Source organism: Mya arenaria, chromosome 16 (assembly GCF_026914265.1).
Source record: "Mya arenaria isolate MELC-2E11 chromosome 16, ASM2691426v1".
NCBI lineage: Eukaryota > Metazoa > Mollusca > Bivalvia > Myida > Myidae > Mya > Mya arenaria.
Window position 1 is genome coordinate 15,397,792 of NC_069137.1, and position 141,340 is coordinate 15,539,131.

The 141,340-nt window shown below is 34.7% G+C and overlaps 4 protein-coding genes across 4 annotated transcripts; all 4 read left to right on the forward strand.

The window, feature by feature from the left end:
* The first annotated feature begins 34,957 nt into the window (after positions 1–34,957).
* LOC128221432 (coiled-coil domain-containing protein 1-like) lies at positions 34,958–50,325 on the forward strand. The gene is made up of 8 exons (XM_052930041.1): positions 34,958–35,021; positions 35,676–35,735; positions 42,767–42,799; positions 43,263–43,385; positions 43,837–43,929; positions 47,249–47,341; positions 48,160–48,203; positions 48,898–50,325. Exons 1-8 carry the CDS (start codon positions 34,958–34,960, stop codon positions 48,934–48,936), a joined length of 549 nt encoding a protein of 182 aa, XP_052786001.1. The 3' UTR covers positions 48,937–50,325.
* Positions 50,326–54,164: 3,839 nt separating this feature from the next.
* Positions 54,165–55,155, forward strand: LOC128221433 (adipocyte plasma membrane-associated protein Hemomucin-like). Its single transcript, XM_052930042.1, has 2 exons — positions 54,165–54,509; positions 55,048–55,155. Exons 1-2 carry the CDS (start codon positions 54,165–54,167, stop codon positions 55,153–55,155), a joined length of 453 nt encoding a protein of 150 aa, XP_052786002.1.
* A 9,462-nt stretch (positions 55,156–64,617) lies between these two features.
* Positions 64,618–72,210, forward strand: LOC128221434 (uncharacterized). The gene is made up of 9 exons (XM_052930043.1): positions 64,618–64,669; positions 65,232–65,336; positions 65,989–66,075; positions 66,830–66,934; positions 68,355–68,425; positions 69,560–69,694; positions 70,534–70,642; positions 70,986–71,057; positions 71,911–72,210. The coding sequence occupies exons 1-9, from the start codon at positions 64,618–64,620 to the stop codon at positions 72,015–72,017; spliced, it is 843 nt and encodes a 280-aa protein (XP_052786003.1). The 3' UTR covers positions 72,018–72,210.
* Positions 72,211–85,081: 12,871 nt separating this feature from the next.
* On the forward strand, positions 85,082–94,039 carry LOC128221435 (uncharacterized). The gene is made up of 9 exons (XM_052930044.1): positions 85,082–85,133; positions 85,696–85,800; positions 86,453–86,539; positions 87,311–87,415; positions 88,836–88,906; positions 90,041–90,175; positions 91,015–91,123; positions 91,467–91,538; positions 92,365–94,039. Exons 1-9 carry the CDS (start codon positions 85,082–85,084, stop codon positions 92,469–92,471), a joined length of 843 nt encoding a protein of 280 aa, XP_052786004.1. The 3' UTR covers positions 92,472–94,039.
* Positions 94,040–141,340: the final 47,301 nt, after the last annotated feature.

The following is a 141,340-nucleotide window of genomic DNA, read 5'->3' on the forward strand; positions in this document are numbered from 1 at the left end:
TTTATTCACAATGGAGTGCTGCATATAAGGACATAGAGTATAGGTTGTCGTGTCCGGGCTGTAACTTTCCCTTGTATGGACAGATTTTAAAATAACTTGCCATATGTGTTCCACATACCAAGACGACGTGTCGCCTGCAAGACCCATGTCCCTACCTCAAAGGTCAAGGTCACACTTAGTGCTTATTCACAATAGAGTGCTGCATATAAGGACATAGAGTATAGGTTGTCGTGTCCGGGCTGTAACTTTCCCTTGTATGGACATATTTTAAAATAACTTGCCAAATGTGTTCCACATACCAAGACGACGTGTCGCGTGCAAAACCCGTGTCCCTAACTCAAAGGTCAAGGTCACACTTAGTGTTTATTCACAATGGAGTGCTGCATATAAGAACATAGAGTATAGGTTGTCGTGTCCGGGCTGTATCTTTCTCTTGTATGGACAGATTTTAAAATAAGTTGCCACATGTGTTCCACATACCAAGACGACGTGTCGCGCGGAAGACCCGTGTCCCTACCTCAAAGGTCAAGGTCACACTTAGTGTTTATTCACAATGGAGTGCTGCATATAAGGACATAGAGTATAGGTTGTCGTGTCCGGGCTGTAACTTTCCCTTGTATGGACAGATTTTAAAATAACTTGCCACATGTGTTCCACATACCAAGACGACGTGTCGCCTGCAAGACCCGTGTCCCTGCCTCAAAGGTCAAGGTCACACTTAGTGTTTATTCACAATGGAGTGCTGCATATAAGAACATAGAGTATAGGTTGTCGTGTCCGGGCTGTTACTTTCCCTTGTATGGACAGATTTTCGTGTTCCACATACGAAGACGACGTGTCGTGTGCAAGACCCATGTCCCTACCTCTAAGGTGAAAGATACACTAAGTGTTTATTCACAAGGGAATTCTGAATATAAGGACATAGCAGTGTAGGTTGTCAAGTATGGGTGGTATTTTTTATGTTCAGAGGCAATTTAAAATAACTTGCCATATGTATTTGACACGTAAAGGCAAGATCAACTTTTGATGTACTGACCTTGTTTGTAGGTCAATGTCACATTCGGGGGCATTCGTCACATACTGTGACAGCTCTTGTTTTGATATTTATTTTAATTTCTTTTGATAGAATTTCTAACAACATTTTCATAAAGGGGAATACAAGTCATTGTTCGGGCGGTCAGGTGTTAGGGCAGCGTCAAAGTCGCCTTATGTATCGAATAATATTAGGTAGGTTAACAGAAAGAGACCAAACTTGGTATATACAAAGAGTGTATGAAGACCTTTTATGGGAATGCGTTTGAGGCCCCTAGAATCATAGTCATGGTTACTGTTAATAGAAAAAAGGGATGATATTGAATAACTTAAGTAAGAGTCTTTATACTGGTACCAAATTTGGTATAAAGGATGAGTTTAAACCCCCAGTAAATTTACATTTTACTGACCGTTCCAAGGCGGTACTTAAAACTCTTGATAAACATATCTATTTTTTATATAAAATATATGTATGCACTGTGCAGTTTGTGGAGTTTTATGCTGTTCTGTTATGTTTTTTGTTTGTGATTTTGATTTCTATGTCTTTGGCGTTTGCCCAGTGCCACTGAACCGGATTTATGTTTAAACTATTTGCTACCGAGCTTGTTTATGTTGCCTTTTGCATAAATATTAAAGAGACCCTTCCTGATATTGTGTTTTGAGCCCCGAGAGTTTTGGTCTAGGTCAAGGTCAAAATAGGAATATGGTTTGTACTGAATAATTTAAGTAGGAGTGGACATCATGTGACCAAACTTATAAACGTTTAAAGGACAAGTTTATGCAGAGCTTTCATGGATTGCCTTTTGGCCCCACTCGGGTCAAGGTCACTGTTAATAAAAGTAGATTACTGTTTCAGTTATGGTTGACAAACTGTGATCAAACTTGATGAGTAGGAATAGTTTATGGAGGTATTCCATGGGATTGTGTTTAGGGCCCTTAGGATCAAGGTCACTGTTATAAAACCTAGAAGAAACAGTTGAAACTGAATCTCTTCTGCCAATCATTAAAAGCCTGGTTTTGTCACATGGCGATTCTTGTTCACTTTTAAATTTGATTGTTTTATTGCTTTTGACAGGCACATATTACATCGTTATTGTATTCACTTCAAAGCAGAGCGTCGTAGTCGAGCGCGCTGTCTTATGACAGCTCTTGTTTATTCAAAAACAGTTATTTTCTGCAATTTTAATATCAAAGTGTAAAATAGTGAGAAAAGGTATTGTTTGTAGATGTACGACCGGTAAAACTATGTCCATACCTGTTTTGAAAAATTCTGAATTAGTCGATATTGACGTGATGTACTTATATGACTTCAAATATGTACCAAACAAAGTAATTTATAATTAAAATAAAACTTCCGAATTCCTTGTCACTCTGTCGAAAACGCGACTGATTAAGTAGACACCTCTAACAGTAAAACTCATTCACAATTGCTAGTAACATCAGTTTTTCATGCAAAATAAACATGTCTTGATTTTTCCTTTTACGTGTGACCATTGACATTGGTATGTTGAATCTTTAGTGTCAAGTGTTTAGTTGTAATAACGTTGTAATAACGTTGTGATAACGGTATTTATAATAATTATCGACATTTCATATGCATTAATAAATAATATTTTCAGGAAAACGTAAAGTTTGTTATATTTGTAATAACACAGGCTGTTACTTTACCAGAACATAGATACATACATGCTTTAATTCTATGTTTCATTCTACGTGTGCGCTATATAATATTCATTTTATATTATCATCATGACTTAAGCTTCTCATAATATAGAGTTATAGATGCAATCACGTAAGGGGTAATTCACACAACCTTAAACAATCGTATGTTATACACAGCGATTTAACATCGCATTTTATCAAATGTATGCACGATATTTGTAAAAAATAAAAAAGTGTATTCTTATAAAATATCTTCAAGCCTTCCAAATGAATATTAGCTCATACGTCTATACTTGTGAGATTTTGAAAGGATTGAAGGTCAATTGCATAGAATAATCATTTTCCTACCCAGTCTTTATTAACCAGGTTTTCACATAGTGAATCCTGGTTATTTGAATGACGAACGTCGTTGTTCGGCGGGGCGGGCGGCCCCAGGCGGCGTCAAACCCGCCTATGAAAATTAATAATGTCAGTAAGGGTTGACATATTTTGACCAAACTTGGTCGATAGGAATAGTTTATGGATACCTTATAGGGTTGCGTGTGCGGTCCCTAGAGTCACGGTCAAGGTCACTGTTACAAAAAATAGAGAGAAAAAAACGGTTGAAACTGAATAATATTAGTAAGGGTTAACATATCTTGACCAAAGTTTGTAAAAGGGAGAGTTTATGGATCCTTTCATAGGGTTGCGTTTATAAACTTGGGTAGATATAGGTATTGGGTAGAAATACAGCATATCACAAGCGTTTTCATTACCGTTTTAGAAAGTACTTATTTGAGCGTTAACAACGTTAAAGTTTACAATGAGTTAACTTTGACAAACATATCTACCCAATATGATATATAGGGAAAATGCTTAGTTCTTTGTCACGTTTACCCAACATAGTCACAATTACAAATTTCCATAAAGGAAACGGTATTTTAGGATGTTATGTTGTCTAACAAAGACTGAGTTCGGTGGTTAACATTACAATACTTAATTCCAGCCATTTTACAGACATGTTCCCTTAAAAATGTGTAAAACCTCCTAGAATAGGCGAAAACATCAATACTTTTTAATGTTAGCTTTTGGATGTCATAGTGCAGCGATTTGGGAAATCGATTAACACATACATTATAAACTTTCAATTTGAGCAATGTTTGTTTAGGTAACATCATGCCCGACAAAACTGGAGCTAACAGACGTGGTCGACTGTTCATGGAAAAACTGAGCTAAAAACCTCCTTTTGGGGAAATCTCAGAAACCTTTGTCCGTTTGGCATCCAGATTTCCAGGATTTGTCACGTACCACTAGATGATTGGCCTAATCACCCATATTCCTTAACAATGATGTATAAAAACCAAATCGTTTATATGATTTATGTATACGTACTATATCAAGTGATACAAGTGTGACTTACAACGCTATGTATACAAGTGAAAACAAATAGATTATTCATATGATGAAATGGCATAGTAACAGAACAATTTAACCTTATTCATTTGTTTGTAAAATTTAACATTCGATTGAATCGATGTATCGGCGTACCAAAGCTGAATGCCTTTACATTCATTTGCGCGCGAAATATCCGTGCGTTTACACCACTCGTACTTATAAAACGCCACCTGGCGGTTATTCCATTATAAACAAGCATAAAACGCATACAATAATATTTTACACGAAAGTTTTTGAACATAACTCTGATTACTTGAGCCAGTCCTTACCCTAAAATACACTTGATGACATGTTTTGTGAAGAAGCTATATGTTACATTAGAACTCTGTCTGCAGGCGCTTTTCTAAAGAGGTGATAAGAAACTTGTTTTTATATTCTTTTATGTTAGAATTAGGCCAGATTCAGAAATCAGATAAATGGCTTAAAGTACAACTACTTATTACTTAACTAAAACGGGAGCATTAAGTGGCATTTGGAGCTCCTTCTGATTGTTAGTAATACCTATTTACATTGTAAGCTGCAAAACCAATCTCAGAAATGTTGATAGACATTCAATAGATAGCCTACCAGAATAACAAGTTACTGTTGATGGTATACGCCTTGTTTGTCCAAATTCTATAACAGTTTGTCTGAACTACGGTCATCAATGTCATCAGTGTATTATATCACTCTATAAACATATGTCTTTCTCATAAATAATTATAATTTAATCATTTTCCATTCCAATAAGCCAGCATTCAAATGGATTCAATTCGAATCCAGTGAAGTTCGTTAAGGACGTAGTAAGTTGGATGTAGTTAAAGCGTGTCCATTCGCAACACCTCGCTTATTTTCCATCAAAAACAACCTCTGATGTATGCCGATATATCTGGAAAAAAAGTTCTCAAACATTAAAATCGTAGTGTTAATTAACTGAAGTTTTTTACCGTTTTTCATGTTTAACAAATTTCAAATTCATTACCAGTGAAGTATGTTATTGCATAAGTAATTAAGATTCACAAGTGAAGAGTCATTACTTTTAGTAAAAATGATCCTTGTTCAAAGGTTATATAATATGCAAGGCAATTTTATAAAAACCTATTGTCAAGCTTGTTAGTAATGGTAAGTATTTCACAACTCCTCCGGGAACAGTGAGCAGAATGGCTTTGATCATACCGGCCTAAAGTGGCTATCTACGGATTGCCGATTTTGAAATTACAAAAATATCAAACAGTCATATTCGGAAATAGTGTTGAAGGAGATGAAATTATAATTTGTTATGACAATAACGCCATTAATAGCGAACAATGCGTACCAACTTATACCTTCTTGCGATTTTCTTTTGTAAAGTTAGTGTGATGTGTTTCAGGTCAGGGCATACAGAGCCGCGCTCCGAGAACACCAACGTCACTCTATTGGGATATGACTCTTTCAATTTTAAAACAACCAAGCTAGAAGTATGCGAAGTCCAGTGTTTACGGGACAAATAATGTCAGTCAATCAATTTTCACCAGTCGATGAAAAAATGTGAGCTAAAAGACGAATCCGACCGTACAGTTGATCGGAGAAACTTCAAAACACATACAGGAATAGTCCATGTCGATATCACGGAGATAGAAGGAATAGAGGTTTGTGCTCACCGTTTGATATTCTGTTTTTTTCGCGAATAGTGAATTTTAAATATCCGTGCAAATATATGTCCAAATAGAAATACTTTAGCGAAAGTGTGTCCGCATGGAATGATAAACCAGAGTTTATAAATGTACGACTTCTAGAGTTAAACCATTTACTGTCATGATTCAATAATCCTATAAAATATACACTTGAAACATAAACGTCTTTTTCTGAACCATTGCACATTCGAAATAGAGTCAGAAAACCTTTAAAGGTCGTTGTCGTTTATAGGACCATTAATTGTTTGAGATGGATATAAAGGTCATGGTGTTGGAATACAGTATTACGTATAAATACATAAATAACATATCCGATACAATTTTAGTCCGTGGGCAACACATCTGAAATTGCCAATGATACAGTGAAACTACAAGGGCCAGGCAAGCACACCCCTGTTTAGCGACACAATGCAAGACAATAGAGACACAAACACAATAACACGACAGGTAGAGTTAGAGAAAAAAGTAATGAAACGTTTACCTAAACGTCGTTTCTTGAATAGACATCAGCAGACGTGTTTGTGCAAATATGGAATACAATCTTTTAACTATGACTTGGGTTTCCTGCTCCAAAAAGTAATTCGCAAGGTTTGCCTAGAACAGTGTTGCCTTATACTTTTTGGTCTGATTCATGATTTTCTGGCAAGTGTAAAATATCTATGCGATCATGTACCTGCTTTAGTGCCACTCAAAAAAAGCATGTATTATCTCCATATATTTTTGCCTGCTACATCGGCATTTGGGAAAGTGTATATTAGCTGTATATGTGTTTTCCTGCTTCAGCGGCATTTGGGAAAGTGTATATTAGCTGTAAATGTGTTTTCCTGCTTCAGAGGCATTTGGGAAAGTGTATATTAGCTGTATATGTGTTTTCCTGCTTCAGCGGCATTTGGAAAGTGTATATTAGCTGTCTATGGGTTTTCCTGCTACATCGGCATTTGGGAAAGTGTATATTAGCTGTATATGTGTTTTCCTGCTTCAGCGGCATTTGGGAAAGTGTATATTAGCTGTATATGTGTTTCCTGCTTCAGTGGCATTTGGGAAACTGTTTAATAGCTATATCAGTGTTAACCTGCCTCAGCGCCTTTTGGGAACGTGCTATTATCAGTATATGTGTTTACCTGCTTCATTGGCACTTGGGAAATGTATATTAGCAATATATGTAATTGCCTGCTTTACCGGTACTCGGGAAAGTATATATTAGCTTTATATGTGTTTGTCTGTTTCACCGACGCATGGACAGATGCATTATAGCATTTCGCATTTTGTCTGCTTCACATGTACTTCGTCCAGTAATAAAAAGATTGTATTTGTTTGAATGCACCACAACAACAAGCTATTCGTTTGCGTGTCTGCTGCAACGGTTTTTGAAAAATATTGAACTAGCTATAAGTTTGATTTACGTCAGCCATTTTTGGGAAAAGTATCATAGCTACACGTTCATCAGTTTGCTTCACTGAAACTTTCAACATTATTTCGCTTGTCTCTGGCGAAATTTATCACAGCTATACTTGTGTTTGTATGTTTCATGCATTCTTCGGCACTCTTCAAAACGTATAATATCTATAAATGTGTTTATCTGCTTTAGTGGCGACAATAGTTTAGTCATAATGTCTGCTTTGGTGGTACTTTGAAAAGTAATTTAAAGGTGTGTTTGCCTGATTCCGCGGTACCTTTGCCATCGATAATACCTATGCTCTTTGTTTGCCAGTTTCAGCGGTCCAAGTGTTCCGTAGGTATACAATTATTTGCCTACCTTGGTGGTTTGCTTGCAACTGTACAATTGCAATTAGTTCCATTACTACAGCGGTACATTTTTTGCTTGCTACTTGTGCAATGCAACTTATATGTATTGTATATATGCTTTTGTTGGCCCTAGTCCTAACCTGCATTAGGGATCCTCAGGCGATTGTAGTTCTAATTGCCTTTATAAAAGCTATTGCGGTCTTTGCCTTTTGCCAGATTTCTATGGGTCCGTGTTAAGGGCACATCTGTCCTACCGGGACTATTTGTGCGTCCTCACCAAATGGATCGATGGCAAGGTATACCTGTCTGCAATGGAATAACTGCAATATCACGAAGTTCTGCCCTGCCCCGTATTATGATAACTTATGTTTTCGTTTTATGGTAAATACGTTTTCATAATTAATCTCCGAAACTCATACATGTGTCTAAGTATCCGGCTGCGCCTCCTCTCTAAATGGGTTTGTCACATGGACTCTTTCACAAGCTGGGTACCTGTATCGGTCGATACAACAGTACTTAGGTAATGTGTTTGATTTGGACATCATCATATTATAGGGGCCATGGTGGGATATGTCTATTTATTCGTTCGATATTCAAAAATGGTATTACTGTTTTAGAATGTGATGAAAATAGATTTATTTGGTTAAAGATTGATAAAGAATATTTTCGCTTAGAAAACGGTATTTGTATGTGCTTTGCTTATATTCCACTTGCTAATTATGTGTATTTTAAGTCTCATAGCACTGGATATTATGAAAAGCTAGAAAAAGATATACTACTTTATAGTGAATTTGGTAAAGTTTGTATTATGGGCGATCTAAATGCCCGAACAGCAAATTTTAATGATTATGCTGATTCTGTACAATTATTTGATAAATATCTAAATACTGTAGATGGTGATGACAAAGAAATTAACATTGTTGATAGGCATAGTGAAGATAGTATTATAAATTCATAGGGTATAAAATAACTTGATATATGTAAAAGTACGGACCTAAGAATTGCCAATGGCAGACTTGGTGATGATAAAAGTATTGGTCAATATACATTTATGTCAACGATTGGTAAAAGTGTAATTGACTATGCGGTTATATCTGCTGTGTTGTTTAACATTATAAGTAATTTTATTGTACATGATCTTTACACTTTTTCTAGCCATGTACCTATACAAATTAATATTCGTTGTGTATACGAAAATACAAAGAATGAAGACGCCCCTGCTACTGAAAAATTAGCTTGGAATAATAGTAGTATCAATATGTACAAACACGTTGTTGCAAGAGAGTTAAATAATCTTAACAATATCGTTAATAATGTATTATGTTCTAATGATATAATTACTTTTGGAAACACCCTGTATAAATGTACACATGCAGTGTTTGGTTTACAAAAACAAACATAGTCATGATAATCGGAGAAATTTTAAAAACACGTGTTTTAACAGTGATTGCGATACAGCTCGGCGTGAATTCAATAAAGCGAATAAAATGTATATGTTAAATAGGTCACCTCATTTGTCAGCTGTTGTTATAAACAAAAGACGTTGTTATAGGCGAGTTAAACGAGTATCGAAACAGAAATTTAATTTAAGAAAAAAATCACAATTACATGATTTGTCTAAGCAAAATCCAAAGCAGTTTTGGAAGGAAATTAAGAAAATCAAAAAGAAAACTGTTAATAAGCATTCTGTGTCTGCTGAAGATTTTTATTTACATTTTAATCAACTTTTTTCGAACGATGAAGTGTATAAGGACAAGTATATAAAAACTGTCTTAAACGATAATGTCGTATATGACAACATTGTTAATACGTTGGATTGTGATTTTAGTGAAAGTGAAGTTATAAAAGCTATAGATAGATTGAAACGTCAAAAGAGGCCTGGAGAAGATATGCTCATTCCTGAATTATTTATAGTTAGTAAAGATTCTTTAGCTCCATTGTTATGTAAACTGTTTAATTATATTTACACTAAAGGTGTTTACCCTATATCATGGACTAAAGGAATTATTATTCCTGTGCCAAAAAGGGGGACTTAAATAATGTTGATAACTATAGAGGAATAATGTTGACAAGTGTGTTTTCTAAAATATTTTCATTGTTGTTGGACAGCAGGGCTCGGTCTTTTGTTGAAAATAATAATTCTTTGTCCGATTTGCAATTCGGGTTTAGGAATAAACGTAGTACTGTAGACTGCATATTTGTATTACAAAATATGATTAACAAGATAATAGAACGTGACAAGGGTAAGCTTTATTGTGCGTTTGTTGACTTTAAAAAAGCTTTTGATATGGTTTACAAAAATGGGTTTTGGTTCAAGCTTTTATTTCAACAAAATATTTCGTCAAAATATGTAAATATGTCAAAACTATGTATGAGTCCGTTAAAATTTGTGTTAGAGTAAACGGAAAGTTGTCAGATTCGTTTCAAAGTTATATGGGTGTGAAACAAGGTGAAACATTATCCCCATTGCTACTTATTATGTTTATTAATGATATGGAGTCACAGTTAAAAAGTGTTAGAGATGACTTTGTAAATTTAGAAGAATTACAGATATGTATGCTTCTTTTTGCTGATGATACTGTTTTGTTCTCTAAATCTGTGGAAGGCCTTCATTTGTTATTAAATAAATTACATGATTATTGTTTCAAATGGAATATCACTGTAAATACTAATAAAACTATGATATGCAAGAAAGGTACACGGAAAGAAAATGTCAGTCTATTTTATAACAAAGTTAAACTGGATATTGTTAATAAATTTTGCTATTTGGGAGTAATGTTATCATTCAATGGAAAATTTTCAGTGGCCCAGAAAGCTTTATCTGAACAAGCATTACGTGCAATGTTTTCGTTAAATTCATTGTTTGAAAAGATACCCTTAAATGTACATGAAAAACTTAAATTATTTGACTCAATGGTTTTACCAATATTAACATATGGTTGTGAAATATGGGGATTCCATTCTGCTCCCGATATAGAAAGGTTTATTTGAAATTTTTAAAACAATTAATAAATGTTAGATGTCAAACAACTAATGCTACTGTTTATGGTGAACTTGGCAAAGTGCCATTATATGTTATACGCCAAGAGAGGATATTGCAATATTGGTATAAGCTTGTAAATTCAAATGATAACCTGTTGTCTAGATGTTTTAGATATTGTAGTTCACTAAATATAAGCAGCTCATGGTTTTCTGATGTTAAAAAATTGTTAAATGATTTAGGATTTAACTACCTATGGGATAATAAGTCAGTCACTAAATTACAGTTGTCAAAAGTTATTGAAAGATTATATGATCAGCACATGCAGAAATGGTATGCAACTTTAAATGATTCGTCCAAACTTTGTACTTATAAAGATATAATAACAAGATTTTGTTATGAAAAATATCTCGATAGTGTCACTAATGTTCACCATAGAGTATCTCTAAGTAGAGTGCGATGTTCAGCACACAAGTTAGCTATAGAAAAAGGCAGATATAGAAATATACCAAGACATGATAGAAAATGCATATATTGCAATATGAATATGATTGAAGATGAATATCATTTTATTCTTGTAAGTCCATTTTATAAAGATTTTAGACAAATGTGCTTACCACGATATTATTGTCATTGGCCAACCAAGAAAAAACTATGTAATTTGTTAAGTTCTAAAAATGCAGCATTATTAAGGAAACTTGCTAAATTTGTTTATATTGCCACTGAAAAGCGCAAAAGTGCTTTAATTAAATTTAATTATTGCTTATTAGTATTTGAATAGCTATATTTATATTTGTTCTTGAATTTATGCTCTTCTCATACAACATTAATGTCAATACTGTTTTATATTACCGCCGTGAATGTATATATATGCATTTGGCTACGAACATGTTAATGTTTATGCCTAATAAAAGTTATGTTCGGTTCTGTTCTGTTGAAATTGAAACCACGGAAACAGCACTTGTAGCTAAAATTCCAATACGTATCAATTGTCATCATGTTGTTTAAGGACATTCGAATATAGTTTTAAAGTTTTCATGAAACATTTTTAATTTGCTCTGACGAAAATTACTCAGTAATATATCGTATATTAAAATATCAGATAAATAGATTTAAAAAAAAAACACACATTTGCGAGTTAAACTTATCTGTTAAACCAACTTTCTTGATTTCAAGCTGTTCTAAGTATTCGAACAATTAGAACTTATTTTGCTTTTTAACATGCACCAATGAATGGCACGATCATAACTACGTGTATCGTTCCTTTTGAAGGCGGTCAATATTATAATGTTATTTAATAGTGTTTTCATATTTGCCAAGTTTTTTCCCCGAAGGGAGAATGCCAATACTGCTAACTGAGAGTATATAACTCGGCAAATATGAAAGCACCTAATTAATGAGTTTTTGTTAATTAACTATAACGTATGCTTTGATATTTTGGTTAAAACATTAGAAGTTCTTATTATTTTATTGAAGCCTGTTTACATTTTTAATTCCTGCTTTTTCGATAATACTTCCCTGCTTTCAACCTTCATCCTTTATAAGAACATTGCATACACTTATGAAATAAAGCCGATTGATCTGTACAGGCTCGGCAAACATGTATTTCCGGTTTCTTTTCGTAAATACTTTGACAAAAGTTTAAAAATCGTTCAATTTGTCGGTTTCCAAGCTATATTTGTCATAAAATCCACCAATAGGACGAATCAAACCGTACTAGCTGATTGAAGAATCAAATAAGCTAGTAGTTCCGAATATGTTTAAACAAGGCACACAATTATGTCTCCCCCTCTCTGGGGGAGACATATTGTTTTTGCCCTGTCCGTCAGTCCGGTAGTCCGGTAGTCCGTCAGTCCGTCAGTCCGTCCGTACGTCACACTTCGTTTCCGATCGATAACTGGAAAACCGCATGACCTAGGATCACCAAACTTGGTAGGGAGGTTGGTCGTGAGGTGTAGAGGATCCCTATAGTTTTTGGGGTCACTAGGTCAAAGGTCAAGGTCGCGGCGACCCCCAATATAAAAAACATTTCTGCTCAAAATCTTGAGAACGGTTTGACCTAGGTTCACCAAACTTGGTAGGGAGGTTGGTCGTGAGGTGTAGAGGATCCCTATTGTTTTTGGGGTCACTAGGTCAAAGGTCAAGGTCGCGGCGACCCCCAATATAAAAAACATTTCTGCTCAAAATCTTGAGAACGGTTTGACCTAGGTTCACCAAACTTGGTAGGGAGGTTGGTCATGAGGTGTAGAAGATCCCTATTGTTTTTGGGGTCACTAGGTCAAAGGTCAAGGTCGCGGCGACCCCCAATGTAAAAAACATTTCCGCTCAATATCTTGAGAATGGTTTGACCTAGGTTCACCAAACTTGGTAGGGAGGTTGATCATGAGGTTTAGAAAACTCCTATATTTTGGGGGGTCACAAGGTCAAAGGTCAACGTCGCTGTGACCTCTAATGTAAAAAAATATTTCCGTGCAATATCAGGAGAATGCTTTGTTCGTTTCCGATCGATAACTGGAAAACCGCATGACCTAGGATCACCAAACTTGATAGGGAGGTTGGTCGTGAGGTGTAGAGGATCCCTATTGTTTTTGGGGTCACTAGGTCAAAGGTCAAGGTCGCGGCGACCCCCAATATAAAAAACATTTCTGCTCAAAATCTTGAGAACGGTTTGACCTAGGTTCACCAAACTTGGTAGGGAGGTTGGTCGTGAGGTGTAGAGGATCCCTATTGTTTTTGGGGTCACTAGGTCAAAGGTCAAGGTCGCGGCGACCCCCAATATAAAAAACATTTCTGCTCAAAATCTTGAGAACGGTTTGACCTAGGTTCACCAAACTTGGTAGGGAGGTTGGTCATGAGGTGTAGAAGATCCCTATTGTTTTTAGGGTCACTAGGTCAAAGGTCAAGGTCGCGGCGACCGCCAATGTAAAAAACATTTCCGCTCAATATCTTGAGAATGGTTTGACCTAGGTTCACCAAACTTGGTAGGGAGGAAGTACAAATTTCATGTCCATCATTGATTATTTCTCACCTACGACCACACAATGGGGGAGACATGCGCTTTTTCAAAAAAGCAATCTCTAGTTTTCAAAACAGTTTATTAAACGGCAATCAAAATTGCTGACTTTTTAAATGATTTATAACATTTTCATTGAAGAGCGGGTTTCGACATCCAATGAAAATGGCCCAATTCTCTTGTCCCGTATTTGGCGAATTAGTAGCCAATCAAAACGGCAGGATTTTGGATTGGCCGACTTTGGTCGATATTGGGTGCCCTTTGGCATATATAGTCGTCAATTATCAAGTTTTACTGCTACAATTATCCCGGTATCGCGTCAAGCACACAATATTTGAGTAACAATCATGGATTAAAATTCAACTTTATGCATTTTATTGGTGCATGGTATGCATGGGGCTGTTCAAATTGAGTGGTGTCCGCCATCCTTTCGCGTAAGGAAAGCCAGAGGACGCGAGAAGTCTTAGTGTTGAACTGAGCTCTTTCTTCTGGACGTTGCTGGGTGCGCTTTAATATGTTATTGTTTCATTTCCTCGATTTCTTGTTTTGTCAGATGCTTTTATTACAAAAAATATCATTTCAAAACTATGAAATAAATCGTCATCATTATCATTTGCTATTACTTCAACTGTTACATCCATCATGAAATCAAAATCTACATTAAATTCAATCAAATTTTTGTTGCTCATTTTACTTACATTTTACTGCAGATTTTAGTTTTGCAGGTTGCCAATAATTTCACTATGATTTCATTAAAAAATAGTTCCGTAGTAAATATGCCCTGTCCATTAATATTCTTGCGCCCAATGACAGGACAGAAAAATCGAACAAATGCATACGATTTCGAATGGAAATGCCATTGCACTTTATACAGAAATAATGTGAAATTGAAACAACAACCATCGTTAAGGAATAAAGTGTTAATGAAAATATTCAAGTGGATATCGGTGACAAAACCTTTGATCATTGCATTTATATTCAATTGACTTACAACTATTGCACTAGACTAAGGATAAACTTACCACCATTGTACTAGACTAAGAATAACCTTACCACTATTGGACTAGACTAAGGATAGACTTATCACTATTGCACTAGACTAAGAATAAACATACCACCATCGCACTAGACTAAGAATAATATTACCACTGTTGCACTAGACTAAGAATAAACTTACCACTATTGTACTAGACTAAGAATAAACTTACCACTATTGCACTAGACTAAGGATAGACTTATCACTATTGCACAAGACTAAGAATAAACTTACCACCATCGCACTAGACTAAGAATAAACTTACCAATATTGCACTAGGCTAAGAATTAACTACCACTATGGCACTAGGCTAAGAATGAACTACCACTATGACACTGGACTAAGGATATCATTTCCTAGCAAACACATATCGATTGACACATTTGTTTTTCAGTCTGCAAGAGCCCAATGGGACGTATGTTCCAGAATGGTCACGTGGCTTCTCATATTGTTTCTTCTAGGATCTCCTCGTGGATGGGTTATACCATAAAAACATACAGCCCGATGTTATATGCCATTTCTCGAAACGCCTTGACACACCATGGCGGCTGGATGTCGTCAGCATCAGGCAAAGACACATTTAGCATGGTAATTGACTTTTTTTATTCTCCGATTTCTTTCGATTTTAAGCGCCCAAAAATCCGAGAGGGGGCATGATAAAGGCAATGATATCACAGCAGACGTTTCTGTAGTATTTCAGTGGCAACAACGACAGAGACACGTTTTTCAGCCATGAGTTCGACCATGCTATCCTCGCAAAGTGTGTGCGTCTGGAACCAAAAACCTGGCACAACCACATTGGAGTCCGGCTAGACTTTACCGGATGTCCAGTGGAATAGTAAACTCTGTTTTAAACTTCATGAAAACGATGTCGCACTGCAGTTTGATTCACATTAAAGATGTGACATAAAACAAACGCATTTTCAAGGACTTATATCATTTATCACGATACAATTCTTTTATAATAAGTATCAATCACTTTTTGGTCTCCTTTTCCTATTCATATCTAATTAAAGTGCAAACAAGTTGATTATATGAACAAAGAAGACTTTATTGATATGGTCTAATATACAATGTTAAAATCGAATGAATGGTCCCCAAAATCATACTGCTATCATCTGAAAAGGTTTTTGTTAGCTGTTTTAGAACATAACATAAATAACTTCCAATAAGAACCATTTCAGATATTTTATTTAGTTCATATTTTATATATAACTTTAACCGAACATTACGGAGTTTATTGTTTGTATTTTAAAAGTTGTGAATCATTTTGATATATCCGTTAACACTTTCTTCTTCTTTTAAATCAATGTCTTCGCTCAGTGTAATAAGTGTAAAAGATCGTCGTGTTATTGTTGATTTTATGTCGATCCAGTTTGTTAAGAACGAAATTATGCGTGTTCTGTGATTTTTTTTTCTGATTGTCATATAATACAAGCTTAAGCGAAATTAATTATGACCGTTAATATGTGTGTTCTGTGTTTTTGTCATTGTTATATTTCATATGCATATGCACCATTTATTTTGACCGTTATTATGCGTGTTCTGTGTTTTTGTCATTGTCATATAGTCCATGTTAAGGCTAAATAAAATATATTATGACCGTTATTATACGTGTTCTGTGTTTTTCTCATTGCTATATAATACAAGCTTAAGTGGCATTTATTATAACAGTTATTATGCGTGGTCTATGTTTTTCGAATTGTCATATACTACAAGCTTAGGTAATATTCATCATGACCGTTATAATGCGTGTTCTGTGTTTTTCTTTTTGTCATATAATACAAGCTAAGGTAACATTCATCATTACCGTTTTAATGCGTGTTCTGTATTTTTCTTTTTGTCATATAATACAAGCTAAGGTAACATTCATCATTACCGCTTTAATGTGTGTTCTGTATTTTTCTTTTTTGTCATATAATACAAGCTAAGGTAACATTCATCATTACCGTTTTAATGCGTGTTCTGTATTTTTCTTTTTGTCATATAATACAAGCTAAGGTAACATTCATCATTACCGTTTTAATGCGTGTTCTGTGTTTTTCTAATTGTCTTATAATACAAGCTTATGCGATATTTATTGACCGTTATTGTGCATGTTCTGTGTTTTTCTCACCTTGTCATTTAATACAAGCTGATTCGATATTAATTATGGCCGTAAATGTGCGCGAATTATGTATAACCGTTTTAATGCGTTATCAGTGTTTTTTCTCATTGTCAATACAATTTAAGGTGATATTTAGCAAATGGTATTGTCTCTGTTCTTTCAAAAAATCAAAACGTTTCATTGTCTGTGAGGGAACAACACTGTATTTCTGTTGTTGTTGTTGCTGTTGCTTTGGTTTTGTTGTGGTTGTTGTTGTTGTTGTTGTGTGTGTGTGCGTGCGTGCGTGCGTGCGTGCGTGCGTGCGTGCGTGCGTGCGTGCGTGCGTGCGTGCGTGCGTGCGTGCGTGCGTGCGTGCGTGCGTGTGTGTGTGTGTGAAGTTGGAAAGCGTATTTTTCGTTTATTTTACACCGTAATAATTCTTTCCACTTCTCCAACAGTTATCGCTGCTTGACCAATATTTGTTTAAATTTCAGTCTAAACAATACTTAATGTTGTTTTTGCACATCAATAAACGCTTACAGTGCTTTTTTGTTGTGTTTTACTCATACATGTTATAAATGTACATACTACATGAAAATAGTTTGTATAATTTCATTTGCAATTGTACTTCAGCAATTCATAAGAACATATATTTACAATAAAGTAGCAAAGATCTGGGCCTTGTCAGACGGAAAGTAATTTTGTAGTCCACATATTCTGTGAAGCATAAGTTTTATTAAGTTGATTTGCTGATCACAATTCTCCAGTTGTATTAATTAAAATATCATTGTAGCAAAACCTAAACCCTGTGTTCACCTATTTCTAACGTATTCCGACACGTCAACAATAATTCATTCACGATAATGCTACGGAAAGTTTCTGCATGTACTCTGAGTGAGAACAAACTCATGTACGAACACACCAAAGAATACTTGACAATCTGAAGAGTGTACACTTAAAGTATTGCTCATTTGAAACTCATAATTGCAGCAAAACCCATGTCTGAATTAAGATAATAAAAATGCCTTACTAAATAATTTATATTGCGGCCTTGCTGTACCCGTGTTATGTATAATTAGAAATCATTGGATCAAAATGTTTGTACAATTATCTTATTTAATGCATATGATAAGATTCTTATTATAACGCATTCTCAAACGGTTATGAGATTCAAATATTAAAACAGCCTAAGTTTTTCTTAATAATCTGCTAAAGTGTTAAATAAAACCGCATACTGTTTATAAACCAGTGCTTTTATACCATATGATGCATTGTAATCGAGTACATGACTGTAACCACGGTTCATATAAGGTGTTTATTAATCTGTTTAAACAATTTATTAAAATCGGAATACCTAAATAACACACTTCGTTGCCTATAGCATCGGATTGATGCTATTTCCTGGGTTCGATCACCACAACAGGCCCACTTTTTCCTTCCATATAACTTTAGTATTGTAGTTGTACAAAAGCATTGTTGTCGTATTTTAGTCGTTGTTGTGCAAAGAAATTAAAATGACCATTATTAAGAAACACAGTCTTTATATTCAAAAGCCAGGAACAATTTGCTCATGTATGGTAATACTATATATGTCAGTTAGATTTTAAGGGTTTGCAACTTAGCACTTACCATTGTCCAATTATCTCCCTTGTTATAAATTGACCATTAGCTCCAAAACCAGTTTCGGGTGGACACGAATATGTCTAAATAAACAGTTAAGTAAGACCCTTTTTTACGGGACATGTCATTGTGGAAGACATGCTTGTTTAATTACTCTTTAATAAGGACAGTGGATCATTTCAAATTTGACCATAACAGCACTGTCAGAGATGTAGTATGAGATATTTCATGAAGAATAATTCAAAAGCCTGCGTTGTGCCTATATATTAATTCCTGGGATTGTTTAGCATTTAAATTTAAAGGTCAAGGTCAACTCCCAATTTAAGCTAGGTACTAAGAGATCTCATCACACCTAATGACGCATCATTAATTGATGCATATACTCAACACCATGAACACTGTTTTATTTGCTATAATGACAAGTGTATCATTTCAATAGAAAATGTCTGATTCTATCATTACAAATTATTGACACAAACAAAAAAGCAAACAAAAAATGGTTGTACAATATTATTATCTACCTGTATAAAATATCTACTAAAAAAATGATTATTGCATTAATATTTTGTTGCATAATTTAACGTCTGGTGGTGGGAGCACAAAGATGTGCCCCTAAAAATATCTATGTCTTCCAACGTTAAAGGCATTAACAGATGAGTTTATTGAACGAGCATGTATAGCAAAGAAGGTGCATGTGAAAATGTAATTGTGTTGACGGCCAAGTCATGTCACACGCTGAGTCTTGAACATTTAATGTTTTTTGCAGTTCCATCTTACTCGATTTCTCTGTGTCAAAAAGTAATAAATGCACTATCCTTGTTATTCAATGCAATTGTTAGTATAACGTCTAATTATTCGGACACTTAATCATTTGTTTTCCTGCTTGCCAAATATTTGATAGAAATACTTGCAAGGCATAAAATTAATGTCAGTACAGTGCAGTTTCAATTATGGATTTAACACATAAATAAGTTATTTTTCTATCTTAAATTATCATCAGTTGTTTTCTTACCACTATGAAAATACATAAATATAATTCCAAACAAATAATCGTTTGTGCTAACACAGTTTTTACACGATATTTGTCGGCTAAAGACCAAGGTTTGATAGTATGGGTATCTTTTTATGTACAAAACACTGGAAATTACTTAAAAAATGAACAGCCATTTTGTGAACAGGAAATACACAAAATCATCATTTCCGAATATAGTTAAGGGTGTACAAATTAAAAGTGTCCAAGTCTATAGATTATTAAATACAGGTACTCGATGCGTCTAACATTTTGATAATATCCACTTAAACTTAGCTTATTGGCTATGATCAGGAAATATTAGAACTGATTACTATTAATGTAAAGAGCCTAAGCTGTTTTAAACGATTTCATTTTTAACCACCTAGTGGACATTTTGTAAACCGAAATAAAGGAGTGGCCTAGTCAATAAAATGAAGATTATTCAAAATAATTGATCTTTAACCAATTGGAATTAAATCTTGAAACTGAAATTATATTGGACAATGTAAAAATGTTTTCAAATACATACTATTCATTGACCCGGTTTTAGTAAATGCTGCTAAAGGTCTCCTCATTTCAAGTGTGAAAATTATTGTTTTAACTAAAAGTAAACAGAACACATAACTATATTGCTCTAACACCAATGCACTGATTACTTTTATAAAACTTATTGACTTTAGCTATTCTTTCATAATTTGATTTATTACCTTCTCCAAATGACATTCTCGATGTACTTAAAGAAAAAATAAAATTTGGAAAATTACGTGAAGTACATGACGGTATCTTAAACATCTTAATGAATATTATAAAGTTTTAACTGTCTTAGTGTTAAGGATTGAAATGTAAACAATGTAGACATTGGTAGGCAAATAAGGAAAATAAACCACCACAGGTCGAGTCAGTGTTATACTTGGTTTTGTATCTTAAATCTGATAAGGTTAAATAAGGAAACGATCAACGTGTTTTTAACAATTAAGAAGAGCTTATCTTCTGTGCTAATGCAGACAGCGAACCTTGTAACAGCCATGAGACAACTAAACGCCATTGACATGCCTTCCTTTGTTGGAAGCGAAAACGTAGTTTTAAAAACTGAAAATACATATATTGGAAATATACCACATGAACTCATACCCCAACAAATCATTTAAACTCTTATCACAGTCGCAGTAAGCACAATACTAAACGACAAAGCGTCGAGGTAGAAGTAACACACTAATTGTTATCTGTGCATATCATCAAGGGTTTTGGTACTTGGTATTTGGTTTATCGCAATGAAATCTTAAACATGAAGAATTCCGTATGAACGATTTGATTGTATTCGCTTTATTGCCACCCGAGGATGAATTCGATATATTTAAGATCTGAAACAATCACAATATATATAACACGTCATCAGAAAGTATGTATGGAAATAAATGCATGTCATGTGGTATTGTGATATTTGTGATAGAGGTACATGGTGGAATATAATATCAGGTAATTAATGTTTAATTTAATTTCAAAGAAGCGTGATGATTTCATAATCATCCCGTAAGCCAAGCTCGCCGAGGCCGCTAGCGACGCATACTGGTTTTGCTGTTCCAGCAAATTGGACAATCCCAACCTCCAGGACCCAGGTACACCTGCGCCAAGCCACCGCCCCAAGTATTACAACACACGGAATAAAATGAATCAGACATATTTAGCTGTGATTGGAGTTCAATGTAGATAAGCTAAAGTTATTCGAAAGACGCCGAATAATTATTCCCTAAAAAGTTATATCGTTTTAGTGGCGCCACTCAATAGTTCTGCCTACGCCCTTGTTTTCTTAACTATGTCTATATATATGCATTGACTGTTCACATAATAGATGCGTAACAAAGTCATGCGTTGTCGCTAGACGTATTGAAGGATAGCTGTTAGAAAGTTGGTTTCCGGCTTCTTAGGAACTAGCAAAACATATCAATATAAATTATACGAATGACGTCTGTATACAAGGATGCCTGAATACAATTCGATCCAGGGCGCGTATGACCGTCAGGAATCGTACATAGCGTTGGCGCTGTATACTACTGCGGGGCATTCAGTGGCTGCCATTATAGAGGATTTGCGTACACGGGGATGTTAAAATCAGGATCGCCAGCGGTACGAAAAGGCAATTTATGTTTTTGATAGTCGACAAAATGTATATTTTCGATGCGTTTTCAGGCTGAATTTTGCGGAAATACGAGATATCTCTGTATATAGCTAGGTTGTCAGATTCCTTGTTGACGTTATAGAGGTCTGGTGTTACTCAAGGTTGGTGTATCAGAAATAAATACAGCTTGTTGGCAAACCTTTGTTTGGGTTAGTAGTGTGTCTTCATGCAACAAAGTTTTTTGAAAAAACAAACAAACAAACAAACAACACAGGTTTTCTTTTGTCGATGTGGAGAATCATTCGGAAGCAACCAGGAACCCCAATGCCATTTCAGTATGAGTTCGAAATCGGATATTTTGGAACATTTTTGCTGCGAGTCACAAGACGCGTTCTATTTTGGAAATGTTAATCTGCCCAACATAACACGGATGGTACACCTATATTTTGCATTTGGTCGTATAAAACTAGCGGGTTGACGTCAAATAACGAATCGTCATTAACGAAAATATGGAGTCTCGTCCTTTCGTTGGTCTTTCTTCAACAGCAGGCTTGTGTTTGTTTATGTTATGGCTAGCTATTCCAACGTGAGCTGCAGCATTATTAAGAATCTTCTGCGTTCCCCAAGAAATGTATATGCACATTTGATTTATTCAATCTGTAACATCCATGTATTGGCATACATTGTAACAATGTAAAGCTTGAAAATGAAACCTACCACTTAACTTCGTAAATTATAATAAAGAGTTTAATTTGTTTATAACATGTTAAAAAAATGACGGATCATTGGATTTTTTTGCTTTTATTCACATTTATTGTTAGCGGTTGATATTAACCACCGATTTATCCCGGATTGTATGATATTTTAAAACCAAAAAGGGACAAGCTTTTTGGTTCCCACAATTTTTTAAACCAAGACTCTTAAGTTCCATCTTACCGGCGGCTAAATGAAGTTGGCCCCATTTAACATCATTTTTACCGCGTAGTGGTTTCCGCACGGATTTTTAATTTACAACAATTAATTATTATTTTAGTTATTCATTAATTAAGAAACTTATACTCAAACACAAAAGTCAACATGATAAGATATGAAATAATGTGCACCACAAAACAACAATAGGGGTAAGCATGTTTATAGCCGCCTAATACCATGCTATATAAAGATTATATAAGTACAATAAAATGCGACGGTTAACAGAAGCAGTGCACACGTGAGTTATCTTATTTTATTAATACCGCGAGATGCAATTTACACGTCGTATAAACCGGATTTAAGAAAAGGACTGATATTGAATGCTTTGCAAATTAATTGATATTGAATCTTAATACATCTTAATACGTTTTTGTACCAGAAATGAACCAGGATGGGCTAGCGTAGTGGTTTCCGCACGGATGACACGCTTGTGTTACGACGTTTCAACTGAGTCACTCAGGTTTACCTGATATCTCGCTTTATACGGAAAAGGTATTAAATTCTTAAACTGTTTACTGAGGTTTATAAACTTAGATATTTTTTCTCAACTCTAAGAACTGTGAACTCTAGTTACAAAATTAGGGTCATATTTTTAATGATATATACGATAAAATTAAGTAATGTAGAATTGCTATTACTTGTGTGGTGAATAGAATACACCCATGCTAGGATAGTATTGTTCACTCGTTACAGAGGTGAATGACGAGCTTGTTTAACGAGGTTCCAACTTAGTCACTCGCTACTTAGGTTAATGACACGCTTGTGTTACGACGTTTCAACTGAGTCACTCAGGTTTACCTGATATCTCGCTTTATACGGAAAAGGTATTAAATTCTTAAACTGTTTACTGAGGTTTATAAACTTAGATATTTTTTCTCAACTCTAAGAACTGTGAACTCTAGTTACAAAATTAGGGTCATATTTTTAATGATATATACGATAAAATTAAGTAATGTAGAATTGCTATTACTTGTGTGGTGAATAGAATACACCCATGCTAGGATAGTATTGTTAGTACTAGAGTTTGTAACACCAAACATATTCCGTTTTTTAATGTGATCATAAAAATACGGCATTTTTGTCATGAAATGATTAATATCGTCCTATAAGCTGTAACAATTTGAAAAGTATCGTCATTTCATCCGATAATCAGGAGAAAACTACTATGACAAACGTTGCGTTGCGTTCTTTGTGGTTTGTTTACATCATACATTAAAGGTTATGCTTCTGTTTACTAACGTGACAAATGTGTTATTTTATGTACATAAACTTTAGTCCAATTTTCAGGCAGTATTGTAACAATTATTGTATGTAACAAATTAACAAAGAACACGCGATATCTTTATTATACCAGCAAGAAAAAACAATACCCTTATCTATAAAACAGGATCGTCTGACAGTTGCTCGATTGAATATGTTTCAACAGATACGCAAATATTCGCTATTGTTTTGCAATTGAACATTCCATTATATCATATGACCACATAAAGTGTAAAGTAACCGCATTATCTACCATTCCATGAAAGCTGTTTCAAAAAGGTAAAGTCTTATTGTTTTACATGCATGTTTACGTGTCCGTCAAGTCTCACATGGACTTCCAATAATCTTAAAAGCTATGCGTATCTAATCATTATTTCAACTTTTTAACAAATTCAGTTTATTCTAATGCATACATCATTGTTTCCTGGAAATTAAATTGTATTTCTCCTTACATTCTGGGGCAGGTAAAAAGATAAGTTTACGAACACTTGGAGAAACTACTGTAAAAAAAGAGGTTGATTCTGGCAATTGAAAACTTGGTGATCTTATTTAACTAGTTTGCGGTTTTGTTTCCTGTCTGTTATACGATCAAAGCTGACTAAGTATATTTTTGTTTGGGACAAGAATCAACCAGCGCATAATTCATTGGCGGTTTCAGGAGATGTTGTGAGAGAAGGTGCACTTATGGTGTGAAACTAAGAGAGTACGCCCTCTTTCCAAATAATTTGAACAATATTTGGATTAAATGAGTAAATTGGGGCTTAAGGTCGTTCTCAATGAAAAATTTAGCCATTTATATCTAAAACAATGCATCAATTGTACTTTTTCAGATTGTTTCTACAATGTTGACATAGAAAACCCTTTCAACCATTTATGTATGAAATAAATACCTTATTTTCGGCCTGTCGTTTTTATCTAAAATAAGTGCTCAAGAGAATCAGAGTAATATCGCTAGGTTAATAATTTCCTTGTTTATACACTAAATACGATATTCGATGAGATATACTGGCATTCATGCATTTAAAGTTATCCATCAGACACGTTTTTACATGAGTTTATCAAGGTCTGCCCTTATGTATTGGCTGCATTATGTATAAATCCAGCCGAAGAGCCATCACGACTTATATTGTGTTTAAATTTCATAAATGACATGCGATCGAAGTGACTGCAATTCAAAGTTGAGATAAAAGAAGACGTGAAAAAAACAGAGTGAGATACAATAGATCCAGGTGCGGTACCCTAGCTCTTTGCAAAGAGATCCAAGTTTGGTGTACGGCACCGATAAACGGGATACAATGTTCCTGGGCTTAACCAGTACTGAGAACGTTATTTTCCCAGTGCCACCGATTTAATGCCGAACGCTTGGAAACGGAGCTATAGGTTCCATATTTTTTAAGTCTAATGATATTAATGGGCCGGGGTTTGAACACGCGACTTACTGCATCAGAATCAAGCGCTCTTTCAGTGAGATATCGGAGCATCTTGTCCGAGTTATCGCTGCATTCAACACCGTATATACGTGTTTAATCGTTGGCTGTAGCTGTTACCTACAGGGTCTCTGCAATATTTGGCATCGCCCACGAATATTGAATAATACGACATTACAAAACACCGGTTAATATATGTTTCCAATATTTGTTGGATTTCGAAAACTGTTACATCGAATAAACTGAATCACAAAAACTGTTGATTTCTACTAATTTGTAATACAAACACTTTAACACAAACCGTGTTTCTTTTTCTTTAAGATTTCCCCAATGCTCAAAGATTCAATACAACACAGGGCAGCAAAAGTATGCACTTAACCGCAAGACTGCTAACAGTCCAACGTTTGACATTTCGTCGACGAGTGTATGTCTATTTGTCCATCCCGGTCGTCCGTAGTCGTCCTAACACGTTTCAAGTACTAGTCATTCCACTCACACATTCCTCCATTTCTACTGATATTTATATGAAAAACAACAGAAACAAGCTCAGAAGCCAAAAGTTTAAACATAAACCCCGTTTGATGGCACAAGGTAAACGCCAAAGACAAAAACATCACGTACAAGAAACATTGAACAACAGCACAATAAGCAATAATGTCAGCTTGATGTTTCATTTAATACTGTGGGAACGCAACATCATAACTATGAACTGTAAGCCGAGTCTCTTTCAACCTCCTGCAAGTATTTGGTTTTTGTAAGACACGGCAGAGGTTTGAACCAGGTACTTCCTAATTTGTAATTGGCCCCCGAAAAATCCAGCACTGGCAAAGACAACCTCAATCACTCCTTGATTTTTGTTAAGAAACGGATTGCACGACAATAACTTTTGCGCTTTGCAAGTATATTGACAATATGTAGTTTTTCTTTATTTATTTATCATTATCATTCAAACGAACTATAAAAGTGCAATCGGATAAGTAATATGTCAAATTGTGTCGACCAGACATATCATAACTTCGCTGACATGTTACTATTTTATTCGTAAAATGAAAATATAACCATGACTCTGCACGAGTCGTATTAAACAAAACAATTAAGTAAGACTCTTTTAAAATATTCATCAATAGTGTACATATGATTGTAGAAATCTACCAAAAATCTGGTCGATCCAATTCAACATATTATTGTATCTGAATATGGTCAGAACTGAAACGAACTAGATGTGACTATATTTTTTCAGAAAAAAATCACAATAATGACACTGATTTTGGCAACATTGTTGATAATAATGTTTTTTTCCTGATAACATATTTCGGAAGGGATTTTAATTTGACGGCAAGGGAATACTCAATTGGTCTCAAACTCACAAGTAACTTCGGTGAGAAATTATTTCTCTGCAACATTTAAAGAAACGACTTTACTGAGGAATGGAATCGAAATCGAGGCCTTACGGAAGTTAGAACTATTATATTTATATCATATCATATGATTATCAGCATCATGATCATCAGCATCATGATCATGATCATCATGATGATCATGATCATCATGATGATCATGATCATCATCATGATCATCATTATCATCATCATCATCATCATCATCATCATCATCATCATCATCATCATCATCATCATCATCATCATCATCATCATCATCATCATCATCATCATCATCATCATCATTATCATCATTTTTATCATCATCATCATCATTATCATCATTATCATCATCATCATCATCATCATCATCATCATCATCATCATCATCATCATCATCATCATCATCATCATCATCATCATCATCATCATCATCATCATCATCATCATCATCATCATCATTATCATCATCATCATCATCATCATCATCATCATCATCATCATCATCATCAGCAGCAGCAGCAGCAGCAGCAGCAGCAGCAGCAGCAGCAGCAGCATCAACATCAGCATCATCATCATTATCAGCATCAGAATTGTCAGCAGTATCTCATTATCAGCATCATCATTCTCCACCTTATCATAAACACCGTCATTATCATCATCATCATTATCATCATCATCATCATCATCATCATCATCATCATCATCATCATCATCATCATCATCTTCATCATCATCATCATCATTATCATCATCATCATCATCATCATCATCATCATCATCATCATCATCATCATCATCATCATCATCATCATCATCAAAATCATCTCAAGATCTGACATGTTCGTAAATGATCGTACATGAACGTTATCGTCACGTAAGCGATATCATTATCTTCATCATTTTGTTTGAATTATATCTACATGCCTGTTGAAATTATGTTATAATGTGTATTCGCTTTCGTATTTAGCACATGCGTATTAATAAGGATATGTTCTGATTCGTGGATTTGCTCGCTTTATTATAAAGTTAGTTTTTTATCGACGAAATTGGAGTTTTGGAATTTTTCGCGTGTTCTGTTTTATCATGTAATACATAGATCGCTGTGTCAAGATGCTTAATGCAAATATTTAAGTGCGTTTCATGCATACAAATAAAAGAAGTAAATGATATCATCGTACCTTGCATGAGTCAGCACCGTTTTTCGCTGGAAGTGGACGTATGATCGTAACGTCAAGTAAAGTGTTTGTATATTATAAAACCTTCAATTAAATACCAGTCCGCAGGTGCACACCTAAACCAGCTACCACGAACGTTATCAAACTCGTACTTTAAGTTTATGTAAATTTTGTGTAGTTTGGTTGTTGTGGAATGAGCGTCTTTTAGCGTTATGTATCTTGTTTGTTCGTAGTGTAAAGTACCGGGCTTGTTTCTGTCGTGTCTTTTGTGTTATTCACATCGCTTTAAGATTGCTGGTGACTCCGATGAGATTAACATATCTTTTGTGGGGCTATTGTAAAGCTGAGTGTTCATAAATTGGTTTGATTGTTCTCAATGGTTCTGTGACTTTTGGCAATGCTCACATATCTTGGCTAGAAACAGTAGGGGAAACTTAGAAATGACAATACTCCATAGATTCCTTTGGTTTGTCACATACCCAGGTGAGGAACAGTAGGAGAATTTTTAGGTAGAAAAAGTCCATGTTTCATTGAATCCTTTGGTTTGTCAATACCACGTTCCATAAAGTCCTTTGGTTTGTTACATACATCGGCTAGAAACAACATGTAGTATGCCGTTAGAAATTCCCATGCCCAAAAGCGTCCTTAGGGTTGTCACATACACCTGCTATAATCAGCAGGGAAGTGTGTTGGTAGAAATGTTTATGCTCTATATAGTAGGTGGGTTTGTAACAAACCCCAGCTAAACACAGTTGGGAAGTCTGCCGGTAGAAATGTCCATGCGCCATTGATTCATTGGGCTTGTCTCATTACCTAGCGAGGAATAGCAGGGTAGTCTGCTGGTAGAAATGAAAATACTCAATAGAGCCCTTAGGGTTGTCTTTTAAACAGTAGAGAAACAGCAGGGGGGAGTTTGTCAGTAGACATTTCCATGTTCCATTGAGTTCTCGGGTTTTCGTCAAATACCCCGACAAGGAACAACTGAAGGTAGTCTGTCGGTAGAAATGTCCATGTTGCGTCGAGTCCTTGGGTTTTCGTCACATACCCTGACAAGGAACAACAGAGGGGAGTCTGTCGGTAGAAATGTCCATGTACTGTTGATTCCTTGGGTTTTCGTCAAATATCCAGACGAGGAGCAACAGAGGGTAGTCTGTCGGTGGAAATGTCCATATTCCATTTAGTCCTTGGGGTTTCGTCACATACCCCGAGGCCACATACCACAGAGGGTAGTCTGTCGGTAGAAATGTCTATGCTCCGTAAAGTCCGGTGGAAATGTCCATGTCTTATTGAGTTCTTGGGTTTTTGTCAAATACCACGGCGAGGAGCAACAGAGGGTAGTTTGTCGGTGGAAATGTCCATGTCCCATTGAGTTCTTGGGTTTTTGTCAAATACTCCGGCGAGGAGCAACAGAGGGTAGTCTGTCGGTAGAAATGTCCATGTCCCATTGAGTTCTTGGGTTTTTGTCAAATACTCCGGCGAGGAGCAACGAGGTTTGGTCTTAAACCCCGGATTGAAACAACAGGGCCGTGTGCCGGTAGAAATGTAAATGTGCTATAAAGTCCTCGGGGTTTTCGCAAACCACGCCAGGGAAAGTAGCGGATCCTGCCGATTAAGATGTCAATTATTTCAGCTGATATGTACTCGAAATAAAAGATTTATATGATTAAACAACGGTATTATAGAAATATCCAAGTACTTGTTCATACGGTTGGTTTTGGATTTACGTGCCATATAATAATCTTGTAAAGTGGTGTACCTTTGTCATACTGACCTGACGTTAGGCGGTCCGGTCGCGACGTTGGTCTTATATTTGTCATTAGTTGTTTACACTTGTGGTCACTACGGACCGACCCACAGTTTAAACTAAAATGATGAGGGTCAAAGTAGTGTTAACTTATTTTTCATGGTTTTACTGAAATGTGTTTCAACTATTTTATTGAGGAATTAAAACTTTTAAGGGGAAGTTCATTCTAAATTGTTATTTATTTAACAACATGATCTGACTTAAGAAACATTATAAGTTTCTTTGTAGCACATATCCTCGATCTTTACTACTTTAACAGGAACAGTCCCTTTTTCTATATAGCACGCACCACGGATACCACCCAACTTAACACTTACCGTCCTCTTGTTTTCTATGTATCACACCCCCGAGACAACGCATTTTAACACGTACCGCCCCGTTCTTTTCTATGTATCACACCCCCGATACATCCCACCTTAACACGTACCGTCCTGTTCTTTACTATGCATCATACCCCCGATACGACTCACCTTAACACGTACCGTCTCCTTGTTTTCAATGTATCATAGCCCTGATACAAACCACCTTTACACGTACCGTCCCCTTGTCTTTTATGTATCATACCCCCGATACATCCCACCTTAACACGTACCGTCCCGTTCTTTTTTATGTATCATACCTCTGATACAACCCACCTTAACACGTACCGTTTCCTTGTTTTCTATGTATCATACCCCCGATACAACCCACCTTAACATGTACCGTCCCCTTGTCTTCTATGTATCATACCCCTGATACAAAAAACCTTAACACGTACCGTCCCGTTCTTTTCTATGTACCATACCCCTGATACATCCAACTTAACACGTACCGTTCCCATGTTTTCTATGTATCATACCTCTGATACAACCCAAATTAACACGTACCGTTCCCATGTTTTCTATGTATCATACCCCCGATACAGCCCAAATTAACACGTACCGTTCCCATGTTTTCTATGTATCATGCCCCCGATACAGCCCAACATAACTCGTACCGTTCCGATGTTTTCTATGTATCATACCATCGATACAGCCCATCTTAACACGTACCGTCCCCATTGATTTTATGTATCGTACCCCCGATACAGCCCGACTTAACACGTACCGTCCCCTTGCTTTTTATTTACCAAACACCCAATGCTCAACACCGACCAATCACTTAGGGCTGCATATATCGACCCGCTTAGGTGAAATCACTATAGCTAGGCCAATGAAACGAACTTTTTTCAATTAAGTCAGTGTTCATATCTTTTGGGATTGATTTCCGTATGTTAAACTAAAACCCGAATAGTGTTGTTTTTTCTGGATAACAAATGTATATTTTTTACAAAATGGCCACAGTTGTCGGCCTGAACATGATATTCAAACTCAATTTTAAAACCACAAATAAAATACAATAAACGAAAACCAACAATACTTATAAATTATCGGGACTTACCTAACCTTCATTTATGTGCAGTGATATCGAAAACACACAATGTGTGGGACGTATGCTTTGTGCACGTAAACCTGTTTAAACCCCCAGTAAATTTACAGTTTACTGACCGTTCCAAAGCGGTACCTTACAATCATTGATAAACATATCTAGAGTTTTATATAGTGTATAAGCACTGTGCTGTTTGTGGATTGTTGTTCCATGTTTCATTTTTGTGATTTGTTTGTCTTCTATGTCTTTGGCGATTACTCTGTGCCATAAAACGAGGTTTATGTTTAAACTTTAGCTAATTAGCTTGTTTCTGTAGCGTTTTACATACGTATGAAGAACAATATAATCTGTCATCAAACATGTAAAGCACAAAGCCGTTAACAACCTTCCCCACCTCTTCCACTTTCATCGGTAACAAAGAATATGTGCCCATCTGGAAGTATATGCGCCTCTCTGTAATACGACTTAAACAACGCACGATAGCCATAAAGGTTATTTTTGAATAAGAAGGAATGTTAACTATACATCAGACTCCTTTGGCATTTTGTATAATAAGAATAAGTGTTTAACGTTTTTTAAATACCACACAGTATCGTTTATTAAAGTTATAAACGCCCGCCTCGGTATTGAGAGAAGATCATATTGGATAAATAGTATTTTGACCCAAAACGACATGAGTCGGTTATCTTCATTTTAACTCGTATTGCGTTTCCTTAATTACTACAAGCAAGCGATAAGAGAAACGTGATATGGTACAAGTATTGTTAAATTCGACCTGTGAATTAGATAGTTATAATACGCCTAAGATTAAAGTTAAACACCTTTTTCCGTGGGACACCCGATACTTCTTTGAAAATGCGACATTAGTTATGAAATATATATATGTTCAAATCAATAGATCCGGATAACAAGCGTAATTCAAAACGCATTCAACCACATCACAAACTTTCGCCTCCGCATATTTAATAGCATCGTCATTTAACATGCATCCATTCCCAAAAGCTCTATTACGTTTAACCTTTTACGTTTTATTGGTTAAATAGAATGCTAATCGTATTATAAGATATCGGATATCTAATTTTTGGGCTGTTTATAACAAAATAATACGTTGCAATCAACAACGTTGCTTTTCGAATAAAAAGGAAAGAAAGTTAAAATTTGTCCAAAAAATATTGCTTTACAAAGTCCTTTTTTTATTTTTATTTTATTTTAAATAAGGGATTTTTATTGTTATTAACTGCATTCTACAAGTTGAAGTTATCTTTATGCATATAAAAGTTCATTAACCCAAAACAATCATTATATTTTCCCAACTTGGTAAACACAGTTTCCATCAAGGAAAATCACAATGCATTTCTTGAAATTAATAAAGATCTTTACAAGAGTAGGTCGAGTACAGCGTTATGTATGCAAAACATTATTCTTGCAATTAGCTTACAACTTAAAATTATGTACCGGAAGCGTGTAAGGGAAGCGGTGCTTCGATGAGGCGGGATTCCTTTACGGAAGTGGTGCTTCGATGAAGCAGGATTCCCTCACGGAAGCGGTGTTTCGATTAGGCGGGATTCCTTCACGGACGCGGTGTTTCGATGAGGCGGGATTTCTTCACGGAAGCGGTGCTTTGATGAGACAGAATTCCTTCACGGAAGCGGTGCTTCGATGAGGCGGGATTTCATCACGGAAGCGGTGTTTCGATGAGACGGGATTCCTTCACGGAAGCGGTGTTTCGATGAGGCGGGATTCCTTCACGGACGCGGTGTTTCGATGAGGTGGGATTCCTAAACGGAAGCGGTGCTTTGATGAGACGGAATTCCTTCACCAAAGCGGTGCTTCGATGAGGCGGGATTTCTTCACGGAAGCGGTGCTTCGATAAGGCGGGATTCCTTCACGGAAGCGGTGCTTCGCTGAGGCGGGATTTCTTCACGGAAGCGGTGCTTCGATGAGGCGTAATTCCTTTACGGAAGCGGTGCTTCGATGAGGCGTAATTCCTTCACGGAAGCGGTGCTTCGATGAGGCGTAATTCCTTCACGGAAGCGGTGCTTCGATGAGGCGGGATCCCTTTTCGGAATCGGTGCTTTGATGAGGCGGAATTCCTTCACGGAAGTGGTGCTTCGATAGGTTGACTGGTTGGGTTCAACCTCATTGAGCGTATGTATGAAAACAACATAACACTAATAAAAGTGACGGAAATAATTAACCTCAGTGAATCCCAATTTTTTTTTTATGTAACACGCTTCGCCGCTCTGCACATTCCCCTGAATCACATCATTTTAACAGGTCCCTTCCACAGCGCCCCGATCCGCTTCATTCTTATTCTTCATGAATATTCCCCGTGTTTATTTATGTATCATGGACCTCCATTATACTTTAAAATGAATAGTTCCCTTGGTGTGTATGTAGCAATCCCCAATGACCCGCACCAGTTTTATCCTAAAAGGCCAATTTATTTATGTGTAAAACGTCATCTCGGTCCGCACCACCCTCATACCAATAGTCCCATTTCCCATGAAGCATTCATACCTGATCTGCGCTGTCATCGTACTGTCTTCTGGTCTTTATTTGGCATTAATCCCCGATCTGGACCATTCAAGCACATACAGGTCCCTTGTATTCTAAGAACCACGCACTCCTGATCCATACCTGTAGAACTTCTACAATCCCCGTTGTTGTAGCATGCACCACATTGGCACGTACAGACCCCTTGCTTTTTATCTAGGACCCAGCTCCGATCCGCACCCACTAACACATTCAGTCCCCACAGGTTCTATGTGTAAAACGCATCCGATCCCAACTGCTTGAACAAATACAGTCTTCTTATACATAGCACGTTTCTGCGATTTCGTCCACTTCAACGCGTACAGTACCCTTGCTTTCTACTAAGCAGTCAACCCCGATTGGCATCACTTTCAAACATACGGTCGCCTTTATGAAGCACGTACCACTTGAACAAGTACTGGCCAATGTATTATTTGTAGCACGCATCACCCACCCCAAAATTTTAACACGTACAGTACCCTTGTTTGGTATAAAGCAAGCTCTGCCGGTCCGCACCAATTTAGCAATTTTATGATCATGCATACTTTCTTTCGAAAATAAAATATGTTTAAACCAAAGCAGGTGTGTTTGACAAATATTTTGAGATATCAGGTGCCGTATTCAATAAACTTCTTAATTATTTCATGAGAAAATATCTAAGTTCACAATTTTCTAACTTAATATATTGGTTATTCGTTTTATGGTCAAGTGTTGAATTCGTTAACTTTCCACGAACGTTTTGCAGATGACCTTTTCGTGAGTGTTTGCCATGCCGTTCAAAATGACGTTTAACATTTGTAATGGTTGTGAAAACGAAATGGTAAATAAAAATTCATCAATGTTTGAGATCAATGGCATGTCGTATTGCAAATATTCAGAACAGATTGAAGCTGTTTTTCTTCAACTGTTTATGCTTTATATGCACTCCGATGCTATCGACGAGTAATGGCGGCTTTGGAAATCCCTGTATAAAATAGAACCCGGAAGTGAACTTGCTGCAGTAGACGATTTAAAGCTGTCAAAATGGATATTTTACCCTTGCTCAGGTCATGGGGGAAGAGTATCCTGAACAGAAGATGTTTTTTTACAGTGTTTGTCGATTCACAAATGGTTAGGTTAAACATTGCAAATTTAGTATATAAAATTGATCTTTTCACAAGCAACAGTTGGACTGAGGCATGTTCCTGTATTTACCGTACTGCATTGCAGGCGGGTAGCAAGGGTTAATTTGGGATTACGCAGATCGATGCTTAGTGGGGTAGGTGTAAGAATGGGTGTTTACAATCAGTGCTACACGCCTGTATTGTATTTGTTTGTTGTATTGTAAAAAATAATAGTTAAACTAGGATGTAGTCCACAATGTGTTCAACAGCATCAGTAAAAGGAATGTTCGTGTACTTTCTCTCAAAGAAATAATCTTGTGAATGTGTATATCTATTCATTTTCCTGTCAAGATTATTTAGAGAATTTTTCAGATCTAAACTTGAAGGCAAAATGCTGGCATATCCGAATGAAAATACAATGAATTCGTTTTATTTTGAAGTTTAAGCAAGCAAATGTGTATTTTGAAGGAATTACCAGTCAGACCAAGAACACTTGCTGAAAAATGATCCAGGCCAAGTTCAATGCGTCTGCATCTGAACAACGGGATGCAGACCACTTGGAAAAAAGTGGGACAATCTGTGCGCGCTCCACAGGTCCATCTATGCTGACCACCAAAGGTCACTGGCCATGACTGGTAAGCTGAGAAAAAAATCATAAAATAAAACCACTTGAAAATAAAATTGTTTCACTTTAAATTGAATCAGTTAACGTGATCATCATGATTGAAGCATGCCAACACAACGCATCAAGTACGGGGCCTTAGAACTGGTAATGTACTAGAACACTAGAAAAGTAGTAAATACAGTAAATATAAAGACAAAAAGGCTAAGTCGAACTCTTCTATCGATGGTTATCCATGGTGTCAAATATTATTTGAGTTTTTTTTTCAATTAAATTTAACAATATAGATTTCGATTATATGCAATGTTCATATCATTAAAGTATTACGATAGGTCCAAACGATTTCATTATGCTGAATATCTACTGAATAATGTATGAATGCATCGTCGTTATATCATTATCACAAATTTATGAGTATATGATATTAGATAGAATATACAAGGCAAACAAGATACCCCGAACAAATGTGTTTTATTAAGGCCTAACAAGTAAAGTTACTGGACTTGCACTGTGTAGTTTTGTTGTTGTTATCTGTCGAAAATCAACTGCATGCTAGGTATGATGTACGTGTTATCATTATGCTAATTCATTGATTTAAGGAATGGGACCAGTGCCTTCGAAATACAGCCTCATCACAGAGGCTGTGAAGAATGCTTTGGGTAGGAGTACTGCAATTGTTGTTGGTGCCTCAACTATGGCTACTGACAGCACCTTCAACATGCTTATCAGGTTCACCATTTAAAGAAGGATTCTTTTGAAGTATGATTTGTATTCATACTGCAATTTCACAAGCTAACCATTGGTTTTACTTCTTTTATTTTTAATTTTCACCTGTGAGATATGAAAATCATTCATGTCAAACTCATTTGATTCTGCGACAAAAATAAGTTGTGGCACAACTGTTTATCTGTGAGAATGCAGCTTTAATATTGAAATGTAAAGACATACACGGCTTCTTGTAAAAACACTTCAACGTATACTTACTCGGACATAAATTACACCACGTAGACATGAACTTCCACAACTAGCTTCTTCTAAAAACTCGTCAACGTATACTTACTCGGACATAACCTATTACACATAGACATGAACTTCCACAAGTAGCTTCTTGTACAAGTTCTTCAACGTTTACCTACTCGGACATAAACTACACCACATAGACATGAACTTCCACAAGAAGTCTCTTGTACAAGCTATTCAACGTTTACTTACTCGGACATAACCTTTACCACATAGACATGAACTTCGACATGTAGCTTCTTGTACAAGTTATTCAACGTATACGTACTCGGACATAAACTACAACACGTAGCTATATGCACATGGTCACCATTTTTAGGGCCTTGTACTTCAGCGTGAGGCTACGTGTAAAAGATTCATCTGAATTGAAAAGAAATTGTCCGATGTTTTCTAAATTTTCGATAATGAAGCCAAACTTATCAAGGGAAAATTGTTGAGTACAAGTGGTTTTATCCCAGTTTGTATTATTTTGTTCTTTGTTCGCATTATACTCATTGTCATAAGGCACAACTCGGGTTAAAATATCATACCAGCCAAACCTGTTGACTGTTGCCTAAGTGTTAAGTGTCGCATTTCGGGTATTTCACAATTGCTCATATTGAGGTTGAACACTACATTGAGGATCATTGAAACAGATTTAAGACGGAGATCAGTACAGGAACGGTGTATTGGTGATATCTTCACGGGTACAGGTACGTAAAATGATTTTGTTTATAATTATTATTATGCTTAATCATTTAGTTTAATCACCATGTTTATCTTGAGCGATTTTGACACAGGTATACGGATGTCCACCGTTATTGAACGTAACAATTAATGAACATTCATTTACATCGATTACAATCGGCTTTCCGTTTAAAATATGTTCTTAATTTAGTCCCTATAGCATGAAGACGGTATTTTATTTAAAATATTTATATATGAAGGCTATAATGTTCCTTGTTTTGAAAGTACCATTATCTTCCTTAGATATATCACCCCTTTGTCATGATGCATGGAACAATGATTTTGAATAGCTTATTGTACTGCAATATATCTACTTTATAATATGTACGTTATAAATGTATTTTATGTCAGCTTAATGAGAGCAAAACTGGTGCAAGTTCATATACAAAGTGTGTATGCGTGCGTGCGTGCGTGCGTGTGTGTGTGTGTGTGTGTGCGTGCGTGCGTGCGTGTGTGCGTGCGTGCGTGCGTGCGTACGTCTGTTTTTGAGTTTGTTTTGTGGCGGTGTTTTACCATAGTGTTTTCTTTAGAAAATCGAAGACTATAAACTTTTGTTTTATTTGGTCTTTTAAACCAAAGTCAATTATTATATACATTCATATAAAACTGTTGACTTTTGGATATTGTATACCAAAGAAATTGCTTCCTAAACGCCGTTTAAAGATCACTCACCACACTTAGCATATCAATACCGCAGTTTAGCAAATAATAATAATAAAAGTAAAATGACTTATAATAATTATAATAATTATAATACATATAATACTGATATTGACTATAATTATGTTGATAATGATAAATACTGATAATATCTTAAAAGCATTCAATAAATGTAACTATCCTTTTTATAAATACTATTCCGATTGCCCATCTGCTGCTTATCATACAATTAACATGACGCGGCCTGTCAGTCAAACTATCTGGTCGATACCCAACTAACCAGTCAGCGTCCAGATTAGCGGGGCATGTCAGTGTGTGTGTGTGTGTGTGTGTGTGTGTGTGTGTGTGTGTGTGTGTGTGTGTGTGTGTGTGTGTGTGTGTGTGTGTGTGTGTGTGTGTGTGTGTGTGTGTGTGTGTGTGTGTGTGTGTGTGTGTGTGTGTGTGTGTGTGTGTGTGTGTGTGTGTGTGTGTGTGTGTGTGTGTGTGTGTGTGTGTGTGTGTGTGTGTGTGTGTGTGTGTGTGTGTGTGTGTGTGTGTGTGTGTGTGTGTGTGTGTGTGTGTGTGTGTGTGTGTGTGTGTGTGTGTGTGTGTGTGTGTGTGTGTGTGTGTGTGTGTGTGTGTGTGTGGGTTTGCACACACCGCCAACTGAGGACAATCCTTAGAAATAACAGCAACGATTGAGACCATTACCGCCAACTGAGGACGGTCTCATTTGGCATTTTTTTAAGGTAGTCTCAAAGTTTGTTTTATGACTTGAAACGAAAAATAAAATCATAAAAATGGACTGTCCTCAGTTGGAGGTCAGAAGGGTCAAGTGTATGGGAAGTGCGTGACCGTCCGTAAATTTCCATTTTTTGCCTCTTTTTTGGTCACACTCCAGTGGTCCCGATTGGCTGTGTTACGCGCATCATCAAGTGAGTGAAACATCTTTTTTCAATTGTTAGTTAACTTTATAACAATATTTTATCGTAAAATATATGTTTAAAGGTGTTATCTTATCAGTATGATACGGTCATGACCAGACGTTGTTTACTTCGATTGATTTTTGAGAGTGTCATATGTTTTCGCGATGTCTGACCCGGAAACGGAAAATTTCATTAAAATGAAGATACAGTGATGGTTTCTACAATTATGATGTGCCCATTAGCTGTTTATATAAGAAACTATATACTTTTCTTTAAATAGAAATTTATTTCATTTTTTTTGCTAATTTAAAGAATTATTATATGTCAACACGACGAGTTTTTGGAGACATTCAGTGTATCCTTGTAAAAATGAACAAAACAAGATTTATGTTGGTCAGCTGTTATGTTTAAACACCAGCTATTCGCCAGTTGCTATTTTTTAATGGTTTAATTTATTAAAGCTTATGTATCTACAAAAGCAGTGCATTAAAGCATTATTCTTAGCATACATCTTAGTCCAAATAATTGTACGTTGATGAATGTTAGCTTCAGTCTTCAGAGACGGTTTTTATTTGGCGACTCTAAGCGTCCATGTCCCACCTGTTGTTTTCCTAGCCAAGAATGACAGAGCCCAGCGCTAAGTTTATTGAGCGGAAAGATAAAGGGCACCTGCTAGGTAGTTTAAATTGGTGATGCTTTGTTGACAGACCAACATGAATTAGCAACCCCTGCATTGGAAAAATGTCTTCCGGGCTTGTTAATATTCTGAATTTTATATAGCAGGGCTTGTTAAAAAAATTGATGCCAAGCAAAAGTTTAAGAATTCAGGCTTGTTCATCCAAAAGTCTAATATCGACGACTGGTTTCATGAAACACTTATGCACCAGCCAATTGTAACCACGCCCCCCCCCCGGTCCAAGGGAATAACCGGACTTTGACTTTCAAACCAGCAAACCCCGGGTAAAATCCCCGCCTTGTGGGGACAAACTGATTGTTAAACGCCGGCCAAATGACCCCGCACCCCAGAGACTCTATATAAGGCCCAATCTCCGCTAAATTTGGCGTTATGACTAAACTATCGCGATCACCCGGCCCTGCGGGGGCACCTGGAAAATAAAAACACAGCCCTTTTCCCCGGCTATCCCCGGTATACCCCGGGGGGCCGAGGTTACAATTGACTGGTGCATTAAGTGTAATAAGAGAAAGGTATTGTCTAAAAATAATTCAAGTGTAACCTTTGTGGTTTAATTTGACAATGCATTGTTGTTAAGCTTTGCATAATTGTAGTCTGTGTTAGTCTGTGTTAGTCAAGTTTCGTTTTATTGCAATTTTATGCTTTTTTGTGCAAAATATATTTGCACTTACATGGTAAAATATGAATATAAACCTTTATTACCTATTTCAAACATAAAATTCTTCTCGAAATAAAATTTCAATACGTTTCAAAAAACCCCTGTTTTTGCACAAATCCGTTTAGACGTTAGGTATTGGAAGAATCCTGTTTAACACGTCTATTTTTTTAGACTAGCATACAATCATGCTTGTAGCTAACAACCATGCATGAACTTCATCAAACACGTGATTACAAGAGCCGTCGTACCAACACAAACTAGTACTACTATGAAGTCTCACCATATATATAGAGAAGTCGCCCCGCATATGGATTATATACGGTAGTACATATTATTTCTGTCAAATTTTACAATATTTATTGGCTATCTTTTTTAAAGGTATTTTATTGATTAAGAATTTATGATGGTAAATTAATATAAAGTCTATATGACAAGCTACTTATATGAATCTACCCATACCGCCTATATAATACATATGTGGGGCGACCTGTCCGTATATTGCACGACTCTGCACGACTCGTATTGGTGCGAGTTTGTGTTGGTACGACTTCTGTTAGCAAACTTATAGCCCTCTGAAAAATAAACTACAATATGATTTGAATAGGTTTTCAAGACAACCAAACCCTACCGACAAAGAATCCTGACCCGATTATGTTTTTTTATGTCAGGTGACTGTGAATGCAAAATTATTCTGTTTAGGGTACAGTGACTAATCTTAACTTTCTAATGTTAATGTTTAAGTCAAGTGTGGTCATTAGGAATTAAAACAATCAAAATCAAAAATAATATAGATCTATATGTCCAAAATTTACTGTCGCTTATGCTCAGAAGTTGTATGTGAACTGATGTGATGTTAAACACTTATCTTTAAGATACATGGTTGTTTTGCAGTCAGATATATTGTTAATGTAGCAGAAGTCCAAAACAATATCATATTTAACGGCATACATTTTGTTTAATTTCATCTTTATAAAAAAACTCCAAATACGATTGAATGTTACCACTAGCCAGTTGAACGCAAGATATGATATAATGTATATTCTTTATTTCTTTTAAAAAACAATCTAAGAGTCTAAATCAGTCTTTACCATGTATATCCGATAAAATACATAAAATTCAACTTAGAGTGACTTACTGTTATATATAACAGTTAAACAGTATATAAATAGCAACAGCTTTACATTCAAGTACAGCCAATATCTAATCAATTGATTGTAACCAATAATTGACTGTAAAATAGAATACTGTTTAAAACAAGGAAGCATAAAGGAAGCATAATTAAAAAAAATGCAAAATATAATTATTATCAAAGTAGAAATGAATGTAAGTGATGATGTGCCATATAAACATTTGCATTCACATATTCTAGTGGAGGCATAATTAATTATTTTATTGCAGACAAAGTTTTTTTCTTGGCCAATTCTTACCTGATTTCTATCAAATGTTTTTTCATAAATAGGACAATCTAAAGGAAAATATTGTCGCAGAATTGGGGAAAATACATACTCACCTATTTTACATGTATAACAGGACATAACTTTGTTGGCAGAAAGTTATAGTTCAGGCCCCAGCATAAGGTGTTAACCAATGATTTTTTAGCTTGACTATTCAAAGAATAAGGAGAGCTATCATAGTCACCCGAGCGTCGGCAGCAGCGTCGGCGTAACCACTTATATTAAAGTTTGTGTACCACCTCAAATATTTTCAAAGACCATTGAGGTAACTTTATCAAGCATTTTGAGAAAATTATGCCCCTTTTTCTTCATAGAATTTACGTTAAAGATTACGTACCACCTCAAATATTTTCAAAGTCCATTGACATCTGGCTTTGAAACTTTGCATGCTTGTTACATGTTTTGTTTACAATTAAAATTACTAGAAAGTTTTTATTTGCCGTCAGTGCAATTGGTAAACTCCAAGGTTGCTCTGTTAAATTGTATTGAATTGTCCCCTGGTTTGAGAAAGCATAAGTGATTGAAGATTTTTGTTGTCTATGATACGCTTGAAATATGGTGTATTTTCTTAACTAGGAGTTGCAAAGTGTTATAATATTGGTTGTCAGTGGGTGTGCTATAAAGAACTTCCAGTAAACTTGCCTCAAGTTTTATGAGACAAAACTGGTTGAAGTGCCTAGCTTAAATGAAATTTTATACCAGAGATATTTAAGAAATAGTTTTATATGTGTTGTTCAAGGGTAATAACTTGTCCTCAATTGGAGGTGTTTGTGCTAGAATTGTCCTCAGTTGGAGGTCATTCACACTGTACTGTATTCAGTAGTTTTGTTTCCATGTTAAATACCATAATGTATAGTCTTGTTCTGTTTTTGATGCTTCTGTCACTTTCAGTGATGTGATGTGTTTGTATTGCATCTGGTCAGTGCCATGATGTGAATACTGTTGATGCTGATGATGTGGATACTGATGATGTGGATGCTGATGATGTGGATGATGATAATGTGGATGCCTCCGAATTGAAATAGGTACTTTAATCTTTCTTATAATATAAGATGAATGGGTGCCTGTTATTGGAGTAAAATTGCAATTATTTTTTGTTCTAGTATAAGCCTAGAGGAATATAGTTTTTTTCTTAACTAGAAGTTGCAGTGTTTTGATATTAGTCTTCAGTGGGGTTTCTATCAAATACTTTCAGTAGAGGTCCCTCCTATCTTATGAGACAGAACTGTTTGAAGTGCCTAGAGTTAAAGGAATTAGATACTAGAGACTTTTATGAAATAGTTTTATGTGTTGTCCAAAGGTAATAATTTGTCCTCAATTGGAGGTGTTTGTGCTAGAATTGTCCTCAGTTGGAGGTCATTCACACTGCACTGTATTCAGTAGTTTTTCTTCTATGGTAAATACCATAATGTATAATCTTGCTCTGTTTTTGATGCTTATGTCACTTTTCAGTGATGTGATTTTTTGTATTGCAGCTGGACAGTGCCATGATGTGGATACTGTTGATACTGATAATGTGGATACTGTTCATACTGATGATATAATGCTGATAATGTGGATATTGATGATGTAGATGCCCCGGATGATCAACCAGGGACTAATAGAGGTACGCTTTTTCTCTTACCTTTCTCTTATATGTGATGAATGGTTGCCTGATATTTAAGTAAAATTGCAATTTAATTTTGTTCCATTATAAGCCTTGAAATTTAGTTTTTTTCTTAAAGGTCTAACGGTTGCAAAGTGTTAAATATTGGTCGTCAGTGGGTTTGCTATAAAACACTTTAAGTAGAGGTGTCTCCAGTCTTATGAAACGGAACTGACTTTGAAGTTCTTAGCATAAAAGGAATTAAATGCTAGAGATATTTATGAAATAGTTTTATGTGTTGTCCAAAGGTATTAACTTGTCCTCAATTGGAGGTGTTTGTGCTAGAATTGTCCTCAGTTGGAGGTCATTCACACTGCACTGTATTCAGTAGTTTTTCTTCCATGATAAATACCATAACGTATAATCTTGTTCTGTTTTTGATGCTTTTGTCACTTTTCAGTGATGTGATGTTTTTGTATTGCAGCTGGACAGTGCCATGATGTGAATACTGATGATACTGATGATGTGGATACTGATGATGTGGATGATGATGATGTGGATGATGATGATGTGGATGCCTCCGTTGATCAACCAGGGACTGAAATAGGTACTTTAATCTTTCTTATAATATAAGATGAATGGGTGCCTGTAATTAAAGTAATATTTCAATTATTTTTTGTTCTAATACAAGCCTAGAGGAATATAGTTTTTTTCTTGACTAGAAGTTGCAGTGTTTTGATATTAGTCTTCAGTGGGGTTTCTATCAAATACTTGCAGTAGAGGTCCCTCCTATCTTATGAGACAGAACTGTTTGAAGTGCCTAGAGTTAAAGGAATTAGATACTAGAGACTTTTATGAAATAGTTTTATGTGTTGTCCAAAGGTAATAATTTGTCCTCAATTGGAGGTGTTTGTGCTAGAATTGTCCTCAGTTGGAGGTCATTCACACTGCACTGTATTCAGTAGTTTTTCATCCATTGTAAATACCATAATGTATAGTCTTGTTTTGTGTTTGATGCTTCTGTCACTTTTCAGTGATGTGATGTTTTTGTATTGCAGCTGGACAGTGCCATGATGTGAATACTGATGATACTGATGATGTGGATGCTGATGATGTGGATGCCTCCGTTGATCAACCAGGGACTGAAATAGGTACACTTATTTTCTTATAATATGAGATGAATTTGTGCCTGATATTTGAGCAAAATTGCAAAAAAAAATGTTTTATGATAAGCCTTGGAATACAGTTTTTAGCTCGATTATTCGAAGAATTAGGAGGGCTATACTACTCACCCCAGCGTCAGCGTCCGGTTAGACATTGCAATTTAGGGCAAGTTGGGATTTTCACTTAGAAGTCCAATGCATTCATTCAATTGACTTAATACTTAACATAGTTGTTCATGACCATCAAACAATGAGGTTAGATAACTCAATATTATCCTTTTCACAAATTATGACCCCTGATTGACTATTGAACTTCGGTTTAAGATTAAGGACAGGTTGGGATATTTATTAATAACTTCTATACCCTTTGTTCAATTGACTTAATACTTCACACAGTTGTTCAGGACCATCACTCCTTTGAGGTTACATAACTCCATATTATCCTTAATACAAGTTATGGCCCCTGATTGTCTTGGGTTAAACTTTTAGGGCAGGTTAAAGTTTTAGGGCAAGTTGGGATTTTCACTTATTAGTCCAATACTCTTCATTCAATTGACTTAATACTTCACACAATTGTTTATGACCGTCACACAATGAGGTTACATAACTCCATATTATCCTTAATACAAGTTATGGCCCCTGATTGACTTAGGTTACAGTTTTAGGGCAGGTTAAAGTTAAAGGGCAGGTTAAAGTTGTAGGGCAAGTTGGGATTTTAATAAGAAAACATCTATACCCTTCATTCAATGCCCTTAATACTTTGCATAATTATTGACGACCATCTTAGAACAAGGAACATAACTCCATTATAACCCTTAATACAAATTATGGGAATGATTTTTTTTTCAATTTTTTTTTTTATATTCTTTGAAAGGCACATTTTTATATATATTCTTAACCACATTTTCATAAAGGGAAAACCAGTTATTTGAATGTCGACTTGCGTCATTGTTCGGGCGGCTGGTGGGAGGCAGCGTCAAAGTCACCTTATGAATGGAATAATTTTAGCTAGGTTTGAAATAAATAGAACAAACTTGGTATATAGGAAGAGTTTATAGAGACCTTTTCTGAGATTGTGTTTTGGGCCCTTAGAGTCATGGTCTAGGTCAATGTCACTGTTGCTAAAAATAGAAATATGCTTATACTGAATAACTCAAGTAAAGGTTGACATAGTGTGACCAAACTTGGTATATAGGACAAGTTTATGCAGAGCTTTCATGGATTGACTTCGCCCCCCTAGGGTCAATGTCACTGTTACTAAATATAGATTACTGTGTAACCGAACCTCAACAAGTGGTAGTAAGCCGCACGGGCGGTTACAAGAACCCTCAGGTTCGACACAGGGCAAAGGCAGGGAGGTTGGGTGTGAAGAACAACTGAAATGTTTGCATTTTTTTATACAATCTATTCAAGAATTCAAGTTCATTAATTAAATTCAAATGGAAGTAACACTGTAAAAACCAAACTAACTATGAAACTAATAAATGCCTTAGATATACCTAGCTGCTCAGGCAAGCCATAATGCAACTTTAGGCTGTAAGTTTGAAACAATTCTGTCGAGTGTCGAAAATTGACAAACACAGTATAAAAAAATAAACTCCAAGTAATTTATTTCTAACTGTCAAAAATCAGAGAAATTTAACATCTCAGGTACAATAATCAAGTTTTTGAAATTGGAAAACCTATATGAAAAAATGTGAGTGGCCCACAGGGAATCCACGCCTTACCTTACAGAGCCCAGGAAAGTAAAAATGGTGAAGGTACCGTCAGAGGACAGATAACTTACTGAAACTAATTCAGTCGGTCTTTAAGCAGTAAGAAAAACCAATCCAAATAAAAGTAATGAACTTCTGTAGCACAGGAAAATGTAGTAACAGTTATGGTTGACATACTTTGACCAAACTTAATATGTAGGAAGAGTTTATAGAGGACTTCTATTGGATTGTGTTTGGGGCCAATCGAATCAAGGTCACTGCTACTAAAAATAAAAATATGCTTAGTACTGAATATCTCAAGTAAGGGTTGACATAGTGTGACCAAACTTGGTATATAGGACACGATTATGCAGAGCTTTCATGGATTGCCTTTCGGCCCCCTTGGGTCAAAGTCACTGTTTCTAAAAATAGATTACTGTTTCAGTTATGGTTGACATACTTTGACCAAACTTAATATGTAGGAAGAGTTTATGGAGGACTTCCATTGGATTGTGTTTGGGGCCCATGGAATCAAGGTCACTGCTACTAAAAATAAAAATATGCTTAGTACTGAATATCTCAAGTAAGGGTTGACATAGTGTGACCAAACTTGGTATATAGGACACGATTATGCAGAGCTTTCATGGATTGCCTTTCGGCCCCCTTGGGTCAAAGTACTGTTTCTAAAAATAGATTACTGTTTCAGTTATGGTTGACATACTTTGACCAAACTTAATATGTAGGAAGAGTTTATGGAGGACTTCCATTGGATTGTGTTTGGGGCCCATGGAATCAAGGTCACTGCTACTAAAAATAAAAATATGCTTAGTACTGAATATCTCAAGTAAGGGTTGACATAGTGTGACCAAACTTGGAATATAGGACAATATGCAGAGCTTTGATGGATTGCCTTTCGGCCCTCTTGGGTCAAAGGCACTGTTACTAAAAATAGATTACTGTTTCAGTTATGTTTGACATACTGTGACCAAACTTAATATGTAGGAAGAGTTTATGGAGGACTTCCATGGGATTGTGTTTGGGGCCCATGGCATCAAGGTCACTGCTACTAAAGATAGAAGAAAGCAGTTGAAACTGAATCTCTTCTGCCAATCATTAAAAACCTGGTTTTGTCACATCCCGCCTCTTTTTGATCACTTTTTTAATTTGATTGTTTTATTGTGTTTGATAGGCACATATAACATTGTTATTGTTTTCACTTCTAAGTCAAAGCGGCGTAGTCAAGCGCGCTGTCTTATAACAGCTCTTGTTTCTTAACTAGAAGTTGCAGAAGTTTTTTTATATTGGTTGTCAGTGGGTTTTCTTTAAAATACTTTCTTTAAACGTGCCTCTTAAAGACTAAATTGTTTGAAGTGCCTAGAGTAGGATGATATTTGAAACAAGAGATATTTATGAAATAGTTTTATGTATTGTCCAAGGGTAATTACTTGTCCTCAATTGGAGGTGTTTGTGCTAGAATTGTCCTCAGTTGGAGGTCATTCACACTGCACTGTATTCAGTAGTTTTTCTTCTATGGTAAATACCATAATGTATAATCTTGTTCTGTTTTTGATGCTTTTGTCACTTTTCAGTGATGTGATGTTTTTGTATTGCAGCTGGACAGTGCCATGATGTGAATACTGTTGATGCTGATGATGTGGATGTTGATAATGTTGATGCCTCCGTTGATCAACTAGGGACTGAAATAGGTACACTTATCGTTTTTATAATATAAGATAAACGGGTGCCTGATATTTGATGTTTTCATGTATAGATTTGCCCTTGTTGTAAAAGAATTAGCTTTGGAATGTAGTTTTCATAATGGGTTCAAAGTGATTGGAATGAAGTGTCTTCATTTGGACATCAATGGGTGTTCGACCAAATTCATTGTCTTTTGAGGTGATGACTACATGTAGAAATTTGCTTAACAAATAAGAAATTCAAACCACCAGAGATATTAAAATCAGTTTGACATCATTCAAGTCGTAGGTTGAAGGTCATTTCACAATCTTGGTTGTACATCATTGTATGTAAATAACATTATCATTAACCGAAATGTTTAATATATGTACCTGCATGTGCTTACAATCAGTAAAGCTGAATACTTTTTTTCAGTATTATGCTTACCACAGAACATAATCAAAATACCAGAGGTTCAAAAGACAAAATACTATGTCATTTTGTTGCAACATGTCTCTTTTAGCCTAGTTGTGTAGAGATAGTTGTGTGTGTGTGTGTTTGAGATAAATTATCTCCTGTATTAAAAACACTACACCTTCAATATTTCATAACCAGTACTGCATTTTAAATAATAGGCATCAAGGAAATTTGAAATACCTGAGATCTCAATACAGGCATGGTGTCTAATAAAAGTAACTGGCCTCCATTGTTAATGTCCATCAATTTCATTCAAATAATACTCGTCGAGAGACACCTGTTTCATTATTATAAATAGCATTAATTGTTAGCGTTAAGAAACATAGCAGACCTATTTGCGTATATAATATATATATTTTTGTCTCCATAGGTCAACTCGAAGCAGTCGTAAATGCTGGGATTGGCACAAACCATGTAAGAATCATATTGAAATTTGTAGCAATTAGAAATTTCTATTCTTAAAGCAAATTTGATTTAAAAAGTGTTGTTTCTGTAAAGGAGTAAGTGCACTTTTGTGATCAGGCTTTTCTGTTGTCTTTCTTAGTATACATTTAATTTTGTGTAACAACCATACTTGTAATCTTAAAAAAAACCTATTCAGTGTTTAAATTACCAGAATGTGTGTCATGTTACTGATCAGTGTAAAAAGTTACAGTAAAAATATCTAATTGTATTTAACAGAAAGGCCTTGAATTGAATTTCTACATATCAAATAAAATCCTGAAGTCAAACATATTTAACACGGACAACAATGTATATTATATAGCACCGTAAGACATGTTGCTCGGGTCAGTGCTACAGAAAAATGAGTTTGCTTACCGTGCCCATTTTATTGTACAAATTCAGAAATCAAATAATATAAAGGTTATCAGTGAAAACACATCATCTTGAATACAGGTCATATTTATATATTGACTTGCAGAGGCACTGTTGCTAATTCCTAGACAACTTCAATTGATAAAACATGTTTTAATGTAGGATTATATGTTTTATGGTTATTTGTCCTATAGAGGACTATCAAGAAAACCCTTTCATATTTTAGTGCTCAAAATAGATGAAAATATAGTGATTTTTTTGTCTATAAAATAGCCTTATTTCTGTGTTTTAGGAAAAACGAACAGCCACAGTCAGAACACCTTGGAGCTAGGCTGAAGAAGACGTGGTAGAAAATGGCCTTAAAAAGTGTTTTAAGCTTAATACTCTTACCAAAAATAATTTAGAATGTCTTGAACTTATAAAGAAGTATCCAATTCTTGCCAGGCGATCAAGGACAATGGTGAAAGGGTACATTAGAAAAATGCAACTGGCCTTGCAATAGGCTCATCAAAAAGCAAACAATTAAACAAATAGATACTTTAAATTATAGAATAGACTAGAATGCATTTTGATTTAAGCTTTATATCTGAATACCATCAGTGATTGACATGTTCTTTGGATATTGTTCTATTATTATTTATTTTTTAGCAATTAAAATTTTGAAATTGAATATGGTAATAACTTGTCCTCAATTGGAGGTGATTTTGCTAGAATTGTCCATGATGTTTGTGGTCATTTACACTGCAGTGTATTCAATTGTTTTTTTTGTTCCATGGTAAATAATGGTGTGTGGTATTGTTTTGTATTGAATGCTTCTGTCATTTCTCAGTGATGTGATGTTTTTTGTGTTCTTGGATAAATTGATGAAATGCAAATGAAATATCATCATGTATGAACATGTCAAACAAAAATGTATTAACTTTCTTCTGTTTGCTATCAAAACGTTAAGTATTTGTTTGGCTGAATTGTATCTAGAGTCAATGAATGAAGATTTGTTTATTACTGAAAATTGATATGCATTATTTTTTGTAAAAGAAAAATTTTCAGAAAAGAAGTATCTTGGTATTGTGATATGCCTTGGCACCTGTCAGGGCTGTGGGCATCATGCAGTCTTTTACCTAGGACAGTAACTAAATCTTTTCATATTTAAATAAAACTTGGTTAGGATGTTGCCAGGGACAATATGCATGTGTACATCAAGGAGCATAACTCTGGCTTTAGTTTGTATTGAGTTATGCCTCATTTTCGAAGGAGAAAAAAACAGACGAGCGCTGGTGTTTTCTTCATGGCGCTCTTGTTGACCTTGGCGAGATCAAGGTTCAATGTTGAAATAAGATATGCCTTGTAAGTTATTTTAACTAACAGGGGAAAGTCTGACAATCAAGTTTAGACTTTAATAGCTTTAATAGTGATTGTTGTGTAAAGTGGACTTTCAACATATTTTATCATATAAATAGAAGTATGAATTCTGCTCTTTGGAGCTAAAAATTATCTACTTTCCGGCTATTGATAATTATGTACTTATTTCACATATCCGAGCATGTTATGTATCCATTTGTCTACATTATACTGATTACTTAGTATTGATATATTCGTATTTAATATCTGTCTTGTAATGATCAGCTATATAAATATATCCATCCATCTGAAGTTTCTGTTAATTGACACTTAACTATTACAGTATTACAATCGGACCAATAAAATACTTCTGAAAACTTTACTGACTTGCTGACATTATCCTTGATGTATATGCAAACAGATATCTGTGTCACATCCTTAAAGTGCAAAGGAGTCATTATAGTTCCACAAGATGATGCGTTGTTCGCATTACATTATAGTATTAGTCCCATGTAACACACTGGGTGATTCAGTTTTTTCAACGCAGTCGTTATCACACGCTGAAATAGCCATTGAAATTAAGGGCAGTTAGTATGACTATCTGTTTTACTTCCATATAAGAGTTACAAAATGCAGAGGTGTCATTTTTTTAGAAAAGAAACAGTGAGAAAGATTTTACCAGCTTGACCTATAAACGCACCGACAACATTTCTGTTCTGTAGTACCGTACGAATTCGCTGGATTGATACCCTTCGGCGTCGCTAAATTAGGCATTTTTCATGCATCAAAAATGCAAAAAGTATGGTCTGATCATATATTCAATGAATAGCAACAACAACATAATAAAAGCATTTCACAAATACATTCAAACACCCTTTCCAAGTTCCATCCATTTGAAGGCAGCCAGAGCCTACTCGCCGAAGACAAAAAATATTTCAAGCAGCAAAGAGCCTCAACATTGCTCAACACTGGTGGATTGAATTTCGTTTATGGACCAGAACTAAGATACATGAAGGGCTCCGCATGGTGGAAATTAACTGACGAGTCCGGATGGAAGGGCGTGTTGGGGGGGGGGTGAGTAGGGGCCGAACAAATCAATCCATGTGTTCTTCTTACGATCATATCTAGGAACAAAAATAGAAATGAAGTTTACAGTTAGGAAGATACCAAGCGGGGTATCTTTCGAAACAAACACATCAGGCGCAAAGGACTTCAAATGACATTTGGTCCGCGGAAGGGTTGGGCTCGTGTCACGCCCGTGTGTCCCCTCCGGTCGATATTTTTTTTCAATTGTAAGCATTGAAAGACTCGATTTCCAGTGAGTTCAGGTTTTGTTTTCATGTTTTTTTCTCTAAACCTTTTTACGTTTCAAATAGTTGTGAAATCTAAAACTAATATCGTTTGGTAACATTTATTCACTGAGAAAAAATTGCTAATATGATAAAACAGTAATACACATGTTATGGACACGTTTGTAAGCACACATTTAATACTAGTATTTTCTATTTCTGTACCAAATACAAACAGTCACAAATTAATAAATCACACACATTAAATTCATTTTAATCAATTAGAGTAATCATGCCATGGTGATCTGTATATTCAATATCGTGTCAGACATGTATTAATCTATATGCGCGTAGCTTCTTTTGAAATACAATTTAAAAAAAAAATTGGTATCAAATTTTGCGGCCCAATTGCCGTTACTAGCTAGAATATTGGGACCGCGGCCACGGCCCCTGTGGTACCAGCTCCTACGCGCCTGAACAAACTGAGAAAATCTCGAACAAACATTACATGATTTTTCGAATAAGTGTAGAGCACTCGAACAATGGATTTTTGAAAGTAAAAAATGGGTAATTTATCTGCCTATAGTCGAGGCTGATATTTCTTAGCATTAAAGCGTCTGCAGCCCTGCTATTATAATGAAGATAACTGGTTATTAATTTGCATTATTTTAATAATCATAAATAATTATATGCATGAATTTACATTACATGCACCCTGACGATGATTTACCAAGATATCGCTCCATTAAATAAAGTAACCCTTTGCCATGACACTGATATACATTGGAGGATTGTACATAGTTTTATTAAACATTTATGCTTGGGTTCACCATAAGTAGAACACTGAAGTATTTTAGGCTTTAGATAATGTCAAAGATTCTAATGCTGGAATTTCTGATGTTTTAAAGCACAGAATCTATGGTTTTGGGTCACAAAGGGTAAATTTTGGTAATAAAAATAATAACTTAAAAAAGATTTGCCGTCAAACATACCCTTTTTTAAAGATGCACTCTTATACCCATGTAAGATTTACCATAACTAATACGATTGTTTAAAAATACCAAAAAGGATGAATAAATGTCAAAACAATGGTTCTTATGAAGGATACCGAGTTATATTTGAAAGAAAGTTGCAGAAAACACGGTATTCCAACCTGATACGACTATTGTTAATCACAGGAAATCTTTTAGCATTCACCAATCATTTAATATTTTTTGCGTTTTTAACCATTAAATACACGATAACAATCGTGCTATCAGTAAGTTATACTTTCCATATATGTATTATTTAGTAAGTAGTTAAAGATTTATCGCTTAAAATGTATGTTTCTTATACATGGGTATGAGTTGATTTTGAATAAGAGTGTCACTTTAAGGCAGTTGACCAGAGAAAGTGGTTGTTTGCCTACCTAAAACTTATACCTTTTAAGTTATTATTATGGTGTAAATATTTGCAATAAATACACATGTATCGACTTCGTATATAAACACAAATCAATCGCGGTACTCGATAAATATGGTATAAGCCAACCATCACAAATTTCGTGCAACGCAACCTTTTACAGTAATCAATCGGAACACCTCGGCCGTCGTTTTATGGCGGAGATGGTCAGGGTGTTCCGATTGTAAACTAGTGTAAAATGCGGCCCAAGTAAGGCCCTATGATATTTGTATACGGAAAACACGGCCCTTTCGGGGATCCTGTATAATGTTAATTATTTTTTAATTCATTGTTAAATTTCGTTCGAGCATTCCGACTGTAAACTTATTTGGTAATAGTGTGAATAACTGTATAGGGTAAAACACCGCCCTATTGGGTGATATACGACTCTATAGATATATTGAAAAAAAATCTTTATTCATTGAAGTTCGGCTTATGAAAAAGAAAACAAAATGCATAAGAAATTCCCTACCAATACAGCTATCAAAGTACAGTATTAAAATGCTTTAAAATATGCAAGTTTGAAAAATGACCGTAGATTTCACAGTCTTTGGCGACAAAGTTTTTCAAATGAATATCCCATGGTCCTATTTGTTTTATCTAAATTTATTTTCGAAATTAAGAAAAAGTTAAGGAAATATATTATTCAAAATAGTAGAATGCTGGCGAAGTCAACCATAAAGAAGAATATTTATAAAGTTGTCATGGATCACGGCTATATTTATGCTAGCTATTCTTATGCCTTGGCCTAAAATGATAATGTTTCTATTTGTGTGAATCAATTCCTAATCACCCACTATTTAGGAATCAACTTTATGATTGCCTTTGTGTCGTTCTATTTTCGGCATTAAATTTAATATCTTGTATTTCTTTCCCGCTGTGCACTTTTTTATGATATTGCTTATTATGATGTTAAACGTGTTGGAAAATAGCTCATTTGTTAATACACGTGTATTACAAATAAACATTTCTTGCCTTGTTCTGGTGATACAAAGGAAAGTGCCGGTGCTTTAAAGAACCAAGCGGTTGCATGCTTCGCACACGGATCTCTTGTCACGGATCACTCTGTTTCTTCAAATGTTCATATAAATTGACTGAGAAGTGCAGTCACTGCTATCTCATCTTACTAAGTTCATTAACCACAACACATGTAGTGATAGCATCATGGCAGTTCAAAGTCATAATGCAGCTAATGATTACGGGCAGAACTTGATTAAATAAAAATAAACATAAGCGAAATCTAGCGAAATTCCATTGAACTGTTTGATTTATATACGTACAACGCCTTATCTGGTCAATTACCTAATTGATTTACTAAGAATAAGTGTCCGCCCAGTGTTATCTTGTATATTGACAGCATAGTCTGACCAAGCGCTTCAAAGACCACGACCTCAACCAGTGATACAGCTCTTCAACGACCAAGTCTGTCTTCACACGACCAGGCGCTGGAACGAACATGACTCAAACACCGCGAGCCTATGTTTCAACGACCATGACTCCAATCCCGCGACCTAGCGCTGCAACAACGTCACTCATCACACGACCAAACGTTTCCACGACCATGACTACATTTCCGGTTCCTAGCGCTCCAACGACCACGTCTCTCATCACACGACCCGGCGTTTCAACGACCATGACTCCAATCCCGCGATCTTATGTTTTAAAGACAATGTCTCTCTTCACACGACCCAGCATTTCAACGACCAAGACTCCATTCCCACGTCCTAGCGCTCCAACGACCACGTCTCTCATTACACGATCCAGTGTTTCAACGACCATGACTCCAATTTCGCAACCTAGCGCTCTAACGACCACGTCTTCCATCACACGACCTGGCGTTTCAACAACCATGACTCCATTCCAGTGTCCTAGCGCTCCAACGACCACGTCTCTTAATGCACGACCCAGCGTTTCAACGACCATGACTCCATTCCCGCGACCTAGCGCTCTAACGACCACGTCTCTCATCACACGACTCAGCGTTTCAACAACCATGACTCCATTCCCGCGACCTAGCGCTCTAACGACCACGTCTCTCAATGCACGACCCAGCATTTCAACGACCATGACACCATTCCCGCGACCTAGCGCTCTAACGACCACGTCTCTCAATGCACGACACAGCATTTCAACGACCATGACTCCATTCCCGCGACCTAGCGCTCTAACGACCACGTCTATTATCACACGACTCAGCGTTTCAACAACCATGACTTCATTCCTGCGACCTAGCGCTCTAACGAACACGTGTCTCATCACAAGCCGATGGTTTCAACGACATTGACTCCTATCCCGCGACCTAGCGCTCTAATGACCACGTCTCTCATCAAACAACCCAGCGCTGTAACGACTCTGACTCTAACCCCGCAACCTAGCGCTCAAACGACTACGTGTCTCGTCACGCGACCCAGCGCCGGAACTACCATGACTCCAAGCCCGCGAGCCTGTGTTTCAACGTCCATGACACCAACTCTGCAATCTAGCGCTCCAACGGCCACGAAACGAGTCCCATGGACCAGTGAAAAAAAACACAACGGAGAAACAATGTCGACTTTGACAGAATAATGAAATCGAAATCGAAGGTCCATCTAGAATGAACATACTTGATAATGTGCATCCTGAACAGATTCTGGGATTTAGAAGTTGTTATTTGTCATAAACAAAGAATATCGAGGGATATATGTGGATCATGGAAGCAAACATGTAAGAATGACAGACGGAATCTGTTAAAAAAACGCCATGCAGAATGTTAAACAAATGAACCAATGAGGTCGGTGTGACCCCCGTTGGGTTCTTCGTTGTCCGAGTATATTTTTTTTTCTTAAATGAGGGTTTACAGTCAAATCACACAACGAACAGGTTGACGTATAACGTTTCCCGAACAACCGCTTTGTTTTTTTCTTCAAATTTGCCTGGTAATAAATTGTCCTCATTTGGAGGTCGGAGGCAGAATGTCCTTGGTTGGAGGTGTTTCGTTCGCATTTTTTGGGTGTGTCAATGTCCCTGGTTGGCGGTGTTTTGTTAAAAAATGTTTACGTATTTAAACCTCTACCCAGATAGCTTTAAGTCCGTTTAACACATTGACGTAATTATTTTTCAAAATTACACCCTGGAAAATGGTGTCCTCATTTGGATGTGAAATGTTGCGTGTCCTCAGTTGGCGGTGCTTGCAAGTACGTGTGTGTGTGTGTGTGTGTGTGTGTGTGTGTGTGTGTGTGTGTGTGTGTGTGTGTGTGTGTGTGCGTTTGCGCTTATATCCTTTGGAGGTTAATCATATGAGTACACAGCAACCTTCCGAGGCACAATTTACTTCCGAGGTTAATTGTCCCGTTACCTCGGAAGTTTAAACCTCTGAACAGCGTTATAATGTTCACCAGACTCTCCTGGTTAAATATGAAGATTACCTCTAAATAACGTTGTATAGTGTGTCGTGTGTTTGAGTGTGCTTGCACACATTGACATACGAAAACAGGGCGTGGAAAAAGTTTAAAGTCGGGCATGCGCTTGGCTCTCCGTTTCGCTGCGCATGCCTAGTCCGCCCCCGCGGGCACCTGTTAAATTCGCGCATTGGGCATGCGCACTACCATCGACACCTCACGTGGTGTGGGAACAACATGGCGGCTTGCCGAGGTAAGTTGTGTATTATCGATTCTAATGATGGCGGACAGTTTTTCTGCTGTAGGATTTTTGCAAATTGGTTGGATTTTGAAGGGTGTACGTATCAATTCTATTGTAATACCTTTTTATGGAAATTAATGGATGTCGGAGAACACTTCAACATCGTTCTGTACCATTGTTTTAAGACTGTTTCGTACCACAGAACATGGCATTAGTCATTTTAGAATGACTACACATGGCACATACCTGTACTGTATAATGATATATCATATACTGGGTGAGTACCTAAATCGGAACACTTTCGGCAATAGTTGTGAAATATTTTTAGTTAGACTTGCACTACAAGTTCGTGTACAACTACAAGTACAAAAACTTTCATCAGCATACTAGGATTCAAGACCAATTGAATTGGTTGATATAAATGGCATTTTTCAAGATACTACCAATCTGCATGAAAAGTGCTTTATTAACCGCACAATCAAGGACTGCCATTTTCGTCCTCGGAGTACCTAAATATGGAACAGTTTTGATTTGTTATTCATTTTCATTTATTCTTTTAAAATTATTGCTCATTATTTTGTTTAAGTAAATTAATAATTTATGTTATTTACAGCTTGTCTTTTTTTGTCATTTTTGTCAGTAAAATTTGATGATTTTAGTAAAATACAGGCTGTACCAGTATGCTGTGATTATGGCAAGCATGAAGTCTTTCCCCCGCATGCCATGTATTGACATTTGAACATGAAAAACTTTAAATGATCGAAGTTTTTGAAATACTGACCGGATAAATGTGTCCTTTGGAACATGTATCTGAAGCAAGCGTCTTTATTGATTAAAATCGTAAATAACCTGATCCCGATCGGAAAAACACTTTTATAATGGGTGTTCCATATTTAGGTACTGTTCCGATTTAGGTACTCGCCCAGTATATACACTTTATAGTAAGGTTTTTAACGGTGTTTAGTACGTGCTTATGTGGTGGTTAAAGGAGATAATAGTGTGTGAAAACTGGCTCTCTCAATATCGAAAACATGCAACAGATGCGAGGTGCCTGATCATGCAGTTAGAACTCAAGAACTGACATTTTGTGGTTTACCAGTATGCAAGAATTAGCAGTCGTGAAAATTATACTTTTGAATTCTTATAGTTTTGCTTGGCATCAAATTTTTTAACAAGCACTGCTATTTAAAATTCAGAATTTGAGCAAGCCCGAAAGACATTTTACCAGTGCAGGGCTTCAGGGCTTGTGCTTATATTGACCACTATAATTATACATTGACAGATATATTTTACGATTTTTGATATGGCAAATCATTCACGCACAAGTTATTTTGTATCGAATGTGGGTAGTTATTCCGATTGCATCTATAAAATATCTTAAAAACAAGAAATATTACCAGATAATGTTACTTAAATAATAGTTCCGTACACAAAAAAAACAAATATCCAACAAATTATTATGAGTTTGATGCATGTTTCTTCATTTCATACTGTCAAAACATAACAATATACAATACATGAATGACACCTGCAAGGCTGCGGTTCACAGTTTAACAACAATTGGAACACTTCAGCCATGGCCGAGTTGTAACGATTGTATATAAGAGGTCTTTCTCGAAGCTTGCCGAAGATGGTCAAGTTTTAAGCTTGGTACAATTGTTGTCTGTGTCGGTCAAGTTTCGTTTTGTTGGAAAGGTAAATCCTTTGTTTTAATGCATCTAATGCTTGTTTTGTGCAAAATATCTTTGCACTTGCACAGTAAAATATGAATATAAACCTTTATTATCTATTTCAAACCTAAAATGCTTCTCTAAATACAATTCAAAACCCCCCTGTTTTTGCACAAACCCGTATACAAGTTATGGATCGGAAGAATCCCATATAACATGTCTACTATTTTAGACTAGGCAAGAATCTGCATGTGCAGCCACAATCGATGCAGTATGATTTGTATATATATACATTGACAACACAAACATCAACAGAAAAATGCCCCAGATTTGAGTAAAACAAAAATTAATATCAATTTATTTCCTAAATCATGGTCTTAAATGTGCGGCAACATGTGCATGTTGTTTAAGTCAGAAGTCAATTTTACAGTCATTGTTGGAGTACGATTTATTAAAGTTCTATTGCATAACTGATCTGATTAAATTTATTGCCTTTCCTTTTAAAAAGGATGAATTCAGGTGTGAAATATAGAATATAAGTATATTATTATATTATTGCATAATACTAATACAGTTAAATGGAAACTATAAGCTTTCACCGATCTTTATCGTAATGTGAAAGAAAAAGTAAGATGTTAAAAGGCTGCCAAACCATGTTTTCAAATTTGTCTTTCTGTTAGTCTTTGAAATTTAAATGGCTGTAACACAATTGTTTATTTTCAAAAAAAAACGATCCTATTATTGATTGTAAAAAGACCCATCCATTTCAGAAGATGTCGAAATATCGGAAGAATGAGAGCATGTGTTTCTTTTTCATATTTTCCACAGCAGTGGTCGAAATTAGCACAAGCCCGCAAGCCCTGCACTGGTAAAATGTCTTCCAGGCTTGCTCAAATTCTGAATTTTATATAGCAGGGCTTGTTCAAAAACATGATTCCATGCAATAGTATAAGAATTCGGGCTTGTTCATCCGAAAGTCTAATTTCAATGACTGCCACAGTAATAGCAGATCGAGATAGGACTCAGTACACATCCATGTACTCCTCATTTCTTTTGGAACTTTCAGGCCTTATGATATATGGATTTTGTCCAAGTGGCCTTTGGTTAAAAATGCTATTTCACAGACTGACTTCAGAAAACCTTCATTAGTAACTTTTGCCCGTTTTTTTTTAAATGCATGCTGTTTTGACAACATCTAGTTAATATGTTTATGGGGAAAGTAGATTCACGAAATTATTTAGACTACATTGATTCATTATGACTTACTTATTTGATAAGATAAGCTTGGGTCTAATTATGTAAACACATTGTCTGCTCATAAAGCACCAATCACACAGGGCAGTATTGGGAGCTATGCTAAAAAGCCTAGATGAAACACTTTGATACACAGCATTGATTAAGCATGTCATTTGTGTAAACCCAGATGATCATGTCATTAACTGGCGCGAGAAGTAAGTGGATTGAATAGTGGCTGTTTACATCAGACTGTTGTTGATATGTTGTCATTGTTCCAGCCTCATTTTATTGCAATTGCAGATGTTTTTGGCCAGAATCAACGCCCTTGCAGAAAAAAAGCCAACCAAAACTACCTTCAGACAGACACGGCTGAAATTGAGCTGAATTTGTGCTATATGCAGTATATCGATCAATACATAGGTATGATTTTGTCGTGATACATTAGCAGCATATTTGTGGACTTAGTCAGGGAATTGAATTTAGAAAAAAATACTGCTCACCCCTTTGTACAAAGTTTGTTAGAAAAATGTATGTACTTAAAAACAACAACAATGTTTTCTGTGTCATAATCAAAGCATAAGGTTTGTAAAAACAAAAAATGTTTTGAGTAGGTCTGATATGCAGTCTGCACAAAATATCTTGCCGATGTTCTCATCATTTTCTGTATTGAAGTCTAATTCTAGGTGGAGTTTCGTCTCCCAGTAACGGGAGTAACAGTGTTGAGTAACAGTTTCTTTGGACAGTTTGTTAATTTTGGCTGCTATGTCGGATTAGTTTGATCATCACCATCGGCCTTCGTAGATATTAAAAATCAATGCATAAAAAACTTTAAAAATATTATTGCTTGTCATGATGATGGACTGTGCCTCAAAATTGATATAAGTCAAATACTGCCGTCTAGAATCTGAGCACGAAATAACAGTCTACAACGTGTGAGTTGTGTATACGTCATCATTTTGTGTGTTTACAAGAAATGGAAAGTAAACAAATTGAAAGTTGTTCTTTTTCAAGAGTTTTCACTCGCATTTTTATACCCCCGACAAACGAAGTTTGAAGGGGGTATATTGGAGTCACCCTGTGGTCGGTTTGTCGGTCGGTCCTTTGCAATTTACCTTGTCTGGAGTATAACTTAAAAACTACTTGATATATAAATATTGCCCTTTATTTGTTTGTTTTTTGCTGTCAGTTTTTTTGTCTTTGTTTTTTTTTTTGGAGGTAAACTATACATTGCAAAAAGGAGACTCTAGACAAGTACACTTTTGATAGGCCAAAAAAGAACACTTTTTTAACATTCCATCTAGAAAAAGCAATATAAGTAAATGTGAATTTAAAATTTGGTGGCATGGCACAATATTTATCTCAGGTTTTACGATAAGTATCTCTTCTCCTTAAAGTCCCCCCACTTCTCCCTAATTTGACTGGTGGGAGAAGTGACTTCTCCCCAAAAATTCAGCCTTGTGAGAGCCCTGGTGATAACAACCCGAGATGGTAAAGAAAGTGTCTGAAGTGAAAATGAACAAGAAAGAAGAATTAAGAGCAATCGGTCGGGATATTACTGCAATGTGTGCATGAACATGCATGTACTTTGATATCAATACAATGCATTGTTTTCCCATTTAAGAAAGCACCATGTTTTGGGCCCACCCTGCCCTTTTTAATTCCTGGCTAAAACACTATTTACTGGTTCCAGGTAATGGAGTGTTTGCTAGGCAAGAGCTCTTGAAGGGGCAGTTTATTCTCGAGTACAGAGGAGAACTATGTAAACAGCAGTCTGATGGTGATGAAATGTTCAAATACCATTTCAGACATAACAACAAGGAATACTGGTATGTATATATAGTTTTTGTGTAAGCTATAATTTTTGTAGTAATAAATTGCTATTTATTTTCTTTTATACACTACTTTTTTAGCTTGTCTTTTTGTCCATTGATAAATTCTGGATAGTGTGATGGCCTTGTGGTCGTACCAAAACTCTCTCTCAGATTACATGGTTACAGTTAAGTTTTGTTTTGTAAAACTATGCATTGACATAATATCTTGTCGTGTCTGGGTGGTAATTTTGGGTTAAAATTCAGCGCTATTCCCAGTGCAAAAAACATACATTTTCCCCATGACTGGAAAATATGTGTGGTTTATATTAAGAAAACAATATTAAGCAATGTCGGGTGCATTCTCCAAACAAAAAAAACATTATCAAAGTCAATAGTTTTCTTGGTTTCAATATTTTAAACTGAAGCATTGTTGTTCACAAAATAAAAAAAAATCTAATGACACCCAAAGTGGTGAAAAAAAACACATAGGAACATTAAACACATAGGGACATTAAACACATAGGGACATTTGTCATAATACATTTCCTTTCTTTGTAGTAATGTTATGTTTCAATTGTTTTAATAGCATCGATGCCTCAAAAGACACGTGTCTGGCATGCATGGTCAACGACTTGGACCGATACACAAAGCCTAATTGCAAAATGGTTAACGTTGTTGATGACAGACATCAACCAAGACTCTGTCTGTATGCAACTGAAATGATCAGCAAAGACACTGAATTGAGGTACGATTATGGTGTTGCTGATGTACCTTGGAGAAAGCGAAAGGTAAATAAAATGTTTTAATTTTCTCTTCTTTTTAATTGAAGTCAAAATACTGAATGCATTGTACTCAAACTCTGTTGGATGTTAAATAAAGTCTGACGGGTATTGCTTCTCACTTGGGTAAAATTTGTATTATTGATTTCCCCTATTGATACCCCAATTTGGTGTGAGCTTTATAACGTCACAAATTTTAATAATAGACCATCATACAACCTCAACCTCTAGTTTCGTTAAGTGTTGAATTATTTCTTTCATTGCTTGTTTTTATGAATTATTCCCTTTAAAACCTATAAAAACTTACGGATATACTACTATTTTGTCTTGATTGAAATGTATGTTATAATTTATTACATAGCCTATGGTGTAGATACAGACATGACTTAATCAATAATTGAATTCCTTGTAAATGAGATTGTTTTATTAGCAAGGTGCACACAATCAAAGCTATTTCATTCAAATGGACTTAACTTGAATCCGGACAACTATCGGCAACTTTATGATAGTAAGTTGAATCATAATGTTGACATCAATGTCTCTGCATTTACAAACTTGTATACCATATTTTGCAGAAAAATGATGTCAAGCCTGTGGTTTTTGAACAATTCAGTAATATCGAGATGTTCCTTGTTAATTGTTTTTGTTATTTGCATGGTTTTTTTGAATATGCAAAAGTGAGAACTACATATTCAGTGTACATGAAAAGTCTTTTAGCGTTCAAAAATATTGATTATTAAAACAATTGGTACTTACTGTTTCTAAGAAGCCTGTACATGGGATTTAATGTTTAATAAAAAAAAAATCATATTGCCTTAAAAAATTTAAAGCAAACAATTCTTTTTGTATTATTAAATACAGAGAGACAATTTTTTTCTGTCGTAGTTCGAATTTACACATGACATATGATATATAAAAGCCTGGCAATGTCATGTTCTCTGACTCATTTCATGTACACTGTATTTGCCTTACATTATTTTATTTTCCAACTTCATCTAAAAGTTATATGACTTAATTTTCCGCCCCACCATTTGAATATTCATAATTTTGTTCTCCATTTGAACAAGATTACGGAAAGCCCTGTCCTACTATTGCCGTAAAAATCCACAAAGTAATAAAAAAAATCTCAATAGTTTTTTTACTTTTTCAGTCTGTGTCTTGTTTTTTTGTTTGTTAGAATTTTGTGTTTAAAAGTTGTTCATCAGAACGTTTGTGGGAATCTTAAAACTGTTGAAATGAATAGTTTTTTCTAGGGATGCAAACGAATGGCAAAATTGATATTCGAATATTCGGTAATTCTTTTGATCGAATATTCGATCACAGGCAAGATTGTCTAAAAACTTCTATATTGCATCGATCATTTGCGTTCCAAATAATGACTTCCGGTATGACATTTGCCGAATAATTTTATTGATGTCGGATTGTATGACGTCGTTTGTAATACGTGTAGTGGCTTTATTGTGCAATTTCAAAATAACTTTGCATATGTTATCTAGAATTATACTAGTATGTCATATTGTTTCATTACAAAAACTACACCGATATATCAAAAGTCAAGGTCATGGCATCTTCACCGTTGCAAACGGTCTGGTTTCCGTCGACTTGTTATTATTTTGTACCCGTCTTTCGTTTGTTACTTGTTTTTGCACTAGGATGTTTTCCTTTCACAGGATTCCATAGATTTGTGGTAGTTCCCAAGTACGTAAGACTAACACTGCACAACTTGCACGACACTGTTTTCTTGTCTACAGACCGTGTGAAATAATTCCAAACTTCAGATGAAGCAGGCATTTTGTCGATTATTTTGTTTACGTGTATTTGTTATATTTATTTCCGAACAGTTCGAGAGAGCTTATTCACAAGGAATGATGGACATCAAATTTTATGCGCATTATATTCAGTGCGATTTTAGCTACATTGCTCAGTTTAATTGACATACAAAAGAAATATTTTGTGTTATTGCTGACATGACGAACCCTTAATTGGCATCGTTTAAAATAGGTTCCAATCCCCTTTCAACTTTATTTATTTCATTGCCGCTAATTGGCAGGGGACGGCACACGTAAAATTATTTGTTTATTTCGCCATGATGATGGGCCCTTAATTGACACTTGACGCGCCACTGTGTATTGTCTAGATGCTCGCGCCTCGATAATTGGTGACATGCATGGGTGTATTGACGAAACGAGGGTAAATTAGAGCGTTTTAATCTTTAAATATTAATGTTAAATAAATGTTCAAGATGGAACAAAATTTAGAAAAAAAGTAAAAAATAAACGAATATTCGAATACCGATTTTAATATTCGAATACCATTCTTTTGATCGAATATTCGTTTGCATCCCTTGTTTTTTCCATAATTAATTCATTATGTGATTGGCCTTTGTCAAGACCACACAATCATCTATACTGCAGTTCATCATTATGTAAAATTACCTCCAGCTCATTTATCCTAAGTGTGTTAGAATTGTACCTCAGAAGGTTTGTCATAATTTAAAATTGTAAAATGATTTTATGGCGCTTGATATACATGGTTGTGTGCTGAAGACAGATACTTTTATGATATCTCATAAATGATTATGAATCCCAATTGGGCTAATTAAAATCATCCGTGTGTCCTTTGTCCCTCCCAGTTGTGTCTGGACTGTTATGAAGTCATCTATGGACTGATTTTAAAATACTTTTGCAAATGTGTTATGCATACAAAGACGTCATGTTGTGTGCAAGGCCAATGTCCTTACCTCCAAGGTCAAAATTACACTATATAACCCGGACTGTGTCCTCTTCATGTATAGACAGTTCTCAAAGTAATTTGCTGTTTTGCATACAAAGATGACATTCCACTTGCAGGACCCGTGTCCCTACCTCAAAGGTCACACTTATGGTTTGATTTCTATGAAATGCTGCGTTTAATGACATAGAGTATATCTGTTCATGTCCGAACTGTATCTTTCACATGTATGGAAATTTTGAAATTATTTGGCACACATGTTTAGTATACTTTAGGCATGTGTTACGTGCAAGGTTTGTGTTCTTACCTCCAGGGTCAAAGTCACACTTTGTGTTTGATCATTATAGATTGTTCAATATACATACCGTACATTGAGTATAGGTGGTCATATCCAGGCTGAAACCTTTTGATGTTTGGACAGATTTTAAAATAACTTTGCACATCTGTAAACCACATAAAGACAGCCTTTAAGACCTGTTTCCCTTTGTAAAAGATCCAGGTCACACTTGTCTATGTTTTATTACCTCACAAAGTATGCCAAAAGTTTTTAAATAATGGTGTGTTGCTGTGTGATAAATGACTGTATATAACTTTTTAAAATTTTAAAATGACCTTGCAACTCCTGAAACCCTGTCTTTGAACATAAGACAAATACTTCTCATGGCATTGTGACATGGCAGATGTGCGCATGGTATAGAATTTTGATACATTTCAGATGCTGTTAAAGATGGTCATACAGCTGCAGATACTACAGAGGTCACAGAAACATCTGAAGATGCCCTCGGTGAATCAGCAGAAGTCTTGGAACATGCTTATCATGGTAAACTTGAGTGCTATTTAGTTCATACTAATTGATTTAAGCCTGATTGTGTAAAAGCTAACAGCTTATTTTAAACACACTCCAGTCGGTTTTCTTGGTCAAACTCACCAGTACTGAGTGTAAATATGAGAGGAAACTAGAACATTTTCCTCACTGGGGATCAAACCTAGCACCTCTTGGCTGCGAGGCGGACACTATAACTCTGAGCCATCCTTACATTAATTGTGTTTATGATCTGAAACAGGTACATACATGTTTCTGTTGCATCTAGACAAGCATCGACTTTAAAGTACCTCATGATGTATGCTAAAAGTTTGTAATGAATTGTGTGTGTGTTGGAGTCAAACCTCAGAAAGTTTGTTAAGCTTAATTCAGTAAAACTTATGCTTGTTCTCAATCAACAGATTTATTCAGTCTGGGTTATTTAATCACTCATTGGGTGTCACCTTGGGGGACATTGTTTCTCGGAATGACAAACACATGTTGATTTATACATCTAGATCTTGTATGTTCGTAATTTGGCGATGTAAGCATCTAGTTAGTTAATAATTGCTTGTGTTATTTCTGTACCTGAATACCAGTATATATGTGTGAAGCTTTTAGCTTTAATGAGTTTGTAACAGAATACAATCAACTCAACTGTGTGTTTCAGATGCTGTAGGGAACAGTGGGACAGTTGCCCCATCCACAGTTGCCCCATCCACAGTTGTCTCTGAACATGCTGAAGGGCCGCCTCAAGGTAAATTGAATACAAAAACCAAGTTTCTTTACATAGTTATTTCTCACTGGTGACCACAATCTGTTGATGTTAATTACTTAAGACTATTTTTCTGTGATGAGGTACCTCATAAAGTAGACATAATGCTTGTAAAGATGAACATGGAATGTGTGTGTGTGTGTGTGTTGCTTACAAATGTTAGATATCTTGTCATCTATTAAAATCAGGCTTATTATACTCTTTAACATGTATTTGGACAAAGTATGCGTAAAAATATTGGTGAAATGTGTGTGTTGAAATGAAGAACCTCTGTGTGAATTGGGTCATCTTGTGTCGGAAAACTTAATTGTTAGGTCACATAAGAAATAGCCTATTTATACCGTCTTAACCATTTTTTTACCTTTCTTAAACATGGTGAGATTGCTTCCCTGTACAAATTCTTGGACAACTCTTATACTTGTTTAACATAATTGAATTGATCATCAGACTGGCAGATGTTTAAACCATACAGATGTAATTCAATCATACTTCATTTGAAAGTTTTCAAAAGACATATTTCTATGTTTTATTACCTCACAGAATATGCCAACAGCTTTAAACTAATGGTGTGTTACTGCTTGTCAAAATTGTAGCTCTGAGTGCTTGTATGGTAACTTAAAACTAAACTTACATCTCCTGAAACCTATGTTTGTGAACATAAGACAAATACTTTACTATCTCACAGCATTGTGACATGGCAGATGTGCGGGTGGTATAGAATTTTGATACATTTCAGATGCTGTTAAAGATGGTCATACAGCTGCAGATACTACAGAGGTCACAGAAACATCTGAAGATGCCCTCGGTGAATCAGCAGAAGTCTTGGAACATGCTTATCATGGTAAACTTGAGTGCTCATTAGTTTATACTACTTTATTTAAGCCTGATTGTGTAAAGCTAACAGCTTATTTTAAACACACTCCAGTTGGTTTCCTTAGTCAAATTCAGTACTAAGACAGTGTACATATGAGTGGAAACTAGAACATTTTCTGAGCGGGAATCAAACCTAGTGCTCACCTCTTGGTTGTGAGGAGGACACTCTACCTCTGAGCCATCCTGACATTAATTGAGCTTATGACTGAAACAGGTACATTCTTTTTTCTGTTGCACCTAGACCAGCACAGTCTTTAAAGTACCTCATGATGTATACTAAAAGTTTGTAATGAAATGTGTGTGTTGAAGTTAAACCTCAGAATGTTTTTTTAAGCTTTATTTAGTAAAACTTATTCTTGTTCTTAAATTATTAGATTCATAGAGTCTGGGTTATTTTTTCACTTATTTGGTGTCACCTCAGGGACATTATTTCTCAGAACAACAAACAATTGTTGATTTATACATCCAGATATTGTATGTTTGTTATTTAGTGATCATACACTGATGTAAGCATCTAGTTAGTTTATAATTGCATGTGTTATTTTCATCCCCCCCCCAGGTGGGCATATTAAATTGCACCGTCAGTCTGTCTGTCCGTCCGTCCGTCTCCGTAACTTTCCCTTGTATGGACAGATTTTAAAATAACTTGCCACATGTGTTCCACATACCAAGACGACGTGTGGCGTGCAAGACTCGTGTCCCTACCTCAAAGGTCAAGGTCACACTTAGTGTTTATTCACGATGGAGTGCTGCATATAAGGACATAGAGTATAGGTTGTCGTGTTCGGGCTGTAACTTTCTCTTGTATGGACAGATTTTAAAATAACTTGCCACATGTATTCCACATACCAAGATGACGTGTCGCGTGCAAGACCCGTGTCCCTACCTCAAAGGTCAAGGTCACACTTAGTGTTTATTCACAATGGAGTGCTGCATATAAGGACATAGAGTATAGGTTGTCGTGTCAGGGCTGTTACTTTCCCTTGTATGGGCAGATTTTAAAATCACTTGCTACATGTGTTCCACATACGAAGACGGCGTGTCGTGTGCAAGACCCGTGTCCCTACCTCTAAGGTGAAAGATACACAAGTGTTTATTCACAAGGGAATTCTGAATATAAGAACATAACAGTGTAGGTTGTCAAGTATGGGTGGTATTTTTTTATGTTCAGAGGCAATTTAAAATAACTTGCCATATGTATTTGACACGTAAAGGCAAGATCAACTTTTCATGTACTGACCTTGTTCGTAGGTCAATGTCACATTCGGGGGCATTCGTCACATACTGTGACAGCTCTTGTTTATACCTGAATACCAGTATATTTTTGTGAAGTTTTAAGCTTTAATGAGTTTGTAACAGTTTACATTCAACTTAAATTTGTGTTTCAGATGCTGTAGAAATCAGAGGGATAGTTTACCATCCACAGTTGTCTCTGAACATGCTGAAGGGCCGCCTCAAGGTAAATTGAATACGAAACCAACTTTCTTTGAGTAATTATTTGTCGCTGGTGATCACAGTCTGTTGATGTTCATAACTTAAAGACTATTTCTGTCAAAAGGTACCTCATAAAGTAGACACAATGCTTATTAAGATATACCTCGGAATGTGTGTGTTTGTTTGTGTGTGTGTGTGTTCCTTACAAAATGTTATAAATTTTAAAATACCATCAGTTATACTGCGGTTTGATTACCTCACAAAGTATGCTAAAAGCTTCTCAAGATTTGTGTATTGCTCACTTGTTGTGTGTTCAACTTGTACCTCAGAATGTTTGTATGTAACTTAAAATTTATTTTAGGACATCTGACATATGTTGGTGTACATACAATCCTATCAGTTTTAGCATGTCTGTTTTTCAAAGAAAATATCACCATGGTGCCTGGTCAGCGGGGGAGTGAAAAATCTTCAAATAAAGTCACAACTCTTTGGGCAATCATGGCCCTCTTGTTAAAATATTAGCATATTTTCTTGGTTGAAACATTGATAATCATTTCATAATGAACAAAGGGAATGAAAACCAGGCAATATCTGAAGAGAATGATGAAGTTGATTCTGTAAAAGTGAAATGACCATGGAGAAAAAATAATGGAATTCAAGATCGAGATTAAATGTATAAGGTAACCGGAAAGGTCTTGTTTCCTTCACCGGTCAAACCTGAATGTGTCTGTTTTAAAAGCTTGTCAGAAAGACATACATCATTACATGTATCCCTGATACAGAATGAACCCACAACTGTTTGAGTGAAATACCTGCACATAGACTAGATAATTAACCTTGCTCTCAAGGAATCTTGTTTTGTCATTTCATTTTATTGATTAAGGATGTGTTCAGTGCACATATTATGAATAATGTTAGTTTCTTTCATGTACTACTATAAACAATAAAAACATTGGTGACTGCTTCGCCAATGGAAAGGGCTACAACAGACACCTTTCCATGGAGTTGTGAAACACTTCTACATCAGCTATAGGTGACTTGTGCTAAACTTTACCTATCCGGTATATAAAACAATGTTATGTACCGTAAGCATACTTAGTAATCTTAAGCAATTGTTTGCAGGACATGTTTTTCTATTTTTGTACATGTTTTTTTGCAGCAATGTTCAAGATTTGACCCAGGAGCAGCTACAGTATTATGGTTGATCAGAGTGAGAGGCATCTGCGGAAAATATTTGGAGGATATATTCTCTGCGAGAGACATATTGCATTCAAGCAGGAAGGAAGAAGCAAAAGTAAGGCATTTATGAGCTCAAAACAATTTCAGGAATAAATGCACTGTACTTTTATGGGTAATGTATGAACTTTAGGCCACACCAAATATTTGTTTATTTGTTCGATTGTGACCAAGAAAAGTTGAAGCAAGGAGCGGGAGCAACAAAATTCATATTTCCCATTTCTTTCACAACCAGGAGTTGACAAAGCTGATTTTTTTTAATTGTATAATGCCGTAAATACATTCTTGAATTTTCCCTCCTAAGTACAAGTTAAAATAAAGAACAAACAACACAAAAAGTATGCACATTATTATTCCTTGTATTTTAATATCTTTTACACATAAACACCAGTAGAGTAAAATAACTTTTTGCATTAAAACCTTATCTTTTGAATGAGGAAACCAGAATTCTTATACTTCTGCTTGGCAATACAATTTTAAACAAGCCCTGCTGTATAAAACCCAGGATCTAAGCCAGCCCGGAACGTATTTTACGAGTGCGGCGCTTGTGCTAATTTCAACCACAAGTGAACAATATGCTTGGTCCAAAATGGTCAGCAAACAGTACCATTAACCCTACAGAATTATCAGGAGCTCTGCACTTGTTATTTAACTTTTTATGGTATTCTGCATCATAATGTTGTTTGGAAATATGGTTTTCATTATTCAACAATATTTATATATAGAGAAGAGATTTCCAAAATTACTAGAAAACTGGCGCCAGTTTTTTAGAATGACTATTTAATGCTATTACAGTTCTGTTTGCCCATGACTTCAACCCAACCCTCTATAACACAGGTATATAATATAGACTGAACCGAGAATGTTGCAGTTTGAAACACTTTCAATGCATTTCAGATGCTGTTAAGACGATTATACAGTTGCAGAAACAACAGAGATCTCAGAACCATCTCAAGATGCTCTTGGTGCATCAACAGAAGATCAGAAGTGGACCATGCCTATCTTGGTAAACTGCAGGCTTAATTGAGCATTTTATCTGTAAATAGGTACATACTTTTTCCTGTTGCACCTAGACATGCATTGACTTTAGTACCTCATGATGTATGCTAAAAGTGTGTAATGAATTGTGTGTGTCGAAGTTTAACCGCAGATGTTTGTTCACCTTGATTTATTGTTGCCCAAAATGACAACACTTCTTGATTAATACATTTAGATCTAATAATTTTTGTAACATTTATAATTTATGTATCCAGTAAGTTAATAATTGCATGTGTTAATTTTGTACCTGAATACCAGTAAGCTTTCATAATATTGTAGCAGTTGACATTCAACTTAACTGTGTGTTTCAGATGCTACAGGGAACAATGGTACAGTTGCCCCATCCACTGTCATCTCTGAACATGCTGAAGGGCTGCCTGAAGGTAAATTCATGTTTGTATGTTGCTTGCAGATGTAGACTTATCTTGTTTCTCATTAAAAGTGTTCGCTTAAAAATAAGAGTTTTATTTATGATCCAATAGATTTGCAGCAATGTTGCTGTCTGTTATATAGACAAAGTATGCTTCCAGTTACTGATGAAATGTGGGTGTTGAAATGAAGCACCTCAGTGTGCACTGGGTCATCTTTTGTCGAAAAACTAACTTGTTAGGTCACTTAAAAAAGCCCTGTTATACTCAAGAGACCATTTTGGCACTGTCTTGATAAATCTGTTCATAATGTTTTCCTTGACAAAATCTTGGACAAATTTGATACTTGTTTTCCATAATTGTGTTAATCCTGAGATTGACCATTGTTTAGACAACACAGCTCAAATGCAATCATATTTGTTTTAAAGGCTTTCTAAAGACAAGTCTCTATGAGTTTTTTTACCTCCTAAAGTATGCAAAAAGCTTTCTAAAATTGGTGTGTTGCTGTTTGTTAAAATTCTACCTCTGAATGCTTGTATACAACTTAAAGTTGTGTACATGAGGCAAATATTTTATATCTCACAAATGATGTTGCAATCATGAAATGTTATACATTTTTGCCGATTTTGTGATTTTTTAATCCACTTGTGGAATGGTGAGACCAACATTCACATGATCATTTAGAGTTTCAAGCTCTAGTTCCAATTTCCTCAAACCAGTTTGCACATATCTTCGAACTCTTCTGTTGCTCATAACATTGGTAGTTATATATATGATTTAAAGTGTAACGATATTCCTGGCTTGGTGATTTATTCATGTTATTTAACCTTTATCTTTTGTCCAGCTTAAATCCTCTCTTGCATTTCAGCCAGGAACTTTCAGCGTTTAACAGAGGAGCAAGGCCAACTCCTAAGAAAATGTCGAAGTGTTCAACATTACTATGAGACGGGAACTGAAGATGATAGACTGTATTAATTCAATCAAAAGCCACAAGTGTTTGAATTCTCTGAAGTGGAATTAAATAAAAAAACACATTACACAGTTGGATAACGACAGATTGCACACTGAAACAATAATAAGTGTTCAAAGTGCTAGTACATCTTGTACATAGTGTCAAGGTGTCCAAGCATGTCTCTGTAAGCCAATGGTTCACTGCATATGAGGTTAATTTATATTTTACAGTGGATTGCAGCAAAAGGCCAGAGGAAAATATGTTTTGATACTCGTCCGTATTTTGAAGAAGAAAAATGGGGCTGAATGGCATGTTTATTTTTTATTTGACGGGCGGGCTGGGATGAGAATCTAAAATATTTTTTCTCTGGCTTAAGGCTTTATTCTTAGTATGTATCTATTATTTCATCATGATGAAGTCATCGTTACTATTCTACATTGTTAAAAATTAGATTCAATCATTTTTAGATTTCCGGAGGTTTTGAAGAGCATATTTTTAACAGCCAATGGGATCATAAGCACATTTCGAGTGTTACATGACCCAGCCTTTTTATCAAAAGTTGCTCAGAGTTCATTTTTGCGTGTCAGAGTAAAAGGCCTTGGAAACTTCAAAATGGCTGAAAAGGCTTGTCCAAGCACTTTATTTTCGCTTGCACTGTTTATCATCTAGGTTAATAAATATAATTTCAGTTGATTTGCAGAAAGTTTACCAGGATAAGAATTTGTCGATTGTTTCTATACAATAATAATTTCAATAAATTAACTTTATTTTCAAACAGTTTTGACACAATGACCACAATGAATTTATATTTTGTCACAACTAAAACTGGTACCAAGGTCTACTGCATTGTAAATGAAAAATAGAAGATATGTGTTGACATACGCTCGAACAACAATTTAACAAAATGGGTATGTCATGTACAACACTGATACAATGTTCTCAGTAGTGGTGACATTATGTCATAATAATTTTTGTCACAAATAGATTTTTAGAGTTGCCGATTGTTTTATTCAAACAGTAATTTCTCATTTGAATTTTATGGAGAAGTGTATTTTAATTATACACATTCACAGTTAATGTGTAATTTCATGGTGTCAGTTATTGGTTTGCAGTTCATGTTACTTTGTAGTTTCTCACTTGTATTTTGTGACATATTCTTAACATGTAAAGATGGCAAATGTATGTGATGAATGTGAGAGATTAACATTGTTCATTGCACAATGTATTCACATATGTGCTTGTTAACCTCGTTCACTATTTTATTTCCCTCTGCATGTAACCAAAAATGACTTGTATATAAAATGTCCATGATTTATTTAAAATTCCATAATCATGGCAACTCGACTCAGTCTCTGCAATATTCAAGTGTAGATCAAGGGGCAATCCCCTGGCATTATTAATTATTAAAATATTTAATTTTACTCGTTTTAATCTTCGAAAAAAGGTGAGGGCTCGCTCCACGGCGCTTCTTGTTTGTTTGTTTTTAGATTATTTTTGCTCTGAAGCAAAATTATGACCCCCAATTCTTTTGCTTATATTTTTTAATGAAATGTATAAAATACATGTACTTAATCGTGAAATAAATTTGCCTTAAAAGGATGCTTTGTTTTACACTGATGGTGAACAAAAAGTTCCTTCACGGAGTTCCACCTACAGAATGGAATGTATACAATGTATTGAGCGATCTATATAATGGACTTGAGGAACAAAATACTACGTCATTATCTTGATGAAACCCTGAAGTGGCTTTAAGGGGGACAGGGAACCCGCTGCTGGGAATTGGCTCTTTGTGCTCTAAATGGTAGCCAAAAAGTTATACTATAAGCCAGTGGCCAACACAGTTCGGGTAACCGTTTAATATTGTGGTCAGTTTGAAACGTTACGTGTGAAATAATGAAGATTTACATTAACAAGAGGACACATTTCAAAACCAAAATAAATTTAGACGTTTTTATGAAGTATATTTTTACTCTAGCACCGCTTATTAGCAGCCAACCTACAAGTCCGAGTTTCCGAATGACAAATATGTCAAATTCTCTTACCCAGTTATTTCCCTTGACAATTATATCATATTTCTTTTGCATCATCGCTTTTAGATTTGACAGCCAACAAATTATACGCAAGGTGAATAATAAGATTAAAATAAGCTCCATGGTTACACATAGGTATAAATAAAGGAAGAAAAATAAACTTAGGCAAAACTATGCAGGTATCATTTTTTAGTTTTAATTTTATTTCTGTCGGCTGGGTTTGGTTAGAATAAGGCAAAAGCCGATCAAGGGTTAAGTACAAAGCTCGTCTTTTTTGTTAATTGTGATTAAGTTGATGAAAGAAACACCACTGGAACACGTGTTACATGTCTATCCGGACAGGTGAACAGTTGGTTAAATCGAAGTCTCGATGTCAAAGTAGTCTGATAGTCCGCCGATACAAAAGAGAAAACGATTTTAGACTCCTGGCGTCTATCATGTACCATTCCAAATGACATTAATGGTGCCGCTTGTTTTTACAATTTGGTTACGAGGTTGTGCGTACGCAAACTAATTAAACCCCAGTAAAATTACATTTTGCTGACGTTCCAAAGTTTTAACCCAACAATCCTTGATAAACAGTTCCCTAGTATTATACATTATATATGTTGTGTGTCGTCTGTGCATGTTTGTGTTGTTTTTCTGTGTTTCTGGCTTTAACCCTATGTCATTATGTTTTAACTTTCGACTACTGAACTTGTATCTGTACTTTCAAGTCAGTATTAAGATACATTAATGTAGAAATGTTTGCTATGCACCTTTTAAGTCTCAAAATGCGTTTGATATAAGAGCAATAATCAACGATATCACGGCATTGTTCACAGGTTTGAAGTATTAGTTTAGTTTATTTACTTATTTTTTTTGCAACGATTGTGAAACAAAGTTGTTACGATTAATCACTCAAGTTGTTACGCGATAGTGTGGTGTTGTGTTGTGCGGGAAACCTGAGTGCCAAGAGAAATACCACTAGTCCAGCTTGGTGACCACAAACTAAACCAACATGCGCCCAGGCTGGGAACCAAACCCGGGAGTGCGTTAACCAAACAACCTTAAAGGCCTAGTTTAAGCCTTCTATAAGTGCCCCCCCCCCCCCCAAGTACCCAACTTCTGTTAATTGATCTTAATCTTAATGCCTAATTGGCTTATCAGATCTCCAATCTGAGTATCCTGTTGCGCAGTTTTCATTGTTTTATTATAAAAATTGACCCTAAATGGCCCTGAGCCAATAAACCAATGCACATGATATTGGCCCCTACTGTGGAACCAGTGTGATAAGCAGGAGATGCACAGCATGGGATTATCATGCCAAAGATTCCTTAAACTAGGCCTTTAAGAGCTAAAGAAAGCGGATTCTGACTGGCGCGGTTACACCGCCTCATACGACAGTAACTGGAACAAATCATACACCATGATTGAATTTTGACAAGTTTCCGTGACAGGAAACAAAACAACGCAGTCTGTTTAAATTTCATGGTGTGCGCTCTACCCACCCTCCGGGGCAAAACACGGATAGGTGCAAATATTTTTAGAGTCATCAAACAATTCTGAAAATAATGAAGCGGGAAGAAAAATGCCGTGTACAATAATGTGTCAAATGCAGCATAATACTTGTTCAAAGTCGTTAATGCCACACACAAAGTACACGAACGCAAAATGTTATGGTTAGATGACATGAAGTAAAATCTGTATGATAAGGAATGGGCGGAGCTTACGAATGCTAAATAAATAATAATAATAAGAAGAAGAAGGAAACAAAAGGCCCAAGAGGGATAGATTGGGGTTTGCTCTGGAGGAAGAACACTTGAGGTAAAATCCTCCTAGGGGTTAAAACTTCATGATGAGTGCTAGTAAACTCGAGAATTAATGTATGATTTAACACAACGATATTTTACCTCGGTGAGTAAACACGTATTCACTGATCATCAACGTTATGAGTTAAAACAAGTATTCACTAATCATCAACATTATGAGGCAGTTGTGTGTAATATGCAAACGAGGAGATGACAGACACATGTCATACCATATATGGAGATGCCTCTAAATGATGTTGAAAAGTTGAAGAACAAACTATTGATGTTATTTGAATTCTCGACAGCAATTTACAATATATGCCACATTTACGGTATTAATTTGAAAGATGGTTGCTCTATCTTCAACAGAAAGGGCAGACCTCGGTACGTCGGTGTAGCTCTATATAACTCACAAGTATATATAAACGCGTATGTGTGTGTGTGTGTGTGTGTGTGTGTGTGTGTGTGTGTGTGTGTGTGTGTGTGTGTGTGTGCGTGTGCGTGTGCGTGTGCGTGTGCGTGTGCGTGTGCGTGTGCGTGTGTGTGTGTGTGTGTGTGTGTGCGTTTGCGCTTATATCCTTTGGAGGTTAATCATATGAGTACACAGCAACCTTCCGAGGCACAATTTACTTCCGAGGTTAATTGTCCCGTTACCTCGGAAGTTTAAACCTCTGAACAGCGTTATAATGTTCACCAGACTCTCCTGGTTAAATATGAAGATTACCTCTAAATAACGTTGTATAGTGTGTCGTGTGTTTGAGTGTGCTTGCACACATTGACATACGAAAACAGGGCGTGGAAAAAGTTTAAAGTCGGGCATGCGCTTGGCTCTCCGTTTCGCTGCGCATGCCTAGTCCGCCCCCGCGGGCACCTGTTAAATTCGCGCATTGGGCATGCGCACTACCATCGACACCTCACGTGGTGTGGGAACAACATGGCGGCTTGCCGAGGTAAGTTGTGTATTATCGATTCTAATGATGGCGGACAGTTTTTCTGCTGTAGGATTTTTGCAAATTGGTTGGATTTTGAAGGGTGTACGTATCAATTCTATTGTAATACCTTTTTATGGAAATTAATGGATGTCGGAGAACACTTCAACATCGTTCTGTACCATTGTTTTAAGACTGTTTCGTACCACAGAACATGGCATTAGTCATTTTAGAATGACTACACATGGCACATACCTGTACTGTATAATGATATATCATATACTGGGTGAGTACCTAAATCGGAACACTTTCGGCAATAGTTGTGAAATATTTTTAGTTAGACTTGCACTACAAGTTCGTGTACAACTACAAGTACAAAAACTTTCATCAGCATACTAGGATTCAAGACCAATTGAATTGGTTGATATAAATGGCATTTTTCAAGATACTACCAATCTGCATGAAAAGTGCTTTATTAACCGCACAAGGACTGCCATTTTCGTCCTCGGAGTACCTAAATATGGAACAGTTTTGATTTGTTATTCATTTTCATTTATTCTTTTAAAATTATTGCTCATTATTTTGTTTAAGTAAATTAATAATTTATGTTATTTACAGCTTGTCTTTTTTTGTCATTTTTGTCAGTAAAATTTGATGATTTTAGTAAAATACAGGCTGTACCAGTATGCTGTGATTATGGCAAGCATGAAGTCTTTCCCCCGCATGCCATGTATTGACATTTGAACATGAAAAACTTTAAATGATCGCAGTTTTTGAAATACTGACCGGATAAATGTGTCCTTTGGAACATGTATCTGAAGCAAGCGTCTTTATTGATTAAAATCGTAAATAACCTGATCCCGATCGGAAAAACACTTTTATAATGGGTGTTCCATATTTAGGTACTGTTCCGATTTAGGTACTCGCCCAGTATATACACTTTATAGTAAGGTTTTTAACGGTGTTTAGTACGTGCTTATGTGGTGGTTAAAGGAGATAATAGTGTGTGAAAACTGGCTCTCTCAATATCGAAAACATGCAACAGATGCGAGGTGCCTGATCATGCAGTTAGAACTCAAGAACTGACATTTTGTGGTTTACCAGTATGCAAGAATTAGCAGTCGTGAAAATTATACTTTTGAATTCTTATAGTTTTGCTTGGCATCAAATTTTTTAACAAGCACTGCTATTTAAAATTCAGAATTTGAGCAAGCCCGAAAGACATTTTACCAGTGCAGGGCTTCAGGGCTTGTGCTTATATTGACCACTATAATTATACATTGACAGATATATTTTACGATTTTTGATATGGCAAATCATTCACGCACAAGTTATTTTGTATCGAATGTGGGTAGTTATTCCGATTGCATCTATAAAATATCTTAAAAACAAGAAATATTACCAGATAATGTTACTTAAATAATAGTTCCGTACACAAAAAAAACAAATATCCAACAAATTATTATGAGTTTGATGCATGTTTCTTCATTTCATACTGTCAAAACATAACAATATACAATACATGAATGACACCTGCAAGGCTGCGGTTCACAGTTTAACAACAATTGGAACACTTCAGCCATGGCCGAGTTGTAACGATTGTATATAAGAGGTCTTTCTCGAAGCTTGCCGAAGATGGTCAAGTTTTAAGCTTGGTACAATTGTTGTCTGTGTCGGTCAAGTTTCGTTTTGTTGGAAAGGTAAATCCTTTGTTTTAATGCATCTAATGCTTGTTTTGTGCAAAATATCTTTGCACTTGCACAGTAAAATATGAATATAAACCTTTATTATCTATTTCAAACCTAAAATGCTTCTCTAAATACAATTCAAAACCCCCCTGTTTTTGCACAAACCCGTATACAAGTTATGGATCGGAAGAATCCCATATAACATGTCTACTATTTTAGACTAGGCAAGAATCTGCATGTGCAGCCACAATCGATGCAGTATGATTTGTATATATATACATTGACAACACAAACATCAACAGAAAAATGCCCCAGATTTGAGTAAAACAAAAATTAATATCAATTTATTTCCTAAATCATGGTCTTAAATGTGCGGCAACATGTGCATGTTGTTTAAGTCAGAAGTCAATTTTACAGTCATTGTTGGAGTACGATTTATTAAAGTTCTATTGCATAACTGATCTGATTAAATTTATTGCCTTTCCTTTTAAAAAGGATGAATTCAGGTGTGAAATATAGAATATAAGTATATTATTATATTATTGCATAATACTAATACAGTTAAATGGAAACTATAAGCTTTCACCGATCTTTATCGTAATGTGAAAGAAAAAGTAAGATGTTAAAAGGCTGCCAAACCATGTTTTCAAATTTGTCTTTCTGTTAATCTTTGAAATTTAAATGGCTGTAACACAATTGTTTATTTTCAAAAAAAAACGATCCTATTATTGATTGTTAAAAGACCCATCCATTTCAGGAGATGTCGAAATATCGGAAGAATGAGAGCATGTGTTTCTTTTTCATATTTTCCACAGCAGTGGTCGAAATTAGCACAAGCCCGCAAGCCCTGCACTGGTAAAATGTCTTCCAGGCTTGCTCAAATTCTGAATTTTATATAGCAGGGCTTGTTCAAAAACATGATTCCATGCAATAGTATAAGAATTCGGGCTTGTTCATCCGAAAGTCTAATTTCAATGACTGCCACAGTAATAGCAGATCGAGATAGGACTCAGTACACATCCATGTACTCCTCATTTCTTTTGGAACTTTCAGGCCTTATGATATATGGATTTTGTCCAAGTGGCCTTTGGTTAAAAATGCTATTTCACAGACTGACTTCAGAAAACCTTCATTAGTAACTTTTGCCCGTTTTTTTTTAAATGCATGCTGTTTTGACAACATCTAGTTAATATGTTTATGGGGAAAGTAGATTCACGAAATTATTTAGACTACATTGATTCATTATGACTTACTTATTTGATAAGATAAGCTTGGGTCTAATTATGTAAACACATTGTCTGCTCATAAAGCACCAATCACACAGGGCAGTATTGGGAGCTATGCTAAAAAGCCTAGATGAAACACTTTGATACACAGCATTGATTAAGCATGTCATTTGTGTAAACCCAGATGATCATGTCATTAACTGGCGCGAGAAGTAAGTGGATTGAATAGTGGCTGTTTACATCAGACTGTTGTTGATATGTTTTCATTGTTCCAGCCTCATTTTATTGCAATTGCAGATGTTTTTGGCCAGAATCAACGCCCTTGCAGAAAAAAAGCCAACCAAAACTACCTTCAGACAGACACGGCTGAAATTGAGCTGAATTTGTGCTATATGCAGTATATCGATCAATACATAGGTATGATTTTGTCGTGATACATTAGCAGCATATTTGTGGACTTAGTCAGGGAATTGAATTTAGAAAAAAATACTGCTCACCCCTTTGTACAAAGTTTGTTAGAAAAATGTATGTACTTAAAAACAACAACAATGTTTTCTGTGTCATAATCAAAGCATAAGGTTTGTAAAAACAAAAAATGTTTTGAGTAGGTCTGATATGCAGTCTGCACAAAATATCTTGCCGATGTTCTCATCATTTTCTGTATTGAAGTCTAATTCTAGGTGGAGTTTCGTCTCCCAGTAACGGGAGTAACAGTGTTGAGTAACAGTTTCTTTGGACAGTTTGTTAATTTTGGCTGCTATGTCGGATTAGTTTGATCATCACCATCGGCCTTCGTAGATATTAAAAATCAATGCATAAAAAACTTTAAAAATATTATTGCTTGTCATGATGATGGACTGTGCCTCAAAATTGATATAAGTCAAATACTGCCGTCTAGAATCTGAGCACGAAATAACAGTCTACAACGTGTGAGTTGTGTATACGTCATCATTTTGTGTGTTTACAAGAAATGGAAAGTAAACAAATTGAAAGTTGTTCTTTTTCAAGAGTTTTCACTCGCATTTTTATACCCCCGACAAACGAAGTTTGAAGGGGGTATATTGGAGTCACCCTGTGGTCGGTTTGTCGGTCGGTCCTTTGCAATTTACCTTGTCTGGAGTATAACTTAAAAACTACTTGATATATAAATATTGCCCTTTATTTGTTTGTTTTTTGCTGTCAGTTTTTTTGTCTTTGTTTTTTTTTTTGGAGGTAAACTATACATTGCAAAAAGGAGACTCTAGACAAGTACACTTTTGATAGGCCAAAAAAGAACACTTTTTTAACATTCCATCTAGAAAAAGCAATATAAGTAAATGTGAATTTAAAATTTGGTGGCATGGCACAATATTTATCTCAGGTTTTACGATAAGTATCTCTTCTCCTTAAAGTCCCCCCACTTCTCCCTAATTTGACTGGTGGGAGAAGTGACTTCTCCCCAAAAATTCAGCCTTGTGAGAGCCCTGGTGATAACAACCCGAGATGGTAAAGAAAGTGTCTGAAGTGAAAATGAACAAGAAAGAAGAATTAAGAGCAATCGGTCGGGATATTACTACAATGTGTGCATGAACATGCATGTACTTTGATATCAATACAATGCATTGTTTTCCCATTTAAGAAAGCACCATGTTTTGGGCCCACCCTGCCCTTTTTAATTCCTGGCTAAAACACTATTTACTGGTTCCAGGTAATGGAGTGTTTGCTAGGCAAGAGCTCTTGAAGGGGCAGTTTATTCTCGAGTACAGAGGAGAACTATGTAAACAGCAGTCTGATGGTGATGAAATGTTCAAATACCATTTCAGACATAACAACAAGGAATACTGGTATGTATATATAGTTTTTGTGTAAGCTATAATTTTTGTAGTAATAAATTGCTATTTATTTTCTTTTATACACTACTTTTTTAGCTTGTCTTTTTGTCCATTGATAAATTCTGGATAGTGTGATGGCCTTGTGGTCGTACCAAAACTCTCTCTCAGATTACATGGTTACAGTTAAGTTTTGTTTTGTAAAACTATGCATTGACATAATATCTTGTCGTGTCTGGGTGGTAATTTTGGGTTAAAATTCAGCGCTATTCCCAGTGCAAAAAACATACATTTTCCCCATGACTGGAAAATATGTGTGGTTTATATTAAGAAAACAATATTAAGCAATGTCGGGTGCATTCTCCAAACAAAAAAAACATTATCAAAGTCAATAGTTTTCTTGGTTTCAATATTTTAAACTGAAGCATTGTTGTTCACAAAATAAAAAAAAATCTAATGACACCCAAAGTGGTGAAAAAAAACACATAGGAACATTAAACACATAGGGACATTAAACACATAGGGACATTTGTCATAATACATTTCCTTTCTTTGTAGTAATGTTATGTTTCAATTGTTTTAATAGCATCGATGCCTCAAAAGACACGTGTCTGGCATGCATGGTCAACGACTTGGACCGATACACAAAGCCTAATTGCAAAATGGTTAACGTTGTTGATGACAGACATCAACCAAGACTCTGTCTGTATGCAACTGAAATGATCAGCAAAGACACTGAATTGAGGTACGATTATGGTGTTGCTGATGTACCTTGGAGAAAGCGAAAGGTAAATAAAATGTTTTAATTTTCTCTTCTTTTTAATTGAAGTCAAAATACTGAATGCATTGTACTCAAACTCTGTTGGATGTTAAATAAAGTCTGACGGGTATTGCTTCTCACTTGGGTAAAATTTGTATTATTGATTTCCCCTATTGATACCCCAATTTGGTGTGAGCTTTATAACGTCACAAATTTTAATAATAGACCATCATACAACCTCAACCTCTAGTTTCGTTAAGTGTTGAATTATTTCTTTCATTGCTTGTTTTTATGAATTATTCCCTTTAAAACCTATAAAAACTTACGGATATACTACTATTTTGTCTTGATTGAAATGTATGTTATAATTTATTACATAGCCTATGGTGTAGATACAGACATGACTTAATCAATAATTGAATTCCTTGTAAATGAGATTGTTTTATTAGCAAGGTGCACACAATCAAAGCTATTTCATTCAAATGGACTTAACTTGAATCCGGACAACTATCGGCAACTTTATGATAGTAAGTTGAATCATAATGTTGACATCAATGTCTCTGCATTTACAAACTTGTATACCATATTTTGCAGAAAAATGATGTCAAGCCTGTGGTTTTTGAACAATTCAGTAATATCGAGATGTTCCTTGTTAATTGTTTTTGTTATTTGCATGGTTTTTTTGAATATGCAAAAGTGAGAACTACATATTCAGTGTACATGAAAAGTCTTTTAGCGTTCAAAAATATTGATTATTAAAACAATTGGTACTTACTGTTTCTAAGAAGCCTGTACATGGGATTTAATGTTTAATAAAAAAAAAATCATATTGCCTTAAAAAATTTAAAGCAAACAATTCTTTTTGTATTATTAAATACAGAGAGACAATTTTTTTCTGTCGTAGTTCGAATTTACACATGACATATGATATATAAAAGCCTGGCAATGTCATGTTCTCTGACTCATTTCATGTACACTGTATTTGCCTTACATTATTTTATTTTCCAACTTCATCTAAAAGTTATATGACTTAATTTTCCGCCCCACCATTTGAATATTCATAATTTTGTTCTCCATTTGAACAAGATTACGGAAAGCCCTGTCCTACTATTGCCGTAAAAATCCACAAAGTAATAAAAAAAATCTCAATAGTTTTTTTACTTTTTCAGTCTGTGTCTTGTTTTTTTGTTTGTTAGAATTTTGTGTTTAAAAGTTGTTCATCAGAACGTTTGTGGGAATCTTAAAACTGTTGAAATGAATAGTTTTTTCTAGGGATGCAAACGAATGGCAAAATTGATATTCGAATATTCGGTAATTCTTTTGATCGAATATTCGATCACAGGCAAGATTGTCTAAAAACTTCTATATTGCATCGATCATTTGCGTTCCAAATAATGACTTCCGGTATGACATTTGCCGAATAATTTTATTGATGTCGGATTGTATGACGTCGTTTGTAATACGTGTAGTGGCTTTATTGTGCAATTTCAAAATAACTTTGCATATGTTATCTAGAATTATACTAGTATGTCATATTGTTTCATTACAAAAACTACACCGATATATCAAAAGTCAAGGTCATGGCATCTTCACCGTTGCAAACGGTCTGGTTTCCGTCGACTTGTTATTATTTTGTACCCGTCTTTCGTTTGTTACTTGTTTTTGCACTAGGATGTTTTCCTTTCACAGGATTCCATAGATTTGTGGTAGTTCCCAAGTACGTAAGACTAACACTGCACAACTTGCACGACACTGTTTTCTTGTCTACAGACCGTGTGAAATAATTCCAAACTTCAGATGAAGCAGGCATTTTGTCGATTATTTTGTTTACGTGTATTTGTTATATTTATTTCCGAACAGTTCGAGAGAGCTTATTCACAAGGAATGATGGACATCAAATTTTATGCGCATTATATTCAGTGCGATTTTAGCTACATTGCTCAGTTTAATTGACATACAAAAGAAATATTTTGTGTTATTGCTGACATGACGAACCCTTAATTGGCATCGTTTAAAATAGGTTCCAATCCCCTTTCAACTTTATTTATTTCATTGCCGTTAATTGGCAGGGGACGGCACACGTAAAATTATTTGTTTATTTCGCCATGATGATGGGCCTAATTGACACTTGACGCGCCACTGTGTATTGTCTAGATGCTCGCGCCTCGATAATTGGTGACATGCATGGGTGTATTGACGAAACGAGGGTAAATTAGAGCGTTTTAATCTTTAAATATTAATGTTTAATAAATGTTCAAGATGGAACAAAATTTAGAAAAAAAGTAAAAAATAAACGAATATTCGAATACCGATTTTAATATTCGAATACCATTCTTTTGATCGAATATTCGAATATTCGTTTGCATCCCTTGTTTTTTCCATAATTAATTCATTATGTGATTGGCCTTTGTCAAGACCACACAATCATCTATACTGCAGTTCATCATTATGTAAAATTACCTCCAGCTCATTTATCCTAAGTGTGTTAGAATTGTACCTCAGAAGGTTTGTCATAATTTAAAATTGTAAAATGATTTTATGGCGCTTGATATACATGGTTGTGTGCTGAAGACAGATACTTTTATGATATCTCATAAATGATTATGAATCCCAATTGGGCTAATTAAAATCATCCGTGTGTCCTTTGTCCCTCCCAGTTGTGTCTGGACTGTTATGAAGTCATCTATGGACTGATTTTAAAATACTTTTGCAAATGTGTTATGCATACAAAGACGTCATGTTGTGTGCAAGGCCAATGTCCTTACCTCCAAGGTCAAAATTACACTATATAACCCGGACTGTATCCTCTTCATGTATAGACAGTTCTCAAAGTAATTTGCTGTTTTGCATACAAAGATGACATTCCACTTGCAGGACCCGTGTCCCTACCTCAAAGGTCACACTTATGGTTTGATTTCTATGAAATGCTGCGTTTAATGACATAGAGTATATCTGTTCATGTCCGAACTGTATCTTTCACATGTATGGAAATTTTGAAATTATTTGGCACACATGTTTAGTATACTTTAGGCATGTGTTACGTGCAAGGTTTGTGTTCTTACCTCCAGGGTCAAAGTCACACTTTGTGTTTGATCATTATAGATTGTTCAATATACATACCGTACATTGAGTATAGGTGGTCATATCCAGGCTGTAACCTTTTGATGTTTGGACAGATTTTAAAATAACTTTGCACATCTGTAAACCACATAAAGACAGCCTTTAAGACCTGTTTCCCTTTGTAAAAGATCCAGGTCACACTTGTCTATGTTTTATTACCTCACAAAGTATGCCAAAAGTTTTTAAATAATGGTGTGTTGCTGTGTGATAAATGACTGTATATAACTTTTTAAAATTTTAAAATGACCTTGCAACTCCTGAAACCCTGTCTTTGAACATAAGACAAATACTTCTCATGGCATTGTGACATGGCAGATGTGCGCATGGTATAGAATTTTGATACATTTCAGATGCTGTTAAAGATGGTCATACAGCTGCAGATACTACAGAGGTCACAGAAACATCTGAAGATGCCCTCGGTGAATCAGCAGAAGTCTTGGAACATGCTTATCATGGTAAACTTGAGTGCTATTTAGTTCATACTAATTGATTTAAGCCTGATTGTGTAAAAGCTAACAGCTTATTTTAAACACACTCCAGTCGGTTTTCTTGGTCAAACTCACCAGTACTGAGTGTAAATATGAGAGGAAACTAGAACATTTTCCTCACTGGGGATCAAACCTAGCACCTCTTGGCTGCGAGGCGGACACTATAACTCTGAGCCATCCTTACATTAATTGTGTTTATGATCTGAAACAGGTACATACATGTTTCTGTTGCATCTAGACAAGCATCGACTTTAAAGTACCTCATGATGTATGCTAAAAGTTTGTAATGAATTGTGTGTGTGTTGGAGTCAAACCTCAGAAAGTTTGTTAAGCTTAATTCAGTAAAACTTATGCTTGTTCTCAATCAACAGATTTATTCAGTCTGGGTTATTTAATCACTCATTGGGTGTCACCTTGGGGGACATTGTTTCTCGGAATGACAAACACATGTTGATTTATACATCTAGATCTTGTATGTTCGTAATTTGGCGATGTAAGCATCTAGTTAGTTAATAATTGCTTGTGTTATTTTTGTACCTGAATACCAGTATATATGTGTGAAGCTTTTAGCTTTAATGAGTTTGTAACAGAATACAATCAACTCAACTGTGTGTTTCAGATGCTGTAGGGAACAGTGGGACAGTTGCCCCATCCACAGTTGCCCCATCCACAGTTGTCTCTGAACATGCTGAAGGGCCGCCTCAAGGTAAATTGAATACAAAAACCAAGTTTCTTTACATAGTTATTTCTCACTGGTGACCACAATCTGTTGATGTTAATTACTTAAGACTATTTTTCTGTGATGAGGTACCTCATAAAGTAGACATAATGCTTGTAAAGATGAACATGGAATGTGTGTGTGTGTGTGTGTGTGTGTGTGTGTGTGTTGCTTACAAATGTTAGATATCTTGTCATCTATTAAAATCAGGCTTATTATACTCTTTAACATGTATTTGGACAAAGTATGCATAAAAATATTGGTGAAATGTGTGTGTTGAAATGAAGAACCTCTGTGAGAATTGGGTCATCTTGTGTCGGAAAACTTAATTGTTAGGTCACATAAGAAATAGCCTATTTATACCGTCTTAACCATTTTTTTTACCTTTCTTAAACATGGTGAGATTGCTTCCCTGTACAAATTCTTGGACAACTCTTATACTTGTTTAACATAATTGAATTGATCATCAGATTGGCAGATGTTTAAACCATACAGATGTAATTCAATCATACTTCATTTGAAAGTTTTCAAAAGACATATTTCTATGTTTTATTACCTCACAGAATATGCCAACAGCTTTAAACTAATGGTGTGTTACTGCTTGTCAAAATTGTAGCTCTGAGTGCTTGTATGGTAACTTAAAACTAAACTTACATCTCCTGAAACCTATGTTTGTGAACATAAGACAAATACTTTACTATCTCACAGCATTGTGACATGGCAGATGTGCGGGTGGTATAGAATTTTGATACATTTCAGATGCTGTTAAAGATGGTCATACAGCTGCAGATACTACAGAGGTCACAGAAACATCTGAAGATGCCCTCGGTGAATCAGCAGAAGTCTTGGAACATGCTTATCATGGTAAACTTGAGTGCTCATTAGTTTATACTACTTTATTTAAGCCTGATTGTGTAAAGCTAACAGCTTATTTTAAACACACTCCAGTCGGTTTCCTTAGTCAAATTCAGTACTAAGACAGTGTACATATGAGTGGAAACTAGAACATTTTCTGAGCGGGAATCAAACCTAGTGCTCACCTCTTGGTTGTGAGGAGGACACTCTACCTCTGAGCCATCCTGACATTAATTGAGCTTATGACTGAAACAGGTACATTCTTTTTTCTGTTGCACCTAGACCAGCACAGTCTTTAAAGTACCTCATGATGTATACTAAAAGTTTGTAATGAAATGTGTGTGTTGAAGTTAAACCTCAGAATGTTTTTTAAGCTTTATTTAGTAAAACTTATTCTTGTTCTTAAATTATTAGATTCATAGAGTCTGGGTTATTTTTTCACTTATTTGGTGTCACCTCAGGGACATTATTTCTCAGAACAACAAACAATTGTTGATTTATACATCCAGATATTGTATGTTTGTTATTTAGTGATCATACACTGATGTAAGCATCTAGTTAGTTTATAATTGCATGTGTTATTTTCATCCCCCCCCCCAGGTGGGCATATTAAATTGCACCGTCAGTCTGTCTGTCCGTCCGTCCGTCTCCGTAACTTTCCCTTGTATGGACAGATTTTAAAATAACTTGCCACATGTGTTCCACATACAAAGACGACGTGTGGCGTGCAAGACTCGTGTCCCTACCTCAAAGGTCAAGGTCACACTTAGTGTTTATTCACGATGGAGTGCTGCATATAAGGACATAGAGTATAGGTTGTCGTGTTCGGGCTGTAACTTTCTCTTGTATGGACAGATTTTAAAATAACTTGCCACATGTGTTCCACATACCAAGATGACGTGTCGCTTGCAAGACCCGTGTCCCTACCTCAAAGGTCAAGGTCACACTTAGTGTTTATTCACAATGGAGTGCTGCATATAAGGACATAGAGTATAGGTTGTCGTGTCAGGGCTGTTACTTTCCCTTGTATGGACAGATTTTAAAATCACTTGCTACATGTGTTCCACATACGAAGACGGCGTGTCGTGTGCAAGACCCGTGTCCCTACCTCTAAGGTGAAAGATACACAAGTGTTTATTCACAAGGGAATTCTGAATATAAGAACATAACAGTGTAGGTTGTCAAGTATGGGTGGTATTTTTTTATGTTCAGAGGCAATTTAAAATAACTTGCCATATGTATTTGACACGTAAAGGCAAGATCAACTTTTCATGTACTGACCTTGTTCGTAGGTCAATGTCACATTCGGGGGCATTCGTCACATACTGTGACAGCTCTTGTTTATACCTGAATACCAGTATATTTTTGTGAAGTTTTAAGCTTTAATGAGTTTGTAACAGTTTACATTCAACTTAAATTTGTGTTTCAGATGCTGTAGAAATCAGAGGGATAGTTTACCATCCACAGTTGTCTCTGAACATGCTGAAGGGCCGCCTCAAGGTAAATTGAATACGAAACCAACTTTCTTTGAGTAATTATTTGTCGCTGGTGATCACAGTCTGTTGATGTTCATAACTTAAAGACTTTTTCTGTCAAAAGGTACCTCATAAAGTAGACACAATGCTTATTAAGATATACCTTGGAATGTGTGTGTTTGTTTGTGTGTGTGTGTGTTCCTTACAAAATGTTATAAATTTTAAAATACCATCAGTTATACTGCGGTTTGATTACCTCACAAAGTATGCTAAAAGCTTCTCAAGATTTGTGTATTGCTCACTTGTTGTGTGTTCAACTTGTACCTCAGAATGTTTGTATGTAACTTAAAATTTATTTTAGGACATCTGACATATGTTGGTGTACATACAATCCTATCAGTTTTAGCATGTCTGTTTTTCAAAGAAAATATCACCATGGTGCCTGGTCAGCGGGGGAGTGAAAAATCTTCAAATAAAGTCACAACTCTTTGGGCAATCATGGCCCTCTTGTTAAAATATTAGCATATTTTCTTGGTTGAAACATTGATAATCATTTCATAATGAACAAAGGGAATGAAAACCAGGCAATATCTGAAGAGAATGATGAAGTTGATTCTGTAAAAGTGAAATGACCATGGAGAAAAAATAATGGAATTCAAGATCGAGATTAAATGTATAAGGTAACCGGAAAGGTCTTGTTTCCTTCACCGGTCAAACCTGAATGTGTCTGTTTTAAAAGCTTGTCAGAAAGACATACATCATTACATGTATCCCTGATACAGAATGAACCCACAACTGTTTGAGTGAAATACCTGCACATAGACTAGATAATTAACCTTGCTCTCAAGGAATCTTGTTTTGTCATTTCATTTTATTGATTAAGGATGTGTTCAGTGCACATATTATGAATAATGTTAGTTTCTTTCATGTACTACTATAAACAATAAAAACATTGGTGACTGCTTCGCCAATGGAAAGGGCTACAACAGACACCTTTCCATGGAGTTGTGAAACACTTCTACATCAGCTATAGGTGACTTGTGCTAAACTTTACCTATCCGGTATATAAAACAATGTTATGTACCGTAAGCATACTTAGTAATCTTAAGCAATTGTTTGCAGGACATGTTTTTCTATTTTTGTACATGTTTTTTTGCAGCAATGTTCAAGATTTGACCCAGGAGCAGCTACAGTATTATGGTTGATCAGAGTGAGAGGCATCTGCGGAAAATATTTGGAGGATATATTCTCTGCGAGAGACATATTGCATTCAAGCAGGAAGGAAGAAGCAAAAGTAAGGCATTTATGAGCTCAAAACAATTTCAGGAATAAATGCACTGTACTTTTATGGGTAATGTATGAACTTTAGGCCACACCAAATATTTGTTTATTTGTTCGATTGTGACCAAGAAATGTTGAAGCAAGGAGCGGGAGCAACAAAATTCATATTTCCCATTTCTTTCACAACCAGGAGTTGACAAAGCTGATTTTTTTTAATTGTATAATGCCGTAAATACATTCTTGAATTTTCCCTCCTAAGTACAAGTTAAAATAAAGAACAAACAACACAAAAAGTATGCACATTATTATTCCTTGTATTTTAATATCTTTTACACCTAAACACCAGTAGAGTAAAATAACTTTTTGCATTAAAACCTTATCTTTTGAATGAGGAAACCAGAATTCTTATACTTCTGCTTGGCAATACAATTTTAAACAAGCCCTGCTGTATAAAACCCAGGATCTAAGCCAGCCCGGAACGTTTTTTACGAGTGCGGCGCTTGTGCTAATTTCAACCACAAGTGAACAATATGCTTGGTCCAAAATGGTCAGCAAACAGTACCATTAACCCTACAGAATTATCAGGAGCTCTGCACTTGTTATTTAACTTTTTATGGTATTCTGCATCATAATGTTGTTTGGAAATATGGTTTTCATTATTCAACAATATTTATATATAGAGAAGAGATTTCCAAAATTACTAGAAAACTGGCGCCAGTTTTTTAGAATGACTATTTAATGCTATTACAGTTCTGTTTGCCCATGACTTCAACCCAACCCTCTATAACACAGGTATATAATATAGACTGAACCGAGAATGTTGCAGTTTGAAACACTTTCAATGCATTTCAGATGCTGTTAAGACGATTATACAGTTGCAGAAACAACAGAGATCTCAGAACCATCTCAAGATGCTCTTGGTGCATCAACAGAAGATCAGAAGTGGACCATGCCTATCTTGGTAAACTGCAGGCTTAATTGAGCATTTTATCTGTAAATAGGTACATACTTTTTCCTGTTGCACCTAGACATGCATTGACTTTAGTACCTCATGATGTATGCTAAAAGTGTGTAATGAATTGTGTGTGTCGAAGTTTAACCGCAGATGTTTGTTCACCTTGATTTATTGTTGCCCAAAATGACAACACTTCTTGATTAATACATTTAGATCTAATAATTTTTGTAACAGTTATAATTTATGTATCCAGTAAGTTAATAATTGCATGTGTTAATTTTGTACCTGAATACCAGTAAGCTTTCATAATATTGTAGCAGTTGACATTCAACTTAACTGTGTGTTTCAGATGCTACAGGGAACAATGGTACAGTTGCCCCATCCACTGTCATCTCTGAACATGCTGAAGGGCTGCCTGAAGGTAAATTCATGTTTGTATGTTGCTTGCAGATGTAGACTTATCTTGTTTCTCATTAAAAGTGTTCGCTTAAAAATAAGAGTTTTATTTATGATCCAATAGATTTGCAGCAATGTTGCTGTCTGTTATATAGACAAAGTATGCTTCCAGTTACTGATGAAATGTGGGTGTTGAAATGAAGCACCTCAGTGTGCACTGGGTCATCTTTTGTCGAAAAACTAACTTGTTAGGTCACTTAAAAAAGCCCTGTTATACTCAAGAGACCATTTTGGCACTGTCTTGATAAATCTGGTCATAATGTTTTCCTTGACAACATCTTGGACAAATTTGATACTTGTTTTCCATTGTTTAGACAACACAGCTCAAATGCAATCATATTTGTTTTAAAGGCTTTCTAAAGACAAGTCTCTATGAGTTTTTTTACCTCCTAAAGTATGCAAAAAGCTTTCTAAAATTGGTGTGTTGCTGTTTGTTAAAATTCTACCTCTGAATGCTTGTATACAACTTAAAGTTGTGTACATGAGGCAAATATTTTATATCTCACAAATGATGTTGCAATCATGAAATGTTATACATTTTTGCCGATTTTGTGATTTTTTAATCCACTTGTGGAATGGTGAGACCAACATTCACATGATCATTTAGAGTTTCAAGCTCTAGTTCCAATTTCCTCAAACCAGTTTGCACATATCTTCGAACTCTTCTGTTGCTCATAACATTGGTAGTTATATATATGATTTAAAGTGTAACGATATTCCTGGCTTGGTGATTTATTCATGTTATTTAACCTTTATCTTTTGTCCAGCTTAAATCCTCTCTTGCATTTCAGCCAGGAACTTTCAGCGTTTAACAGAGGAGCAAGGCCAACTCCTAAGAAAATGTCGAAGTGTTCAACATTACTATGAGACGGGAACTGAAGATGATAGACTGTATTAATTCAATCAAAAGCCACAAGTGTTTGAATTCTCTGAAGTGGAATTAAATAAAAAAACACATTACACAGTTGGATAACGACAGATTGCACACTGAAACAATAATAAGTGTTCAAAGTGCTAGTACATCTTGTACATAGTGTCAAGGTGTCCAAGCATGTCTCTGTAAGCCAATGGTTCACTGCATATGAGGTTAATTTATATTTTACAGTGGATTGCAGCAAAAGGCCAGAGGAAAATATGTTTTGATACTCGTCCGTATTTTGAAGAAGAAAAATGGGGCTGAATGGCATGTTTATTTTTTTATTTGACGGGCGGGCTGGGATGAGAATCTAAAATATTTTTTCTCTGGCTTAAGGCTTTATTCTTAGTATGTATCTATTATTTCATCATGATGAAGTCATCGTTACTATTCTACATTGTTAAAAATTAGATTCAATCATTTTTAGATTTCCGGAGGTTTTGAAGAGCATATTTTTAGCAGCCAATGGGATCATAAGCACATTTCGAGTGTTACATGACCCAGCCTTTTTATCAAAAGTTGCTCAGAGTTCATTTTTGCGTGTCAGAGTAAAAGGCCTTGGAAACTTCAAAATGGCTGAAAAGGCTTGTCCAAGCACTTTATTTTCGCTTGCACTGTTTATCATCTAGGTTAATAAATATAATTTCAGTTGATTTGCAGAAAGTTTACCAGGATAAGAATTTGTCGATTGTTTCTATACAATAATAATTTCAATAAATTAACTTTATTTTCAAACAGTTTTGACACAATGACCACAATGAATTTATATTTTGTCACAACTAAAACTGGTACCAAGGTCTACTGCATTGTAAATGAAAAATAGAAGATATGTGTTGACATACGCTCGAACAACAATTTAACAAAATGGGTATGTCATGTACAACACTGATACAATGTTCTCAGTAGTGGTGACATTATGTCATAATAATTTTTGTCACAAATAGATTTTTAGAGTTGCCGATTGTTTTATTCAAACAGTAATTTCTCATTTGAATTTTATGGAGAAGTGTATTTTAATTATACACATTCACAGTTAATGTGTAATTTCATGGTGTCAGTCATTGGTTTGCAGTTCATGTTACTTTGTAGTTTCTCACTTGTATTTTGTGACATATTCTTAACATGTAAAGATGGCAAATGTATGTGATGAATGTGAGAGATTAACATTGTTCATTGCACAATGTATTCACATATGTGCTTGTTAACCTCGTTCACTATTTTATTTCCCTCTGCATGTAACCAAAAATGACTTGTATATAAAATGTCCATGATTTATTTAAAATTCCATAATCATGGCAACTCGACTCAGTCTCTGCAATATTCAAGTGTAGATCAAGGGGCAATCCCCTGGCATTATTAATTATTAAAATATTTAATTTTACTCGTTTTAATCTTCGAAAAAAGGTGAGGGCTCGCTCCACGGCGCTTCTTGTTTGTTTGTTTTTAGATTATTTTTGCTCTGAAGCAAAATTATGACCCCCAATTCTTTTGCTTATATTTTTTAATGAAATGTATAAAATACATGTACTTAAACGTGAAATAAATTTGCCTTAAAAGGATGCTTTGTTTTACACTGATGGTGAACAAAAAGTTCCTTCACGGAGTTCCACCTACAGAATGGAATGTATACAATGTATTGAGCGATCTATATAATGGACTTGAGGAACAAAATACTACGTCATTATCTTGATGAAACCCTGAAGTGGCTTTAAGGGGGACAGGGAACCCGCTGCTGGGAATTGGCTCTTTGTGCTCTAAATGGTAGCCAAAAAGTTATACTATAAGCCAGTGGCCAACACAGTTCGGGTAACCGTTTAATATTGTGGTCAGTTTGAAACGTTACGTGTGAAATAATGAAGATTTACATTAACAAGAGGACACATTTCAAAACCAAAATAAATTTAGACGTTTTTATGAAGTATATTTTTACTCTAGCACCGCTTATTAGCAGCCAACCTACAAGTCCGAGTTTCCGAATGACAAATATGTCAAATTCTCTTACTCAGTTATTTCCCTTGACAATTATATCATATTTCTTTTGCATCATCGCTTTTAGATTTGACAGCCAACAAATTATACGCAAGGTGAATAATAAGATTAAAATAAGCTCCATGGTTACACATAGGTATAAATAAAGGAAGAAACATAAACTTAGGCAAAACTATGCAGTTATCATTTTTAGTTTTAATTTTATTTCCGTCGGCTGGGTTTGGTTAGAATAAGGCAAAAGCCGATCAAGGGTTAAGTACAAAGCTCGTCTTTTTTGTTAATTGTGATTAAGTTGATGAAAGAAACACCACTGGAACACGTGTTACATGTCTATCCGGACAGGTGAACAGTTGGTTAAATCGAAGTCTCGATGTCAAAGTAGTCTGATAGTCCGCCGATACAAAAGAGAAAACGATTTTAGACTCCTGGCGTCTATCATGTACCATTCCAAATGACATTAATGGTGCCGCTTGTTTTTACAATTTGGTTACGAGGTTGTGCGTACGCAAACTAATTAAACCCCAGTAAAATTACATTTTGCTGACGTTCCAAAGTTTTAACCCAACAATCCTTGATAAACAGTTCCCTAGTATTATACATTATATATGTTGTGTGTCGTCTGTGCATGTTTGTGTTGTTTTTCTGTGTTTCTGGCTTTAACCCTATGTCATTATGTTTTAACTTTCGACTACTGAACTTGTATCTGTACTTTCAAGTCAGTATTAAGATACATTAATGTAGAAATGTTTGCTATGCACCTTTTAAGTCTCAAAATGCGTTTGATATAAGAGCAATAATCAACGATATCACGGCATTGTTCACAGGTTTGAAGTATTAGTTTAGTTTATTTACTTATTTTTTTTGCAACGATTGTGAAACAAAGTTGTTACGATTAATCACTCAAGTTGTTACGCGATAGTGTGGTGTTGTGTTGTGCGGGAAACCTGAGTGCCAAGAGAAATACCACTAGTCCAGCTTGGTGACCACAAACTAAACCAACATGCGCCCAGGCTGGGAACCAAACCCGGGAGTGCGTTAACCGAACAACCTTAAAGGCCTAGTTTAAGCCTTCTATAAGTGCCCCCCCCCCCCCCCAAGTACCCAACTTCTGTTAATTGATCTTAATCTTAATGCCTAATTGGCTTATCAGATCTCCAATCTGAGTATCCTGTTGCGCAGTTTTCATTGTTTTATTATAAAAATTGACCCTAAATAGCCCTGAGCCAATAAACCAATGCACATGATATTGGCCCCTACTGTGGAACCAGTGTGATAAGCAGGAGATGCACAGCATGGGATTATCATGCCAAAGATTCCTTAAACTAGGCCTTTAAGAGCTAAAGAAAGCGGATTCTGACTGGCGCGGTTACACCGCCTCATACGACAGTAACTGGAACAAATCATACACCATGATTGAATTTTGACAAGTTTCCGTGACAGGAAACAAAACAACGCAGTCTGTTTAAATTTCATGGTGTGCGCTCTACCCACCCTCCGGGGCAAAACACGGATAGGTGCAAATATTTTTAGAGTCATCAAACAATTCTGAAAATAATGAAGCGGGAAGAAAAATGCCGTGTACAATAATGTGTCAAATGCAGCATAATACTTGTTCAAAGTCGTTAATGCCACACACAAAGTACACGAACGCAAAATGTTATGGTTAGATGACATGAAGTAAAATCTGTATGATAAGGAATGGGCGGAGCTTACGAATGCTAAATAAATAATAATAATAAGAAGAAGAAGGAAACAAAAGGCCCAAGAGGGATAGATTGGGGTTTGCTCTGGAGGAAGAACACTTGAGGTAAAATTCTCCTAGGGGTTAAAACTTCATGATGAGTGCTAGTAAACTCGAGAATTAATGTATGATTTAACACAACGATATTTTACCTCGGTGAGTAAACACGTATTCACTGATCATCAACGTTATGAGTTAAAACAAGTATTCACTAATCATCAACATTATGAGGCAGTTGTGTGTAATATGCAAACGAGGAGATGACAGACACATGTCATACCATATATGGAGATGCCTCTAAATGATGTTGAAAAGTTGAAGAACAAACTATTGATGTTATTTGAATTCTCGACAGCAATTTACAATATATGCCACATTTACGATATTAATTTGAAAGATGGTTGCTCTATCTTCAACAGAAAGGGCAGACCTCGGTACGTCGGTGTAGCTCTATATAACTCACAAGTATATATAAACGCGTATGTGTGTGTGTGTGTGTGTGTGTGTGTGTGTGTGTGTGTGTGTGTGTGTGTGTGTGTGTGTGTGTGTGTGTGTGTGTGTGTGTGTGTGTGTGTGTGTGTGTGTGTGTGTGTGTGTGTGTGTGTGTGTGTGTGTGTGTGTGTGTGTGTGTGTGTGTGTGTGTGTGTGTGTGTGTGTGTGTGTGTGTGTGTGTGTGTGTGTGTGTGTGTGTGTGTGTGTGTGTGTGTGTGTGTGTGTGTGTGTGTGTGTGTGTTTGTGTGTGTGTGTGTGTGTGTGTGTGTGTGTGTGTGTGTGTGTGTGTGTGTGTGTGTGTGTGTGTGTGTGTGTGTGTGTGTGTGTGTGTGTGTGTGTGTGTGTGTGTGTGTGTGTGTGTGTGTGTGTGTGTGTGTGTGTGTGTGTGTGTGTGTGTGTGTGTGTGTGTGTGTGTGTGTGTGTGTGTGTGTGTGTGTGTGTGTGTGTGTGTGTGTGTGTGTGTGTGTGTGTGTGTGTGTGTGTGTGTGTGTGTGTGTGTGTGTGTGTGTGTGTGTGTGTGTGTGAAAAAACATATGTTTCTTATAACGGAGAGATAGTATAGACAATTAAGGAAATCCGAAATACTGGCATTTTCCCATAATGCTGCTCACATTACGCATTATTTTGCATTAGTTTTATAACAGTGACCTTTCGGTGGACTATTTCATCCCTCAAAATGACTTAATGTACATACATAATAAACGAATATTCTTCATTAGTCTTAAAACAAGAAATAACATTGTGGATATTAATGAATACTATTGACGACATCTTGCGCTATCTTGCGAGTTTATTCTATTTTTAAATTTGTCTCCCTTCTTGTGCGAAAAGTTTTAAAGCCGAAATATTTACATTTGCAAGTTTGTTTGGACATACTGTTAATGGAAAATATTATTCAGTTGATTTGAGTTACATTATTTTCATTAAATTTAGATAAAAGATTAAATATCATATAGATAAAAGACACAAAAAGTATATACGTTATGGTGAAAGGTCGAACACTGCGTGCCTCGGACTGTTCTTTTCCTGACAAAATAAAAAGTTTGAGGCGTTTCACTAACTGAAAACTTATAAACAACGAGATACAAATCATGAATTTCATGTCGCTATTGTCAACTTATTGGACACTGTCACACCCAACCATATGAATCTCTTAGGCAGATCAAAACAATTTTGCACTTATGTACACATTAAATGTAAATGATTATTTTGGTCATTATGTTATCATCTTAAAAATTCAACTCAACCGATATCTAAAAAGTGAAAAATGTGTTTCCATTGTGCATTGTACGCTGAATGCGGAAACTTTTAAAATTAAGATGGTTCTTTGATCTACTCTTTGAGGGACATAAGCAAATAACCATTTTCTTTTCCCCTTACATCTGTGCAAAACTTATTCACATCTTCATTGTTACAACTTAATGATCGGATTTAAAAAAAAAATAACATCTTATAATTAAAAGTCAATCTAAATATAAAAGCATTTTGTAAACAAATAACGGGTATGTACATGTATGATGGTATGTTAGAAATAGGTCACCTACCAAAACACTTAAAATGATTTTAAACAAATTTGAAGTCTAATATTTTTCTAAGATAAAATAATCAAAATAAAGAGTATAATTCCCATATACATATATAATAAAAATAAGTACATGTACAAATATGAACATGCTGTCTAAACATTTAGCTTATTAAAATGGTTTAGGAATTCCAAAGAAAAATCACAACACAAAAGTTTTTGAATACATACAAAACGTACAAAACTGCTCAAAGTCTACTCACATTCATAACCCTTTGACACGAATATCTGAATATCCCAGTTCCATGCTGACAGTTTGTTTTTTCGACATCAAATCTTCTCTTACGGATATAATTCACTAATAATCCATGTTTTACTGTAATAACTCAAATTTCAGCGTGCTCTTTTATACTTTATATTTATTTTAAACGTATAATCTTGAGAAAAAAACATCACTGAGTTTCCAAATACTACAATGTAGAAATTCCATTATTGACCTATGAATAGCGGGGAAATACCTTCTGCTTCTAAAAACAGCAACATCCGGAACAGGCCGAATACGTCAGATGTTCGTCGCGATCTGTTACCGCGAGTGGCGATATGTGTCGATGTTACCCGATATTACCCGAGTTGTATTGCTAATATCTTAAAAGTTATTAGGATAATGCGACCACAACGGCAGTTGTAATATATAACTAATAAAGCTACAACAACACAATAATGATGGTGCGATGACTACGATAGTGATAATACGGCGACGAGGACGAAAAAGATTATGATTATAATGATGTTGATGCGAACACGACGACAATGATGACTCTACTTATAATGATAATGCGACGACTAAAATGATGATAATAATAATTATGATGTAACGATGACGAGATAATGATTCGTAGATGTTGTTGATGAATGATGATGATTAATGATGATGATGAATGTATTGGTGGTGGTTATGGTGGTGTGGGTATGGTTGTGGTTGTGGTGGTGGTAATGATGATAATGATGATAATGATGATGATGATGATTGTTTCAAATCACAAACAACCAGCCTTAATTCAGATAAGGGATAAAGTTCATACTTTTCTTTATCAAAACTGTGACTGAGAGATATTGCATTTGGAATCAGTTCGAAATTAAATTATGACATGTTGGTATTTTGTATGAATAAATCAATATTTATTGTGTCAATCGTTGTTATGACTGTTTAATAAACAGTATGTCAAAGTCGCAAACATGCTTTAAATACACAAAATGACTAAAGGAAATATAGATGGACGATAAGTTAGTTCCTTATTCCTTATTCCTTATTCCTTTTTCGAATAAGGAATAGGGAACTGGTTCCTTATTCCTTATTCAAAATAAATAATTGTAGATATGCATAAAATCACTTCTTTGTGATATTTTCATCACAATTAAACAACTTTGTGAATAAAATAATGCACGATAATAGAAAAAATCGAATAAGGAATAAGTAACTAGTTCCCTATTCCTTATTCAAACTCGAATAAGGAATAAAAACTTTTTAAGTAATACATTTTTTTCCAATAACTATGCAGAAGTGGTCTACATAAAAAGTTTACAGAAATGCATTGTCTATTCAAGAAGGTTTCAGTGCTTCAAGTGCTTTAAAAACGTTCCAAAAACCGAATAAGTAACAGAATTTACGAAAAAATCTCAATTTCAAAGTGCTTAATTTGCTAATTTTTTGAAGAAATATCAAAAATTAATCTTTTTAAACAACTTGAATAAATGCATTTACTTATTTAAACGGATGGAGAGTTTCAATTTCTTTATAACGCACACTAAGTAGAATAAGGAATAAGGAACTAGTTCCCTATTCCTTATTCAAACTCGAATAAGGAACAGAAACGGTGAATTTTCAACTTTTAAATTAAGACATATTTTGATCAAATAACAATGCAAAAGTGGACTACATAAAAAGTTTACAGAAATGCATTGTCTATTCAAGAGAGTTTTAGTTCTTAAAGTGCTTTAGAAACGTACCAAACTCCGAATAAAGAACAGAAATCTTGAAAACTTCAAAAAATTAACTTACTCGTTTTATCACTTTTCGACAAAATAATTATGCAAAAGTTGTCTATATAAAAAGTTTAAAGAAATGCATTGTCTATTCAAGAGAGTTTTAGTGCTTAAAGTGCTTTAAAAACGCTCCAAAATCCGAATAAGGAACAAAATTTACGAAAAAAATACTGAATTTCAAAGTGCTTCATATATGCTATTTTTTCACGAAATATCAATTGCACATTGATCTTATCAAATAGTTTGAATAAATGCGTTGTCTTATTGAGCAGGATGTAGTGTTCCAAGTACTTTATAACGCACACTAAGTCGAAAAAGGAATAAGGAATAAGGAACTAACTTATGGTCCATGAAATATAGCTATTTTACAAGCTCGTCTCATCAAAAAACCTTATAAAACGAAACGTAGCTTAATTACTTGTGCAGATTGTCATAGTGGTTATGTGTTCCGAGTGTCATTAAAATATTATCCATTATCTATTTGTATCATATTATAATCTACACTGGAGTATAAACTTTATGTACCAATCTGTATTTATAGATTAGCTAGTGCAAGTAAAAAACAAATTTTGTATCCTGAAGTATAAAAACATTCACTTAATTTCTATAAAGAAACAGTATGAACGTTTACATGTTCAATCAGGCTAGTGTTGTTTAATATATTATCATAAGATTAAATACGTGTTTCATTTAAATTTTCCTTTTTATTTAAAACTGATTAAAATGCCTGAAGGAAAATACGTACAACCGGGTATTACAGTTGAAACTGTATAACATATATTTTTAGACATTTTTTTAATTGGCTTTTCAATGCAAAGTCAAACTTTAAAAAGAAAGCAAATTATCAAGGTAAAAACAAATGCTTCATTGCATATTACACAGTTTGATTTTTATGCTTCTTGGTATATGCAATGAATTTCAGGTTCTGTGTCAATATATCTGTAGTTATATGCTGGGTGTTGTATCTCCAGGGTATGTAGGTATTAAGTTCTGCTCTGTCATAGTCTCCTTGAACACACTGGAACTTTTAAGGTGAGTATCTTAAAGACTGAGTGTGAGCATATTATAGATGTCTGAAACCTTGTGATTTCTCAGTGGCCTGAAAAAAAACACAAAAAGTTATTCCATGCTTGAAGCATTCCTGATAGTTTTCCCTCACCAGTCGGAATTAATAAAAAAGAAAACAAGCAAACAACAAACTTGAAACATTCAATACACATCTATACATAACCTGTGAATTTACTGCAGTTAAATAACATGGTTTGGCAGTTTAATTTCTTCACTTGTCATTATGACAATGTGTTTATATCTATTATCATTGATAAAACCAACATTATATTTAAATTCCCTTTTCCATAACATTATTAAAAATATGTCAATGTGAAACACATCCTTTTCTACCATGACACTTTGTTGTCAATTTTAATTTTATTCTTTAATTGTACATATGGCATCAAAGGGCATGACTGAACAATAAAAAAGTTGTAGTATTACCGGTCTTTGTGGCATGTTGTCAGTGAATTATTAAACAGTTATACCATTTAATCATGTCATGATATATTAACATAATTAATAATTATTTTCACAGATCTAAAACTGATGCTAAATAGGTAAATAAACTGTACTGTTTACAATACTGTCACAAAAAATAAGTTGGATTATTGCATAGTTTAATTTCGGATCATAATTTAATCATTTTAATTCTCCTTTACTTGTAAATGCTACTTGATTTTCTTAGATATCATATGGTTTATGTTGAACTGAATAGTATATGTACATATGTATGTAAGCATTGATTCAAATGAAATAAGTTTCGTCTATTCTTTATACAGTCATACCATTTATCCAAATTAAATTTAAAAAAAACACAACAACATTCCAAATATATAAATATCCTTGTGTTTTAGCTATGCAAAATATCAGCGCAATTACTTAATATAACAAAAAGCTTACATCTTCTACAGTTATAATCCTTTTTTGACAGAATGGCCGAAATATAAGATTTTCGTACTATTTGATCTATTTTTAGACATTTTTTTTCTAAATTCACATCAGCGAACGTGCTTGCCGCAAGATTTAACTCTCAAAAATTGATAAAAAAGTGAATGTATACTTTGATATGGAGAAAATCGTCATCAACCATCTTGATCGTTAAATTCAAGGTGTTAACATTGTTCCTGTCACTCGGAAATTGGTAAAATAGAGAGAAGCAGCCCGTGTTTACTGTTTTATGGTAAATCGTCTTATATTACTCTATCCAAAATGATAAATACTTAACGAAAGCCGAGTTAAAAAAAAACTTATTTCACTTTAAACTTCTTCATACCAGATAATATGCGCTTCACGAAACCCGTGTTTAAAATCATATAACACTTTTAAGAAAACCTTGTATCAGTTTATTTGCTCTTCAATTATATTGAAAAAGATGAAAAGCATAGACCAAATATCCTGAGCCGCGTAACTTGATCAACTACATGCAATCAACTTAATGTATGTAATTTGACAACTTAAACTATGATCTGCGTCATGTCCAATAAAAAAAGTATATCTTGAAACCCATTTTCTTATGATACCTTGTAAATCTAATAATTCCCAAATATATATGAAATGCTATCAGTACTTCCATCAGGCAAAGGCTATAGCATTAACACATGCGTTATATTTGTGTTAACAACATGCACTATTCATTTTTTTTCTAGATTTAGCAATAAAAGCTCACCAGATGCAGACATTTCAATAAGTAAAGATATTAGGCTACAAAACGATACTATATATAGCGTTATAAACTAGACATGTACATGTAACCGTAAATATTTTGAACACCACTTGTATGTGTATGGATGTGTGTCTGGTTTTGAATCCAGTATGCCCTCGACAATAAATTAAAGATAGCATGAACATCGTCAACCTATGTCGCATACTTAGGTGTTTTAAAGTACATCGGATACAAGAAAGATAAACCGAGTTGGCAAAACTTCAACGTTGACCTTGATAAATTAAGGCACACAGATAAAGATTTAATACTGGAAGAGCACTTAAGAGCTGAGACACAAATACATGCGAGAATATTAATCTATTTTGAACAAATTCAACGTTTTGTATATATGTATCCAATATTTAAGACTTGTGATTAATACTTATTGGGATAAATTTACTGCCGGGACACTATTTGGAAATCGGGTATGTCTACCTCGGCTGTAATGTATTTCATATAATGTCGCTTTTGATTTTTGAAAGAATTTACTTAAGCTATTTGACAATGAAGCCAACAATATAACATAATGTAATTTAAATTCAAAACATGTATTATGTTATCAACATTTTGCTTAAACTATTCATCTCACATCTTTTCTTTAAGATGACGCTTATTCATATTAAGAATTGAGACATACCTGAAGGTTAAGTTTACCGTAAGATCTGATGACTGTTACCAAAGTATCAAATGTCTGGTATTTCACAACTACTCCTTATGCAGTGGAAGGCTGTATTATCGACCGCAAAAGCAAATAAGTTTATATTATCTTACAGTGGAAACGGGTAAGAAAACTGTAAAAGAGGTACAAAGTTGGCAATTTAAATATCGAGAGAAACGTGTTTATTAAACTTGAAGTTAAACAAAAGTTTAAATCGAATTTATAAAATCCATCATGTCCGACAGCGATATAAATAAAAGTATAGTGGCAAGGGTTGTCTCCCTTTGGCATTTCCGGTACGAAATTGACAAACGGGACACTTACAAACGGGACACTTTTTGAAACATTTACGTTTTTTGTCTACATTTACTGCATTTCGTGGATGCTTCTGTCGAAAATATTAGTTTTTGTAGAGTTAAAATGAAAAGGTTAAATAGAAAAATAATCGTTAATTGCCTAAGTTTTAAAACCCGGAGGTAAACGATTGCCTTGAACTGGCGTTTCAATTTAATTTCATATAACATTGTCGACAAGTATGTATGAATCTGTATCATTCTGTAACTTTCTTATCATAATGAGTCAGTTGATTTGTCGTCAGCGGAGAACATTGTTATTGATGAATATGTCCCCGACACAGATGACATGTTTGTGTATGAGTTTGGATAACAATGGTGAATTGACTTCGAGTACAGTTCACTACATAACTATATTCATATTCATCATATTGCTATCTTATTTCATGTCAGTATCCATGTTCAATGCCTGACGCCCTCAGTTACAGTTGGGGCATTGAGCTGCCGGTCTTCTTTCCTCAACATGCCCAACAGAGCAGTCATATATTTTGAAAACTTGGAAATGCATTGCCTTTGGAGTTTGTGCAGAAGACTGAGATACATAGTAATTATTTATACCTTGCGTTTATGCATTATTTAAATGGTTGTTAATTGACAGTTTTTTCCAAGCAAGAAGAAGACAATTTGTGGCTGCACACAAGACTTCCATGTGATGTGGAATCAGAAAACACATTGTGAAATACAAAATACTTTGAACGCCAGTCATGACAAGATCAGAGGATACTGCAGAATTGGCATAAACAATGTCATAGCTTGCCAAAGACCGTCTCAACCAAAGCATTGAACAAACTGTTCAACTGATTATAAGCTTTTTAATATGTGTTTTGTATTCAGAAATAAGTAATTATGTTGTTTCTCGACCTCAGAAAACTGAAGGCTTTGGAACCTGATATGTTTCTCCTTTAAAAAGTACAGAAAAGACAGGGTTCTAAATGTAAAGAATGCATACTGCATCAGGCTGTGTATAATTTTAATACTATGAATATGACACAGAATAATACAATTCAATTATATCAGGGCAGAAGGTTGCCAATTTTGTTCTCCATGACGGCAGAAGGGTGCTTCCAATAAAGAACATGGTTCCCTGTCCATTATTTTAAAGCTAAAACACTAACCTTGTTTTATCAGCAAATTATTAACATAAAATTACATTTCCTATTAACAAATGATAAAAATTATGTAAGGTTAGTTCAACTATGTTAAGTCAAACTATTGCTGTTTATTGAATCTAACACTAAAACATGAATTACCTGTGAACTTTTAACCTATTTCCCTTGACAGCTATATTATCCAGTTAATTTATGTTGGACCTTATTTATAACAATTCTGAACTGCAATGCCGACACAAGACATGAAATATAGTGAAATCTGTATTTAGCTACAAGTATTTGATTTTGTTTTATGCAGTATTTTGTTAAGTTGTTTAAAGACTTCATTTGTTGATCCCTAATAGGTAATGTACTGAGATGGATACTTGTGGTTGCCATGGTAACAACTTGTTTGCTACTATTGGCATTATTAATTATATATAATATATCTTCTATTGATGTGTTTGTGTAATAATCTCCGCTGTATGTTGCATGCTTCAATTATATACACCCCCTTTCGATGCCGATCTGAGTTTTGTTCCGATAGGAAGCAGTATACATTATGCTGATCAAAGCAATCAGGACGATAATTTATTAAACATATTTAAAATGGCGACCTTATCTTACTTGTATTTTAGGATTAAATGATTAAGTTTCGAATGTTATCCGTTTAGCGCAGCGGTTAGCACATTCGCTTCTCACCAAAGCGACACCGGTTTTGATTCCTGGCCTTAGCGCATTTAAGTTTCTTTAGCGGTCATCAAGTCGGACAAGTTTGTTTGCCTAAGCACAAGACACACACTCCCGCGTTATATCTTGCCAACGAGAGTAACTTAGCACAATTTATTATAAGATGCTCAACAATGATTGTTAAATAAAAAAAAACGTGTAATTTAAAGTACTATATCATTTCGTCTAAACATATTTTTGAAAACACAGAGTCAAGCCCAAAAGAAAATATCAAGGATAATGTTACAGAAAGAGGTGCACCCATGTCCGAATATTTATTAGCCAATTGGTTTTACGGGTAAAAAAAAAGGCACGAACACAAGTCCTGGCATGCTCGTGTCTTCTTTGCTTTGTTTGGTTCACTTGTTGTAGATAAATAAAGCCGAGCCAGGAATTATCAAAGGAGTGGTGCAGCTAAGGGGCAAAACTTAGGACATACAAAACCGAACTTAAATTGGTCAATGGCGGCATTTCCCTAAGATGCGTTGCTATTTCAGTCTTAAATGTGTATTTTATTATATATTTATTCCGACATCGACATGAACTGTTTACTCGGACATTTGTTTGGAATCGCAAGAGTAAAGATTAAAACCCATAACTAACTTAACATTTTGTTCTTTTCATATGCAATGCAAAACAGCAGAATCTTGTACAGGAAGTTTCAACATAAAGCCTGTTTAATGGCACAATGTCAACGCCAAAGACATAAAACACAAAAACAAACAATCACAAAACGGAAACATGGATCAACAACACATAACGCCACAAAATTGTGTGTACGTATTGTTTTAAAACAAACGATCACCCACACAATACAAGTCAGTTCACGAGTTACAAACATGATAAATATATCTTCAACTCATTGAGTTAATTAATTGATCGTACGAATCTGAACCCCATGGTGACTAAAGTGTTTTAAACCATCGACTATGGGTATGGAATTATTTTTTTTAATAGTCAAGCCAGGTTGCGCTCGGAAGACATGAACTTCAATAACGTTTTGTGTAAAGTATACACAATAAAGCTAATGTCTGAAATTATATAATAGTGTTGTTAACTCTTCACAGACAAGGGCAGTAGCTTATATTAAACCGCTCGAAAATATTGAAATATTGATAATTATGTATAAAACTACGTCTTCAATAGCCATTTGCCAAGCTAGCTTGAAGCTAACCTCCCATCATAATTGAATTGGCAAAGGCGAACATTCAATAGTTTCAGGACTGCTCACAAAGCCATAAGGATAAGCAAACTATGTTTTGCACTAAGAATAAATATCAGTAAGATCAGAAATTTTACCCACAATTTATATTTTATCCATGACATCTGACGGTTTCTTTATTTAACCCACAGTGATCTCCTAATACACATATATATAGATTGTTATGGACATTAGTGCCTAAGATCGGATATCGTTCATTGTTCATCCATTGAAAGATAATTTTATATTGCAGGTTTGGTAGTACAGTCAAATACGAACCAAAATGGTAGAATGACGACTGCGAAAAGAGTAAAATTTAGAGGTAAAAATGCTTTACAATTGAAGATTGATCTATTTTATTAAAGAACAATATTAAAGGCAGCTCCATTTATAGTTTTTATTCGTGCGTTTACTTCATTTAGTTTGAGCCCTGTCTTAATGTTTCATTCTCATATTTACAGTTCTTGGAGTTGACGGTTTTGACTCTGATCAAGATCATTCATACACCAAACCTGATTGCAGATGCGAAGAAGAAGGAATCAAAGAGACTATTCCAGAGATTTCCACGTCATGCAACCATGGTTTGTTGATTCGATTGCAACATTTTAAGCGTATTATACATACTTAGAAATACAACATGAATATATAGCGACAATTTAGTACTACTAGCTAATTTTCTTATCGAGTTTATAAGTAACAAAATGAGCATAAGAAAGATAAACAAGAAATAAAAATAATAACATAATACAATACAGACAATAAACATAAAATGTCTTTATATATATTACAGAAACGCTCGCGCGCCCTATCGCATAAGTACAATAAAACACACGATCATTCTTGAGTAAATTTTCTAATGATTACTTCAGCTATTACACCTTCGGGCACCATTGTAGAAACACTCCCTTATAATTACCGGTGTCCTCCCCTGAATGTTGTTGATTGCAAAGAAGAAAACAAATACCGAGCAAACGACGAAAACGAATACCGAGCAAACGACGAAAACAAATACCAAGCAAACGACAGAGAATGCCGCCAAGGTTTGTCTGCTCTTATGTTATATATGTATAGTGCAGTTCAATTTATGAGCGTACTTATTCCTCCATTCGACATGTTAAACACTAACCTTATTACCCAATTTGATTATATAACCTAGCTAAGTATCCATTTCGATAGATTAATCAACTTCTGTGTGATGCAGGGTCTGTGTGATGCATGTAATGGGAAAGAAAATGTTTCAACGAAATGTGTTGCGAAAGCGTGTCACCTATTGATGTATTAATACATATTTATAAACGACATTAATCGACCTCCTGAATGGTTGAAAATTTGTTTTAAAATTGACTCAACAAAGGTGCTATTGATTATACTTTACTTGGCTGGAGCATATGCATACACAATTTTTTAGCGGTTTTACTGCACTTGTTTTTATAACAATGCTCATTTATATTACCTGTTGGACAATATGAACATTGTCTAAAAATATTAATGACAGAGATTCAATCAAAGGGACTTATCATTATAAAAGGAAAATGTTTTGTTAACAAAGGGGTTATGTTTCTCTTTATATCAAATGTTCTTCAGTTTCAGTGAAAACCATTTTATCTTGAGATTTAAGTTATGAAGAGAATAACGTGAATAGTTCTTGTCTAAAACATAACATAAAACTTCCTTATAATACTACTTTAACAATAACAAAACTGTACTTCTTTCGACATTTAATTCGAAGTTTTGATGCCGTGACGCTTCAAATAAAGGTCATGACAAGATTCCATTTAGCTATGCCGTCAAACAACTGTGCATATCATATCAGAACTAAGCATCCTAAATTAAATTTCAATTCAAACCTGGCAAGCGAAAAACAATGGATTGTGTTATACAACAAATAACAAAATGATAATTATAAAGTGAAACAGTCCTATACCGAAAATGACATTTTTGGACCCATGTCGAGTTATAGATGTTTATCTATAACAAATATACTGACAGTATCAATATAAGACTGACATTTTACACACTCAATTATATTTTTATTGTAATGTTTTATATGCATATCAGCTGTAACATCTACAAACATCAACAATGACAGACGATGCAAGTATTACAGAAATACACAATCGACGACTGTGGACACATCAGAAGATCAACGTCAAAAAGGAGATGATGCGTGGGGTAAAGTTTGATTTAGTAGTTTATGCTAACAGATTATTCTGATTTATATAAAATATTGATATACACAATATCCTTAACAACAGAAGTTTATGTCAGACATTTTGAATTTCGTAACTTGAAAGCAGAAATCCATTTAAAACTTTTTCTTTTGAGTGTGTTAGGTTAAAATGATCATAAAGATACTCGTTTAAACCCACTGTTACAAAACACAGGAATTAGCCTCTTCTTTGACACCAGTGCAATAAACAGAAGATGCACAGCAGGGGATTATCATTCAAACCATTCCTAAAACCAGGCCTTTAAGAGAATATAGAAATATTTACTTCAGCACAATTGTAGAGATACTTCCCCACAATTCCCGATGTCCTCCACTGAATGTATAATCGCCTACTTATTCCTTCAATTCGATATGTTAAATAATTTTCTTATTACCTCATTCGATTTGATGACCGAAATAACTCGTCCAATTTGATGAGTGATTTTTCCAAGTATGGTGTACTAAAATGACTTACTGATTGTTCACACAATTTATAAAAATTGACGCAACAAATGTTCCAGTGAATATTTCTTCATGGGATAAAGCATATGCAAAACAAATTGTTTAGCAGCTTTTCTGCACTTGTTTGTATATCAATGCTCACTTATAATGCAATGACAATTGGACAACATTCTTGGCCGACTGAACATTGTCCCAAATATTAATTGTCAGAGATACGATCATAGCGACTGACAATTAGTATTGGTTGGAAAATGTATTTTAACAAAGCAAGTTACCTCCCTTTATAAATGAAACATTCTTTTCAGTTTAAGTCAACACCATTTGGAATGTTATAACTTTAATCCTTCCAAATCTTAATGGCAAAGCGTAAAAATACATTAGAATACATATTTTACAAGAAAACATCTGTAGATTGTAAATTGCCATTATGAGCTAAAACGGAAATTACTTAATCAAAGTAAAATGGCTATGTCAATGTAAAAATGTGTTGAACGTCATAACAGATATACATTTTCAGCTGTTTCTATCTTCAGGCGTCAATGATACTAGAAACAGCGATGATGTCAATAAAACAGAAACGAAAAATGTTGTCAAAATCGAAAAGGATCTATTCCTATCAAGCGATTCTTCAAAAAACCAAGGTATAGTGTAAAGTGTAATTCAACGTTGCTTATGGCATGGTGTATGATTTATGTATGTCATATTTGAAGTAATAAATATCGCAATGTGTTCCAACCAGATTCTTAATGGTTTTATATACATACCAGCTGTAACATCTACAAACATCAACGCTGACAGACGATGCAAGTATTACAGCAATGCACAATCGACGACTGTGGACACATCTGAAGATCAACGCCAAGAAGGAGGTGATGCATGGGGTAAATTTTGATTTAGTAGTTTATGCTAACAGATCATTCTGATTTATATCAATTGGTGATATACACAATATCTTTAACAACAGAAGTTTATGTCAGACATTTTGAATTTCGTATAACTTGATAGCAGAAATCCATTTAATACTTTTCTTTTGAGTGTGTTAGGTAAAAATGATCATAAAGATACTCGTTGGAACCCACTGTTACAATACACAGGAATAAGACTCTTCTTTGACACCAGTGCAATAAACAGAAGATGCACAGCAGGGGATTATCATGCCAACCATTCCTTAAACTAGGCCTTTAAGAGAATATAGAAATATTTACTTCAGCACAATTGTAGAAACATTTCCCCCACAATTCCCGATGTCCTCCACTAAATGTATAATCTATGAGCGTAGTTATTCCTTCAATTTGATATGTTAAATAATTACCTTATTACCTCATTCGATTTGATGACCGAAATAACTCGTCCGATTTGATGAGTGAATTTTCCAAGTATGGTGTATTAAAATAAGTTACTGATTGTTTAAACAATACATAAAAATTGACGCAACAAATGTTCCAGTGAATATTTCATCATGGGCTAATGCATATGCAAACCAAATTGTTTAGCAGCTTTTCTCTACTTGTTTGTATATCAATGCTCACTTACAATGCAATGACAATTGGACAACATTCTTGGCCGACTGAACATTGTCTCAAATATTAATTGTCAGAGATACGATCATAGCGACTGACAATTAGTATTGGTTGGAAAATGTATTTTAACAAAGCAAGTTACCTCCCTTTATAAATGAAACATTCTTTTCATTTTTAGTCAACACCATTTGGAATGTTATAACTTTAATGCTTCCTGATCTTAATGGCAAAGCGTAAAAATACATTAGAATACATATTTTACAACAAAATATCTGTACTTCCATGTACATTGAATTTAGAGTGTGAATACCGTGACGCTTTAGATCAAGTTAATGACGAGATTCCATTTAGCCATACCGTCAAATCACTGTGTATATTATATTCAAATTAAGACTCATTAATCAATTATGAATGGCAATTCAAACATGACAAGTGAAAAAAGCAGGTGATATAAAACAAACAACAAAGTGAGAATTATGAAGTAAAATAATGCTAAAACATAATACACCATTGTTGGGCTAATCTTTTTATGTTTAATCCAGTCTTCATTGTACTTATCATATATGCATCCTAGCTACACTATCTATAAAAATCAACGATGGAAGTACCAGCGAGGATAACAGAAACGCACAATCGACGACAGTTGACAAATCACAAGATCACCGCCGAGAACCCGATGATACATGGGGCAAAGGTTTGATTCTTGGAATTAATAGAGTATTGTTCGTTAGTTAATGTTAAACCGCAGTCTAATGTGTTCTATATAAACTCCAGTAATGAACGTTTTGCAAATTATAGTTTAATAAAACATATTAATATGCGTTTAGCTGAAAGGCCGAACAGCATAACAAGTAATAAGAACCCGAGATAAATACCGTAACAAAATTGCCATTATGAGCTAAAACGCAAATTACTTAATCGGAGTAAAATGGCTATGCCAATGTTAAAATGTATTGAACGTCATAACAAATATACATTTTCAGCTGTTTCTATCTTCAGGCATCAATGATACTAGTAACAGCGATGATGTCAATAAAACAGAAACGAAAAATGTTGTCAGAATCGAAAAGGATCTTTTCCTATCAAGCGATTCTTCAAACAACCAAGGTATATTGTTAAGTTCAATTCAACGTTGCTTATGTCTTGGTGTATGATTTGTGTATGACATATTTGAAGTAATAAATATCGCAATGTGTTTTAACCAGATTCTTGATGATCCTTTTAAAACTTTAACAACACAATTCAAAGTATGAAACCTATAAAAGGCGAATAAGTTTGTAAATAAAATGACTTCACTTATGGTGAGACACAGTGTTCAATTAAAGTTAAAGATTTCCTGGAGGGACATGAATTAAATACCCACGTCAATACCAGATGCGTCATTTACTGGATTGGCGTCGTATTAAAATTATATTTATGTCGATTAGTTCGCTTTTGACGAAAGCAATATCTTTATAGAAAAATTCTGTTTATTAGGTTAAATTGTTCGTTTTTAGAATCCATGAGAAATAGCTCTTAGTGGGGATCGAACCCACAACCACTTTGGTTAACTACGGACAATTTTCCCACCAGACGGTCGGTAGGTCAGTAGAGCAAACCTTGTCTTATTGATTCCTAGCAAGCCCTTAGGCCATAGGACCTAGAGCTTTGAGTAAGGTTGGTCATGACAAGCCGAGTTGTCAAAGGTTACGGTCGCGGTGAACTTGAAGACAAAAATATGTCCGATTGCTAACCAAAATCTGCTTGGGGCTAAGGTCTTGATTAGGTAGGGTGATGATGACCAAATGACTCCTATCGGCTTTGAGGTCGGTATGTTGAAGGAAACGGTCATGATGAAATTGGACACCAAATGTTTTTATGAATGTTAACTTGAGTACTCGCCGGCCCTGTTTAACGGCTCTCATGTTTGGTAGGGAGGTTAGTCTTGCAGATGATCACTTGAGATTTTGACATGGTCAGAGTGAGCTTAAATACTCGAATTATGTGCCATTAATATGAAGGGAACGCGTGGGCCCAAAGCTCAGAATCTTGTAGAGAAGACAAGCATGACCTGTAAATCCCTGATTAAGACCCACATTGATTTTGAGATCAATTAATCAAAGGTCATTGCAATTTTCAAGCAAAACATTTCATTTCTGAATCATTTGTTTACAAATTCCTGTTTGGAAGATGACTACGACATTTTGACCTTGACCTTTAAATTATTGATCTCAAAATCAATATGGGTCTCAATCAGGGATTAACAGGTCATGCTCGTCTACTCTACAAGTTTCAGAGCTCTGGACCCAAGCGTTCCCTTCATATTGATGGCACATAATTCTAGTATTTAAGCTCACTCTAACCATGACAAAATCAAAAAGTATCATCTGTAGGACTAACCTCCCTACCGAATATGAGGGCTGTTAGACATTGAGTACTCTAGTAATCATTCATAAAAACATTTGGTGTCCAATTTCATCACCACCGTATCCATCAAATTACTGACCTCAAAGCCGATAGAAATCATTTGCTGGTCATCATCACCCTACCTAATTAAGACCTTAGGCCCAAACATATTTTTGTTAGCAATCGGACACATGTTTGTCTTCAGGTTCACCGCGACCGTAACCTTTGACAACTCGGCTTGTCATGACCAACCTTACCCAAAGCTCGATAACCTAGGAATCTATAAGACAAGGTTTGCTCTACTGATCTACCGACCGTCTGGTGGTAAAATTGTCCGTCTTTGACCAAAGTGGTTGTAAATTTGATCCCCACTAAGAGATATTTCTCATGGATTCTCAAAAGGAACACTATAACTGTTTTTTACCTAATAAACAGACTTGAATTTTTCTATGAAGATATTTCTTTCGTCAAAAGCGACCTAATAGACATAAGCATAATTTTGATACAACGCCAATCCAGTAAATGAATCATCTGGTATTGACGTGGTTATTTAATTCATGTCCCTCCAGGAAATCTTTAACTTTAATTGAACAACGTGTCTCACCATAAGTGAAGTCATTTTATTTACAAACTTATTCGCCTTTTATAGGGACTCATACTTTGAGTTGTGTTGTTAAAGATTTAAAAGGATCACCAAGAATCTGGTTAAAACACATTACGAGATTTATTAATTCAAATATGTCATACACAAATCATACACCATGCCATAAGCAACATTGAATTTAACTTTACACTATACCTTGGTTGTTTGAAGAATCGTTTGATAGGAATAGATCCTTTTCTGTTCTGACAACAGTTTTCGTTTCTGTTTTATTGACATCATCGCTGTTACTAGTATCATTGACGCCTGAAGATAGAAAAAGCTGAAAATGTAAATTTGTTATGACGTTCAAAACATTTTTTACATTGACATAGTGAATTTACACCAATTAAGTAATTTCCGTTTTAGCTCATAATGGCAATTTTGTTACGGTATTTATATCGGGTTCTTACCACTTGTTATGCTGTTCTGCCTTTCAGCTAAACGCATATCAATATATTTTATTAAACTATATTTTGCAAAACGTGTATTACTAGAGTTTATATATAAATAATACTATTTTTCGATATATTGCCTATATTTGAATATGTTATCTTTGAGCGGATAAGGAGTTTGCAAGCGTTCAATCCAGCCAAATTATACCGTGTATCTTGTCTTGAATTAGTCAGAACTACTTACCTTATATGTAATGGATATATGCTCTACTAGATGGATGATTTATTTATCAAAAACTATGGTATATACAAATATGGATATAAAAAAAATCGAAGGTTTTTTACTTGTTGATTTTATAAACATGTTCTCGTAACCGGGCTTTCAATGGCCCCATTGTTTGTCCTACATACTGCACTCCACAATTTTCGACATTTTAAGAAACATTTGATATAAGTTGATTTTCAATTGACGTTTTCCAAGAATTACATAAATACATTTTTAGAAACATGCCCCGTTGTAACTTTTGTTCAGTTGGTAATTCAAATAGAGAGAAGCCCTCACTAAAATGCTTTAGAACATAATTTTATTTGAATCTGAACTAACTTGAAAATTATTTGGTAGACAACAATTCATTCTACGATTATTCACAATAAAAAACTTAAATCCAGGCTACTATACATTTTTGGTTTAGTTGTTCAATACCATGTACACTGCTTCTTAGTTGGATTTCATTATTGTGAGTGTCGCAGGACCCTTGTATGTTATTATTTTTGCTTAAAGTTTTTCATATGAGGTAGAATAACTGTAAACTAGTTTCATCATTTGGTCCATAAATGTTGATAAAATATAACTCGATTTCATCGATTACTTGTTTTGAATTGTAGATTTGACGCTAGTATATCATGTATCACCACGCTCTGTTTCCTACTTTCATCAGCACAAGTGTTTCATGTAAAAACCTGTATCAAACGTTTCTTATTCATATTTAACCATAAACGTTTTAAATTGCTATCTAAGCCCCTTACATTCATGTTTTTAATAATCTTATATTAAATGCAATTTCGTTACCAGATTGAACGCTATATTGTAACCAATCATGACCGTACAAGTTTAGTAGTTTTGCCAAAAATGCATTTGCATAGTTAAACACGTTGCAATGTTTAACATTACATGTAGAAAGAATTGCACACAAAATGAAAAAAATAAGATAAAATAAATAAAGACAATAACAATTACAACAACAGCATTTGCAAACAGATTGTATTCATAGAATTCATTTCAAACTACCTAGTAAGTTAACGGCGAATGCCCCATATACCCATGCTTTATTTGTTATATTATACAAATACATTTCTTGAAAAACAATGGCTTACAACGCAACAATAAACTGGCAATTTTAAAATGAACTCATTTTATTTGCATCGACTTGTCGCCATGTAAACGATCGTGCATACAGAGACGACGATGAAACAGAACTGGAAGTTCAATTCCCTGATAAAGACATATCGGTGAAAGTGGTACACTTGCATGTAAATATGTATATAAACATACCTATTCTTTTGTTTGACAAATATTCTCCATTCCGGAAATATATGATTCTCCAAAAGAAAATATCATGAGTAGGTCTGTCTTTGGTCGTTGTCAGGTCGAGTATTTTAACCAATCCTGCCAATGAGCAGGGAAGGACCTGGTTACGAGGTTTCTGTTAATCGAGCGTGGTCAATTGGCAATAACGGGAGCCCTTAAGTGACAGATGATACCTTACCTAAGAGAGTGATTCTATTAGAAAAATTGTTATCATGTATTTTAACGTTTTCTTGAACGTGAAGCCAAATGTTTGAACACAGCAAATTTCAGACGAAAACAACTGCTCGAACATAATTTCGATGTTATATCACCTATCAAATACAGTTTGAAACTGTGTGACTTTGAAGTACGAACTGTGGATGAAATTCACACACAAACTAACTGATACATTTGTTTTTATCCGACCCCGCCTGAAAGGTGTAAACAGCTAAGAGTGTTATTCACGCTTTATCTGATCAAAACACACCCGTCTTCCAGGCAATCAGACTGATCTCTGACAGTGAGTGGTGACTGAATACCCATGTATCATAAAACAAACTATAAACTTGGAAAGTTGTTTTTAATCCAATGTAAGCTAATATTTGATTTGCTTACAAATTCGACCTTACCATCTTTCAGTCAGTAAATGGCGACAAATGTGTTTTAATCGTGTATTCATGACCGGTTGTATTTAAAAATATACGTGTGAATAGACTGATAACTTTTGTTGCATGAATGCCTTTATAAAAATCTGTGATGAATGTTCATAAATTGTATTTTCTCCACGAGCCGGTGTTGAAATGACAGCCATGTCATCAGCGACCAAAACTGTGTGTGAGGGACGTCCCACGTGTAGCAAACACAGAGGATATTTACATATTTTAACTAAAATACCGATCAAACCGAAAATAGGCATAAAAGAAACAAAACAATTGTTGTTGTTGTTTTTCAATATAAGATTATAAGGGTGTTTTTTTCAGGCGTGGTTATAGAATATTTCTTTTTTTATTTTGCTATAAGTGGCTTCTGTTTTTCTTTGACACTTGTGCAAAACAAGCCTCTACTTCGTTCATGCTTTTGGGTAAAATGTTGAGGTTTTTCATTGAAAAAAGGGAGTTTCGACTGTTTGTGAATTTAAATTTATGATCTCAAAACACTAATGCATTTGATTGGATCAAGACAACTTACCGTTTATTAGGAAAACGGCAATCCCGTTTTTCTTTTTGTTGAATCTGAATGCTAAATTTGCTTGCGAATATACAATGGACTTAAACAAATGCTCGCACAAAATTTCGATGTAATAACATGATAGTAATATTTTTTCTTATTTGTTTTGCTATCTTTTATTGGCGTTTTAATACAAACTTGTAATCCGAATAATGCAACATCATATGGCTGGTCAATTCAAAATTCCTCACCACACGCCATGTGAACAACTAAGCGTGGTCTTTATGCCATCGTGGATACGACAAGGGAATATACATATCATTAACAGTGATGTTGATTGTTGATTGTATATCCACTTGTCATGAAACCATATATCATGAATCTACCTCTTATATTTCTTGGAATATCCAATTGTTATCCACATATTGTTGTGTTTACACTTTCAATCTCAGTAAATGTTGACCGTTGTAATGTGTTTACCGTATTAATGCCCTGTTCAACTTAAAATCAGTTTGTGCATTAGAGTATTTTTTATTGCGTACATACAAACATTAATAAAAGTACATTGCAATTTTGAAATATGTTTGATCTATATTATGAGAAAACAAACATTTTCCACGAGCCATTGTAGGATCGACATTCTACGTCATCAGCGTACGGGGCTTCCAAAGATTAACTGTGTAGCAAAGGATATCTAGCAAAATATATATATATATATTAAAATATATTAAAATACATAGATTAATTTTCAAATTAATCATTTTTTTCTTGCAGTGGTTTAACCAAAATGAGCACTAAATCAGGCAAATAAAGAAACTTGTATGTTCAAATATGACGAAGAGTAGTATATAACCATAAAAAATATCACTAAGGTCTCACCAAATTGATTTCTGTTCATCGGATTTTTTTCCAAAAAATAATGGGGCGAGCTAGCGAAATAATAATAAAAAAATATTTGTTTTGCATTTAGCAAAAAAGGGGATCGAGCGAAGAGCGAACAAATATATATAGTCATTTACCTCACTTTTGCTAACATTTTGTTCACTTATTAACTAAATAATGATATTGTAAACAATACAAGGATAACATCCAGTGAAAGAATGATAACACTAAAAGATAATTCTATAGACATATTAGTTTTGAGATCAAGCAAATGCATTTCTTTAAACTGATTAATAAATTAAAGTATTCAAAACCACAGTTTTCCAGTTTTTTAAACCTATTTGATTTTTTTTTTCAAAATACCCTATGCATGGCCAAGTTAAAGCCTGGACACAAGCGTCAATGGTCACAGCCATATGCCGGCCCAATGGCATATCCAAATCTATTAACTAGGTTTTCCACTTTTCCTTTGGAAAACTTGGTTAAAATAATTCTCTATTAAAATACATTGTCATATCTCATGCCATGGAAATGATTAGACAAAGTGACCTGAAAAAGTACTCACAAAATGAATATAGGCATTTGCAATCAAATATAAACTACAGCTATTACTCTTGAAATGATTACATGATTGGCATTGGTAGCCATCTAAGTTCTGGAAGAGAATTTACAAAAGACTTACACCGTATTGTAAACCATTTTAGCACCAAATATGTCACAGAAAATTCCAGCCAGCGCCAGATTGATTTTAGGCTTGCCCAGATTTTAACGCCTATCTCTTTTAAACTTGCTGATTTTCCATATTTATTTTAGATATCTTGTTCAAATTTAGACAACTAATAGAAAACATAAACATACATACAAAAGACACGTTTACTTCTTTTGTTCTGCAAATACTGATTGTGTCAATTTTCATATATAGCAAAATAATATTTCAAGAAAATACAAAAATATTTCTTTCTTAGACAAAAACCAATCAGCATAAATATTTAACACTTGAAAGATTTCCATATATAGTTTAAATATACACATGAACATCTAAAAAATCAACACACATTTATTCGCAACACAAAGTGTGATTAATACCTTTTTCCAATCACACAGTCTGACACAATTTTGTTTTGCCTTTTTGACTAATATTAACAAAGTATACGCAATCCGGCTTGTTTGATGTTTTTGTGTGAATGGTAAAACATATGGGATTGCATGAAGCACATAGGAATGTCAGTCAGATTAATTTTTAGCGTCATCCTACTGTCCACGAACACTGACTCATCGGCGAAAAGGGCCTCAACCACGAGGTGCCCTCGTTGCCTCATGGGGACAGGAATTTCATGATCCGCTGCGTCGGAGGAATTGAAATTTTAATAAGCAATATTATACATAAATGTTCATTGTAGTATAATGTAGTATGCATTACTGAAACAGTTTGATGATAACACAAGAAAAGTGGTGCTCGTTTCAAACTTTATTGTTTTATTACTGTACATGCATTGCATATGAATTAAATAAACACTATACTCTGATCTGTAGCAAAATAAAAACAAACATGCATAAATCATTAAATGTATATTTTTGAAGGAAACAAATAATACAAAAAAAAAAAAATTATTGCTGTATAAACAGCAAAACAACAAAGAAGTTAGTATACACACATGAAGTTTTTAACCTGGACAGGTGTAGAATCACCGATTGGAAACTGTCTTTTCACTGTAACGGTCATCCGAATTCCCGTCAAACATGTCCGAATAAAATTCAAACTTTGGATAATCACTGTCATTAACGATGAAATTCAGCACTTCTTGTTCAGTGTATATACGTTTACTCTTAGCGGGAGCCAAATTGAAACAAACTCATTTGTCCAAAATGTTATCAAACTTTAAATGGTGGTAGAATTGTCATTTTTTCACGTAATTTTCAATAATAAGGAAGTGAAATAAATGTTTTCACGTTGCCAATTTAGTCTCGATCATCTAGACGCTTGCATCCGGAACTATAACGTTCATTGACTCTTATTAGAGTGGAAACATGATTGAGACTAGCTGGTGCTATGATAAGTGTTACGATAAAAAAAGCGGTTACAATGGAAAAGGCTACATTATACTTAATAAATTAGCGCTTGTGAAAAAATAACTTTTTTTTTAGAAATAGATGCGGGAAATCCGATGAACTCGTTTTTAAGTTGGTGAGAACTAACTTTAAAGTTAAGAATTAACCAAAAGGTGTCTCTGTTTTGGTGTTGAAATTATTTGGTTGCTTCTATTTTAAGCCATATGTTGAGGCCATTATCATAAAAGCTGTTCAAAAATGAAATGCACTTTTTAACAGAGCATACTTGTTTCTTTCTAATATATTTTCATAACAAGAGTTCTTAACATTAAAGAACTGTGTTAAATCTATTGTTTGGTACTGTTTTAGAATATGAAAGCAGTCGCTCTAAAATGGAATCAAGATTTGCCGAACGTTTGTTTGACCTTGAGCAAGATTTTTCAGACGAAATTCAGACAAGTAGACAACAGTTACGACTTGAAATGGAACAGGATATTACTAACATCCGTATCGGTAAGTGTTGCTAAGCAATTAGCTATTTTCTTACATTTTATTTTCGATGTTTGCAATGCTAATTGTTTTGGTTTCAAATTAAGGTAAGATGTTGAAAATGTTCATTTGAACTATGGACATGATTTCCTTTGAGTTTTATAACGTGAAAGTAATAATGTCGCTGTTGTGTAATTTAGGCACATATAATTATTCACTACATGACACACTTTCAAGATGCAAGTACTTTCATTGGCTGCTGCTTTTTTGCATCATTATAACACTAGTTAATAAAATGATCAACACCCATTTACACTCGTTTCCCTAGCCAAGTGTACGCACCGATTAACTGTCCTTAGTACAAATTTTCTAGTGCTACCCATTAACAATGCTAGGCGCCAGAAACGGAAGTTACTGGAACCTATAAAAACAAATTTCGGTTTGACGTGGTCTGGAGTCGAAACATGACGCTTTCGCACTTGTAGTGGATGTTCAACTATTGGGCTGTCAATGCGGTTATTCTAATTTGACAATTTGAACGGGATTAAAACAATACGAAAATACATAATAATTGATGTTCCCACTTGATACTTTGTTATGTCTAAGTCAGAATTAGGAATTAATGTAGCTGTGTGAATATTTCGACATTGATTTAAAGTGTGTTCTGCTCCATATCTCATACTTATGTTGACTTCCCTTGACTGATATTTGATGTTATTATACCTCACTTCTAGCATATAGTTAAAATGCCAGGGCAATATTTCCGACTATCACCCCACACTATCACCCTCTGCCGCACTCTTACTCTCTGACGTCATGAAATTAACAATACGCTAAAAATTCTCCGCCATGTTGGATTTGTTAAGAGAAAATTATGAATTATAAAACTGGCATTGCAACCTTAAAGGACACATTTATTATTATACCTCACTCGTAAAGAACATATAAAATTGGCAGTCCGTTACAAATACGGCGTTTTGTTTACCAGACGACAATGGTTGTCAAAATGGCAGCAAGATTTGCAGCTGTCAGAGATTTTTTTTATAGACATTAGAAACATCAAAATTATATTACACGGAGGATTGTACGAAGTGGTGTTGCTCTATTTCTTTCTCATAATATACATGTGAATTTTAAAAGAATACTTTAACATTCTACAGCTTTGTTCGGTAAAATTAAATAGTAATTGACTGCGCTGAGGGTGACAGTGCATATTTTCAACCTTCGGAAAATACTGTAGTATTTACCTCAGGTTGACAATAAGCAATGTTACACTCAAAGAAGTCAATATTAATTTATTATGTGAAAAGCAATCTGCAGCGTTATGGCGTATTTTAAAGTTCTTTTGTTTTTAACTGAGTTCTGGAAGTATTTCCATGTTAGTGTGTAGATTCAGCGGCATTTGATCGTACTGGAATTGGCGTTGTATTTGGAGGACATTAACAGTTACGCTATAGATAAGCATCAGTATTTGTTATTTAACATTGCACACTCATTAAGAAGTTATTTCGAACAACGACTTGATATTACCTCTTAATAGACAAGGCCTATAATTGACCTTCACAAATGTCAATGGCCATGGTCGAACTTTTATATATTTTATACATGATAAATAAATTTGCCCTACCATTGAAAACTATTCAATTTGAAAATAACCAATGTATTGCCCAGTCATTTTCTTCTACTTAAGGAAGGTTGACGGACAGTAGAGGGCATGAATTTGGAGCAATTTATAAAGCAATGCCAGGTATGAAGACTTGAACAATGAAACCTTAACATGAGAGAATACCATAACTAGTTTAATTTCAATGTGTTGGTGATTGATATTAAATTTTAAGCACGTATTCGTTTGTTATTTACTCGTTTCTTTGTACAAACTACGAGCAAGACCTAGTGTGCATTTTATATATAAATTGCTTCTCTGAAATATAGCAACATTAGATGAAAGTATAACTCAAATATTTCTTTGTTCGATTATGATGCAAGGCGACGCTTTACAGCGCAACTTGTACAGAAATACGCCTGGTTAAAAGAAGAGATGACAGAATCCGTGGCCCGGAACGTTGCACAGAACTGTTTATCTCGGCGTTATTTGGAATATCTACAATTCAATTGCAATACACGACCACAATATGTTGGACATTTTCTTAAAATGGTTTGTTTATTTTTGCAGATATATAAACAAATAGTTCACATTATATATAACCTGTAATAAATATTATTTCGGATTTGTTATAACATTTTAGGACTTTATTTTACATTGTTCACATATTTAAGGTTCTTCGTTGTGGTAGACAACAGATAGAAAACGTGTTTTTAAATGCATTGCAAATAGAAGGAACGGACGGTATTCGGTTCGCAAATGAAGTAGAGCAATCATCAGTTACAAGAGAGAAAATGAAAGGTATGCATAACTTTAGTTGCTTGTAAGATGTTGCAACGATTATCTACTTTATATTTATAAGTTCCGTTTTTTTTTGTAGCATTCGAAGATTTGCAAAGGGAGAGGAATCAATACCATATCAGTGAAGATAGGCCGCCAAACGTCTGCTTTCATAGTTTTGAAGTTGAACTTTTAAATGACCATTTGTTTTCAAGACTTTTCTTCAGCTACAAAGAACATTCAGATATAGAAGAACTCGGTGGAAAAAGTTCCTTGTTTTTTGAAACATTTCGTAAATGTCAGGAAAACGTCTTTGATGATTTCGAAAGCATTTGCGATGCAAATGACATTTTCATTGATGGAAACGCACGGCGAGGTATACAAATTAACCATTTGTTAGAAAATATAGCGTACAACGAATGATCTTAAAAAGCCCTATGAATGATTAATATTTTTTTGTTTTACAGTTTATATAATAATTGTGGATAAAGGCGCAAGTATAAATGGCCACAAAACACTAGAAAAAGCCAATTATCACAACACAAACACAGGAACTGCATACATACCAACTGTCATTATCGAAATTACAAAGACAATTACATGGGAAGGGGATTCAAACTGTTTGGAAGATCAACCTCTCACATGTAAAAACATTGTTCATAAATGATTTGATCAAGCCAAAACAGTCGCCTTAACAAGAACTACAATACAGTTAAAACAATTGATTTATTAAAAAACAGTGGGAATACCGCCCTGACTCGGAGCGTATAAATAGTGTGGATACTACCTTGACTCGGTATGTTTAAATAGTTGGGATACCGCCTTGACTCGAAATGTATAAATAGTGGGGTTACCGCCCTGACTCTGTTTGTATAAATAGTTGGCTACCGCCTTGTCGCGGTATTTACAAACAATAAGGATACCGCCATGACTCTGATGTGTATACAGTTGGGATAACGCATTGACTCGGTATGTATAAATAGTGGGGAAACCGCCTTGATTCGGTATGTATAAATAGTGGGAAAACTGCCTTGACTCTCTGTAAAAACAGTGGGGATTCCGCCATGACTCGACATGTATAAATAGTGGGCATACCGCCTTGACTCGGGATTTATAAATAAATGGGATATCGCCTTGACTCGGAATGTACAAATAGTGGGGATACCGCCTTGATCGGAATGTATAAATACTGGGGATACCGCCATGACTCGGGATATATAAATGGTGGGGATACCAACCTGACTCTGTTTGTATAAATAGTAGGGAAACCGCCTTGACTCGGTATCAATCAATATTGGGGTTACCGCATTGATTCGGAATGTATAAATATTGGGGATATCTCCTTGACTGGGGATATATAAATAGTGGGAATACCAACCTGACGCTGTTTGTATAAATATTAGGGAAACCGCCTTGACTCGGTATGTATAAATATTGGGGTTACCGCATTGACTCGGAATGTATAAATATTACGGATATCTCCTTTACCCGGGATGTATAAATAATGGGGATACCAACCTGACACTGTTCGTATAAATAGTAGGTAGACCGCCTTGACTCGGTATGTACAAATATTGGAGATACCGCCTTGACTCTGTAATGTATAAATATTGGAGATACCGCATTGATTCGGAATGTATAAATATTGGGGATACCGCCTTGGCTCGAAATGTATACATATTGGGGATACCGCCTTGACTCGGTATGTAAAAATAGTAGGGATACTGCCTTGACTCGGAATTTATAAATATTGGGGATACCGCCTTGACTCGGAATGTATAAATATTGGGAATACCGCCTTGAGTCGGAATGCATAAATAGTAGGGATACCAACCTGGACTGTTTGTATAAATAGTAGAGATACCGACTTGATTTCGGATGAATAATTAGTGTGGATACCGCATTGACCTGGGATGTATAAACATTGGGGATACCGCCTTTACTCGGGATGTATAAAAAGTAGGGATACCGCGTTGACTCGGGAGGTATAAACAGTGAGGATACCGCCTTGACTAGGGATGTATAAACAGTGAGGATACCGCCTTGACTCGGAATGTATAAACAGTGAGGATACCGCCTTAACTCTGGATGTATAAACAGTGAGGATACTGCCTTGACTCGGGATTTATAAACAGTAGGGATACCGGTTTGACTCGGGATGTATAAATAGGGAGGATATCGCATTGACTCGGAATGTATAAACCGTGGGGATACCGCCTTGAATCGGGATGTATAAATAGTAGGGATACCGGTTTGACTCGGGATGTATAAATAGTGGGGATACCACCATGACTCGGGATGTATAAATAGTGGGGACACCGCTTTGACTCGGGATGTATTAATAGTGGGTGTACCACCCTGATTCGGCATGTATAAATAGTAGGGATACCGCTTTGATTCGGGATGTATAAATAGTGGGGATACCACCATAACTCGGGATGAATAAGCAGTGGGGATACCGCATTGACTCGGGATGTATGAATAGTGGGTGTACCACCCTGACTCGGGATGTTTAAATTGTAGGGATTCCACCCTGACTCGGGATGTATAAATAGGTGAGGGTACCACCCTGACTCGGGTTGTATAAACAGTGGGGATACCGGTTTGACTCGGGATATATGAATAGTGGGTGTACCACCCTGACTCGGGATGTATAAATATTAGGGATTCCACCCTGTCTCGGGATGTATAAATAGATGGGATACCACCCTTACTCGGGATGTATAAATAGATGGGATACCACCCTGACTCGGGATGTATAAATAGATGGGATACCACCCTTACTCGGGATGTATAAATAGATGGGATACCACCCTGACTCGGGATGTATAAATAGATGGGATATCACCCTGACTCAGGATGTATACATATTAGGGATTCCACCCTGACTCGGGATGTATAAATAGATGGGATACCACCCTGACTCGGGATGTATAAATAGATGGGATACCACCCTTACTCGGGATGTATAAATAGATGGGATACCACCCTTACTCGGGATGTATAAATAGATGGGATACCACCCTGACTCGGGATGTATAAATAGATGGGATACCACCCTTACTCGGGATGTACAAATAGATGGGATACCACCCTGACTCGGCATGTATAAATAGATGGGATACCACCCTGTCTCGGGATTTATAAATATATGGGATACCACCCTTACTCGGGATGTATAAATAGATGGGATACCACCCTGACTCGGAATTTATAAATAGATGGAATACCGCCTTGACTCGGGATGTATAAATATATGGGATACCACCCTTACTCGGGATGTATTAATAGTGTGGATACCGCATTGACACGGAATGAACAAATATCGCCCTTGCTCTGGATGTGTAATTAGTTGGGCAACCGCCTTGACTCGTCTTGTATAAATGGTGGAAATACCGACTTGACTCGGGGTTTAAAAATTATAGGGATTTTGCCTTGATTAAGGATGTATAAATAGTTGGTATACCTCCTTCAATCGGGATGTATAAATAGTTGGGATACTGCCTTGACTCGTGATGTATACATAGTGGGGATACCGCCTTGACTCGGTATCTTTAAATAATGGGGATACTGCCTTGACTCTTTTTTGTTTTGTAAGTTTCTGTATAACTTGATAACGAATCGTAATGGGTCACATACACTGTAAAAATAACATCAATCAGTCAAAACTATATGCACTCCTCTAGTTCTGCTTAACTGCATAAATGCATATAAAATATTTTTCACTCAGGACCTAAGCGTTGTTAATATCAGTTGATAGTTGCACATTTCGAGGGCTCAGCGAAATATAATCGTTAATTCATTCGAAAGGAAAACAGAATGAAATCCTCGAATTGTGAAAAATAAATTCTTACGAATATATCTTTGATCTGTTTCAGATTTTGAAACAACGGCATTGCCTTCCTCTGCACTAAGAACCCATGCCTCGCTCTCCAAGAGCTTAGATGCTTCAAGATCGTTTTGTAGACAACAGGATATACCTAGTACTAAAGGTGAGTGCAAAGTATGAATTAGAAATTAAATAGTGATATTGACCTCATTTTATTCATGTATCAGGTTTCAGGTTTTACGAAAATATGTAAACTAATTTCGCTATTTGACTTAGGCATGAAAGTATTAGTTGCTATTTCCTTTATATCTAAAGCATTTAGAGAGTTGTGTGCACATATAAATGCATGTTGTTTTAAACAAGATATATGGAATATATTTGTTTGGTAGTCATCAACAGGAAGAACTCAGAATGAATCCACAAAAATGCTAATTACATGCCAAACTGCCTGAGATTAGAACTTTTTGATATAAATGTTACATATCAACGCTTTTAAACCACACCTAGGTATTTCACATTAGCAAAGTGTATCCTATCAGATATTTACACATGATGCCGTTTCTTACCATGTGGTTTAGGCCTTATATTTGTATATGAGTAACACGGAAGAATTCCATCACTAACATTTGTTTTAAACCAGCCATGGACAAATTATTGACTTACTAAGATCATACAGGTGTAAGTCTAAAACGGACTTTTAAATGTTGTGGTATATCGAGAAGTTCTGAATTAGAGATCAATTGCACTGAAAATAAATGTGTTTATACGCATGCAAAATCTTTGGCGCATATACGAACAAGATGATGTGTTTGTTCATAAGTGGACTTTCACTTGTTCTGTTAATTGTATTAGAAATAGTAACTTATATCGTTATATTTCACTGAAAGTCACAGGGACAATAGCTCAATATCCAACACTTCAAATATATCCTTTTTTGTACATAATGTTTCGTATATTTTTTAGTTAAGAGAACAATCACTGAAGTCATCATTGACGAGCCTTTAACTCCACGCTCATTGCAATCAATAGGTAAGAACGCGTAGTTTTTTTATTATTTAAACTTTCAGAACTAATACCCTGCACTTTTTATAATCTGCGAACATTAAAGATAATGTTGATAATAATTTGAAATGTTAGCAACAAAAATATATTGTCAAAGATGCAGAATAAAATTTCATAATGATCTTATTTTCATGAATACGACTGAACCCTTTACTTAAAATCTACGTCGGAATATCTCCCTGAATAGGCTGTCTAGAAAATACGACAAGAAATTTAAGTGTTAAGACCTTTCCAAATAATACCGACAGAGTTTGGAATTTGACTCTACAACTTAAATGATAAAACGTATCAATGATATAATTGTTTACAGCTGAGTATTAAAACATGGATATAAACCCTGCTGAACACAATTTAAAAGCTCAAACGACAATGAAGTATATACACAAACGTACAAGCACCGCAAACAAACCAATCATTTATAGAAATAGCTTACAAAATACACGATGGAATACCGCCTTGGAACGGCCAGAGAAACACAATTTCACTGTGACACGCGTTTAAATGGCAATATTACACGGTCTGGATTACACCTAAAATATTTGATTGCTTTTAGCATCTGTTTACAGCTTAATCTGTATCATGACATTTTCTTATTAGTGTTAATAAAAGCTATAATTTATTTTCGGGTTTTCAATCAAGTATTTTTCTGTATAACAAAAGTGAAATATGGAGTCAATTTAGTGTGGTCAGAAAATATTTCACTTCGCATCTTTGGAAACAATTTCATTGAAGTAAATGTCTAATTGGTTATACGTTTTATTTCTTTCTTTGTTCTGCTGATCAAGTTTTTTTTCTCAGTATTTTGAACAGAAAACGACGCATTGAAAATACAACAAAAGTATGACTTCATTTTTAAAGATGTGAAACAGCAGTTTTTAAAGTAAACAGTAAATTGTTTATGTTAAAATATCTACTAGAGTTCATCTTAGTATTCATTCGTATTATAAACGGAAGTAATATATCGATCGGATATGTAAGTTGTTTTAAATTATTACATGTTTGTGCTATTTTTTTCTGGTAAAAGTTTGTGATGAAAAAGAATTGACAATCGTTGTCATATAAAACACACGTTTATCCAACTCGTAAAGAAAGGTATGTTATTAAGCTGGCCAAAGACTCGAATACTTACATTCCCTGATCTCGTTGAATAAAAGTGTATATTAATTAACAAAATGTATTGCAAATACGACACTTAATGTAGAAAACTGTAAGCCTGATCATTGATACATTCCCTTCTCATAAAGGTCCAGGATGCATTTAAATATTGTGGTGGAAACATATAAAATCTGGATTCTAATCAATTTATTTTTTGACTTAATGGGACGTAAGAAAAACTATTATAACAGTAACAATTAATTCCATTATTGTTCTAAACGTCTTATTGCAGTACAATATTGTAAATACAACAATAAACGCTCATTTTGTCAGGAATTGAAACTATCCACACGAATGAAGGATCGCTTGTAATGATATTGAAACTTACGGAGGATCACTCGCTTACAAATCTCAAAGACAAATGTGAGGATGGCAGCATAGGCGACGTCTTGATCGATCTTTTACAGAGGAAAGATGTACGTGAACGACTTGATCCTGACACGTACGATTTCAAAATGACAATCCATGCAACAAGGGAAGGTAATTGCTCGCCCTTATACATGTAAAGCGTCCAATACGCCAATTTGCTCGTTAAGCAAAATGGGATGTTTAAATCTAACATTGCATCGTTGGGTATAGAAAATTGTGATTACTTACGTCGGTCGACTCTCTAATACTACAGTCCAATTGTAGACATCTTCCAACCTGTGGGACAATACGTCATATTGAAAATAGCGTCTAAGATAGTCGTGTATAAGAAACGGTATCGTGACAATTCAATTGTACTAAATTCGAATTTGCAATTATTCAAAGAAGGAAATAATATAATTTAATTATGATACTGATGTGTTCTGAGTTACATTTTAACGTATCTATAATGAAATATAAATGATTAATATACGTTTGTATATAGTTGTTCGATCATCATAAAGTTGTTAGATCATCATAAAGTTGTTAGATCATCATAAAGTTGTTAGATCATCATATAGTTGTTCGATCATCATAAAGTTGTTCGATCATCATATAGTTGTTCGATCATCATAAAGTTGTTAGATCATCATATAGTTGTTCGATCATCATAAAGTTGTTAGATCATCATATGGTTGTTCGATCATCATAAAGTTGTTCGATCATCATAAAGTTGTTAGATCATCATATAGTTGTTCGATCATCATAAAGTTGTTAGATCATCATAAAGTTGTTAGATCATCATAAAGTTGTTAGATCATCATAATGTTGTTCGATCATCATAAAGTTGTTCGATCATCATAAAGTTGTTCGATCATCATAAAGTTGTTAGATCATCATAAAGTTGTTCGATCATCATAAAGTTGTTCGATCATCATAAAGTTGTTCGATCATCATAAAGTTGTTAGATCATCATAAAGTTGTTGGATCATCATAAAGTTGTTAGATCATCATATAGTTGTTAGATCATCATAAAGTTGTTAGATCATCATAAAGTTGTTAGATCATCATAAAGTTGTTAGATCATAATAAAGTTGTTAGATCATCATAAAGTTGTTAGATCATCATAAAGTTGTTAGATCATAATAAAGTTGTTAGATCATCATATGGTTGTTAGATCATCATAAAGTTGTTAGATCATCATAAAGTTGTTAGATCATCATAAAGTTGTTAGATCATCATAAAGTTGTTAGATCATAATAAAGTTGTTAGATCATCATATGGTTGTTCGATCATCATAAAGTTGTTCGATCATCATAAAGTTGTTAGATCATCATAAAGTTGTTCGATCATCATAAAGTTGTTAGATCATCATAAAGTTGTTAGATCATCATAAAGTTGTTAGATCATCATAAAGTTGTTAGATCATCATAAAGTTGTTAGATCATAATAAAGTTGTTAGATCATCATAAAGTTGTTAGATCATCATAAAGTTGTTCGATCATCATAAAGTTGTTCGATCATCATAAAGTTGTTAGATCATCATAAAGTTGTTCGATCATCATAAAGTTGTTAGATCATCATAAAGTTGTTAGATCATCATAAAGTTGTTAGATCATCATAAAGTTGTTAGATCATCATAAAGTTGTTAGATCATCATAAAGTTGTTCGATCATCATAAAGTTGTTAGATCATCATAAAGTTGTTAGATCATAATAAAGATGTTCGATCATCATAAAGTTGTTAGATCATCATAAAGTTGTTAGATCATCATAAAGTTGTTCGATCATCATAAAGTTGTTAGATCATCATAAAGTTGTTAGATCATCATAAAGTTGTTAGATCATCATAAAGTTGTTAGATCATCATAAAGTTGTTCGATCATCATATAGTTGTTAGATCATCATAAAGTTGTTAGATCATAATAAAGTTGTTAGATCATCATAAAGTTGTTCGATCATCATATAGTTGTTAGATCATCATAAAGTTGTTAGATCATCATAAAGTTGTTAGATCATCATAAAGTTGTTAGATCATCATAAAGTTGTTAGATCATCATATAGTTGTTCGATCATCATAAAGTTGTTAGATCATCATAAAGTTGTTAGATCATCATAAAGTTGTTAGATCATCATAAAGTTGTTAGATCATCATATAGTTGTTCGATCATCATAAAGTTGTTAGATCATCATAAAGTTGTTAGATCATCAAAATGTTGTTCGATCATCATAAAGTTGTTAGATCATCATAAAGTTGTTCGATCATCATAAAGTTGTTAGATCATCATAAAGTTGTTAGATCATCATAAAGTTGTTAGATCATCATAAAGTTGTTAGATCATCATAAAGTTGTTCGATCATCATAAAGTTGTTAGATCATCATATAGTTGTTAGATCATCATAAAGTTGTTAGATCATCATAAAGTTGTTAGATCATCATAAAGTTGTTCGATCATCATAAAGTTGTTCGATCATCATATAGTTGTTAGATCATCATAAAGTTGTTCGATCATCATAAAGTTGTTCGATCATCATAAAGTTGTTCGATCATCATAAAGTTGTTAGATCATCATAAAGTTGTTAGATCATCATAAAATTGTTAGATCATCATAAAGTTGTTAGATCATCATAAAGTTGTTAGATCATAATAAAGTTGTTAGATCATCATAAAGTTGTTCGATCATCATATAGTTGTTAGATCATCATAAAGTTGTTAGATCATAATAAAGTTGTTAGATCATCATAAAGTTGTTCGATCATCATATAGTTGTTAGATCATCATAAAGTTGTTCGATCATCATAAAGTTGTTAGATCATCATAATGTTGTTAGATCATCATAAAGTTGTTAGATCATCATAAAGTTGTTAGATCATCATATAGTTGTTCGATCATCATAAAGTTGTTAGATCATCATAAAGTTGTTGGATCATCATAAAGTTGTTCGATCATCATAATGTTGTTAGATCATCACAATGTTGTTAGATCATCATAAAGTTTTTAGATCATCATAAAGTTGTTAGATCATCATAATGTTGTTAGATCATCATATGGTTGTTAGATCATCATAAAGTTGTTAGATCATCATAAAGTTGTTAGATCATCATAAAGTTGTTAGATCATCATATAGTTGTTAGATCATCATAAAGTTGTTAGATCATCATAAAGTTGTTAGATCATCATAAAGTTGTTAGATCATCATATAGTTGTTAGATCATCATATGGTTGTTAGATCATCATAAAGTTGTTAGATCATCATAAAGTTGTTAGATCATCATAAAGTTGTTAGATCATCATATAGTTGTTAGATCATCATAAAGTTGTTAGATCATCATAAAGTTGCTAGATCATCATAAAGTTGTTAGATCATCATAATGTTGTTAGATCATCATAAAGTTGTTAGATCATCATAAAGTTGTTAGATCATCATAAAGTTGTTAGATCATCATAAAGTTGTTAGATCATCATAAAGTTGTTAGATCATCATAAAGTTGTCAGATCATCATATGGTTGTTAGATCATCATAAAGTTGTTAGATCATCATAAAGTTGTTAGATCATCATAAAGTTGTTAGATCATCATAAAGTTGTTAGATCATCATATAGTTGTTAGATCATCATAAAGTTGTTAGATCATCATAAAGTTGTTAGATCATCATAAAGTTGTTAGATCATCATAAAGTTGTTAGATCATCATAAAGTTGTTAGATCATCATAAAGTTGTTAGATCATCATAAAGTTGTTAGATCATCATAAAGTTGTTAGAATCATAAAGTTGTTAGATCATCATAAAGTTGTTCGATCATCATATAGTTGTTAGATCATCATAAAGTTGTTAGATCATCATATAGTTGTTAGATCATCATAAAGTTGTTAGATCATCATAATGTTGTTAGATCATCATAAAGTTGTTGGATCATCATAAAGTTGTTAGATCATCATATAGTTGTTCGATCATCATAAAGTTGTTAGATCATCATAAAGTTGTTGGATCATCATAAAGTTGTTCGATCATCATAATGTTGTTAGATCATCATAATGTTGTTAGATCATCATAAAGTTGTTAGATCATCATAAAGTTGTTAGATCATCATAATGTTGTTAGATCATCATATGGTTGTTAGATCATCATAAAGTTGTTAGACCATCATAAAGTTGTTAGATCATCATAAAGTTGTTAGATCATCATATAGTTGTTAGATCATCATAAAGTTGTTAGATCATCATAAAGTTGTTAGATCATCATAAAGTTGTTAGATCATCATATAGTTGTTAGATCATCATATGGTTGTTAGATCATCATAAAGTTGTTAGATCATCATAAAGTTGTTAGATCATCATATAGTTGTTAGATCATCATAAAGTTGTTAGATCATCATAAAGTTGCTAGATCATCATAAAGTTGTTAGATCATCATAAAGTTGTTAGATCATCATAATGTTGTTAGATCATCATAAAGTTGTTAGATCATCATAATGTTGTTAGATCATCATAAAGTTGTTAGATCATCATAAAGTTGTTAGATCATCATAAAGTTGTTAGATCATCATAATGTTGTTAGATCATCATAAAGTTGTTAGATCATCATAAAGTTGTTAGATCATCATAAAGTTGTTAGATCATCATAAAGTTGTTAGATCATCATAAAGTTGTTAGATCATCATAAAGTTGTCAGATCATCATATGGTTGTTAGATCATCATAAAGTTGTTAGATCATCATAAAGTTGTTAGATCATCATAAAGTTGTTAGATCATCATAAAGTTGTTAGATCATCATATAGTTGTTAGATCATCATAAAGTTGTTATATCATCATAAAGTTGTTAGATCATCATAAAGTTGTTAGATCATCATAAAGTTGTTGGATCATCATAAAGTTGTTAGATCATCATAAAGTTGTTAGATCATCATAAAGTTGTTAGATCATCATAAAGTTGTTAGATCATCATAAAGTTGTTCGATCATCATATAGTTGTTAGATCATCATAAAGTTGTTAGATCATCATAAAGTTGTTAGATCATCATAAAGTTGTTAGATCATCATAAAGTTGTTAGATCATCATAAAGTTGTTAGATCATCATAAAGTTGTTAGATCATCATAAAGTTGTTAGATCATCATAAAGTTGTTAGATCATCATAAAGTTGTTAGATCATCATAAAGTTGTTAGAATCATAAAGTTGTTAGATCATCATAAAGTTGTTCGATCATCATATAGTTGTTAGATCATCATAAAGTTGTTAGATCATCATATAGTTGTTAGATCATCATAAAGTTGTTAGATCATCATAAAGTTGTTGGATCATCATAAAGTTGTTAGATCATCATAAAGTTGTTAGATCATCATAAAGTTGTTAGATCATCATATAGTTGTTAGATCATCATAAAGTTGTTAGATCATCATAAAGTTGTTAGATCATCATAAAGTTGTTGGATCATCATAAAGTTGTTAGATCATCATAAAGTTGTTAGATCATCATAAAGTTGTTAGATCATCATAAAGTTGTTTGATCATCATAAAGTTGTTAGATCATCATAAAGTTGTCAGATCATCATAATGTTGTTAGATCATCATAAAGTTGTCAGATCATCATAATGTTGTTAGATCATCATAAAGTTGTTCGATCATCATAAAGTTGTTGGATCATCATAAAGTTGTTAGATCATCATATAGTTGTTAGATCATCATAAAGTTGTTAGATCATCATAAAGTTGTCAGATCATCATAATGTTGTTAGATCATCATAAAGTTGTTCGATCATCATAAAGTTGTTGGATCATCATAAAGTTGTTAGATCATCATAAAGTTGTCAGATCATCATAAAGTTGTTAGATCATCATAAAGTTGTTAGATCATCATAAAGTTGTTAGATCATCATAAAGTTGTTAGATCATCATATAGTTGTTCGATCATCATAAAGTTGTTAGATCATCATAATGTTGTTAGATCATCATAAAGTTGTTGGATCATCATAAAGTTGTTAGATCATCATAATGTTGTTAGATCATCATAAAGTTGTTAGATCATCATAAAGTTGTTGGATCATCATATAGTTGTTAGATCATCATATAGTTGTTAGATCATCATATGGTTGTTAGATCATCATAAAGTTGTTAGATCATCATAAAGTTGTTAGATCATCATAAAGTTGTTAGATCATCATAAAGTTGTTAGATCATCATAAAGTTGTTAGATCATCATATAGTTGTTAGATCATCATAAAGTTGTTAGATCATCATAAAGTTGTTAGATCATCATAAAGTTGTTAGATCATCATAAAGTTGTTAGATCATCATAAAGTTGTTAGATCATCATAAAGTTGTTAGATCATCATAAAGTTGTTAGATCATCATAAAGTTGTTAGATCATCATATAGTTGTTAGATCATCATATAGTTGTTGGATCATCATATAGTTGTTAGATCATCATAAAGTTGTTAGATCATCATATAGTTGTTAGATCATCATAATGTTGTTCAGATCATCATAAAGTTGTTAGATCATCATAAAGTTGTTAGATCATCATATAGTTGTTAGATCATCATAAAGTTGTTAGATCATCATAAAGTTGTTAGATCATCATATAGTTGTTAGATCATCATAAAGTTGTTAGATCATCATAATGTTGTTCAGATCATCATAAAGTTGTTAGATCATCATAAAGTTGTTAGATCATCATAAAGTTGTTAGATCATCATAAATGTTGTTAGATCATCATAAAGTTGTTAGATCATCATAAAGTTGTTAGATCATCATATAGTTGTTAGATCATCATAAAGTTGTTAGATCATCATAAAGTTGTTAGATCATCATATAGTTGTTAGATCATCATATAGTTGTTAGATCATCATAAAGTTGTTAGAATCATAAAGTTGTTAGATCATCATAAAGTTGTTCGATCATCATATAGTTGTTAGATCATCATAAAGTTGTTAGATCATCATATAGTTGTTAGATCATCATAAAGTTGTTAGATCATCATAATGTTGTTAGATCATCATAAAGTTGTTAGATCATCATAAAGTTGTTAGATCATCATATAGTTGTTCGATCATCATAAAGTTGTTAGATCATCATAAAGTTGTTAGATCATCATAAAGTTGTTAGATCATCATAATGTTGTTAGATCATCATAATGTTGTTAGATCATCATAAAGTTGTTAGATCATCATAAAGTTGTTAGATCATCATAATGTTGTTAGATCATCATAATGGTTGTTAGATCATCATAAAGTTGTTAGATCATCATAAAGTTGTTAGATCATCATAAAGTTGTTAGATCATCATATAGTTGTTAGATCATCATAAAGTTGTTAGATCATCATAAAGTTGTTAGATCATCATAAAGTTGTTAGATCATCATATAGTTGTTAGATCATCATATGGTTGTTAGATCATCATAAATTTGTTAGATCATCATAAAGTTGTTAGATCATCATAAAGTTGTCAGATCATCATAATGTTGTTAGATCATCATAAAGTTGTTCGATCATCATAAAGTTGTTGGATCATCATAAAGTTGTTAGATCATCATATAGTTGTTAGATCATCATAAAGTTGTTAGATCATCATAAAGTTGTTAGATCATCATAAAGTTGTTAGATCATCATAAAGTTGTTAGATCATCATAAAGTTGTTAGATCATCATAAAGTTGTTAGATCATCATATAGTTGTTAGATCATCATATGGTTGTTAGATCATCATAAAGTTGTTAGATCATCATAAAGTTGTTAGATCATCATATAGTTGTTAGATCATCATAAAGTTGTTAGATCATCATAAAGTTGCTAGATCATCATAAAAGTTGTTAGATCATCATAAAGTTGTTAGATCATCATAATGTTGTTAGATCATCATAAAGTTGTTAGATCATCATAATGTTGTTAGATCATCATAAAGTTGTTAGATCATCATAATGTTGTTAGATCATCATAAAGTTGTTAGATCATCATAAAGTTGTTAGATCATCATAAAGTTGTTAGATCATCATAAAGTTGTTAGATCATCATAAAGTTGTTAGATCATCATATGTTGTTAGATCATCATAAAGTTGTTAGATCATCATAAAGTTGTTAGATCATCATAAAGTTGTTAGATCATCATAAAGTTGTTAGATCATCATATAGTTGTTAGATCATCATAAAGTTGTTAGATCATCATAAAGTTGTTAGATCATCATAAGTGTTAGATCATCATAAAGTTGTTAGATCATCATAAGTTGTTAGATCATCATAAAGTTGTTAGATCATCATAAAGTTGTTAGATCATCATAAAGTTGTTAGATCATCATAAAGTTGTTAGATCATCATATAGTATATAGTTGTTAGATCATCATAAAGTTGTTAGATCATCATAAAGTTGTTAGATCATCATAAAGTTGTTAGATCATCATAAAGTTGTTAGATCATCATAAGTTGTTAGATCATCATAAAGTTGTTAGATCATCATAAAGTTGTTAGATCATCATAAAGTTGTTAGATCATCAAAAGTTGTTAGATCATAAAGTTGTTAGATCATCATAATGTTGTTCGATCATCATATAGTTGTTAGATCATCATAAGTTGTTAGATCATCATATAGTTTTAGATCATCATAAAGTTGTTAGATCATCATAAAGTTGTAGATCATCATAAAGTGTGTTAGATCTTCATAAAGTTGTTAGATCATCATAAAGTTGTTAGATCATCATATAGTTGTTAGATCATCATAAAGTTGTTAGATCATCATAAAGTTGGTTAGATCATCATAAAGTTGTTGGATCATCATAAAGTTGTATGATCATCATAAAGTTGTTAGATCATCATAAAGTTGTTAGATCATCATAAAGTTGTTTGATCATCATAAGTTGTTAGATCATCATAAAGTTTGTCAGATCATCATAATGTTGTTAGATCATCATAAAGTTGTCAGATCATCATAATGTTGTTAGATCATCATAAAGTTGTTCGATCATCATAAAGTTGTTGGATCATCATAAAAGTTACAAGAATTGAAAAATAAGAATACTTTTAAAAAAGAAGTGAAATCACATCTCATTGTTGGTATGAAATGTGCAGAAATGGAAGATTTCCTTTTTTATTAATTGTTATTTATTTAATCTTGCATATCAGTCCAAAGATTTTTGTCATATTATGCTAAAGTGTCATATGGTTTTAACAGTCGGTTGCATTATAACTGTAAAAGTTCGATATCAAACATTTAATCATTCTTTAACTGGTCAAGAGTACATGCATGTTATTTTTGTATAAGTAAACCTAATTTAAACAGCTTACAACTGAGATCTTGGCAAATAATTATATTTGTCATAAGGACCCCATTGGAAATAAGTTGAATAACTTTAATGGGTTATCCTGTGTTATATATTTGTCACATTGAATTAAATCATTGTTAACGCACGTATGTATCCAAAGCATTCTAATGATGTTGTGCTTTAGTATAGATATCATCACTAATACTTTGTTAATCAGTCTGTGTTATAACTTTATGAGATATTTGGTTTGTTACAATGACATATATATGCACGAATAAATCTATCTATCTATCTATCTGTCTGTCTGTCTGTCTGTCTGTCTGTCTGTCTGTCTGTCTGTCTGTCTGTCTGTCTGTCTGTCTGTCTGTCTGTCTGTCTGTCTGTCTGTCTGTCTGTCTGTCTGTCTGTCTGTCTGTCTGTCTGTCTGTCTGTCTGTCTGTCTGTCTGTCTGTCTGTCTGTCTGTCTGTCTGTCTGTCTGTCTGTCTGTCTGTCTGTCTGTCTGTCTGTCTGTCTGTCTGTCTGTCTGTCTGTCTGTCTGTCTGTCTGTCTGTCTGTCTGTCTGTCTGTCTGTCTGTCTGTCTGTCTGTCTGTCTGTCTGTCTGTCTGTCTGTCTGTCTGTCTGTCTGTCTGTCTGTCTGTCTGTCTGCCGCAAGACAAAATTGTTTTTCTTCAAGACGCGAAAATTTGATTTTTTTTTCGGGGTTTTAATAAATTTTTTGTACGTTTAGGGTCATTTCCCGATGTTAAAATTTTAATTTTTTTTATCTTGATACCAGGTTACACTCGGCCGAATTTTGCCCCATGGATGGCATTGCCTACCTTCAGTCATATTTTGGTTTTTCGGTTTAAGCCCGTTACAAGTTTTCAAACTGATCAAAAAATCGTACAAATGTTACTTGTCATACACACAAGAAATGTAGCGAGTTATATTAATATTTATTGACGGGTTAAAAAAATATGACATTTTTCATTTTTTTTGTTTTACCTGTCTGACAGCGTCTGTTAGCCAGACAGGTTCAGGCAACGCCTGTACCTTTCAAATTTTGTTTTTTTTAATTTTCTTTGTTAAATCATTTTTGTTTGTTAAGCAATTTTGCATGATTGTTCAGTTATATATTGACAATTTTCAAGCAAATTTTCAGTGAAATTGGAATACAGGTTTAAAAGATATTCGATATTGAAAATATTTCAAAATCTTTGCAGACGCAAACAGACGCCAGACGGATTTTGAGAGATAATTTTTCGTAATTAACTCTACAAAAAGGCATCATTTTTAACAGTTTTTACATTAAATATCATAGTTTATTGTTTCTTTTTACATTTATGATTAAAATACAAAATAATATTAACATTTTTCAAATCGTTTTCCCGATATTTCAGACATTTGCTTCCAGACGCATGCGTCTGCCGTATGATTTTGCGGTACTTAAAACGCAATATCTACAACATTTTTTAACGTATTGGCATGATTTATTTACCAAAATGTAGGGTATATTATACGCTTTAAATTAAGGTGCTATTTGCTTTATTGCTATACGAAACAACTGTAGCGTTAGACGTCCCATATGCCTACCCCACCCTAGTTTTTCCCTTATTGATCGTGGTTTCGCATACATTTTACACCATTTTCAGTTTGTAAATCATTCAAATATTAAGTTATAGTTATAAATTTGCTACAAACTTATAGGTGAATGATAAATTATTGAAAATGTAAATAAATGAATGATATCGTGCTGATTAGTTCTAGCACGTTGAGCGGAAAAAATGCTTGTAATAGCACGCTGTGTTACGCTTGTTTTTCGCGCTATACGCAGCTCCTGACCCCCAAATATGGCATGTATTTATATTTATGTACAGCTAGGAGTCTTAGCTACACTTTGAAAACATAATTACACGTGTCTGCCGACGGATTCCGCCAGGATGACCGAACCACGGATGTATCATGGCCATTTCCAGAGTCAATTGTACCATATTTGGAGCGGCTTTTTTTATCCTCCTGTACCTACACTACTACACTACTACATACTACACTACTACACTACTACACTACTACATACTACTATATACTACTACTACATACTACACTTCTACTACACTACTACTACTACTACTACTACTACTACTACTACTACTACTACTACTACTACTACTACTACTACTACTACTACTACTACTACTACTACTACTACTACTACTACTACTACTACTACTACTACTACTACTACTACTACTACTACTACTACTACTACACTACTACTACTACACTACTACTACTACATACTACACTACTACTACTACTACTACATACTACACTACTACATACTACACTACTACTACTACTACTAATACTACTACTACATACTACTACTACACTACAACATACTACACTACTACATACTACTACTACTACACTACTACATACAACACTACTACATACTACTACTACTACACTACTACATACTACACTATTATACTACTACTACACTACCAC

What these genes read in the sequence shown, in the direction of transcription:
- LOC128221434 (XM_052930043.1), top strand. Translation starts at nt 64,618, where the DNA reads ATGACATTCCACTTGCAGGACCCGTGTCCCTACCTCAAAGGTCACACT. An exon ending in CCTCAAAGGTCACACTTATG is followed by an intron (nt 64,670 to 65,231) that starts GTTTGATTTCTA and finishes GATACATTTCAG; the next exon opens with ATGCTGTTAAAGATGGTCAT. An exon ending in AGTGGACCATGCCTATCTTG is followed by an intron (nt 70,643 to 70,985) that starts GTAAACTGCAGG and finishes TGTGTGTTTCAG; the next exon opens with ATGCTACAGGGAACAATGGT.
- LOC128221432 (XM_052930041.1), top strand. Translation starts at nt 34,958, where the DNA reads ATGATCCAGGCCAAGTTCAATGCGTCTGCATCTGAACAACGGGATGCA. An exon ending in TCAACTAGGGACTGAAATAG is followed by an intron (nt 47,342 to 48,159) that starts GTACACTTATCG and finishes TTGTCTCCATAG; the next exon opens with GTCAACTCGAAGCAGTCGTA. An exon ending in CTGGGATTGGCACAAACCAT is followed by an intron (nt 48,204 to 48,897) that starts GTAAGAATCATA and finishes TCTGTGTTTTAG; the next exon opens with GAAAAACGAACAGCCACAGT.
- LOC128221435 (XM_052930044.1), top strand. Translation starts at nt 85,082, where the DNA reads ATGACATTCCACTTGCAGGACCCGTGTCCCTACCTCAAAGGTCACACT. An exon ending in CTTGGAACATGCTTATCATG is followed by an intron (nt 85,801 to 86,452) that starts GTAAACTTGAGT and finishes TGTGTGTTTCAG; the next exon opens with ATGCTGTAGGGAACAGTGGG. An exon ending in AGTGGACCATGCCTATCTTG is followed by an intron (nt 91,124 to 91,466) that starts GTAAACTGCAGG and finishes TGTGTGTTTCAG; the next exon opens with ATGCTACAGGGAACAATGGT.
- LOC128221433 (XM_052930042.1), top strand. Translation starts at nt 54,165, where the DNA reads ATGACTCCAATCCCGCGACCTAGCGCTGCAACAACGTCACTCATCACA. An exon ending in CTTCCATCACACGACCTGGC is followed by an intron (nt 54,510 to 55,047) that starts GTTTCAACAACC and finishes CCCGCAACCTAG; the next exon opens with CGCTCAAACGACTACGTGTC.